This window comes from Prionailurus bengalensis, chromosome A2 (assembly GCF_016509475.1).
Source record: "Prionailurus bengalensis isolate Pbe53 chromosome A2, Fcat_Pben_1.1_paternal_pri, whole genome shotgun sequence".
Taxonomy (NCBI): Eukaryota; Metazoa; Chordata; class Mammalia; order Carnivora; family Felidae; genus Prionailurus; species Prionailurus bengalensis.
Window position 1 is genome coordinate 7290847 of NC_057348.1, and position 107199 is coordinate 7398045.

Here is a 107199-nt window from a genome sequence, read left to right on the forward strand (position 1 = left end):
AGGAAATCAGAATGCTTTGTCCTGCAGAGATCTTTAGTGGTGGCTAACTAATCGGAAACTAATTAGTCCCTTGCAACAAAACAGACAGGCAGCCTATTATAACAGAGGTCAACAAACTTACTCTAAAGATCCATACAGTACATTTTAGGCAAAGCAGGCCAAATAGTCCCTGTGCTATCTTGAACTCTGTCATTGTGGTTTCAAAGAACCAATGAATACATTTAAGTTTGTATAAAGCTCTACGTACAAAAATAGCTGGAGGGCCAGATTTGACCCAGGGTCCACAGTATGCCAACCTGTGTACTAGAATTTTACTTGATGTCTGTAAGAATAAGTCTCTAATAACCAAAACTCTGACTTGACTCACCCCAGTGGAAAATCACAGCCCACTACCCAACTTCCAGACATAGACAAACTTAGAACCCCTTCAGCAAAGGATTTTGCACCATCACCACAATCCATACTATAAATCTTCATACAGATCCTTCATATAAGCATTCATGAGAATGACTATACACGGGGGAAAAGAAAATACTATTCCACACCATCTCTAAGATGACACTAAGTACTAAGGATCCAATATATCACTGTGGCACACCATCAAGTCAAAGTGGAGGCTGGTGGTAGATAACTTTTTAAAAAGTCTTAACTCCAATGAACTCAGATTAAACCCAGCTGCAGCAAGCTACCACTCTGTGGTTTTCTTCCCCCAGCGTCTAAATGTGTAATTGCAATACAGACATTCTTGGCACCTGGCAGAATTCCCTTATCTCTGACCCGTAGCGTAAGAACCATTATGGCAGGAAAATCTAAAAGGAGGATCCTGGAATACCCCACCACTGGACATAATCATCCAGAAATAATACAAACACTGCTGGGGGAACTGCAAAGACTAACGCCAACACCCAACGTATCCAAGGCCTGGAAGTAGGGGATTAGCCTTGAAGAAGTGAACGATGGACAATCACCTCAAGGCCAATTCCAGAAACCTAAACTAAACCTAAAATATACTGGGTTGACATGTTTTGTCTATGCTTGTTGTATTTATTTATGTGCATGTGTTTATTTATATATACTATGTACTATACACACACACACACACACACACACACACACATACACTAGCCTTTCACTTTCCTATGTCCTTCCTGTTTTGATAAATATACAAATTATTACAGAGTAACATCACAATTTAGTCTTTAGGTAGCTGATTTTCGTGGCATGGGCCTTACTGACATACATTCCTGTGGTGTTTCAACAATACTCCCTTCTCTGATTTTGTAAGCAGCCAGTAACAGAACCCGGTCTGTTTTAGAACCTGGGATTTTAGAACCCCAGAGCCAGCTGCTCTTGCACCCCTGCTATGTACTACCTCTGTCCTTTCAGACAAAAAGTCTACTAACTCTATACTGAACCCAATTACCACTTTCTAAAATTCCAAGAAATAAAGAAAACATTTAAACACACCATGGAAATAAAATCACAAATAGCATTAAGTACAAGTTTTCAAAGAACATGTGACTCTTCCAAGTCAGTATTATGAAGAAAAAATGGCTCTGATCTAGCTTTATTTTTTTTTTAATATTTATTTATTTCAAGAGAGAACACACGCGCCAGCCGGGGAGGGGCAGACAGACGGGGAGAGAGAATCCCAGCAGGCTCCATGCTGTCAGCCCAACAGAGGGCTGGATCTCATGAGCTGAGTGAGCTGAAATCAAGAGTCTGAGGCTTAACCCACTGAACCACCCAGGCACCCCCCTGCTCTAGCTTTAAAGAGACTTAGAGACATAAAAACTTGTCATATAAACCTTGATTGTATCCTAGATCCCGAAACATCCAAAAACGTATTTTGAAACAATGTGAAAAACTTTAGTTTTTACAGAGCAGATATTAGATAACATTTTTCATTTTCTTGGGTGGAATCAATGTATTATGGTTTTAGTAGCACAATGTCCTTATATTTAGGAGATGCGTTACTAAGTATTTGAAGGTCAAGCATCATCTACAATTTATTCCCTATTTACTCTCAAACAGTCCACTGAAAAATACATTTATCTAGAGAGAGCAACCACGCAAAATGCAAAAATGGATGAACCTACCTGAACGCACATTCATAGCAGTAGTTGCTTACATTTCCTTCAGGTTTAAGATTTTATGAAAGAAAAATGTCTTTCCACTAAATGGAAAACAGTCCCAATGCCCTGTTAATGGGAAATCCAGTTATTCTGAAAATGGAGTATTCACGCCTCCATTCTTTTCTCCCGGAGTCCCTGGCTTGCCACTTGGTGGGAATGAACAGGCTCAGGAGGGTCTCAGGAAAAACGACGTGAAAACGGTTTCTCTTTAGTACAAAGACCAGTGGAGCACGTGTGAATAACTAGGTACTGAAACATGCACACTACCCACATCCGAGAAAGCATATCACCTGCCTAAGACAGTGTGTCCCGAAGAAAAGACGAGCGCAGACAAAGCCACATTCTCAGATAAAACTGCCTCTTCCCCACCGAAAGGAAACACAGGCCCCGCTGAACCAACTTTCCAGAACGCTCACCGGCCGGGTCCCTGAGGCTGCGAGTAACGCGGCGGAGCCTGGGCCACTCCCAGCAGCAGAAACTCTTTTCCTTTGGGACAAAAGTCACAAAGGCCGCTTGCACACTGCAGGACAGGCGAGCACAGTGGCCACGAACACCCCGCGCACGCGCCCTCCCAGCAGGACCACAGCGGCTCCGCGCTAGAACCGCCGGCCTCAGCGGCCTGTCGGGCGGTCTAGGCGGATGCGAGCCGCGCGGCCCGGCCGTTAAGCAGGACCATCGCCGACCCCGACTAAAACCGGCCTTGGACTCCCACCTCCTGCCTCCCTTCACGCCTTCCCCACCACGGCCGGCCCACGTCCGACCGCTACCAGCCCAACGGCCTCAACCCTGCGCCAAGAAACTGCCGGAGACCCCGGCGAGCGCGTGACGCCACTTCCGCTTCCTGCCGGGAATCGAGGGGCGGGACTTCCACCTCAGACGGCGGAACTGGGCTTCCCTCGAGCGTGGGCTTCGCGCTGGGCCTGAGGCCTGGATCTCGCCCGGAGGACATGGCTGGGGCAGGAACCAGGTATGGGGGCGCGGCTACGGGCGGGGGCGGGGCGGGGCGGGGGTGGGCGGGGGTGGGCGGGGGGCGAAACCAGTTCCCCGCAGGGCGCCAATGGGTTCACCCTACAGCCTGGGCAGTAAATGGTTTCCTCCCGGCCTCCCTGCACGTCCCTTATCGTTAAGCCCGACAGTCCATCACATAGTCTGTCTACAGCATTCAGTCCATCCGGTCTCTAGGCTTTGATTTCCTCATTGTCATTTACGTTGGACACGACGCTAAAGTCTAGTCGTTGATGCCTTGCTTTCATTGTTATGACAGTTCCTGTAAATCTTTCCTTTTTCTGTGTCAAATATGCATATCTGTTTTTATGAGATCGCACTGATACCAGGCATTCTTCTCTTCAGGCATGGTTATAAAGTTGCTCCCCTAATCACGTTTGCTATGGTTTTCATTGGATGGCCTTTGTGCAGATGAGTGTCACATCTATTCAAGACTTAGTGGAGGGGAATGGGAGGGAATGGAGGAAATGGGTGAAGGGCATTAAGAGATACAGTCTGAGTTATAAATAAAATAATGAAGACAAGAGATATAGCATACCCATATTTGGAATATGGTCAATGTAACACTGTAACACCTTTGTATGTTGACAGATGCTAACTACACTTACTGTGGTGACCCTTTCATGATGTGTATGTATATCAAAGTGTTATGTGTATGCCTGCAACTAATCCAGTATTGTATGTCAATTATTCTTCAATAAAAAGAGAAACATCGTTTTCATGTGCATCATCAAATGTGTTTTATGTATCTATAGAACTGGTCATCTCAGTTGCTATGTTAAAGTTTCATCTTTTATTTGAGAAAGAGAGAGAGCGGAGGAGGGTCAGAGGGAGAGAGAGATCACCTTAAGCAGGCTCCATGTCCAGTTTGGAGCCCAAATGGGGGGCTTGATCTCAGGACGGTGTGATCATGACCTGAGCCAAAATCGAATCAGATGCTTATCCAACTGAGCCACCCAGGCACCCCTAATGTTTCATCTTTTACTGTACAAACATTTGTTTTTTTAAACATCCCCATAAAACTCAAATTTATTATTTTACATTAACATTATGGAAGTTAAAGAAAGTAATCAAGTTGTCTCATGGACTTGAAGGTGACTTCTTAATTCTCTCTCACTTCCTAAACCCCATGAAGCAGTCACTACATTTATAAGGTAAGTCAGCTTAGTGCTTGAAATCTAGATGAATATTAAGTTCTTCAGTTTGTCTTGTCGAATATTCACCATATTGACATAAATTAACCCCTTCAGATAAAGGTGAATTCAACTGTTTGCAATATTCTAGCATCCTTGAAAAGCCTTTCCCGGTCATCACAAGCATGAGGAGAAATTTAAGTATCTCTGTAGCAACACCTGTTAACATTTGCAAGAAGTCTCCTCTGAAAACCACATACTTGACATACAAAGAAGTTTTTACATTTGTCAGAGGTAATTTTGCCGAAGAGGCTGTAGCTGTCCATCTTCTCCGTGGTTATATTTATGATTAACTCTTTAGTTATGTCCACTTACCACATGGGTGTGGAAGTCTTCTGGATCGACTGTTTCATGCTCACGAAACTGACACAAGTACCATTCATCACAGCTGTGCTCCCGGAAATGTAGGTCGAGGTCACTGCATGAGGAGAACTGTACATTGTGCAGCTCACACCAATAAAGGTGGTCAATAAAATGGGTGTCTGCAGTGTGCTGGCTGAGGTTCTCAAAAATCACTGTTTTATAGTCACAGTGTCTATAAATGTAGGGCTCGTCTTCACGCAGTTTGCGTGTTCGATCAGAAGCACGTTGGTAGAGAAACTGTCCTTGCATGCTTGACACACATCTGAATCAGTACGCTTATGCTTCAGGATCATATGCTGATTTAAATCAGAAAAATATTTGCTGATAGGGTTTTGGGAGTAATGGTGGGGTTCGGAGCCAACAGTCAAGAAAGACTTCTGGAAGATGTCTTTGGTGCAAAACGGTGATTTTATTAATGCACAGGCACAAGACCCATGGGCATGAAGAACTGTACTGGGGTTGTGATGGGTAACTCATTATATATCCTCAGGTTGGGAGGGGGTCAAGGATAGAGAAAGTCTCTAAGGTACTTTGGAAGCAAGGTTTCCAGGGTCTTGGGCTGGCTGTTGTTAGGAAAACATCATTTATGACTGTTAGTAAAACCTCAGCCATGAGAGCCTTCAGATGTATATCAGGGGCCATATGCTTGGAGTATAATTGCCAATATATACTCGGGGGTTAAAGAAAAAGGAGGTTTGCAAAGGAATTTTTATGTGTTTAAATAGACTCACAGGATCCTGGTTGGGGTGGGGCAGACAGGATAATGTTAAGCCAAGATACCCTTTGCCCCTAGCAAAGTGTCATCATCAAGGCAGCTGAACTCCTAGAGGGAGGTCACTCTGCCTGTTTCAAGGACTTGTCAGTGGGCTGTTGGCCATAAGGGAATTTAATTTTTTTTTAACGTTCATTCATCTTTGAGAAACAGAGCATGAGTGGGGAAGGGGTAGAGAGAGGGAGACACAGAATCCGAAGCAGGCTCCAGGCTCTGAGCTGTCAGCACAGAGCCTGACGCGGGGCTCAAACTCATGAACTGCAAGATCATGACCTGAGCCGAAGTCAGATGCTCAACCAACTGAGCCACCCAGATGCCCCGGGAATTTGATTTTTCATTTGCCTTAGTTTCCCACATCACCATGGCAAGCACTTAAACCCCCCTTACATCTTGATGAGGGTGATATTAGGGCTCCAGGAAACAGAGTCTATAGGTTTCTGGAGATTAGGCTATGGATAAGATTGCCTTTTTCTTGCAGTTTACTAAGTTATGTGTAAACTGAAGGAGACCCCTGTCAGTTTAACCATTTGTTTTATGTCCTTTTCCTTTGCTCTTAGGCAGCCAGGAGTGTCTGAGGACCATCACACATATCCCACCTGGTGGGGGGGGGGGGGGAGTGCTGTTAGCCTGTACTTTGCCCTCAGCTTGCCTTATAGTCCCTCATTACTATTGAACTCACAAAGTTCACATTTCTAGATGCCACTGCTATTAGCTCTCAGTAAAGGCTACTTCTACTGGGCCATCACATTCAAAGCTTGGCTCTTGCCAAGAATTTTGGAAAGCTTAGCTGGAGTCTCCCCTTCAGTTTGGTTGTGGAGACTATCAAGGAATTGTTTTCTGTCTCTATATCATAATCTTCAGAAATTGCACGCACTTCTGCAGCAATTGGAACATCTTCAGCAGTGTGAATTTCTATAGGACTCTGCTCTTGAGTTTGTTGGTTGACTGATTCAGGTTGTAAAGGGCAAACACAGCTAGCCTCCTGTAGCCTGGGAGTAAACTATGACCTATGTAAGCTTAGAAGGACCACAGAGTGTGGGATGCTGAACCAGTGTTTGTTTTGGGCTTTCATAGAAGTGCTGCTCCTGTTCCCAAAATATTAGTTCTGCTTAAAACCACATTTGCTGAGTTACTGAGAGATAAAACTCCCTCTTAACTGCTTGTTTGAGCTTCTGTAAACCTGCTTGGCGTAATCACCCTTCCCCATTCTCAGCCACCGCATTCTGTTCGAACTAGATAGAAGACTAATATTGTAAACAACATGATTCAGCATTCAACTAGCTAGAGTCAACAAGTTATATTTTAAAATTCTTCAGGACTGTGTGATTGGTGCCCGCCCTTTCAAACTGCCACCCTTTGCAACCCGAGTGGTCGATACAGCCTTTATGAGACATTCCCAAAGCTTGTTCGGGGCCAGACTTTCGGGACCCGTTGTATTTCCCTGTCTGGCCCGGCCGTAATAAACTTGTTTTGATCCTGTTTTTGCTGTCCGAAGTTCATAAGTGATCACGACCTGTTAGTGTCAGGCGTTGGGCGGGGTAAAGATAGGAGTTAGAGTCAAAAAGAATTTTTGCAGTTTAAGGCTTTATTGGGAACTAAGGTTCCGGGCGAGGTTCCGTGACCCAAGGAGTGAGAGGAGTCGGGGAAGTCGCCCCCGGGTATGGTGGGGTAGGGTTTTTCAGCTGCAGCAGTTCCGGGTTTAGGTTCGGGTGGGTCTTTCTTTCGCGCCAGGTTGTGCTGTTGCTCGGTAATTGGTTGACCTTCAGTTCGTTCTGGCGAGCTGCTCGGGGCTTTCCGTTGGGTTGTGCTGGCGCTCGGTGATTGGTTGCCCTTCAGCTTCTTCGGGCGCGCTGGCGAGAGGGTCCCCTTCCAGGGACATCCTAACACGACCTACAACAAGGTGAGTCACACACTCTTCACAAATTTCAGTATCAGCAGATTTTTTTTTGTGGGAAAGGCAGTGTGGTCTAGAATTCTAAGTAGAGGACTGGGAGCCAGGTAGTAATGGTTTTTCTTTCTGGCCTTGATTCCATCTGTAAATTTTAGGAAGTCATTTGATGTCCCTCTATGAGAATCATCATTTTTGGTGTCAAAATAAGTTTGGTTGTCTCATGGAACAGACACCAAAACGATGGCCAGAAAAAATTCCATTGAATCCATCTGCAATTCTGCAGTTTTTATAAGACTATCTGCATTTCCTGCTTGGATTTAAAAAGTCTCTTCAAACGGTAGATTTCATTCAGATTTTATAATTTTCTTCTTAAACATATTTAACGGCATTTAAATCTCTAATCTGAATGGAATTTATTTTGACATGTAGTGTGTGATAGTGGATCCAGTCACATTTTTTTCCTCCAGAGAACATGGCTAATTGTTTTAGGACGACTTATCGATAAACCGTTTGGCATACTGAATTGGAATTCCATCCTTTTTTTTAAAATTTTTTTTTAATGTTTTTATTTATTTTTGAAGGAGAGAGAGAGAGAGACAGAGCATGAGCAGGGAAGGAGCAGAGAGAGAGGGAGACACAGAATCAGAAGCAGGCTCCAGGCTCTGAGCTGTCAGCACAGAGCCCGACACGGGGCTCGAACTCACCGGACCGTGAGATCATGACCTGAGCCGAAGTCGGACGCTCAACCGACTGAGCCACCCAGGCGCCCCTGGAATTCCATCCTTATTTAAAAAACAATTATTATAATTTTTTTAATGTTTATTTATTTTAGAGAGAGAAAGACAGAGCATGAATGGGGGAGGGGCAGAGAGAGAGAGAGAGAGAGAGAGAGAGAGAGAGAGAATCTGAAGCAGGCTCCAGGCTCCAGGCTCTAGCTGTCAGCATGGAGTCCAACGCGAGGCTTGAACTCACAAACTGTGCGATCATGACCTGAGCCAGAAGTCGGACACATTGGTTTCGAGAACTCTTGTGTACTACTAATATATTAATATATTTATGTATGTGCGTTACGCGCTCTTGATTGTGATAGCTTTATATGTTTTAATATGTCATGGTAAATATATAATGTTAGGTAATATTTGTTGTTATGTTATGCAGTAGGTGTTCAGCTTGGCCTTCTTCACAGGTCAGCTGGTAGTGTATGCAGACAGGTGGGATTAGTATTAGGGTCTGTGCGTTTGAAGGAGCAAACACTTCTTTCCATCTAATTTAGAGGCTTCTTTCACTAGATAAAGATCTTCTGCTGGGTTTCAGGGATGGTGACCTTGCCTCTGGGATCATAGTTGAGTGGGGTTGGAGCCGTGTGATACCACAGCTCCTGGATCTGTAGAAGGGCCTGTGGTTGGAAATCCTATTAATAGGGAAAAGGACCTTATCTGGGTCCTGGGAAGACAGGACTGCCTCCAGGACCTTGGTCAAGGCTGACACAGGGTCTTCAGGGTCCACAGGTGGCAGTGGTGGGGTTTTGGAGTGGTGGGGGGTCCGGAGCCTATTTCCAAGAAAGAATTCTTGAGACATCTTGGTGCAAAAAAAAGTGGGGTTTTTTTTTTGTTTTTTTTTAATTTTTTTTTCAACGTTTATTTATTTCTGGGACAGAGAGAGACAGAGCATGAACAGGGGAGGGGCAGAGAGAGAGGGAGACACAGAATCGGAAACAGGCTCCAGGCTCTGAGCCATCAGCCCAGAGCCTGACGCGGGGCTCGAACTCACGGACCGCAAGATCGTGACCTGGCTGAAGCCGGACGCTTAACCGACTGCGCCACCCAGGCGCCCCAAAAAAGTGGTTTTTATTAAAGCACAGGGACAGGATCCATAGGCAGAAAGAGCTGCACTGGGGTTGTGAAGAGTGGCAGGTTATATACTGTGGAGTTGGGGGAGGTAAAGGCAAAAGGAGGGCCTCCTGAAGGACTTTTACGTGTTAAAGAGGACTCACAAGATGCCGGGGGTCTTGCTATTGTCAAGCTAAGGTTGTTTTCCCTCTAGTAATGCATTAACATTAAGACAGTAGGAAGTCGCTGGAGAACTGTTATACTCTGTATTTGCCTCAAGCATTTGTTACTGGGCTGCTGGTTAGAAAGAAATTTAATTTTACCTGTCATCTCCTTCTTGCCTTTGTTCCCCCTATCGCTTTGGAGGGGAGGGTGATATCAGGGCTCTAGGAAACTGAGTACACAGGTTTCTGGAGATTAGGCTATTGATAAGATTGCCTTTTTCTTGTAACTTACTAAGACATTTGTAAACTAATGGAGACTCCTGTCCTGTTTGTGATCTGTATCAGTTAACCATTTGTTTTCTTTCCTTTCCTTTGTTCTTGGGCAGCCAGGAGTGCCTGTGGAATATCACACACATCCCACCTCGGGATGGGGGGAGGGCAGGGTTTGGTGGTGGTGGTGGGGGGTGTTGTGCTAGCTTGTGCTTGACCCTCAGCTTGCCTTATGGTCCCTCATTAGCTTGGCTATTTTCCCAGTTGTGTGGAAAGGTATGGCTCTCTCACTAGCCATGTGTGAATAGCTCCACAACGCAGCTCAGAGGAGCTGCAGCCATGTCATAGAGCTGCCTTAGGTTCCACATCCATGACCGAGTCCTGTAGGCCTGCCTCAGTGGGCACTGATGGATGGGGCTCCCCCTCAGTCCCTCTGTGGGCATGATTCTTCCTACATCATGTCTCAGAGTCTGGACCTGGGTTGTGGGCTGCTTCAAAATCTACAGGGACACAGATGGACACCAATCCTTCTGGATTCCTCTGTGGGAAGACCACAGCTGAGAGAGACTAGAGCTGGGTCATAGGCTGGCTGTTCAAGGTCTGCCTCTCAGAGTGAGGTCAGCAGGCCTGTTACCTGAGGCATGGGTGGATGTGTCTCCTTCCAGGGCCTGAGGGATTTTGCTGGTGCCATGGCCAAATGGGGCTGTAGCCAAGTCCACATGGGGTTATGGCTGTTTCCAGGTGTGTACCTGGGACCACTGTCAGTGAGCTGACCACCCGGGCACAGGTCTACTTTTTCAAAATGCCCCTTTGCATTCTCAGGCTCTTCTGGGATTTTGCTGAAACTCCCACAAATGGGGGGGGGGGGGTCTCTAGAATTTAGAAAAGGTAAGGGAACAAACTTTCTCAAGCACCTCCAGAGAGAAAGCAGCCCTGCTGATGCATTTTAGACTTCTGACCTCCAGAAACATAAAATAATAAATGTGTGTCATTTTAAGCCACTCAGCTTAATGGCAACGTGTTACAGCTTCAAAAGGAAATTAATACACCTCTCTTCCAAAATCTGCCCACTTTATTGCCACTGGCTAGGTCACAGCCTCATCATTCATCATCTCTCCCTTCGACCACTTCAACCATCTCCTAACTGTCCCCTCTGCCTCCACTTTCTCCCACTCAGAGTAATCCTAAGGTCCTCATGCTACACCTGTGTTTACGCATGGCGCCAGTGCTCCATTGCTTTCAAATCCTTAATATATCAAAGTAGACTCTCAATAGTCTGTCCTCCGTCTACATATCTAGACTTATTTCCAGTAACTCAGTCATCAGTCCCATATACCCTCCTGAAACGCCTCGGTCTTGAATTTCTCCATGTTAATGTGTATGTGGTTCCTTTCTCCTCTAGTTCCCACTCTCCTCTCTACTTCCTACCCAACCCATTCTCCAGTTAAACTTCTAGTGATCATTTGGTGCTCAGTGCTCAGTGTATTCTCCCACAAGAAGTTTTTGCTGAATCCCAAGTGTTGGTGATGATGTGGAAAATGTGGATCATCACTCATTTCTTGGGGGAATGCAAAGTAGCGAAGCCACTTTGAAAAAGCAGTTTAGCAGATTCTTACAAATGAAATGCAAATTTACCGTGTGACTCAGTAATTACACCATGAGTTGTCTACCCCAAAGAAATGAAAACACGTGTCAACACAGAGACACACATGCAAAAGTTCACCCATCATAACCCCAAACTGGAATATCCAAGTGTCTACCAACTCTGGATAAATAGGGCTGCATTTATTTATACATGTGAGTATTATTCTGCAAACATAAGAAACAAAATGCTGATATGTGTTTTCTTTTTTTTTTTTTAATTTTTTTTTTCAACGTTTATTTATTTTTGGGACAGAGAGAGACAGAGCATGAACAGGGGAGGGGCAGAGAGAGAGAGGGAGACACAGAATCGGAAACAGGCTCCAGGCTCTGAGCCATCATCCCAGAGCCCGACGCGGGGCTCGAACTCACAGACCGCGAGATCGTGACCTGGCTGAAGCCGGACGCTTAACCGACTGCACCACCCAGGCGCCCCGATATGTGTTTTCTACATAGATAACCCTCAAAAATCGTTACGCTAAGTGAAAGAAGCCAGAATCAAAAGACCACATATTATATGATTCCATTTACATAAAATATCTAGAAAAGGCCAATTTATAGAGACAGGAAGCAGATAAGGCATTGCCTAGGACTAGGTGGGAGTGGACATTAACTGCAAATGGAGACAAGGGAACATTTTGGAGTGTTAGAAATGTTCTAAAACTGCATTGTGGTGATGGTTGCATAACTCTCTGTTTACTAAAATTATTGAATTTACATTTTGAATGGGTGAATTTAATGGTATGCAAATTATACCTCAATTTCATTAAATAAATTAAAAAAATTTTTTTAACATTCATTTTTTGAGAGACAGAGCACAAGGTGGGAGGGGGAGAGAGAGAGAGAGAGAGAGAGAGAGAGAGAGAGAATCCGAAGCAGACTCCAGGCCCCAAGATGTTCAGCACAGAGCCTAATGTGGGACTTGAACTCATGAAGCCATGAGATCATGACTTTTGCCAAAGTTGGACGCTTAACCTACTGAGCCACCCAGGCACCCCTCATGAAATAAATTTTTAAATATTTTCTCTGGAATTACTCAAGATGACTTGAAAACTTTTTACCTTTCTTTTCAATAGGTTCTTTTATACACCAACATTATTATGCTCACCACTCCGTATTACAATCATGTTTACCTCTTTGGTCCCCTCCTCAATTTGTAGGGACAAATTACAAATTAGACAATAATTACACACTGCTAGAAACTTAATGGAATCAAAGTGAATTGAAGCCACCCCAATATTATTGAAAAATTATTATTTTTTTCAGTAATTTCAAGATCTAACTATATATGTATGTATATATATCGATATCGATATCGATATAGATATAGATATAGATATATCTCCAGTACTTGTTTTTTGTTCAGTTTGGTTTTGTCCCAATACCAAAAATTCCAACTATGATATTGTTTTAATTCCCTTCACAGTCTTTACCACCTGACTTCATTAGGGGTCCTCAGAAACAGACACTGAGCCAATGATTCATGTGCAAGTGCTTTACTGGGAGAAGTAAGGAACAAGGACGTGGGTTAGAGACAGGAGAAGTGATACAGGGAACAAAATATATCCAATAAAGCATACCATAAGTCAGCTCCCACAACAAGTGAGCAGAGTTTTCATCCTGTGGGAAAATACTAGAAATTGGCACAAAATGGAAATATGAGAATTATCACAGCTAAGGAGTAAAGAAGATGGTATGCCTCACACCTCTCCATCAAGATCTGTCCATGCTGGGGCATACTTCCCTGTTACTTCTACCCCCATGCACCTGTTGCTGAACATTGGCAGTCATAACATTGTTATGTGGCGGAGAAAGTAAAAGGATCCCGGGGAACGAAGGAGAAATGCTGGTATCTTCTACTACTCCATTCTTCACTGCAGACTCATTTCTATCAAAATTCTTTTTAACAAGTGAAGTGAGTTCTGAATACGATTCACAAGTGTGTAACTACAACTCCTGATAATACCTACTATGAATACTCTCCCCCCAAAATAGTCTTAGTCTATTGTAATCATTATTACATGTTTTAGGATCTTGAGGGCATATCTTAAAACCACAATAATGGGGAAATAAAGGTCCAATAGAACATGAAATGGGCAGAGAACAAGAAGAAAGGAAGGAAAGAAGGCAGAAGAAAGACAAATATGAGGCAATATCTCAGTGATATCCTATGCAATATGTTGCCTACAAACCTGAACAAATGAGGTTTCAAATCAAGATCCCTACTCTTAAAGTTGAAAATCCACATCAGTGTTTTCAGGAACACTAAGATAGCAAACTTAGGAGCATGGGATCATATTCAGGTTTCCATGTTGGGATCCATCCCAATCTCAATCTTTTTGAAAAAGAGGGAAAATATCTTAAGTAAATGTCAAATACATAAATTTACAGATGGAGATCAACAAGCACAGTCTTGATATGGCAAGCACTTTGGTTATGACTATTGTATGGTTTCCATTCTGTTTCCTCCAGGGAGAAACAAACTTACAACCAAATTAAGGTGAAGGATGTCAGCATTTGAGAAGACAGTTTTGGGAGGAAACCATGCAGGCACTTGCTATAAGTGCTTCACATCAAGTATTAAAAATCTCAGGAATGACTGTAGGAAAGCTAACCAAAGATAGAATGTTATGGGCTGCAAACAGGGAAGACAAACGAAAAAAGGAATAACTGAAGAGATTATTGAGGAGAAACTAATACAAAACCAAAGCCAAATGAAGGCAAAGTCATGGGGATTTTGAGAATAGAAGAAGTGAGGCATGTCTTTTAGGGGAGGAAGAAAACCAAGAGATTTATATGCACAATTATTTGCCTTTTGGAGCTCACAATGTCTACTTGGTTCTGAGGCCAGTGGCCCATCATGGACAAAGGGCTCCACGACTATGGAGTCTTCTCAGGGCCCCCTTCACATCCTTGTTCCTGAGGCTGTAGATGAAGGGGTTCAGCATGGGGGTGACCACAGTGTACATCACTGAGGCAATTGGGATTCTCTGGGAAGAATGGATCCCAGCAGGACTGAGATAGAGCCCCAAGCTTGCCCCATAGTACAAGGAGACCACAGAGAGATGTGAGCCACAGGTTGAAAATGCTTTATATTTTCCTGCTGCAGAGGACATTCTCATTAGAGAGGAGACGATCAGAGAGTAGGAAAAGAAGATCCCAGTCAGAGGAAACACACCCAGTATGGCAGTCGACACATACAAGAAGATATTATTGATACGAGTGTCAGAGCAGGCTACCTGGAGAATCTGAACGACTTCACAGAAGAAATGTGGAATTTCCGTACCTGTACAGAAGGTCAGCCGCCTCACCAGTAGGACATGAATCAGGGAGACCCAGAAAATGATGAGCCAACACACCAGAACCAGCAGGCCACAGAGTCGTGGGTTCATGATGACTCTGTAGTGCAGGGGGTGGCAGATGGCCACAAACCGGTCATAGGCCATCACGGTCAGGAGGAAACCATCCATTCCAGCAAAAATCATAAAAAAATACAGCTGAGTGAGGCATCCAGGGTAGGAGATGTCTTTGCTCTGTGCCTGGATGTTTACCAGCATCTTCGGGACAGTGGTGGAAATGAAACAGATGTCAACAGAGGACAGGTTAGAGAGGAAGAAGTACATGGGGGTGTGGAGGTTGGAGTCAGAGAGGATGGCCAGGATGATGAGCAGGTTTCCTAGCACAGTGACTAGGTACATGAACAGAAACAAGCCAAAGAGGAGGGGCTGCAGTTCTGGGTCATCTGAGAGGCCCCGGAGGAAGAATTCTGATACTCTGGTATGGTTTCCTGCTTCCATGTGTCTGATGTGTCTCCTAGAGAAGGAGTGAAAAGAAATATTTAGTGCCTAGCCAACTGGGACATCAGCCAGTCATTACCTTTATAATACCATCTTTAAAATTTTTTTAATGTTTATTTATTTTTGAAGGAGAAAGAGAGCATGAGCAGGGGAGGGGCAAAGTGAGAGGGAGACACAGAATCCGAAGCAGGCTCCAGGCTCTGAGCTGTCAGCACAGAGCCCAACGCAGAGCTTGAACTCATGAACTGTGAGATCGTGACCTGAGCCAAAGTCAGATGCCGACTCAGTCAATAACCGACTGAGCCACCCAGGCGCCCTTCTAATACCACGTTTAGGTGGACATCCTTCACCCTCCATTAGTTCTTCCAAAGGTAAGATTCACTCAGTCAAATGGTAGCTCATTTTCAATCTAAATGTTCTTAGGTATCCTTTTAAAAATTTAGCAGACATCTCTTTTTATCTCCTATTCACTGGTCTAATTCTATTTGAAGCCATGTACATAAACCAATTTCTTCTATGATATGACCATTCAAAATAACTGAAGACATTGAATGTCTTTCTTTGATAATCTCCACTATTCAAAGACCTGTATACTAGTTACTCAATGTGTCTTCTCAAGTCAAATAGCCTTAATTTTATGCTTCATATCAATGTGACATAACTATTGTCTTATTATTTTTCTTTCTAAATATGTGGTTATGGATATTAACTTCTTTGAGAATTCAAAGGGCTTGGGTGCAGTAAATAAATGATAGTTTTTTGGTCAATAAATGATAGCTTTTTAAAATCAACCTATTCCTTTTTACTTTTGATACACAACTCTCCCAAAAGACAGCATACAGCTGTGGTTTAGAACATGGGATCTGAGTCAGACTTGCTGGAATAGAAATTTGGTCTACCAACTTACTCTCTGTGTGACCCTGAGAAAGTTAATCTCTCATAGCTGCAGATAGTACACCCCTACAATGGAAGTGATAAGTGTTCCCTACACCATAAGCCTGGTGAGTGAAGTAAATGAGATGATGCAAGACTGTTAAAAACTGAGAACAAACTGAGGGTTGATGGGGGGTGGGAGGGAGGAGAGGGTGGGTGATGGGTATTGAGGAGGGCACCTTTTGGGATGAGCACTGGGTGTTGTATGGAAACCAATTTGTCAATAAATTTCAGAAAAAAAAAAAAAATGAGATGATGCACGTAATGTTTCTACTGTGATTCTTGTGACATTCTGTGGACACTTGATAAATGTGAGATTCTGTCCTTACCATCACTATGGTCTGTCTGTCTTATATGGCTATTGCTTATCAATATTAAACTGAGAGAGCCATCAGAGATGGAACTCTGATCATTATAAACACAGCAGGCCTGGTAGCTCTTTTGAACACCATCAAGTACTTCTAATTAATGAAGATCCTATGCCTCCCTCTTTCAAATACCATCTGCCAAGTGGACTCATCCAAGAACAGGGAAGAGCAGGTGGACTACATAGATTTTAAAAAAAGGTGAAACAAAAGCACACACACATGAAAGCAAAACGAAACTTGTATGGGAGCATGTGCTCATGTGCACTCACTCTAGAGCAGGGGTGTGTTATATTAAAAATTAGCACTTTAATTGTGGAAAAATAATCAATAGATTTCATCAAAAATATGCAAAAATTGGGGTACCTGGGTGGCTCAGTCAGTTAGGCATCCGACTCTTGGTTTCGGCTTAGGTCATGATCTCCCAGTCACAGGATCAAGCCCCACATAGGGCTCTATGCCACCCTGGGCCTGGAGCATGCTTGAGATTCTCTCTCTCTCTCTCTCTCTCTCTCTCTCTCTCTCTCTCCCTCCCTCCCTCCCTCCCCAGCTTATGCATGCTCTCTCTCCCTCTCTCAAAAAAAATTAAAAGATTAAAAAATATCTTTAACCCTTTCACAGCCAGCGCCGAGAGCTATGGGCATCTCTCGGGACAACTGGCACAAGCACCGCAAGACCGGGGGCAAGAGAAAGCCCTACCACGAGACGCGGAAGTAGGAGCTGGGACGCCCCGCTGCCGACACTAAGATTGGCCCCCGCCGTATACCTGCAGTCCGAATTCGGAGAGGCGGTAAGGTGTCTTGAGGCTGGACGTGGGCAACTTCTCCTGGGGCTCTGAGTGTTGTACGCGCAAAACAAAGATTATTGATGTTGTCTACAATGCATCCAACAACGAACTGGTCCGCACCAAGGCCTTGGTGAAGAAACGTATCGTGCTCATTGATAGCACACAGTACCGGCAGTGGTACGGGTCTCACTATGCACTGCCCCCGGGCCACAAGAAGGGGGCCAAGCTGACTCCCGGGGAGGAGGAGATTTTAAACAAAAAACGATCAAAGAAAATTCAGAAGAAATATGATGAAAAAGAATGCCAAATTAGCGGTCTTCTGGAGGAGCGGTTCCAGCAGGGCAAGCTTCTTGCATGCATCGCTTCAAGACCAGGCCAGTGTGGCCAAGCAGATGGCTATGTGCTGGAGGGCAAGGAACTAGAGTTCTATCTGAGGAAAATCAAAGCCCGGAAAGGCAAATAAATCTTCCTCCTTCCTATCTTCGGTCATGTAATAAAGGTGTTTATTATGCCCTGTAAAAAAAAAAAAAAAAAAAGTATGGGGTGCCTGGGTGGCTCAGTCAGTTGAGCAACCGACTAGGGCTCAGGTCATGATCTCACGGTTTGTGAGTTCGAGCTCCGCGTCGGGCTCTGTGCTGACAGCTCAGAGCCTGGAGCCTGCTTCTGATTCTGTGTCTCCCTCTCTCTCTGTCCCTCCCCTGCTCATGCTCTGTCTCTGTCTCAGAAATAAATAAATATAAAAAAAATTGTTTTAAGTGTGTATATATATATATATTCATATATAAACTTCTATATATTCATAGAAGTTAAAAAATGTGTATATATATATATGTATATATATGGGTGGCTCAGTCGGTTAAGCATCTCACTTTTGCTGAGGTCATGATCTCAGGTTAGTGGGTTCCAGCCCCAGGTCGGGCTCTGTGCTGACAGCTCAGAGCCTGGAGCCTGTTTCAGATTCTGTGTGTGTGTGTGTCTCTCTCTCTGCCCCTCCCCTGCTCATGTTCTCTCTCTCTCTTTCTCTCTCTCTCTCTCTCTCTCTCTCTCTCTCTCTCTCTCCCTCTCTCTCTCAAAAATAAATAAACATTAAAAAAATTTTTTTTAACTTAAAAGGCAAAGGGGTGCCTGGGTGGCTCCGTCAGTTAGTTGAGTGTCCGACTTTGGCTCAGGTCATGATCTCACAGTTGGTGGGTTCAAGACCCACATTGGGCTTTACACGGACAGCACAGAGCATGCTTTGGATTCTCTGTCTCCCTCTCTCTCTCTCTCTCTCTCTCTCTGTGCTCCTCCCCTGCTCATTCTTTCTCAAAAATAAATAAACATTAAAAAAAAAAACTTAAAAGGCAAAAAATTTAAAAGGCAAAGTTAACATGACAGTAAATGTTTACTTTATGCATGATTGAAAGAGGCCCTTGTTATTAGTAATGCCTAGAGAGTGCAATTAATTAAAGAGAGAAACAATTATTGAGGACCAATTTTGTCTGGGGAGTTGCATAGAAAAGTCTTTCCTGAAATTGTATTCTTGAACTGCAAGAGTAAGGATGGGCAATTGTTCATCAAGGGAAATAAGGAAAGGGCACTCATTTGGGGTGGAGAGAACAGAATGTGCACTTTCTCATGGTTGGATGAGCTTAGTAATGGAACATTTTTGAGAGGCCAGTGAGAAGGAGAGCAGACAGTGAGGTTCAGGACAGACAGAGCACGTGAGGAGCACAAGTGGAACATCCTATACTATGCCTAAATGTGCCTCTCATGTTGGTAATTTTATGTTTATTTGTGGGTCAGAGGTCATGACTATTTTTGCTCTCCATTGTCTTTCTAGAGATATACTTGGTGCCTACACTTACCAGGTGTTCAACACATGAAATGTTAGATGTATAATAATGACTGAAACCAAAAGTGTCCACTATAACACTACAAAGGAATCTTTAAGCTCAACATATGATTAAATGTAGACCAAAAAAATAAAATAAAATAAAATAAGAAGGTTAAATACAACACAGTCATACCTCTTTAAAAAGAGTAATATATCATAAACAAGTAACACAAGTATTTCAGGAATGGAAAGTTCCTTAATGCTAGGGTGTTTGCTAAAAGTATGCATCTCAAAAATAGAGAAATGAAGAGGAATCATAACCATAATCACAATGGAAAAAGTATTTGAGAAAATGTAACAGCCATTACTGTGGTTAGCTGCCTGGAAAAAGCCTCTTGCTCCATGAAGAAACTTCGGTCAATTTCTTAACCGGATAAAGAATAGTTGTTTAAAACTGCAGCCAACAGGGTATTCTACATTAAGACACTAAATTACTTCTGTTAAATTTGTGAGCAAGCCAAGACAGTTTACTCCGACTTCAGTCAGTCAATATTCTCTTGAATATTTATATAGATTAGTAAGAAAGTTGGGGAATGGATATTAGCCTGAATACCGAATGCCAGAAATAATTACATTATTTGTAGGTATATTGTGGACACTAAAGGAAAACAACAGCAACACAGAACTAGTAAGTGCTATCAGTAAGTCAAATCTGCCAGGAAAAACAGGGACTATAATAGGAAAATCCAATCACTTGAGGGACAAAGAAGGCAAATCATGCATAACACACATCGAATGAGTGGGTAATGAATAAATGATGGGACAGGAAATCAAACAGGAACCTAGAATTCATGGGAAAGAATAGAGAAGAGGAGACTCAATGGAAAATAACTCCTATTGGAGAGAGGCTCTAGTTTCTGGAAGAGTGAAGGAAGCATAGCAAGAGCTGGAAAGACTGGTTTAAGTAGCAAGTAAATCACCTTCAAATTACAGAGGCTTCAGCTTTGTTAGGGGATTGTTCCAGTCCCATTATTCTAGAGGTAAACCCAATACTCACTTTCTCATCCCTTTTCCTCATACTCCTCCAGCCCTTACTGGGAAACAGTGATCTTACCCTCTCTGATCGTTACCACTGAAGCTTTCTTTTCTTGCAGTTTGTCCCAGAAGAGCCCATTTGGGTTTTCCTCTAGGCTGCCATCAGAGAATTATAGGAAAGGAGCAACAGGACATGTTATTATCATCTCAGTGTCTGAATTCTCAAAGGTCCTCACTGAGTAAATTGCTCTACTGACTTTCCTCTTTCCAAACAATTCAGGTCCCTTGGGATACAGAGATGAAAGAATGGAAAATTTCCAGACAGTCATGTCTGTGTAGGCAACAGGGGGCCAAGATGAAGGTATTTTCTCAAAAAAAGAAATTTCTTCTTTCTATGGTTTGACTTAAAATGAGAAAATATCTCCTAAGAAACATTTAATTCCTACAAGAACGAAAACCAGGAATCAACTTTATGGGATGCTCATTGTTGAAGAATCTTTGGAAATTTCAAAGGTCACTTAGTCCACAGTGTCATGGAAGCAAAAGAGGTCCTTTCTGAACAAAAGCAGAGTAGCTAATAGTTTTTTGTTCTCTTTAAAGGACTAACAAAATGACTGAAAACATCCCTTGACATTTGCCAGAGACATGGAGGCCTTTGCTGATATTAGATAGGGCTTCATTTTTAACCTCTAAAGTGAAGAGTAAGGCTGTAAACAATCCAGTAGAGTGTGTTGACAAGTCCGTATTGAGGAAATAGAGGTGCCAGTATAAATCACCTATGAAATTTGTCAGGGAAGGTGAGGATGGAGGTAAAATAACACAGAAAAGAAATTGTGGAGTATGGCTAGTTTAAATTTTTTTGTTTAATGAAAATTTGCAACAGGTTTAATTTCAAAGAGTATGGTCACGTTTTTTAATGTTTATTTTTGAGAGAGAAAGAAAGAGAGAGAGAGAGAGATAGAACATGAGCAGGGGAGGGGCAGAGAGAGAGGGAGACATAGAATCCAAAGCAGGCTCCAGTCTCTGAGCTGCCAGCACAGAGCCCTTCGGGGGGCTTGAACCCACAAAGCATGAGATCAACACCTGAGCTGAAGTTGGACACCCAAACTATTGAGCCACCCAGGTGCCCCCAAAGAGTATGATCACATTTAGAGCAGGCATTTGCATTCAGCAGACATTCAAGCTACACAATTCACAGGATGCATATACACTCAATAGTCAATGACAATCATAACGTGCAGTATCTCCAATATATGGGATACATGGGTTCAGAAATCAAGCTTGTTAGTAGAAACAGCCCTGTGTAATGTCACTCCCAGTGAGCCACTTGGGCAGTATTTGCTTTAGGTCTCCTCAACTCAACCCTTAGCAGGTTAAGATGTCTTGAATCCTAAAAGGTAGCACTTCCAGCGACATGGCCAATGTCCTATTAAACCTGAAGCTATCCAGCTACCTGGCACTTGAGGTCCCTCATGTCAGAAAGAGGGGACATCATTTTGGCAGGGTTAATTGACCCTGGTCATCAGTGTCACTGTGTGAGCATGGCATTGGGCATGCTCTGGTACCCTACTGTATTCAGTGGGAGGATGGGAGCAGTCCAGCAACATCCTCAGAGCAAACACAGTGGTGGATACAGATGGCTGTCAGGCAGTTGTGCTTTCACAGCAAGAGACATGAGTGGGTGAGTGAGGCTGCTTCCTTTAGCCGAGGGCAATTCTCTAAGAGGGCTGAAGACTGAGGGCTGTCAGAAGGCTGCACTCTCTGAACCTGGGGAAGAAGCCTTTCATTCTGAATGGAAAAGTGAGTGACACAACAGGGTTTACTACAGTCCACCCCATCGGCATTTGGATCATGGCCTGCAACAACATGTACAGCGTCCATGAGAGTTTATTTGTGATGCATGAGGGTAAGTAGTTGGGAAGGACTGTCCTTAGAAAGTGGGAGCCATGCTGAGAACTGGAGGACTATAGGGTTACTGATAATACCTACTCCAGCTTTGATGCTTCATTTTGCTCATGTTCTGGCCATGGCCTCTTTTGGGAATACCTGTTTTGGGTCCCTTGGAGACTAATATAGCCAAGGCCCAGATAGGGGGAGGCTTGCTTTGACCCTCTGTAAATTTGTTAAAGATAACAGTCTCTCCCCCTACCCTTTTAAAAAATAATTTTATTTTATTAAGTTTATTTTTATTTATTTTGAGAGAGAGAGAGAGAGAAAGAGAGAGAGAGTGACTGGAAGAGGGGTAGAGAGAGAGGGATAGAGAGAGACCCCAAGCAGGCTCTGCACTGTCAGTGCAGAGCCCGATGCGGGGTTCGAACCCATGAACCATGAGATCGTGACCTGAGCCAAAGTTGGATGCTTAACCGATTGAGCCACCCAGGCACCCTTCTCCCCTTTCTTTTTTTTTTTTTTTTTTTTTTTTTTTTTTTTAAATTTTTTTTTTTCAACGTTTATTTATTTTTGGGACAGAGAGAGACAGAGCATGAACGGGGGAGGGGCAGAGAGAGAGGGAGACACAGAATCGGAAAGAGGCTCCAGGCTCTGAGCCATCAGCCCAGAGCCCGACGCGGGGCTCGAACTCCCGGACCGCGAGATCGTGACCTGGCTGAAGTCGGACGCTTAACCGACTGCGCCACCCAGGCGCCCCCCTTCTCCCCTTTCTGACACATAGCTGGCACCGCAAAATCTAATTAATGTTAGCTGTCAGGTGCTTGTGAAACCTCTGAAACAGTCCCCCCCCCCCCCCCCACACACACACAAATAGCATCCCGTTGCCCTATAAAATTTGTGGAGTAGGGTCGGTACTTTGCAGAGAATAGCTGTGCAGGACCTGGATTGTCACCCGACCTGTCCCCCCGTTTGTAAATTTCCCTGAATAAAACTGTACAAGTTGTATGGAGTCCCCAGCTTTGTTTTTGGGTCTCAAAGTGCCTTCTCAGTGAAGAGACACTCCTCCTCCCCCACTTTGAAACAAGGAGCATGAGTAATGCTGAGCCACGCATAATCTTTTTTTTTTCAATATATGAAATTTATTGTCAAATTGGTTTCCATACAACACCCAGTGCTCATCCCAAAAGGTGCCCTCCTCAATACCCATCACCCACCCTCCCCTCCCTCCCACCCCCCATCAACCCTCAGTTTGTTCTCAGTTTTTAACAGTCTCTTATGCTTTGGCTCTCTCCCACTCTAACCTCTTTTTTTTTTTTTTCTTCCTTCCCCTCCCCCATGGGTTTCTGTTAAGTTTCTCAGGATCCACATAAGAGTGAAACCATATGGTATCTGTCTTTCTCTGTATGGTTTATTTCACTTAGCATCACACTCTCCAGTTCCATCCACGTTGCTACAAAGGGCCATATTTCGTTCTTTCTCATTGCCAGGTAGTACTCCATTGTGTATATAAACCACAATTTCTTTATCCATTCATCAGTTGATGGACATTTAGGCTCTTTCCATAATTTGGCTATTGTTGAGAGTGCTGCTATAAACATTGGGGTCCAAGTGCCCCTATGCATCAGTACTCCTGTATCCCTTGGGTAAATTCCTAGCAGTGCTATTGCTGGGCCATAGGGTAAGTCTATTTTTAATTTTCTGAGGAACCTCCACACTGCTTTCCAGAGCGGCTGCACCAATTTGCATTCCCACCAACAGTGCAAGAGGGTTCCCGTTTCTCCACATCCTCGCCAGCGTCTATAGTCTCCTGATTTGTTCATTTTGGCCACTCTGACTGGCGTGAGGTGATATCTGAGTGTGGTTTTGATTTGTATTTCCCTGATAAGGAGCGACGTTGAACATCTTTTCATGTGCCTGTTGGCCATCCAAGCCATGCATAATCTTGTCTTTCTGACCTGCTTCTCTGTAACCTAATTCTCTCTCCCACTACTGCCATTAGACCGAACATGAGATCAACCCATGCCACTGCCAATGGAAATTATCTGTGGGGTGTTTCACAGGCACATCGGACTGAACCTTTCCACCAAAAAACTCAAGGTCTTTCTTTTTTTTTTCCCACCCTCCTTCTTTCCTTCCTTTTCTCCTCCTTTCCTTCCTTCCCCCCTTTCCTTTCAACATGTGATACCAGAGAGAGCAACACCATCAACAACATCAACAAATCCCCACATGGAGCATCCTGGATGGTTAAGGAACAATAACATGATGTTAAAATAGGATTCCTAAATATTTTTATTAGCACTTAACAGAAACTCTGTTATTACTCTTTATATATTAGTTTATTTTCTTTCTCCCAATTAAAGTAAATTCTGTGAGTAGTGGGCCTTTGTTTTGTTTCAAACATCATACAAGTTCATAGAATCCAGCAGTTAATAAATGTTTGAACCCACAAATCAGTCAATCACAACAATGCTAAGAGTAGAATGAGAAATGATTTGGGGAGTGCAGACCTGTGTCACATTCACTCTCCCAGTCTCTGCCTGATACTAGACATCACATACACAAACTGAATATTTGTCACTGGATGAAATGTGCACAGTGCGTTACCCTTTGAAAGAAATCTATTCAAGAGCCCCACCCCCACCCCCAGCCAGCCAAGCTTATCGACAAAACTCACAGGTGTCTGCACTTGGCCCTAACTCTGCTTTTCTTGGTCAGGTGCCCTACATTCTTGGAAAGTAGATCCCAACTACAAAACATATTCTTCTCTAGCCTGACCACAACCCACATCCCAGATGAGCCGTGGACAGAGCCCCTGGAAAACCTGCCACCCCCCCTGCTCTATGTGGCCAAGAGCTGACCCCCTCCCCATACCCATCCCGCCCTGCAACGGGCACAGCTGCAACCTTCCCACATCTTTCAAAACCCCTTAAAAGGCCCAGCCTGACAGAAATTTGGGTCAACATTTCTCTAGATTGTCTGGCCCCTCTCCTCCCTTGGGGAGGGAATAAGCTCTGTCTTGCTGTTGCTCTACTCTTTGTGCAATTGTTTGCTACCCCAATCACTGGCCACCCTAACACCCTTTGTTTCTTTCATTAATTCTTCTGTTAATTTCAGAATGCCTTGTTTCTCTCATACATTTTACTGACATGGTACATTTAGGTTATTTGCCTCCTTAAAGCAAAACTCCATATTTAAAAGTAGTGTAAGTAGTGGAATATAATTAGAAACAAGAACTCTGGTCAAGATAGCAAGTTTCCCGCATGGTTAATAAAAAGGAATAATTACAGAAGGGCATATAACACACATCTTGGACAGTGTTGTGGGCTGAACTGAGTTCTCCCAGAATTCATGTTGAGATTGTGATCCCCAGCACCTAACGATGTGACTGTATTTGAAGAAACCCCTTAAAAGAGGTAAATTAAAATGGGTACATTAGGGTGAGCCTTTAGCCAATCTCACTGTAGGTCTTTATAAGAGATTTGGACACACAGAAACACACCAGGGGCATGCATGCACAGAGAAATTATCTGAAGAGGCAGCAGCAGGACAGGCATCTGCAAGCAAGTGACAGGGTTCCTGGAGGTACCAACCCTACTGGTACCCTGATCGTGGACTCCCAGTATCCACAATGACAAGGAAATTAATTCTGTTGATTATGTTCACTCACTATAGTATTGTATTATGGCAGCTCCAGCAAACACATACAGGCACCAATCCATACTTTCTTGTCACATCTTAGGCTTCAGCCATGTCTGCTGTAATTAGGTCAATGGAAGCCATGGAAAGTTTTGCACAGCTGCAGCTGGTCAGCACTTTGCCTCAGGCCCAAATCCCATACCTCCTGCTTTCTGCCCTGAATCTTCTGTGACACCACAATATGGGACACCTGAGGGAATCTACTCTGTATTCATTGATGTGCAACCCAGAACCACAGGGGCATTAAATCTATCCAGGACCACCCTTGGCCAATAGAACTCATGTCTTTTTATCTACCAAGTGGCAAGTTCTGAGACACACTTCATAATTTATATCAGAAGGGTTTGGTGAGATGGGGCACCAGTCACCCATAGAGGGATCAAAATGATAATGATTCCTTTCATTGCCTTTCCTTCCTTCCCTGATTTACTCCCATTGTTCTGTATTCCTGCTCCCTAGGATCAAATTCTCCCCAAAAGCCCACCTGCACAGAGACTTTTTTTTCCCCCCACAGGGAAGTAGTGAAGTAATTTACTATAATTAACAGTGGTAAAGACTCAGACACAATGAAAGATACAAATAATGAGGAAGAGTGGGCTAGACAACACCTGGCATTTCATAGGACACTCAAAGATACTTTTTCTTTTGTCATTTCAAAGTCTTTCACAATCTTTCTGGACAGTCTCTTCTTCTGAGAATGATAATTTCAAAAAGTACTCTTAATCACACAAAAAGATTGGTTGTATTAGGTTTGGCTTCATTGTTTACATAGTTTTTTTTTTTATATATGAAATTTATTGACAAATTGGTTTCCATACAAATTCCAGTGCTCATCCCAAAAGGTGGCCTCCTCAATACCCATCACCCACCCTCCCCTCCCTCCCACCCCCCCACCCCCCATCAACCCTCAGTTTGTTCTCAGTTGTTTTTTTTTTTAATTTTTTTTTTCAACGTTTATTTATTTTTGGGACAGAGAGAGACAGAGCATGAATGGGGGAGGGGCAGAGAGAGAGGGAGACACAGAATTGGAAACAGGCTCCAGGCTCTGAGCCATCAGCCCAGAGCCCGACGCGGGGCTCGAACTCACAGAGTGCGAGATCGTGACCTGGCTGAAGTCGGACGCTTAACCGACTGCGCCACCCAGGTGCCCCTGTTCTCAGTTTTTAACAGTCTCTTATGCTTTGGCTCTCTCGCACTCTAACCTCTTTTTTTTTTTTTTTTTCCCTTCCCCTCCCCCATGGGTTCCTGTTAAGTTTCTCAGGATCCACATAAGAGTGAAACCATATGGTATCTGTCTTTCTCTGTATGGCTTATTTCACTTAGCATCACACTCTCCAGTTCCATCCACGTTGCTACAAAAGGCCATATTTCATTTTTTCTCATTGCCATGTAGAATTCCATTGTGTATATAAACCACAATTTCTTTATCCATTCATCAGTTGATGGACATGCACAGAGACTTTTTGATGAGGACCAGTTTTCAAAAAACACATCACAAGATGAAAGAAGGGTAGCCACATAGCATTTTGCCTAGGAAATACTAATAAATTTGTCAATGCTAATGATATAATACTAAACTATTAGCAACTATAATAACATGCCTCATTGTTTTATACCTCAGTGCCCTTGTGTATGCTGTTTCTGATTTTATAGTTGATTCAGCCATTCCAGTGATGAGAATTCACCACTTAATTACACTCATATTCATGCAAAATGTTCTATGCACAAGGTTGTTTATTGCATGATTGTTTGTTATCTGAAAACATTGGGAACAACCTACCAGTCACTAGGGAACTATTTTGATAAAAGAGGGCACATGTACACAATGTGTACAATAAAAAAAAAAAAGCAAGATGTATGGTTTATCTACAATAAGCTACAACAGTAAATAAAAAAATTGAGCCAAGTTGCAGTGTACAATATCAACACAGAAAAATCACCTGTGTTTCTATACACAACAAACAATCTGAAAATGAAATGTTTATAACTATAGTTACAACAGCATCAAGAAGAATAAAACACCTAAGGATATATTTAATGATAGAGGTAAAAGATTCGTATATAGAAAACTAGAAAAATGTGGTGAAAAAATTACAGAAGACCTAATAAAACGCTGACAACACTAAACACCTATTAGAACAGCTAAAGTGAAAAACAATACTAACTGTTGGTGAGAATGCAGAGCAACTGGAACTCTCACACAATGACGGTGGGAATGGAAAATTGCACAACTACTCTAGTGGTGATTGGTAGTTTCCTCACTAGTTACATACACACTTACCATATGAAGCACTTCTCCCACCCCTAGCTGTTTTCTCGAGGGAATAAAAGAATTTGTGTGCACACAAACACCTTTACAAGAATATTTATAGTGGCTGTATTCAAAATTGCCCATAACTAGGAATAACTGAAATGTCCTTAAGTGGATACATGGATTAAAAAAGGTAGGGGCGCCTGGGTGGCGCAGTCGGTTAAGCGTCCGACTTCAGCCAGGTCACGATCTTGCGGTCCGTGAGTTCGAGCCCCGCGTCGGGCTCTGGGCTGATGGCTCAGAGCCTGGAGCCTGTTTCCGATTCTGTGTCTCCCTCTCTCTCTGCCCCTCCCCCGTTCATGCTCTGTCTCTCTCTGTCCCAAAAATAAATAAACGTTGGAAAAAAAAAAAAAATTAAAAAAAAAAAAAAAAAAAGGTGGCATATCCGTACAATGGAACAGGAGTCATCAATGAAAACTAAAAACACTACTCATGATGAAATTGATAGACCTCAATCAGAGACATGATGCTGGGTGAAAGACGTCAGTAACAAAATGGCTACATACTGTATGATTCCATTTATATGACATAATAAGATGAAAGTACAGTGATGGAGAACAGACCACTACTTGTTAGAGATAAGTGAGGGTGTAATTACAAAGGATAACACAATAGGTTTTTTTGAGGGGGAGGTGATGTTGATGTTCTAAATCCTGATAATGTGTGTAATATATATATGTAAATATATTTGTAAATATATATTTGTAAATATATATGTAAATAAATATATATGTAAATATATATATTTGTATTGTTTCCCAGCAAGCATTAATACCCAAGAGAAATAAAAAGACATCTGCACAGAAAAACATACATGAATTTTCACAGCAGCATTCCTCCTGATACCCACAAAGTGTGAACAACCCCAATGTTCACTAACTGATGAATAAACAAAATGTAATATACCCATACAATAGAATATCATTTGCCAATAAAAAGAAATGATATATGCTACAAAACATATCAACCTTGAAAAACACGCCAAGAGGGGTACCTGGGTGGCTCAGTCGGTTAAACTCTGACTCTTGATTGATTTCAGGTCAGGTTGTGATCTCACTGTCGTGGGTTTGAGTCTCACATTGGGCTCTGCACTACTGACAGCATGGACCCAGAGGATTCTGTCTCTCCCTCTCTCTGCCCCTCCCCCACTCACATTTCCTCTCTCTCTCTCTCTCTCTCTCTCAAAATAAATACTTTTTTTAAATGTTAAAAAAAGAAAAACATACAAAGAAATTATTGACAAAAGATGTATGGTTTCATTTCTGTAAAATGACTATGAAACACAAATTGATAGAGAAAGAAAGATTTGTGGATGCCTAGATGTTGAGGCAGAAGGAAAATAAGGTTTGGACAGCCAAGGTACTTGCAGAACGATGCAAAGGTTCTAAAATGTAATGATTGCACCACTGTGTGAACATATTAAAAAACATGGAATTGAGTAGTTTTAAAAGAGTAAATTGGTGAGCACAAGCCCCATTTTGGGTGAGCCCTGTTTCTCTGGCTCCCTCTCCCTGTCCCTTGTGGGATTCTCTCTCTCTCTCTCTCTCTCTCTCTGCTCCTCACTCACTTGCACCCTTTAAATAAATAAATAAGTAAATAAATAAATAGTCTAAAAAAAGACGAAAAAGAGTAAATTGTTGACATGTGAATATCTCAATACAGCTGTTGCAAAACACAAAAGATAAACTCGAGATAATAGCTACATCAGTAAAAGCATCAAAAATTTCATGTCTCTGAAGAACCTTGAGAAGGAAGATGTAATAACCATTAGCTGCCATTATATTTTTACCATTCAGTGCTAAAGTATAGTATAAAATCATTGTTAAAAAAGAGTATTATATGACTCTAAGTATATATTGCTGTCACAGAAGTCTAGAAACCAAAACAGGTGTAAATAGAGCAATTCACTGTTTAATAAAAGTGAAATTTCAAATTGTATGTCAAGGATAGTTTAGCAATAGATCATACTACAGTAAGCTATCTTTGGGACCCACTACCCCATACCACATACTAAGATAGATTCTTGGAGGAATAAACATTAAAATGTCATTAAAACTAATACACCTCAGAAGACAATGGAAAATCTGCATGTCGTCTAGGATTTGAAGACAATTTTTTAAGGGAAGGCAAAAAAGCCAGAGATTATTTCTTCAAAAAGAGTCCTTTGGCTACACAGAAATGAAGTATTTTATAGAAAAAAATTAAAGAAAGCAAAACAGTTATGCATTGAAGAGATGCGTAAAACACACTTGATAACGCACATAAGCAATTCTTGGTAAATGTACTAATAAATCAGGATTTAAAAGGACCTTTATTAACTTCGTAACGACCACCCACTGAAATCCACATCACGCAGGACAATGGTAGACACTTTAGAACTGTTGCTGAATAGCTAAACATGCCTGGTATTGGTGCTGTCCCACAACTTAGTATGGAAACCCTGGCTCGTATTATGGCATGACTTGAAAAATAAAAAATCGAAATAAAAATACAGCTGTATATAGAGGAATTTACTACATAACAAGAGGGGAATTTCCAATCAGTAGGTCAAGGATAGTTTATCAATAGATCATACTACAGTTGGCTGTATTTCTCAAGAGAAGGGAGAAATGGATCCACTATCCCACACTACTATCCTACGAAAATACATTCATAAAATATCACGGAACGTAAAACATTTTGAAGAAAATTATAAAATCTGTAAGTAATCTAGAGTTTGAAGAGAATTTTTAAGGCAAGGCGGGAAACCCAGAAATCACTTATTAAAAAAGCGTCCTCTGGGACGACTCCTCCGCCCGCACCCCCAGCCTTGCCTTTCTGGCTTCTAAACACAGAACGGGCCTGGCTCCAGCCCCATTCGACTCCCTCGGGCCAGAACCCGCCCTCTGCCTTCGTGCTAGGCCAACTCCTGGGCCCTCAGCACCCACAGGTGACGACACTACCGCTTCCGGCCTTCAATGCGTCGGGCGTGGCCGCAGCCCAAGCCCTGGAGCCCCGCCCCTTGCGGCGAGAGGCAGGAAGCGGAAGTGGCGTCACCGGCCCGCGGCGGTCTTTGTCCCGTGGTCTAGCGCCTTTCCGAGCCTCTCCTCTTGGTCGTCTTGCGGTGGTTGGTGTCGTCGGTGAGGCCGCGTGCCAGGAAGGTTCGGACGCAAGGAGGGCGTTAAAGGACAGGTGTGGCCCGGCCTCCGAGGGGCCTCCTTAAAGAGGCCGGGTCCCCTCCGCTCGCCCCCTTCGCGGCCGCTGGCGCCCGCGTTGGGCCGGCCGAGAGGAGCGGTGAGGGCGCACCTGCGAAGTGTTTTCGGCCACGGTGCCTCCTTGTTCAGACTCCTCCTAAGTAACCGTTGTGGCTCTTCTCCAGGAGGATGAGAATTTCCGCTGGGCAAGTCAGTTTGGCCCGGCCCTGCGGTGGTCACCGCCCTGTCGCTCCTGGCTGTCCCGGTGAGCCCTGGGGAAGCGTTGGTTCAAAGGGCCCTTCCTCTAGAATGCAGAAAGACGTTTCTTGCGAGCATTTGGAATGTGTTTGCCGGTTCTTGTTGAGCGTCCCCTACAGGTAGAAAGAAAAGAGACTTGTTAGGTTCGAGGGTGTGCATATTTCTCTAGATAAATACGAACATGTGTAAGCCACAAGTCATCCTTCCAGGTGAAAGTAAGAATGCTCCGCTGTCTTGTCCTCTGATCGTCCGGGGGCCCTGCCTCCCCCACAAACTATCAGAAGAAGGGCCTCCAGGAGAAAAAGACGTTATGGGCTTTATAACGCTGGTTCCAGAATGACCGAGTTTACCCTTAACAAGATGTGTGGACCAAGTGTGGTCTTTGCCCTCAGTTTTTGTGCCGTAAAATCTGAAGCTTTCAACAGAATTTGATCATCCAGCACAGTGAATGTTGGTTATAGTAGTTTCACCCATTTTGACCATTTTGCATGTTTGCTCTCTGCATAACAATACATTTTACGGGAACTGTTTGAGAGTGTAAGGTGAAAATGAAATGCATACATGATACTTGACTTTTAAATACTTGGTAATGTATCTTGTAAAAGACGTTGTCCTGCTAAAACCACAGTTCTTTCTTTGACCCAGGAAGATTGAAAATGAAAATGCCTCTTAAATCTGCTCCGTGTAAAAGCTGAACTTCCCCACATTATTCTAACATAAGTTTTTGGTGATTTTTGGATCTAAGACCCAGTCAGTTTATATATGATGATTATTTCAGTCATTTAGTCTTTATTTTTTTTAAGTGTGTTTATTTTGAGAGAGAACAAGTAGGGTAGGGGCAGAGAGAGTGGGGGACAGAGGATCCTAAGTGGGCTCCGTGCCGATTGTAGAAAGCCCAGTGTGGGGCGTGAACTCACAAACCGTGAGATCATGACCTGAGCCAAAGTTGGAGAGGCTTAACCGACTGAGCCACCCAGGCCCCCCTTTTAATCTTTTTTAACCTACTGTATTCCTTTTTGCTTGTGCATTACATTGGCTTTTTATGAGTCTTATGTGTTCTTTAGAAAGTCACACATTTTGAAAATTCTAATTTTTTTTTCACAATATTTTTAGATGTTTCCTCCATTTCTTGTATTTTCTGTCAACTTGTAATTGGGTCCAGAACAGAGGGTGGCAAACTTTTTGTCTGGAAAGGTCCAGAAAGTAATTACTTGATGGTCTGCAGGCCATAAGGTATCAGAATTACTCAGCTCTGCCTTTGTAGTTTTCAGGCAGTAATAGATCTGAGTCAACAAATGGGGATAGGTGTTCCAAGAAAACTATTTAGCAATCAGCCTTGTGACCAACGTGTGCCAGTTCCTGATGTAGAGGCTTCAAACATCGTTTCCAAATATCCTATAGGTGATGTGTACATTAAATTGCATTCCATCAGGAAGACTTGAATTTATACCATTCCTCAGATGCCCAGTTTGATTGCCTGCTTAAGTTAGTGATCACCAGAGCTGTTTTCAAGATAGACTTTTCCTTTGGAATAACAAAAGTCACATATGGGGTGACTTTTTTTTTTCTTGAGAGAATGCACAAGCACGCCCACTTGGGGGAGGGGCAGAGGAAGAGAGAATCTTTTAAAAAAAAATATTTTTTTTAGTGTCTATTTATTTTTGAGTGAGAGAGACAGAGTGTGAGGGGGGAGGGGTAGAGAGAGAGGGAGACAGAATCTGAAGTAGGTTTCAGGCTCTGAGCTGTCAGCACAAGAGCCCAATGCGGGGCTTGAAATAGTAGACCGCAGACTGTGAGATCATGACCTGAGCTGAAGACGGATGACCAACTGACTGAGCCACCCAGGCAGAGAGGGAGAGAATCTTAATCAGGCTCCATGCCCAGGCTGGATCACACTCTTTCTAAAATAATACAATATAGTATATATTATATGTGTAATATTACATAATCATACTCTAAAGTTAAATAATATTTATTATTACACTTAATGTATATATGCTTTAAAAAAGATGTTTAACCAACTGAGCCAACCAGGCGTCCTGGGTTTATTTTGATACTCATAAGTTTCTGTGTATTTTTGAGTATTCTAAGTACTTTTTTTTTTTTTTTTTTTTTGAGAGAGAGAGGGCACATGGTGGCGTGGGGGGAGAGGGAGAGAAAGAATCTTCAGTAGGCTCCATACTCATCACAGAGCCTGACACAGGGCTCCGTCCCATGACCCAGAGATCCTAACCTGAGCCAAAATCAAGAGTCAGATGCTCAAAGGATGAGTCATCCAGACACTCACTAACAATTGCTTTAGTTCTGTTAATACACGTGTAAGTAAATTTTTGTGTATAGTGTTTCACATTTGTGGGGGTGTGTTTCAAGGTAAGGGTAAGCTGTTCAGGTTGGTTTTCTTGGTCAAAGGGCAAGTATACAGGGCCCCCTGGATGGTTCAGTTGGTTCAGCAGCCACCTCCTGTTATCAACTCAGGTCTTGATTTCAGGATCATGAATTTAAGCCCCATGTTGGGCTCCGTGCTGGGCCCAGAGCCTACTTAAAAAAAGGAAAAAGGACAAATGTACATACTTTTAGATGGATACTATAAATTCTGTTAGAAAATTATTGTGGCATGTGTCAGTTTGTGAATCACCTTTTTAAAACTTCTAAAAATTAAGGAGAAACATAAGGAAGAAATTTTATTTATATTGTCTGGGCACTTGTTTCAAAAAGAATATTGTGTCCGTTTTTATCTGAGTACTCAAATGCCTTTGTAGAAGTACAATGTTTTGCTCTATGTTATAGTGTGTGCAAACATTTTATGTGAGACTTAAGTGGTTTTTATGGTGTAACTCTATTTTTGTCTTCCTTTTCTTTGTACTGTACTGTAATATTTTTGGTAGTTACAGAAATTGTCTCACATCCCACAAGGGGTCATTGAGTTCCTTTAATAAACTAGACTGTGTTCTTGGGACAGGGAAGTAATGGCCATCAAAACATAGTACTGCCACCATATGGCTTCTAGTCTATCTGAGAGTACAGACTTCAAGTGAATACTGGCAAGTTTGTGACAGGAACGTACGAATGGCACAATATGAGGTGGTAATACCTATTGGGAGGGATTGATACAGATTATATATGTGTGTGTGGATATATTTATATATTTTTTAATGTTTATTTTTGAGAAAGAAACCACAAGTGGGGGCAGGGGCAGAGAGAGAAGGGGACAGAGGATCTGAAGCAGTCTCTGCACCGACAGCAGTGAGCCCCAAACTCATGAACCTTGGGATCATGACCTGAGCCAAAGTTGGACGCTTAACTGACTGAGCCACCGAGGCATCCTGGGAGGGACTGATACTTAACTTCTGAAGGGAAGCAGAGCAGGATTTACCTAGGCAGATTTTGAATGGGGGTGAGGATTTGTAGAGTGGGTAAGAAGGATGTCAGGTGAAGGGAACTTCATGAGCAAAATAGAGCTTAGTGTATTTCTTGAACTGATGGAAGAGTGTTGGGAGAAGGTGAACAGACAGCGAGTGGTGAGAGATGGGAGTAGAGGACAAGGGCAGGACCAGGGGAAAGAGTAAGGCAGTCTAGCCAGTATTCTAAGGCCATTGACACTTCTGAAGTGCCTAAGCAGGGGAATGATTTGAATCCATTTACAACATAGATAGAATTCACTAACTCCCACTTTGGGAATGGATAAGAGTGAGGGTATGGAGTCAGGATAGAATTTTAGGATGCATAAGTTTTATCTTTATTTATTTATTATTAAAGAAATACTTTTTTTAATGTTTATTTTAAGACAGAAGGAGGGAGGAGCAGAGAGATCTAGTTTAAAGGGTTCAAGGGGCACCTGAGTGGTTCAGTCGGTTGAGCATCTGACTTCGGTTCAGGACACGATCTTGCAGTTGACGAGTTTGAGCCCCACGTCGCGCTGTGTGCTGACAGCTCAGAGCCTGGAGTCTGCTTCGATTCTGTGTCTCCCTCTCTCTCTGCCCCTCCCCCGCTCATGCTGTGTCTCTCTCTGTCTCAAAAATAAATACACATTAGAAAAAAAAATTTAAAGACTGTTATTGATTCTTCTCGAAATGTTTGTTAGAATTCACCAGGTAGGGGCGCCTGGGTGGCGCAGTCGGTTAAGCGTCCGACTTCAGCCAGGTCACGATCTCGCGGTCCGGGAGTTCGAGCCCCGCGTCAGGCTCTGGGTTGATGGCTCGGAGCCTGGAGCCTGTTTCCGATTCTGTGTCTCCCTCTCTCTCTGTCCTCCCCCGTTCATGCTCTGTCTCTCTCTGTCCCAAAAATAAATAAACATTGAAAAAAAAATTAAAAAAAAAAAAAAAAGAATTCACCAGGGAGCCAGTTGATCCTGCTCTTCTGATTTTTGGGAGTTTTTTAAATTACTTGTTGATGCAAAAATGAACAAAGCTTCTAGAATTCCAAATAAAAAAAAATTTTTTTTTAATTTTTTTTTTCAACGTTTATTTATTTTTGGGACAGAGAGAGACAGAGCATGAACAGGGGAGGGGCAGAGAGAGAGGGAGACACAGAATCGGAAGCAGGTTCCAGGCTCTGAGCCATCAGCCCAGAGCCTGATGCGGGGCTCGAACTCACGGACCGCAAGATCGTGACCTTGCTGAAGTCGGACGCTTAACCGACTGTGCCACCCAGGCGCCCCCAAAAATTTTTTTTTAAAAAGGAAGAGAGTTTTATTCCCGATGCCTGGGATACACAGTCTTCACCAAAGCATGGTAGCTCCAGTAAAGGAACATTTAGTGTAGGGTTGTATAAATCTTTTACATAAAAGGTTGCAAATTATTAGACAAAGGACATTTCAGAAAGCTGCAGACCTTACTGTAAGACTCTAGTATACGCAGGGCCATCTGACTTTAATCTTATAGGAACCAGGGAACTTTCTTCTTTTTTCTTATCTTTCGTGTTTGGAATGTTTGGTTTTCTTTCTTTTTTTTTTCAATTTACATCCAAGTAGTTAGCATATGGTGCATTAATGATTTCACAAGTAGATTCCTTAATGCCCCTTACCCATTTAGCCCATGCCCCCTCCCACAACCCCTCCAGCAACCTTCTGTTCTCCATATTTAAGAGTCTCTTATGTTTTGTTCCCGTCCCTGTTTTTATATTATTTTTGTTTCCCTTCCCTTAGGTTCATCCGTTCTGTGTCCTAAAGTCCTCATATGAGTGAGGTCATATGATATTTGTCTTTCTCTGACTGACTAATTTCTCTTAGCATAATCCCCTCCAGTTCCGTCCACATAGTTGCAAATGGCAAGATTTCATTCTTTTTGATTGCCAAGTAATACTCCATTGTGTATATGTACCACATCTTCTTTATCCATTCATCCATCGATGGACATTTGGGCTCTTTCCATACTTTGGCTATTGTTGATAGTGCTGCTATAAACATGGGGGTGCATGTGCCCCTTCGAAACAGCACACCTGTATCCCTTGGATAAATGCCTAGTAGTGCAATTGGTGGGTCATAGGGTAGTTCTATTTTTAGTTTTTTGAGGAATCTCCACACTGTTTTCCAGAGTGGCTGCACCAGTTTGCATTCCCACCAGCAGTGCAAAAGAGATCCTTTCTCTTTGCATCCTCACCAACATCTGTTGTTGCCTGAGTTGTTAATGTTAGCCATTCTGATGGGTGTGAGGTGGTATCTCATTGTGGTTTTGATCTGTATTTCCCTGATGATGAGTGATGTTGAGCATTTTTTCAACCAATGTGTCGGTTGGCCATCTGGATGTCTTCTTTGGAGAAGTGTCTCTTCATGTCTTTCGCCCATTTCTTCACTGGATTATTTGCTTTTTGGGTGTTGAATTTGAGAAGTTCTTTATGGATTTTGGATACTGACCCTTTATCTGATATATCATTTGCAAATATCTTCTCCCATTCTGTTGGTTGCCTTTTAGTTTTGCTGATGTTTCCTTCACTGTGCAGAAGCTTTTGATTTTGATGAGGTCCCAGTAGTTCATTTTTGCTTTTGTTGCCCTTGCCTCCAGAGACGTGTTGACTAAGAAGTTGCTGTGGCCAAGATCAAAGAGGTTTTTGCCTGCTTTCTCCTTGAGGATTTGGGTGCATCAACTTTTAAGGGCAGTAGGTACATACCAGTAATCCGAATGCTTTGGCATACTAAGATCTCTCATTATGTGTCATTTCCATTTGATGATAGAATGCTACTGCCTGTGCCCAGTCTCATAAGATAGGCACGTCAGACAATACCCAGTTCGTGACGGGACACTAAATCCACTTGGTCACTTGATGTCTCATGGTTACTTATTTAGTCTCTACCATGTATTTATTAGTGGTAAGCCATAAGTTGTTCCTGAAAAGAGTAGGTATATGTAGAAGAGGTCATAGATTTGCTCCAACCTACAAGACTATGCCACGAATCTCCTCGTGGTTGCCAGAGACTACCAACAACTTCCTGTTTACTGTGGACAAGTCAAGTGCCTTGGGAGATGATGGCTCACAGGGATTAAGTGCTTGAGAAGTTTGTACTGCTGCCAGAACTTGCTGCAGAATGCTCTCACTCTGGTCACACTTAAATCTGGAGGCCTTATAGGTGACTCTGTAGATGTATTAAAGTACATTCAAATGTGGTATATGTTACCTCTAATCAAGAAGTTCTGTCAGGGGCACCTGGGTGGCTCAGTTGGTTAAGCATCTGATTTTGGCTCAGATTATGATCTCAGTTTATGATTCGAGCCCTGCCTTGGGCTCCACACTGACAGTGTGGAGCCTGCTTGAGATTCTCTCTCTCTCTCTCCCTCTCTCTACCCCTCCCCAACTCATGCTTTCTCTGTCTCTCAAAATAAATAAAAATAAGTTCTCTGTCAAATGGTATGCCTTTTGGTGGGGGGAGCAGAAGGCATTACGTACAGTAACTTGGACCAATTCCTCGTGGGGCTGTCTTGACATACCTGCCCCTGAACTTGGTTGAGTTGGTATACCACTCCTTTGTGCATGTTTTATAAAGATGTGTAAAGTATCTGCTACTTTCATTGGGTCCAATCCCCGTAATGTCCACATGGTGGACCATGTGTTGTGTTGTGGAAAGTCAAGACCTTTTGTGTTTTGGCAGGGTACAGGAGAATGGACACAGCCCTGGGCCAGTGCTGTGGAGGTACACTCTCGGTCTTGCCAGGTAAAAACCAGATGCTTCCAGTTATTTTATGAAATTTGTCTGGAGAAAAGGGCGTTACCTACATCAGTAGCTGCATTCCAGATGCGAGAGTTGGTGCTCGTTTGTGCCAGTAATGATACTATATTTAGAATCAGCATTACTAATCTTGTTTCCCAATACCTTTGAGGAAAGGGTGGCTTCTGGGCCTTCAGCATAGATTGACGAAGGAGGTCTGTGCAGGCCACACGTGATATATGCAGGTAACCTTGCTGTTTCTAGGATTGGCTCCTTCATGTTACGCCAGGGAAACTTTGCCTTATCGTCATCATTAACCATAGGTCAGCACGGAGTCCAAATTTCAACCATCCTACCAAAATAAGCTGTTAGAGCCATCCCCAAACTCATGAGCTAATATGTCAAATCCAAATTTTCTAGTATGTACACCCATGTCTTTGAAACAGCTCTGTCTTACATGATACTCTATCCTCCTTGGTCTAACACCCTAAAATCCATTTTCACACATGTTCCTCAAGATTTTTATGATGGATGTGAGTGGAGTTGGAGTTATTTTTGCAGCTATTGTCTTCTACCTTATAGTTTATACCTGTCCCATGGGATTTTGTATTAATTGTGAATCTAGAGACATAGCAAGTGGTTGTGGTGGGTCTTAAGAACAAGCATTTCCTTTCCGAGTATCTGCACCAAGTGAGATTATCAAAGCTTTTGTCAAGTAGAAGAAGGCTAGTCTCCTCAGAAACTAAGGGACAAGCTACCTTCCTGACAAGAGAGGTTCAGTGTCTTGTGGCTTCCTAGTCATGCGTTTGATCCGGGTCCAAGTAGGTGTCCCCATTTCAAAGTTCACATGTCATTTTTTTTCCTGACTAATACCTTCATTCTCACATCAAAAACTAGATGAGACTGACCTTAGCTGCTATTGTACAAATACATTTGATAAATAATACAAAACATGGGTTCTCTGAAAAGATTCATAAAACAGACACGTGTTAGGCACAGTGTGATTTGGAATTGCTCCTCTGCCAAGGCAAGAAGGAGGGAACAGACCTGATGGACTTGAGTGCTTCCCACCAAGACACTGTTGAGAGTACACAGTATTTGAAATGTATTCTGAGGGGTTTTTGGTCAAAACCTTGGCATTCTTCTTCTTACCTTTTTGTATCAAAGGTAGACCAACCAATGGTTCTCTTTTCTGTCTTTACCCAGAAACCAACAATGTAGTGTATGTGTGTGTGTTATAACCCTTTTTTCTTGCATGCTTGATTGATTTCCCATATCACTTATGAGGTGATATATCAATTATTAGTCTTTTCCCAAGGGAGTGTTGGATCTTTAAGGTCTAGTATACTTTCTGTGTACGGTGCTCATTTGTGCTCATTGCCGGGTACTGGGATGTGATTTCTTATTCATAGAAAGAATAAAGGAATAAGTTCTGAGAGATGAGAGCTTAAAAGGAAGCCCAGAGCTTCAATGTTCTGCAGCATCCATTAAGAAAAAAGTTTAAGTGTGTCAACCAAATAAAATATTTCATTTTTTTCTTTTTTCATATGCCTAACAACAGTCTAGACCAGGGCTAATGCAAGTGTAATGTGTAGATCATATATAATTAAAATGTTTTCAGTGCCCACAATAAACAAAGTGAAAGAAGTGTCATTATTTTTTTTTAACGTTTGTTTATTTTTGAGAGAGAGAGTGACAGAGCACAAGTTGGGGAGGAGCAGAGAGAGAGAGGGAGACACAGAATCTGAAGCAGGCTCCAGGCTTTGAGCTGTCAGCACAGAGCCCGACGTGGGGCTCGAACCCACAAACTGTGAGATTGTGACCTGAGCCGAAGTCGGTTGCTTAACCGACTGAGCCACCCAGGCACCCCAAAAGTGTCATTATTTCTAAGAATATATGTTATTTTACCAGATATATTCTTTTTTTTTTTTTTTAAGTTGTATTTATTTTGAGAGACAGTGCAAGCAGGGGAGGGACAGAGCAGAGGGGAAGGGGGACAGAGGATCCAAAGCAGGCTGTGTGCTGACAGCAGAGAGCTTAATACAGGGCTCAAACTCACAAACCATGAGATCGTGACCTGAGCTGTAGTCTGATGCTTAACCAACTGAGCTACCCAGGTGTCCGTTTACCAGATATATCCTAAATATCATTTAAGCATGTAACCAATATTTAGAATTTGAGGTATTTGACATTCTTTACTTTGAATTCAGTCTTCAAAATTCATTGGACACTAAATTTGGTCAGATATACTTCTCTTTATTTCTTACAAAATTTACCACTGAAAGACAATTAAAAATCCAAGTTATCTCAGGGTTGCCTGGGTGGCTCAGTTGGTTAAGCGTCTGACTCCATTTCCACTCAGGTCAGGATCTCACAGTTTGTGAGATCGAGCCCTGCGTTGGGCTCTGAGCTGACAGCAAAGAGCCTGCTTCGTACTCTCTCACTCCCTCTCTCTCTGCCCCTCCCCTGCTCACGCTTGCTCTCTCTTTCTCTTTCTCTCAGTTGATGTTACTGATACTGCTATAAGGCATACCATTTTTAGTGTGTTTCTCATATATCATCTACACAGAGCCAACGTATGACGATTGATGACTGATAACATTTACTGATTAATGGTAAATACAAAACACGACTCCAGATTACCCGGTGTCCATGGGGATGGCTGTCTGTACTTGTATTCATAAGATACGCTGAAATGGTCTTGGTGTCAGAGAAAGGAATGTCGGGTAAGTTATTCCATCACCCTTACAGGATGGCAGCCATTGATTTGTTCTCTGATAAGTCCTGTTGATACCCCTTGTTTTTAATAGACTCAGCTTTAGATCACCCTCGCACAGTGGTCTGGGCCTGAGCAGTTATGCTGCTGGCCCTTTAAGGAGGAGTCAAAATGGGCCAACGACTGTGTTTTCTAAGTCGTCTTACTGATACGTGTACATTGGGAAGAGGTACTACATAACTTTTTTATTAATTATATTGCTTTGGGCAGAAAATGAGTCCCATTTCTCGGGGCTTAAATTTCCTTCCCTGTCAAATTGACTTACTCTTTTCCTCACGGACAGCATGGATCACTATCCTCTTTTCAGTTCTAGGTGAGATGAGACCACGCTGGCATCCTATAGCAGTAGTCTGTGTTTGCGGGAGATTTCTTGAGAGTTTTGGGAATTTCACACTAGAATAGAAAGACTTCTAGGCAGGTGAATGCGAGAATTATGGTCCTCTCTGGGTATACGTGGCTTCTTTGTTTTCTTCTATGTTTTCTTTCTGCCTTCCTGAGGAAAAGAGAAAAGTAGGAAGGATGGTGGCTGACTGGCTGAGAGATTGTTCTTGGCTAGGCAAAAAGTATGTCCTTGTACAAAAGGACATATCTGTATTCACCAGATGGACACATTTCCTCCCAGGTGGACCGATCTCCAGAGCTTCTTAAAGTCACTCAAAGACTGAGTGTCTATTGAATTTCCCCACAGAATAGAACCTTTCATATTGGTGGTAAGGGAATACTCTGAAAATAATTTGAGCGTTTCAGTAAGTACTAACTAAACGTGACTCTCATGATGGTGACCTTTTTTATCCGTTGTGTGCCCTCACAGATGATATGGAAGATGGAGGTGTGCTTTTCTCAAAGAATTGATCCATTCACGACCATGTATCAGGTGTCTACAGTGTGTTCGGGCATGTGCTGCATTAGAGGGAAATAAGAAAAGAGCTCCGAGTCCAGGTGTGGTGAGACCAGGTCATGTTTAAGAGTTTCCATTGAAGCCATGTGACTGGAGTGAGTATAGGTATTTAAAATATTTAGAACCATTGACCCTGGGAGTAGGAGAGACCTTGAAACTCTGTATTACTGTTGCTCTCATCCTTGTTCCAGTGAACATTGATGATGTTCCTTGATCCAGGCCATTACATGTGTGGTTATTTAGGATTCAGTGACCTTTGGTGATGTGCCTGTGGACTTCACCTTGGAGGAATGGACTTTTCTGGACCCCTCTTAGAGAACCTTATGCAGAGATGCAGTACTGGATGGAGAACTCCCAGAACCTGAGTACGGTGGGTGAGGCTGCCATTATTCCTATAGCCTGCTGTTGAACAGATACATATTATTTCCTCATTGTGTTGCAGGATGGGTGATGTCAGATCTGAACACAAGTGACACACAGTTGCTTCACTGATGTGTTCTGATCCAGTGTGAGTGCTGTCAAAATGTGGTCTTTGGACAGACGGTATCGCCGTCTCTGTTAGAAATGGACATTCTCACATTCCACTGGCATCTGTTACAGTGGTGGCAAGTGGGACCCAGTCATCTGTTTTTAACAAATAGTCCACGTGATTCTGATGCACACTAAAATTTGGGAACCACTGGTTAATGGTTTCTCTCTGAAAGTGAAAATCTCTTTGTTGCCCTTACTCTATTTCCTATCTCAATAAAAGTGTTAGTGCGTTGTAAATGTGTGTATAAGCCTGAATGTGGGTTTCCAGGCTCAGAGGGAACCAGTCTTTTCATGGTACAGAGTATATTTGCATTTTTTTAATTAAAAAAAATTGTTTTAAGTTTATTTATTTCAGTAATCTTTACACCCAACGTGGGGCTCAGACCTATGATCCGGAACTCAAGAGTTAACACATTCTTCCAACTGAGCCAGACAGGCTCCCCTGTATTTGCATTTTTATCTCATTTGAAATAATTTTATTGCTGTCATGAGTAATAAAACACCTGACTCATAGGAAGGTTGGTTATCTCTTGCATGAGTCTCTCTTCCATTAAGATCTCTTTCTCCATGAATAGGTTATCAACTCTTTAAACACACTTTTATCTCATGGTTGGAACAAGAAGAGTTGAGGACAATGGAGAGAGGTATTCCTCAGGGTGAGTGTGAAGAACATCCCTCATCAATGAGAAGTTCAGTATGTTTGGAAATGTAACAAGAGGCTTCTTACGAGGTATGGTTGACATATGACATATTAGTTCCAGATACGACATAATGATCCAATATTTGTATATATTTTGAAATGACTACCACATTAAGTTTAGTTAAAATCTATCACCATATATAGCTACAAAGTTGTGTTTTTTGTGTGTGATGAGAACTTTGAGGATTTACTCTTAGCAACTTTGAAATATAAAGTACAGAGGCGCCGGGGTGGTTCAGTCAGTTAAGCATCTGACTCTTCATTTCGGCTTGGGTCATGGTCTCACAGTTTGTGGGTTCAAGCCCCGCATCAGACTCTGCGCTGACGGCACAGAGCCTGCCTGGGATTCTCTCTCTCTCTACCTCTCCCCCACTCCCTCTCTCAAAAGTAAATAAACTTAAAAAGAAAGAAATATAAAATACAGTATTATTAACTATCATCACCATGCTGTATATTCCATTCCCATGACTTGTTTTATAACTAGAAGTTTATACCTTTTGACCCTTTCACCCATTTCACTCAACCCCCACCCCCTCCTCTGGCAACCACCAATCTGTTCTCTGGATGTTTGAACTTTGTTGTGGTTTTTTGTTTCGATTTTTTTGATTCCACATACCAGTGAGATGGTATTTGTGTTTTTTTTACTTATTTCACTTAGCATAAAACCTCAAAGACCATATTGTAAATGGCAAGATTTCTTTCTTTTTATGAGTGAATAGTATTCCATTGTGTATATATACCACATTTTCCTTATTTCTTCATCTGTTAGTGAATACTTAAGTTGTCCCCATATCGTGGCTGTTGTAAATAATGCTGCAGTGAACTTGAGGGTGCACGTATCTTTATCAGTTAGTGTTTTTGATTTATTTGGATAAATTCCCAGAAGTTAAATTGTTGGGTCATATGAGAATTCTTTTTTTTTTTTTAATGTTTATTTTTGAGAGAGAGAATACAAGCATGGGAGGGGCAGAGAGAGAGAAGGGGACAGAGAATCTGGAGCGGGCTCTACACTGGCAGCGGTGAACCCAACATGGGGCTCGAAATCACAAACCACGAGATCATGACCTGAGTTGAAGTCAGCTGCTCAACCAACTGAGCCACCCAGTTGCCCCAATGATTGTTCAATCGTTCTATCTATCATCTATCTATCTATCTATCAACATGTAGAATCATCACACAGGTCTGTTCACTTTATGAAAATTAATCATGGTATACATTTAAGAGTTTTTGTAGTTTCCTTTATTAGTTACTTTACATCCAAGTTAGTTAGCATATGGTGCAATAATGATTTCAGGAGTAGATTCCTTAATGCCCCTGACCCATTTAGCCCATCCTCCCTCCCTGTTTTTATATTATTTTTGCTTCCCTTCTCTTATGTCCATCTGTTTTGTATCTTAAAGTCCTCATATGAGTGAAGTCATATGATTTTTGTCTTTCTCTGACTAATTTCACTTAGCATAGTACCCTCTAGTTCCATCCACTTAGTTACAAATGGAATGATAGTTCTATTTAAATTGTTCGAGGCCATATGGTATAAGTAGGTTTAAACCTGTCCTGAGTTGATGGATGCTCCATATCTCACTGAACCAGTCTCTTCGTCCTGAGAATAGGTTAGTTCAGTTAAAGGTTTGTGTCTTATTTCAGGAGGCAGTGATACAGGTGGGTTACCCAAGTTAGGCCTATATGGTACAAGCAGTTGGGTATTTAGTAAGAAACATTTCTGTGGAAACAAAAGAAAATAAAAAAGGTTAATGGTTGGAGTAGATTGTAATCCCAGTTTTTGAGTGCTGAAGGTAGCCAGTCAAGATTTCTAGATGCCAGACTTGGCGCATGTTCAGATGCACTGAGGGCAGGCAGTATTTAAGCTGATGGATTTTACTTGTCTGCAATTTGAGGGTCTCTGGTGATCGGAGTGGCCCACATGGCAGCAGGTATGAAGATGGTCCCGCTGCTGTGGTGATTTCTCTTTTTTATCAGGTTATCTCACCTTAGCTGATGTGGCTTTGTGCCAAGGGCAGTTTTATTTCTCAATGATTCCAAGTTATAAGGGTAGGGGGAAAAGTTGGAAATGTTCGTTTGGAGAGTTGTAGCCAGATTCTGGAGGAAACAAAAAGAATTTAGTATCCAGTCTAGTTTACAGACAGGAAACAAAACCTTAAAGACAATTAACAACACTAGAATTTGATACCCACAGAGGTGTATTACTGAAATGCAATTTTTTCTCTATAAACAGTTACCCCTATTTGTATCAGATAATTAAAACAACACTAATTTATTTGTGAAATAAGTTTTGTCTCATTAAATTTGGCTTGTTTATTTAAGTGCAGCAAGAATACTGATTGACCATATAGGCACCTTTAAGTCTGCTTTGATGGAACTTTTGAGAGAGCAGGGGAGGGGCAGAGAGAGAGGGAGAGAGAACATCCCAAGCAGGCTCCACACTGTCAGCACAGAGCTCTGTGTAGGGCTCGAACCCACAAGCCGTGAGATCATGACCTGAGCTGAAATCAAGAGTCAGATGCTCAACCAACTGAGCTACCCAGGCACCCTGAGATGTAACTTTTAAAAGCCTCTTCAGGCTAAGAAGCCAAGGCAGGAACTTGCCATAGACTTGGCAATACCTATAGGTTTGGGTGAATTCCTCTCTTCTTGAGATCCCCCAAATATAGTGAAGTTCCTTTGCTTGCCAGAAAGTGATCTTCCTTACTCACCTGGAAGACTGTTGGGAGCCTTGTAGGCAAGGTACCAGGCCAATTCTCCCAAGGGGCTTGTTTTGTTTAAAAAAGTTTTTTTTTAATGTTTATTTATTTTTAGAGAGAGATGGAGACAGAACATGAGTGAGGGAGGGACAGAGAGAGTGAGGGAGACACAGAATCCGAAGCAGGCTCTAGGCCCTGAGCTGTCAGCACAGAGCCCAACACAGGGCTCAAATCATGGACTGTGAGGTCATGACCTGAGCCAAAGTCGGATGCTTAACTGACTTAACCACCCAGGTGCCCCTGTGAGGGGCTTTATTGGTTTCATAAAGTCCATCTTAATTCCTTAAAGCTGTCTGGTAATTGAATCTATGAGTATCATTCTCAAATATGACTTTCTACTTAAAGCCTTGGTGAGAATAACCAGTGTTTCCAATTGTGTCCCATTATGTGCAAGTGGAATAGATTCTTAACGAACCTACGCAAATAAGTATATTGCCCTGAAAATAAAAGTGCCCACTGAGAGTTTCCAAATTCTGGACAAATCAGTTATGGAGAAAAAAGGTAAATATTTCATCCTTGTTCACAAATGTATATATCTTACCAAGTTGCTGATAGGTTAAGAGAAAAAGGTTTTCTTAAATCTGGAAAAATGAAAACGTGAAAGAACTATAACTGTTTTACATAAAATGTCATAAAAATTATAATTACACTCACAGTTCATTCAGTGCCTCATGTTTTTATTGTTTGGCTTGAATCCACTTTTTCCATTAATTCTATAAATTTTTACCCAGTTCAGTTTTAGGATCTTACAGTTATTAGAAATCTGTACTTGTCAAAAATTCCTTTTCATGAATCTCCTTGAAAATGACTTTTATAGACACTTGCAAAGCAGTGCAGTAAAACAGTAACTATGTATAAATGAAAGAAGACTTTAACCATTGCCATTTTTAAGGTCAGATGAAAGAGAGTTGATTAAATTTATCAGAAAATTTGGTTATTTCTGTGACACATTTTAAGATAATAGCTAGAATTATAAGTAACAGCATACAAGTTTATATCAGGTTTTTAAGAATTTCTTACAATTTCTTATATTAATAATGTATTTGTTATAACTTGTATTAATTACATTTACCCACAGTATAACCTAAGAAGGTTTATTATGTATTTGATATGGTTAACATACCATTTAACCTATTTAGTTTAATCTCTCTCTCATAAGGAAACAGAACAAATCTTTTGGGGTGTTCCAGGAGCCCTCTGGAAAAATGCCAGGTGAGTTCAACATTAAGACTTCACTTAGAATTTGAATTTTGGAAAGTTTGTCAAAAATATCAAAAGGTTTTGGGATGCCTGGCTGGCTCAATTCTTAGAGCATATGACTCTTGATTCAGGGTTGTGAGTTCCAGCCCTACATTGGGTGTAGAGATTAAAAATAAAATCTTAAAAACAAGGTTTTAAAACAGTTGGTCAAATAAGGTAATTCACTATGAAGCAATACTTAATTATCCATTTAACCAAAATGACAATAAAAGATTTTAGAGCCAAAAATAGAAAGTTACTTACTTATGAGCAAAACTCAGCTCTTGAGAAGACTAGGTTTACTTAAGCAAAGGCCTGAGGACAAAGATAACGTGAAGCACAATAAGTTATTTTGTAACATAGAATTATACTTTTTCAAAAGGTAAATTTAAAACTAAAAGCACAAAAAACTTCGGTGATCTCTAATCAAGAGCACACCAGTAATCTATGAAAACCAAATTCTAACTTTGTAGCAGTGTACTTTTTAATAGTAAAATTCTTTTTACAATTTTAATTAGATCCACTCCAATCTTAGCCAGTTTGACCACACGTAAAATTCTTTTCCCAAGATTCCTTTTTCACAAACCTTCTACAACTATCTTTTTTACATTCAGATTTTCTATTTTTTCAAAAATGTTTATTATTTTGAGAGAGAGGGACAGAGAGAGACACAGAATCCAAAGCAGGTTCCAGGCTCTGAGCTGTCAGCACACAGCCTGATGTGGGGCTCAAACCCACCAACCACGAGATCATGACCTGAGCCAAAGTCAGATGCTCAGCCATCCAGGTGCTCCCCTCTTTTTTCTTTTTTTTTTTTTTAATTTTTTTTTTTTTTCAACGTTTATTTATTTTTGGGACAGAGAGAGACAGAGCGTGAACGGGGGAGGGGCAGAGAGAGAGGGAGACACAGAATCGGAAACAGGCTCCAGGCTCTGAGCCATCAGCCCAGAGCCCGACGCGGGGCTCGAACTCACGGACCGCGAGATCGTGACCTGGCTGAAGTCGGACGCTTAACCGACTGCGCCACCCAGGCGCCCCCCCTCTTTTTTCTTAAAACAAAATTATTTTCATTTCCCTTAACAAACATGCATTGTCATACCTAATACCTTTCATACACAAAGAAATATTCTACCTTCCTTGCATACCTTGCTTTATTATTTCTAGTAATTTTAATCAGGTTTCTGTGGGTTAAAAATTCTAATTAATATACCTATAGAAACTTGAAGTAGTAAGCAGTTGTAAATTGTGGTATACCAGCATTCTTTAGATTGGTAAATTTATGAGTTAAGCTTATACTTCCTCAAAACACTTTGTAATAGCACAGTTTTTCAGTGTGGCACAGACAGGTTTACTAATAGCCCCAACTATCTTCTTTCTCTGTAATAAGAAACCAAAAGTAGGGGCACCTGGGTGGCTCAGTCAGTTGAGCGTCCAACTTCAGCTTAGGTCATGATCTCGCAGTTCATGAGTTTGAACCCCAGATCAGGGTCTGTGCTGACAGCTCAGAGCCTGGAGCCTGCTTCAGATTCTATGTCACCCTCTCTCTCTGCCCCTCTCCCACTGGTGTTTGCCCTCTCTCTCTCTCTCTCAAAAACAAAACATTAAAAAAAAGAAAGAAAAACCAAAAGTAGATAAGCTGGTGTTCAGTAATTAATGTTTCAGTATTTTATCTTATTTGGAAATGATCTTGATGATCTAGATATTTAATGAATTTCCCATCATTTATTTTAACTTAAGCAGAAGTTTTTTGTTTTTGTTTTAAGTAAACTCTACCCCCACCGTAGGGCTTCAGCTCACAACCCCAAGATCAGGAGTCACATGCTCTACCAATTGAGCCAACCAGGCACCCATAACTTAGCAAAACTCTTAAAGTTCAAGCTACCAAAGAGATTTGGAAAACTTTTTTTTTTTTTTAATATTTATTTTTGAGAGAGAGCACGAGCAAGGGAGGGACAAAGAGAGGGAGACAGAGGATCCGAAGCAGACTCTGCTGAGAGCACAGACCTTGATGTGGGGCTCGAACTCACAAACCATGAGATCATGACCTGAGCCGAAGTGAGACACTTAACCAACTGAGCCACCCAGGTGCCCTGGGAAACTATTTTTAAATAGACATACCATAACACATAATTATTGCTGAAAAATTCGCCTGAACTTTTATCCCATTTACATCTATCCAAACATTTGTTCCCAACAATTATGTTTAGATTCCCCACTTTAGAGATAGCATGAATTTATTTGACTGTTAAACCCAGATAGAATACAAGTTATTTATCTACATTATATTTAATGCTAATAACTCTGAAGACATGCCTGCTTTAATTAAGCCAAATGTAAACTAGGTTTTATTTACCAAAATAACCCCATGTCATGTGAACTGAAATGACATATAGAAACTAAATTTCTTGAGTTTTAGGAATACTTCATAAGCACTTAATTCTAATAGTTTTTTTTTTTAATGTTTTTGTTTATTTTTGAGAGAGACAGAGCATGAGCAGGGGAGGGGCAGAGAGAGAGGGAGCCACAGAATCTGAAGCAGGCTCCAGGCTCTGGGCTGTCAGCACAGAGCCCGACACGGGACTCAAACTCACGGACTGTGAGATCATGACCTGAGCCGAAGTCAGACACTTAACCAACTGAGCCACCCAGGTGCCCTATAAGCACTTAATCTTAAACTAATTAAATAGAGCTCTTCTACAAATTAATTTTGGCTATTCTATCAAGAGGTAGAGAAAGGAAAAAAAAAAAACCTATATATCCATAGACATACATAAACACACAGACACAGAGACCCTGTTACCTCCTGTGGTGTTTACATTTCAAAGGCATGGTAAGATTTACATCGTTAAGGGGCAAGGATAGAAAATGTAAGTTTTCTTCTAGGAGTTTTAGTCCCTCTTGATTGTTGGTTTAGTGCTCCAAATAAAGTATAGTAGTGCAACGCCTGTAATTAGGCCCATAAAAAGTAATTCTCCAGGGGCACCTGGGTGGCTCAGTCAGTTGAGTGTTCGACTCTTGATTTCAGCTCAGGTGATGATCTCACAGTTCATGAGTCTTGAGCCCCGCATCAGGCTCTGGGCTGACAGTGCGGAGCCTGCTTGGGATTCTCTGTCTCCTTCTGTCTCTCAAATAAATAAGTAAACATTTTTAAAAAATCAGTCTGTCAGTCCTTGTCCAGACTCAGTTTTGAATAAGGCCTTTTCAGAGTTGGAACAGGTCAGGAGACAAAGAGTGAAGTGGTGACACAGAAACCATACGCCTGTTGTATTTTCTTTCTGGTGGTGCCATTGGTTTCCTGTTACAAGGCTGTTTCACTCTTCTGTGTTAGGATGCACACTCCTGGCATGACCCGCTGGTTCTGTGGTCACAGATGGAGGTGTACCATTCTCCTCACCTACAGGAATCCTTTCCTTGTGCCTTTAGCTCAGAGCTTCTCCTTGGGCAGGGACAGTGGCCTTGTAGTCCAGTTCACCCTCCTTAACTCTCTTTGGCCTTAAGGTGTGGAGGGAGGACCCTTATGCACAGTATTAGTCCATGAAGGCCCTTATGGTCTGGTAGTTTCTTTAAATCATATGGCCTTGAACACCTGCCCTGGGGAGATTGTTGGATGACTGCAACCTTTGGGCCAGAACCCGCTGGTAGGACAGTGGCGAAGCAGGATGCAAAATCACATAGCGGGGCAGCAGACCTCTGGCAAGTGGTACTCCACTCCCAGATGCTGTTACCCTCCTGAGTGAGGTGGTTAGTAAGCAAGCTGAAGGTAAAAGATATTCCTCGGTTAATTGCAAGGGCAATACTGTAGTCCTGCTGGCTATGCCAGTTGTTTTGTGCTGGTCTCAGCCTTTCAATAACCAATATTCTAGTTGGACTGGCCCTTGGGGTTGCAAGGCACCCTTCAGCAATAACCATCAAGAAAGAAGACCTAGAAATTATACAGCTCACCTGAGGCCACACAGCAGGGTCTCAGGTAGAAGAGAGAAAATGCAATGGCCTGGCATTCTTGTTTTATCGGACTTGAGGGTGGGGGCCTGTCTTTCACAGGCTTATTCTTTATTGGTGGATTTCAGACATAAGAGTAGGAATTTTGAAGTATGGAGAAATCAACCGTGTTTCTAAAAATTTTTTTTTTCAACGTTTATTTATTTTTGCGACAGAGAGAGACAGAGCATGAATGGGGGAGGGGCAGAGAGAGAGAGGGAGACACAGAATCGGAAACAGGCTCCAGGCTCTGAGCCATCAGCCCAGAGCCTGACGCGGGGCTCGAACTCTCGGACCGCGAGATCGTGACCTGGCTGAAGTCGGACGCTTAACCGACTGCGCCACCCAGGCGCCCCGAACCGTGTTTCTAAAATAAAGGGGCTTCAGTCAGAAGAGGTGGCCTGGCTCTTCAGTCATATAGCTGGTAATATGTTTACTCTGGTAGCCATCTTTCCAGTGGATGCCTCTTTGAAATGGATGCCTCGGCCATCAAACCTTTTAATTTTATTTATTTTTTTTTTTTTTTTAAATTTTTTTTTTTTTTCAACGTTTATTTATTTTTGGGACAGAGAGAGACAGAGCATGAACGGGGGAGGGGCAGAGAGAGAGGGAGACACAGAATCGGAAACAGGCTCCAGGCTCTGAGCCATCAGCCCAGAGCCCGACGCGGGGCTCGAACTCACAGACCGCGAGATCGTGACCTGGCTGAAGTCGGACGCTTAACCGACTGCGCCACCCAGGCGCCCCAATTTTATTTATTTTTAATGTTTATTTTTGAGAGAGAGGGCACAAGCAGGGGAGGGACAGAGAGAGAGACACACACAGAATCCAAAGCAAGCTCTAGGCTATGAGCTCTAAGCACAGAGCCCAATATGGGGCTTGAATTCATGAACTGTGAGATCATGACCTGAGTTGAAGTCGGCTGCTCAACCAATTGAGCCATCCAGGCGCCCCTTAAATAAACTTTTTTTAAAAAACTAAAAAAAAAAAAAAAAAAAAGATACGAGGACAGCTCTGAGACAGCATCAGTTGTACAGACATTTGCATTATAGAGGTCCCAAAGGAAACACAGAGGTAGAAAGCTTATTTGGAGAAATTATGAATGAAAAGTTCCCTAACCTGGGGAATGAAACAGACATCAAGGTCTAGGAAGGACAGGGAGCCCCAAAAAAGATGAACCCAGCAATGCCCACACCAAGACATGTAATACTTACTGTGGCAAAAAGGATAAAGAGAATTTTTATTATTTTTAAAAAAAAGTTTTTTTTAACATTTATTTATTTTTGAGACAGAGACAGAGCATGAACGGGGGAGGGTCAGAGAGAGGGAGACACAGAACCGAAACAGGCTCCAGGTTCTGAGCTGTCAGCACAGAGCCCGACGCGGGGCTCGAACTCACAGACCGAGAGATCATGACCTGAGCCGAAGTCGGCAGCTTAACCGACTGAGCCACCCAGGCGCCCCGAAGAGAATTTTTAAAGAAAGAGATGAGAAAACCATTATATATGAGGGAAACCCCATGAGGCTCTCAGCTGAATTTCAGCAGAAACTACAGGCCAGAAAGGAATGGCATAATACATTCAAGGTGCTGAAAGGAAAACCCCTACAACCAAGAATACTATACCCAGCAAGGTTATCATTCAGAATAGGAGAGAGTTTCCAACAAAAATAAAAGTTAAATGTACTTAGAAGAAATGTTAAAGGGAACTCTGAGTGGAAAGAAAAGGACATAATGAGAAGTAAAAGGAAAAACTTTTAACAAGTAAAAGTAAACATACAATAAACATAATTGATTATCACTTGTAAAGCCAGTATAGAGGTTAAAACAGAAAATATCAATTATATCTATAAGCATTAGCCAAAGGACTCAAAACAAAAGATGTCATATACATACATAAATATATACATATATTTACATATGTATATGTACATATATACATCATATACATAAAATGAGGGAAGGGGGAGTAAAAATTTACTGCTTTTAGAATGTGTTTGGACTTAACTGATCAATATAGACCACTATATATGTAGGACGCTATTATTAATCTCATGGTAATCACAAGGAAAAACTTATAGATACACAAAAAATAAGGAATCCAAACATAACACTAAAGTAGAAAGATAGAAATCACAAGGGAAGAGAGTAAAAGAAGTACAAAAACAGTCAGAAAACAACAAAATGGGAGTAAGCACATAGCTACCAATAATTACTTTAAATGCAAATGATCTAAGTGCTCCAATCAGAAGACATAGTATGACTGAACTGAATGGAATGGAATGAATGAATGAATAAGACCCATCTGTATATTGCATATAAGAGGCTTCAGACCTAGACATACATTCAGACTGAAAATGAAGTGGAAAAATATGTTCCAGAGGCTCCTGGCTGGCTCAGTGGCGTGTGTGATTCTGGATCTTGGGGTCATGCCTTTGAGCCCCATGTTGCACATAGAGCTTACTTTGAAAAAAAAAATATGTTCCATGCAAATGTTCAGTAGAGAAACATGCTGGGGTAGCATTACAAAATAGACTTTAAAACAAGCACTATGGGGCGCCTGGGTGGCGCAGTCGGTTAAGCGTCCGACTTCAGCCAGGTCACGATCTCGCGGTCCGTGAGTTCGAGCCCCGCATCGGGCTCTGGGCTGATGGCTCAGAGCCTGGAGCCTGTTTCCGATTCTGTGTCTCCCTCTCTCTCTGCCCCTACCCCGTTCATGCTCTGTCTCTCTCTGTCCCAAAAATAAATAAACGTTGAAAAAAAAAATTAAAAAAAAAAAACAAAAACAAGCACTATAATGAGACAAAGGAGGACATTACATAATGGCAAAGATACCAATTCAGCAAGAGGGTATAACAGTTGTAAATATCTATGCACCTGGCATAGGAGCACCTAAATATATAAATATTAACAGACGTAAACAAAGAAATCGACAGTAATATGATAGCAGTAGGGGACTTTGCCACCTCACATATCAATGGATAGATCAGACAAAATTATTAAGGAAATGGTGGCTTTGAATAATACATTAGGCCAGATGTATACAGAATAGTCCATCCAAAAACAGACTATACATTCTTTTCAAGTGCACATGGAACATTCTCCAAGATACATCACCTGTTAGGCCACAAAACAAGTCTCAGTAAGTTTCAGAAGATTGGAATCCTATCAAACATCTTTTCTGACCACAATGGTATAAAATTAGTAATTACAAGAAAGCAACTGTACAAAAACACAAACGTGGTGGCTGACAATGCTACTAAGCAAGCATTGGGTCAATTAAGAAATGAAAGAAGAAAATTTAAAAGTACCCAAAGAAAATAAAAATGCAAACAATGCTTCAAAATCTTTGGGACATAGTAAGAGTAGTGCTAAGAGGGAAGTTTATAATGAATGATACAGGCCTACCTCAAGAAATGAAAATTTCAAATAAATGTAATCACACATCTAAAGCAATTAGGAAAAGAAGAACACAAAGCCCAGAGCTGGTAGAAGGAAGGGAATAATAAGGACCAGAGCAGAAACAAATGAACAGGGACTAAAAACATAGAAAATATCAATATAACCAAGAGCTGGTTCTTTGAAAAATTAAAAATGAAGAACCTTTAGCCAGACTCATCAAGAAAAAGGACTTAAAATCAGAAATTGAATGGGAGAAGTAACAACTGGCCCCACAGAAATACAAAAGATCATTAAGAGACATCGGAAATACTATATGCTAACAAATTTTATAACCTAGAAAACATGTATAGAATTCTGGAAACATATGTCTTCCAAGACTGAGTCAGGAAGAAATAGGAAATCTGAAGAGGTTAACACTAACAGAATTGTATTGGTAATCAGAAAACTCCCAACAAACAAAAATCCAGGACCAGAATGCTTTACAAGGGAATTCTACCAAACATTTGAAGAGGAGTTCAGGGCGCTTGGGTGACTCAGTCAGTTGGGCAACTGACTTGGTATCAGCTCAGGTCATGATCTCACAGTTGTGACATCAAGCCCTATGTCAGCCTCTGTGCTGAGCGGGAGCCTACATGGGATTCTCGCATTCACATGCATATTCTCTAAATAAATAACCATTAAAAAAATTTTTTTTAATGTTTCTCTCAAGAATGAATAAACAGAGTGCAAGCAGGGGAGGAGCAGAGAGAGAAGGAGACACAGAAACTGGAGCAGGTTCCATGCTCTGAGCTGTCAGCACAGAGCCCAACTGGGACTTTGAACTCCTGAACTGCGAAATCATGACCTGAGCTAATGTCGGATGCTTAACCGACTGAGCCACCCAGGCACCCCAATAAGTAACCATTTTTTAAAAATAAAGAAGAGTTAATACCTTTCCTTCCAAAACTCTTCCAAAAAGTAAGGAAAAAAGAAAAGTTCCAAATTCATTCTAAAAGGCCAGCATTAATGGGGCACCTGGGTGGCTCAGTTAAGCATCTGACTTCAGTTCAGGTCATGATCTCAGTTTGTGAGTTCGAGCCCCACATCAGGCTCTGTGCTGACAGCTCAGAGCCTGGAGCCTGCTTCAGATTCTGCATCTCTCTTTCTCCCTGAACCTCCCCCACTCACATGCTGTCTCTGTCTGTCTCTCAAGAATAAATAAACATTAAAAAAAAAGGCCAGGATTGATGATGATGATGATGGCGGCAGCCAGCATTACCTGGATATGAAAACCAAAGACACTAACAAAACAAACCCGTGAACCATAAGGCCATTATCCTTGATGAATATAGATGCAAAATCCTCATTATTAGCAAACAGAATTAAATAATACATTAAAAGTATAATTTGCCAAGGTCAAGTGTGATTAAAAATTCCAGGTATGCAAGAATAAACAAAATTAAGGCTAAAAGCAATATGATCGTGGCACAAAAACACACATAGATCAATAGAACAGAATAGAGAACCCAGAAGTGGGCCCACAAATATATGGCCAACTAATCTTTGACAAAGCAGGAAAGAATATCCAATGGAATAAAGACTGTCTCTTCAGCAAATGGTGTTGGGAAAACTGAATAGCGACATGCAGAATGAACCTGCACCGCTTTCTTACACATACACAAAAATAAAATGGATGAAAGACCTAAGTGCAAATAGGAAGCTATCAAAATCTTGGAGTAGAGGGGCGCCTGGGTGGCTCAGTCGGTTAAGCGGCCGACTTCGGCTCAGGTCATGATCTTGCGGGTCCGTGAGTTCGAGCCCCGTGTCGGGCTCTGTGCTGACAGCTCAGAGCCTGGAGCCTGTTTCAGGTTCTGTGTCTCCCTCTCTCTGACCCTCCCCTGTTCATGCTCTGTCTCTCTCTGTCTCAAAATAAATAAAAACGTTAAAAAAAATTAAAAAAAAAATCTTGGAGTAGAAAGGAGGCAAAAACCTCTTTGACCTTGGCCACACCAACTTCCTACTCAAATGTCTCAGGAGGCAAGGGAGACAAAAGCAAAAATGAACTATTGGGACCTCATCAAGATGAAAAGCTTCTGCATGGCAAAGGAAACAATCAGCAAAACTAAAAGGCAATCGACAGAATGGGAGAAGATGTTTGTAAATGACATATCGATAAAGGATTAGTATCCAAAATCTATAAAGAATTTATCAACCTCAGCACCCAAAAAACAAATAATCTAGTGAAGAAATGTGCAAAAGGCATGAATCGACACTTTTCCAAAGAAGACCTCCACATGGCTAACACATGTAAAGATGCTCAACGTCACTCATCATCAGGGAAATACAAAGCAAAACCAAAATGAGATACCACCTCACACCTGTCAGAATGGCTAAAATGAACAACTCAGGCAACAACAGATGTTGGCAAGGATGCAGAGAAAGAGGAGCTCTTTTGCACTGCTGGTGGGAATGCAAACTGGTGCAGCCACTCTGGAAAACAGTCTGGAGGTTCCTCAAAAAATTAAAAATAGAACTACCCTATGACCCAGCAATTGCACTACTAGGTATTTATCCATAGGATACAGGAGTGCTGATTCATAGGGGCACATGTACCCCAAGGTTTATAGAAGGAAGCACTGTCGACCATAGCCAAAGTATGGCAAGAGCCCAAATGTCCATCAACTGATGAATGGATAAAGATGTGAGATATATATATATATATATATATATATATATATATATATCTCCACACACACACATATACACAATGAAATACTACCCAGCAATCAAAAATAATGAAATCTTGCCATTTGCAACAACATGGAACTAGTGTGTATTATGCTAAGCAAAATTAAAGAAATACAAATATATGACTTCACTCATATGTGGATTTTAAGATACAAAACAGATGAACATAAGGGAAGCAAAAATATAAAAACGGGGAGGGGGACAAAACATAAGAGATTCTTAAATGCAGAGAACAAAGGGTTGCTGGAGGGGTTGGGGGTGTGGGAAAGGGATAAATGGGCAGGGGGCATTAAGGAGGACACTTGTTGGGATGAGCACACTAGGTGTTATATGTAGAGGATGAATCGCTGGATTCTGCTCCTGAAATCATTGTTGCACTATATGCTAAGTTTGATGTAAATTATAAATAAAATTTAAAAAATAAAAGCAATATATATGGTCATCTCAATAGATGCAAAAAGAAGTGTCTGACAAAACTGAACGTTTGCTCATGTTAAAAACTCAAAGTGGGTTTAGAGAAAACATAATGTAGTAAAGGCTATATATATGAAAAACCCACAGGTAACATATTAAATGGTGAAAAACTGAAAGTTCTGAGATCAGGAATAAGACAAGGATATCGTCCTCACTGTTTTGTCAACATAGTACTACCTGGAAGTCCTATCCACAGCAATCCTACAGGAAACATAAATAAAAGGCATTCAAGTTGTTAGAGAAGAGTAAAATTAACTACAGATGATATACTATATATAGGAAACTGTAAAGGTTCCACCCAAACCTATTAGAATAAATGAGTTCATTGAAGTTTCAGGGTACAAAATTAGTATACAGAAATATGTTTGCATTTATATATGCTCATAATGAAGTAGCAGAAAAAGAAATGAAGTAAACCAATTCCATTTACAATTGAGTCAAAAGTATAAAATACCAAAGGAGACATACAGATGGCCAAGACACACATGAAAAGATGCTCAACATCACTAATCATAAGGGAAATACAAATCAAAACTACAATGAGATATTACCTTACACCTGTCAGAATGGCTAAAAACAATACAAGAAACAACAGATGTTGGCAAGGATGCAGAGAAAGGGGAGCCCTCTTGCATTGTTGGTGGGAATGCAAACTAGTGTAGCCACTCTGGAAAACAGCATGGAGAGTACTCAAAAAACTTAAAAATAGAATTACCTTACAATCCAGCATTTGGCATTACTAGGTATTTGCTCAAAGAACAGAAAAATACTCATTCAGAGGTATTCATGCACCTCAGTGTTTATAGTAGCATTATCTACAGTAGCTAAATTAGAGCAACGGCCCAAATGTACACCAACTGATGAATGAATAAAGAAGACATGGTGTAGGGGTACCTGGCTGGCTTAGTAGTACAGCATGTGATTCTTGGTCTCAGGGTTGTGAGTTTGAGCCCCATGTTGGGTGTAGAGATTATGTTAAAATTTTTTTAACTTTTTTTTTTTTTTTTGAGACAGACCGTGCAAGCAGAGGGGCATTGAGAGGGAGGGAGGGAAGGAGGGAGACAGAGACAGTGCGAGCAGAGGGGCAGTGAGAGGGAGAGAGAGAGGATCCCAAGCAGGTTCTACACTGTCAGCACATAGCCCAATGCAGGGCTCAAACTCCCAAACTGTGAGATCATGACCTGAGCTGAAACCAAGACTCAGATGCTTAACTGACTAGGCCACCCAGGCACCCCAGTTTTTTAAACTTAAAAAAAAAAAAAAGATGTGATATATGTATATACAGTGGAATATTTCTCAGCCATTAAAAATGAAATCTGCAAAATAAGAGAAAGATCATTTAGTACCATATGATTTAACTCGTGAGATTTGAGAAATAAAACAAGCAAAGGGAAAAAGAGAGGCAAATGAAGAAATAGACTCTTAACTATAGAGAACAAACTGATAGTTACCAGAGGAGGGAATGGGGTTGGAGGGATGGGTTTAAATAGGTAGTGGAGATTAGTATACTTGTGATGAGCACCAGGTGATATATGGAATTGTGGAATCACTATATTGAGCAATTGGAACTAATAAATCACTATGTTAACTGAAATTTTAATAAAAACTTGTTTTAAAAGTATAAAATACCTAGGAATAAGTTAAACCAAGAAGGATAAAGACCTATACTCTGAAAACTGTAAGACATTGATGAAAGAAATTGAAGGTAAAGCAAAGAAATGGAAAGATCGACCATGCTCATGGCATGGAAAAATTCATATTGTTAAAATGTCCATATTACCCAGAGCAATCTACAGATTCATTGTAGTCCCTATGAAAATACCAACAGTATTTTTTCACAGAATTGGAACAAATAATACTAAAATTTGTATGGAACCACAAAGATCCCATGAAGATTGTCAAAGCAACCTTGAGAAAGAACAGAGCTGGAGTATCACAATCCCAGGCTATAAGCTATTCTACAAAGCTGTACTCATCAAAACAGTATAATACTGGCACAAAATGAGAAACATAGATCAAAGGAACAAAATGTAGAGGCCAGAAACAAACCCACACTTCAATGGTCAATTAATGTACAATAAAGATAACAAGAATATACAGAGAGGAAAATACAGTTTCTTCAAAATGGTGTTTGGAAAACTGTACAGCTACATGCAAACGAATGAAATGACCATGTTCTTACACCATACACAAACATAAACTCAAAATGGATAAATGACCAAATGTGAGACTTGAAACCATAAAACTCCTGAAAGAAAACAGAGGCAGTAATCTCTTGAACATAGGCCTTAGCAACTATTTTCTGGATATATCTCCCAGGCAAGAAAAACATTAAGTGAAAATGAATTATTGGGACTGCATCTAACTAAAAATCTATCGCACAGTAAAGGAAACCATCAATAAAATGCAAGGACAATCTAGTGAATGGGAGAAGATACTTGCAAGTGACATTTCATACAGGGTTAATATTTAAAATGTATAAGGAACTCCTAAAACTCAACAACAACAAAAAATCTAATTTAAAAATGGGCAGAGTCCCTGAACAGACATTTTTCTAAAGACTTACAGATGGCCAACAGGCTCAAAAAAATGCTCAACATCAGTAATCATCAGGGAAATGCAGACCAAAACTACAATGAGATATCACCTCACACCAGTCAGAATAGCTGTCATCAAAAATACTGAAATAATAAGTGGTGACAAGGATGTGGCAAGAAGAGCGCCCTTGTGCACTGTTGGTAAGAATATAAATTGGTGAAACCATTGTGGAAAATTGTATAGTGGTTTCTCAAAAAATTCAATAAAAATAGAATATGATCCAGTAATTCCACTGCTGGGTATTTACTCAGGGAAAGTGATCAGATTTTTAAAATGTATCTGCACCACTATGTTCACTGCAGCATAATTTATAGTAACTAAAGTATGGATGTAACCTTACTGTCCATCAGTAGATGAAAGAGATTTGGTATATGTGTTACACACACATACACACAATGAAATATTACTTGGCCATAAAAAATGAAATCTTGTCATTCATGACAGCACAGATGGACCTAAAGGATATTGCTAAGTGGGATAAGTCAGAGAATGGCAGATATTAAGTGATTTCACTTACATGTGGAATCAGTGAACACAAAACAAAGTTTCATAAACACGCAATACAGATTGGTTGCTAGAACAGAGGATGTTGGGAGATGGGCATGATACATGGCGGGGGGGGGGGGGGTGTGGAGATTAAGATTAAAATTTTTAGTTACAGGGCACCTGGCTGGCTCAGTAGAGCATCTGACTCTTGATCTCAGGGTCATGAGTTCAAACCCCACACTGGGTGTGGAGCCTACTTTAAATTTATAGTTACAAATAAGTCAATGGGAATGAAAAATACAGAGAATATAGTCAATAATATGGTCATAATTTGGGGGACAGATGGTAACTATAGTTATCTTTGGCATCGTATGCAGTACTGAATTGCTGAATTGCTATATTCTACCCCTAAAACTAATATAACATGGTATGTCAAATGTGCTTCAATTAAATACACACACACAGACACACACAGACACAGTCTTAACAATTCTACTAGGACACTCTTACCACTTCATCATTCACAGTTGTTTGCTGTAGGTTTCTCACTGTTTTTAATAGCCAGTATATTCCTGTATTTCATAGTTTGAGACTGTATGCCTATGAATTTATTCTTCCTGTATCATCTGAAATGGCCATATTTGTTCACTGATAAAATTCAGATACTTAAAACTGCACCTTGCTCATGATAGGTACATAATAAATATTTGAATGAATTAATACAGGAGTTTACTTTCTAACAAATATGGTAATTTCACTTTTCGTCCAGCTTTATTAATATACGTAATAATGTGTAAGCTTAATGAGCACATGTTGATTTGATAGACTTCTTTGTTGCAAAATGATTACTTACAGTGTTAGTTAACACCCACATGACTTCACATAATTATTTCTTTTTTTTGTTGTGAGACTATTGAAGAGTCTCTGTCAACAACTTTCAAGTGTGTAGTACAATAGTATTAATTGCAGTCACCATGCTGTAGAACCTATTCAGAACCTATTCAGAACTATGGAATAGGTTTGATCACATCTTACTTCTCAAAATCCACAACACTAACCTCCTGGAAAAGCTATCCAAGAAAACGTTCATGTCCCGGATAGATCACACTGAGTTTAACAGATATAACACTGCAGTCTGACAAGTGGACCCCTAAATTGATCTCTGTCTTGCCCTGATCTTTAAACTGTCTTTGTAAATGTTCTATCTTGTTCCCACCACATAAGGCCTGGAGGTCACATCCAAGGTGTATACCCTCTTAGGACCCATGAACCATAACTTCTCTCATAAGCAAGGCAGCACTGATAATATTTAAGCCTAAGCTTCCATAAACAATCTTTCAAGCGTAGCCATACTTCTGTTCACTGTTCTCATTACTTCTGTTCTGGGTGCTTTCATTTTACAGGCTGGAGGCCCAAACCCTGGAGGTAGTTTATTGTTTCAACCAAAGAGCAAATGCTGAGACCCATATCCAAGTAGTTATCTGCTGGGAAAGGATACCCCAGGCCCACATCCCAAATGGCATCACCCGTGCACAGAATCTCATTGCTGGCAGGGATACTGGCCTAAGATGACATCACTCCCTCCAAAGATCTCCTGAATAGAAATGACTTCACCCAGTTCATGAGCTTCTGCACCAGCAATATCCATGGCTGACCCTCCTAATGCAGAAAGTAGACAAAGGACAATTTTGCTGATCTTCTTTTGATATTCTGTTTTGTTCCTGAGCTGCTTGCAGTCTGCTTAGCCCATTATCCAGGCATACCTGCATTCTGCCAAAACATACCCCCACGCTGCCATGCTTGTAGGGGAATCTGACAGAAAACTATTTGTGTCATTCCAAAAATAACTTTTTTCCAGGAGATACCTCACTCCTATTAGTCTGCCTCTTAACCCTGTGGGAAGAAGACCACTCTCCAGCACCTTCTACGGCAGCCCTCCACCTTTCCACCATGACCTCCTGCCCTGCATCACCAACCACAAAATACTAATCTTTACATCTATTTTATTATCATTAGCTCATGGCCTCCAACAGTGTAACTGCCAAGCCTGCCGCCTTGAATATTGTCAAATGCACACTTTATAAGTCCACAAAGATATTGTTAGAGTCCACAAAATAATTTCATATCTTTACATAGTACCTACCAGATTTAGTAGAGACCTTGGTTATGGGCTAGCCTACAAGGACTTCTTATACTCCCATAATGTTTTCCATGTATTCCATGGCAACTTAAGCCATACTCTCGGATAATCACCACTACCATCACCCCAAAGTTTCCTTACTATCGAACCATCAGAAGATCAGTTGCCTTAATCATGTTCTCTTTTTCTCTGTGTTTATGATGCTTTGACACTTTAGGGATCAATCTGTCCAGGAAGATACTGTTCCTTCAGGTCTGGCTAATCCCTAAAGATAGTAAACAACTTGGTCAGGAACACTTCTTTCTTGTGGAAACCAAATCATCCAGTATCCAATATCCCCAACCTCCTTTAACTCTTACATGCAAAGCCAGTATTTCTCCTACCTAAGTCAACCTAGGGCCAGATACCAGAAAACCAGATACATTGCCTATGACCCAAAATCTGGTGGCATTAGTCAAACTAGCCAATTCTGTTCAGCCCTACCTTGCTCTTTCAGTGGAAACCCAATGAAGACTGTGGCCTGTGTTTTCTCCTTTCTTCAGACCAATTCTGAACCCTCAAGGGGAGTCATGCTGTCTACCCTTTGGGCTGTGGTAAACTTTTCTTTCAGTGTTTTTAATCTCCCTGTGTCTTTATTCAGTCACTTTCAGAAATTAAGATCAAGGCACCAATCTACCATTTCTTTGCTTTTTTCATAAGTTTTACTACCTATGTATAGATCCCAAAGCAAAGTATTTCCCTCCTTAGTTGATTTTTGAACTATATATAAAAGCTTTTGTTACTGAGTCATTCCTTTGTTATTTTATTCACTCATTGTGTATTAGTGTTCAAACTTATTAGGTAATTACAATGTTTTTCCAAAGTGTGCAATATCTCTGTGGTTTAATTTGCCTTTCCCTATTACTGATGGTATGAACATCTTGTCAAGTACTATGGCTATTTGTTTTCCTCCTTGTTGGAATACCAGTCATGGCTTTGGCTAATTTTTCTAATAGTTCTTTTAAAATAATTTTGAAGTCTTTTGTTAAACAATGTGGTACTCCTCATTCATGAATAACAAGATTGCATTAGTTTCCACTTAATGTGTTTTCAGTTTTGATATAGTATCTTAAGAAAAATATCTTTTTTTTTTTTTAAGAGAGAGCACGAACTGGGGAGTTGGGGAGAAGGAGAAGAGAGAGAATCTTAAGCAGGCTCCACACCCAATGAGGAGCCCTGTGTGTGCCTTGATCTCACGACCCTGAGCCGAAATCAAGAGTTGGATGTTTAATGGACTGAGCCACCCAGACACCCCAAAGAAAGATTTCTTAATTTGAGCATAGCTAATTTTGTTTCCAAAATTTTCTTTTACTCTGTGGTCATAAATATGTTCACCTGTCTTGAATTCCCAAATTTTTATACTTTGTTTCTCATTCATGTGCTTAATCCATTTAGAATTGGCTTTTCTTTTTGTTACCAATATGTCTAATTTTGTCTCATCCACCATGAACATAAAATTGTCACAAGACTGTGTATTGAAAATTTTGCCTTTCTCTGAGAACACAGAGAAAGGAGAATTCTTGTACACTTTGGTGGGAATGCAAACTGCCAGTCTGAAGAGCTGGTACAGCCAGTATGGAGGGTCCTCAGAATGTTAAAAGTAGAACCACCCTGTGATCCACTGATCGCACTACTTGGTATTTACCCAAAGAATACAAAAGTATTATTTCAAATGCACCTGTTTATAGCAGCACTATCTATAATAGCCAAATTATGGAAACAGCCCAAGTGTACATTGATGAATGGATAAAGAAGATGTGGCATCTGTAACAAAGGAATACTAGCCATAAAAAGGAATGAAATATTGCCATTTGCAACAATATGGATGGAGCTGGAGAGTGTTATGCTAAGCGAAATAAGACAGCCAAATATCAGATTTCACTTACCTGTATAATTTAAGAAAACAAACGAGCAAGGGGGGGGGGGGGGGAGGAGAGGCAAAGCAAGACTCTTTTTTTAGTGTTTTTTTTTTGAGAGGGACAGTGCAAGTGGAGGAGGGGCAGAGAGAGAGAGAGACAGACAATCTCTCTGATTCTCTGGAGCAGGCTCCAGGCTCTGATCTGTCAGCACAGTGCCCGATGTGGGGCTTGAACCTACAAATTGAGAGATCACGACTTGAGCTGAAGTCGGATGCTTAACTGACTGAGCCACCCAGGCACCCCATAAACAGACTCTTAACTATAGAGAACAAACTGATGGTTACTAGAGGGGAAATGGGTAGGGGGAGGATGGGTGAAACAGGTGATGGGGATTAAGTAATGCACTTGTGATGAGCACCAGGTGATGTATGGAATTGTTGAGTCACTATTTGTACACCTGAAACTACAATTACACTGTATATTAATTGGAATTTAAATGAAAACTTTATTTTTTAATGTTTATTTATTTGGAGGGAGAGAGCATGAGCAGGTAGGGGCAGAGAGAGCCGGGTAGAGGATCGAACCAGGCTCTGCACTGACAGCAGCGAGCCTAGTGTGGGGCTCAAAGTCATGAACTGTGAGATCATGACCTGAGTTGAAATTGGAGATTCAACTGACTGAGCCACCCAGGCTCCCCTTAAATTAAAATATTAAAAAATAATAAATATAGTGAGTTTAAAAAAAAACATTTTTTTTAAAGTTTGCTTTTCTCTACTGATTTGGAGTGTAACATCAGCCATCGGGAGAAAAATCCATATAAATTTGGATCTGTTCTGAACATTGTATTTTATTCCTTTGGTCAGTTGGGACTCATCTCTGCATGACTACCTCTTGCCTTCATTTACTAACTTTACTGTGTCTCTTAATGCTGGAGAATGCTATTTTTTTGTGGCATTATTCCTTTTTTTTGCAGTTTTGGTTTTTACTTTTTTTAATATTAAATATAATTTATTGTCAAATTGGTTTCCAGAGTGCCATTATTCTTAAGGAATGCTGTCTTTCCTTGGTTCTTTGCTAGAATTTGGAAATTACAGCAGAGTTAGAGGAAAAGTTGGTAGACTAGTACAAAGGACTCCAATATAACTACTCAGACTCACTAATTCTTAAAGTTTTGCTACTTCTTTCTCATTCATTCTCGTTCTCCTATTTCTTCTCATACACGTGTATTTTCCTCCTGAAATGTTTAAGGGTAAGTTGCATTCACCATGCCTCTTTAACCCTGTAGTATTTTCAGTAGGTGTTTCTGAAGCACAAGAGTGTTATCTGATTTATAGTCCATATTCCTTTTATCAGCTGTTTCATGTTATTATGGTAAAATTTATCCTTCAGTTCAAAGCCATGTATCGATTTCAATGGCCATGGTACTTTAACCAACTTCAAATATTTTCCTTAACTTTGTCTTTTATGATATAGACAATTTTTAAGAACACAGCAGTTTCCTTTGTTGAGTATCTTTCAACTGCTGTTTGTTTCTTTTTTAAGCTTCATGTTTTATATAAAAAACATTCATGTTTTATATTTTTGGCTGGATATCAAAAAAGAGACATATATATCAAAGATAGCACCTAGACAGAAGCCAATGAAGTCATTTATTCCAACATTGTTAATGTTAGTTTTTATTACTTTGGTAAAATACGGTAGGTGTCTGGTTTTTACTTGTACAAGTCTTATTTTCCCATTTATAATTAGTTGTGGGAGATCCATATATATTTTTATGTCAGTTTGTTAATTTCATCTAATGCTTAGTCTACTTTTGATGAGATGTTAGCTGAATCTCTGAATCTCTAAATCATTGTAAGGAGAATTTGAGTTTCTGGTATTGGACTTTACAAAAACCATGGTGTTTCTTCCTGTATATTTATGTCTTCTTCAATGGAGTTCAATATTTTACAATTCTTTTTTTTTTTTAAAGAAACAAAAGGAAAAAAAGATAAAGCTAGCCCAATTTCTTACAATTTGTTCTTAACATTTAATAAACTTTTATATTCACCTTGCTATACATTAGATCTCCAGAATCTATTCATCCTACATAACTGAGATTTTGTGTCCTTGATCTACATTTCCTGTTACTTCCACCCCACCCCCACCCCACCTAGCCTTTTGTAAGGATTATTTCACTTAGCAGAATGTCCTTCAGGTGTATCCATGTGGTTACAAATAACAGGATTTCCTTCTTTTTATGGCTGAATAATATTCTACAATACATACATATCACATCTTATGTATTCATCTATAGATGGACATGAGTTTTTTCCATATCTTGTATATCGTGAGTAGTGTAATTGTCTTACTTTTAAATGTTACACCTTTTAATTTTTCTGATTGTGTACTGTATTTTATTCAGCTACCTTAGTAAACTTTAAAATTCTAATTTTTAGGTGTTGTTTTGGTTTGACACATAGGCAATCATATTATCTATAACTAATTACAGGGGTTTTTTTTCATACTAATTCTTACTTTATATATTTTTCCTGATACCAATAGAACAATACTTCCAGTACATTGGTGACTAGAAAGTAGTAAAAACAGCATATTTGTGTTTTTCTTCATTCTAATGGGATGTGCTTTCCATCTTTACCATTTATTTTGTAGGTTGTTGTAAAGGCTTTTAGTAACCCTATTACCCTACTTCTCATAGTTTGGGTAGGCTTTCTCCTGAATGCCTTCTGAACTTTTTTTTTTTAATTTTTTTTTAATGTTTATTTTTGAGACAGAGAGAGACGGAGCATGAACAGGGGAGGGTCAGAGAGAGGGAGACACAGAATCCAAGGCAGGCTCCAGGCTCTGAGCTGTCAGCACAGAGCCTGATGCGGGGCTTGAACTCACGGATGGTGAGATCATGACCTGAGCCGAAGTCGGACGCTTAACTGACTGAGCCACCCAGGCGCCCCCTTCTGAACTTCTTAAATGCATTCCCTTTATTCCTCTAAGATATTTGTTCACTGAAATTATTCAAGTATGTAGAACTGTACCTGCGTTAGGTGCCTATTATTTGAATGAACAAATGAATGAATGGAAGCATTTAAAAAAAATTTTATGTTTATTTATTTTTGAGAGAGAGAGAGTGCCAGCAGGGGCGGGAGTCAGAGAAAGAGAGTGAGACACAGAATCTGAAGCAGGCTCCAGGCTCTGGGCTGTCAGCACAGAGCCCAATGTGGGGTTTGAAACCATGAACAGTGAGATCTCAACCTGAGCTGAAGCAGATGCCCAACCAACTGAACCACCCAGTCACCCCAAGAAAGCATTTTAAAAAATCAACATGGTATACCTTAGTAGAAGATGGCAGCATAGTAGGAGGATGCTCAGCTCATTTTGTCCTTCAAACACCACTAGGTAGCTACCAAATCATTCTGAATACCCCACATATCAACCTGAAGACTGACAGAATAAACTCCACAACTGAAGGGAGAGAAGAAGCCACATGGAAGAGGATAGGAAGGGGGGAGACATGGTTTGGGGAAATGGATCACAGATGCTGTGATCACACAGAAGGGGGAGAGGGCAAGAGAGGAGGAGCACATAAGGGAATGCAAGGGAGAACATTTACCCAGAGCCATTGGCTAGGAAAATGAGAGGGGCTGATTTTTGTGAGTTTCTGCAACTAGTGGAGCTTAAAGACTGGAGGCTTTTTTTAAATGTTTATTTGAGAGAGAGTGTGCAAACGGGGTAGGGGCAGAGAGAGAGGGAGAGAGAGAACCCCAAGCCCAAGCTGTTAGTGGGGCTCGATCTCATGAACCATGAGATCATGACCTGAGCCAAAATCAAGAGTCATGTGGATAGGTCTCTTAGGATAAAGAAAGCAAAAGCAAAAATAAACTAGTGGGACTACAATAAAATAAAAAGGTTTTGCACAGCAAAAGGAATGATAAACAAAATAAAAGGCAACCTAGGGAATGGGAGAAGATATTTGCAAATGATATATCTGATAAGGAGGTAACATTGAAAAATATAAAAATATAAAAAGAGCTTATACAACTCAACACCAAAAAACTCCAAAAAATCTGATTAAAAAATGAGTAGAGGTGCCTGGATGGCTCAGCTGGTTGAGCATCAGACTCTTGATTTTGGTTCACGTCATGATCCTAGGGTCGTGGGATTGCACCCACGTCAGGCTCTGCACTGAGCATGGAACCCAACTCATGCTCTCTCTCTCACTCAAAAAAAAAAAAAAAAAAAAAAAAAAAGTTTAAAAAGTGGACATAGACATGTTTCCAAAGAAGATATATAGATGGCCAACAGACACATGAAAAGATGTTCAATATCACTAATCATCAAAGAAATGTGAATCAAGAATGCCCGGGTGTCTCACTTGGTTAAGCATCTGATTTTGGTCATGATCTGAGTTCGTGAGTTTGACCCCCACTTCAGGCTTTGTGCTGACAGCTCAGAGCCTGGAGCTTGCTTCAGATTCTGTGTCTCCCTATCTCTCTCCCTCTCTCTCTCTGCCCCTCCCCTGCTTTTGCACTTGCTCTCTCTCTCTCTCTCTCAAAAATAAACATTAAAAAAAAAGAAATGCAAATCAAAGTCACAATGAAATATCACCTCACACCTGTTAGAATGGCTAAAATAAAAAATTCAAGAAACGGGCACCTGGGTGGCTTAGTCAGTTAAGCGGCCAACTTCGGCTCAGGTCATGATCTCATGGTACATGAGTTCGAGCACCACATGCGGCTCTGTGCTGACAGCTCAGAGCCTGAATCCTGCTTCAGATTCTGTGTCTCCCTCTCTCTCTGCCCCTCCCTTGCTCACACATTCTCTCTCTCTCAAAAAAATAAACATCAAAAAAAATTTTTTTAATGCAAGAAACAACAAGTGTTGGTGAGAATGTGGAGAAAAAGGAACCCTTGTGCATAGTTGGTAGGAATGTAAATTGGTACAGCCATTGTGGAAAACAGTATGGAGGTTCCTCAAAAAATTAAAAACAGAAATACCGTATGATCCAATAATTCTACTAGTGGGTAGAATTCCCCACACAGGGAAAACTAAAACACTAATTTGAAAAGATATGTGCACCCCTATGTTTATTGCAGCATTATTTACAATAGCGAAGACATGGAAGCAACCTAAGTGTCCCATCTATAGACCAATGGATAAAAAAATGAGGTATACATACACAATGGAATATTATGCAGCCATAAAAAAGGATGGGATTGTGCCATTTCAGACAACATAGATGGACGCAGATCGTATTATGCTAAGTAAAATAACTCATACTGATAAAGACAATTATCATGATATTCTCATAAATAGAATCTTTTAAAAAATGAACAAAAAGCAAAATCAGAATCATAAATACAGAAAACAAACTGTATACACACACAATGGAATGTAGGTCAGTAAAAAAAAAAAAAATGAGATCATGCCATTTGTGATAACATGGATGGACCTAAAGGCATTATGCTAAGTGAAATAAGTCAGATAGAGACAGAGAAATACCCTATGACCTAACTTACACGTGGAATACAAAAACAAAAACAAAAACAAAACAAGAAACAAACTGAAATACAGAGAACAGGTGTTTGCCGAAGGGGAGTTTGAAGGGAGATGGGTGAAGCAGATAAAAGAGATTAAGAGATACAACCTTCCACTTATAAAATAAATAAGTCACAGAGATATGAAGTATAGTATGAGGAATATAGTCAAGAATTTGTAATAACACTGTATGATGACTCATGGTAGCGGCAATTATTGTGCACATCAAGTAATATACAGAATTGTCAAATCAATATGTTGTATGCTTGCAACTGGTATAATGTTGTATGATAGTTATACTCAATAAAAAAGAAAAAAATGAAGGCTGAGTGATATAAGGAAGGAAATAACAGAGCAGAAAGACATGAAATAATGACTAAAAAGACAAAACAAATGATCAGTGAGACCCAGAGCTCTCTCTTTTGAAAGATAAACAAAATTGACAAACCTTCAGCTAGACCCATCAAGAAAAAGAAAAGACTCAAATGAGAGATGAAGAGGAGGGGCACCTGGGTGGCTCAGTTGGTTAAGTGTCTCTTGGTTTTGGCTCAGGTCATGATCTTACAGGTTCATGAGATCAAACCCTGCATCCTGCTCACGCCGATAGGGCAGCGCCTGGGATTCTCTCTCTCTCTCTTTCTCCTCTCTCAAAATAAATAAACTTAAAAAAAAAAAACAAAAAAGAAATGACGAGGAAACAAAAATATACCACAAAATATACCACATATACCACAGAAATACAAAGATTCTTAAGAGACTACCATAAACAATTATATGCCGACAAATTAGACAACCTGGAAAAAAAAAAAAAGGCTGAATTCCTAGAAATATACAACCTACCAAGACTGAGTCATAAAGAATTTAAAAATCTAACAGATCAAGATTGAATCAAGAATCAAAAACATCCCGACAAACAAGAGTCCAGGATCAGCTGGCTTCACTAGTGAATTCTAACACTTAAAGGAGAATGAATTCCAATTCTTCTTAAGCTTACACAAGACAGAAGAGGAGGGAACACTTCTAAGTTCACTTTTTTTTTTTAATTTTTTTTTTCTTCAACGTTTTTATTTATTTTTGGGACAGAGAGAGACAGAGCATGAACGGGGGAGGGGCAGAGAGGGAGGGAGACACAGAATCGGAAACAGGCTCCAGGCTCTGAGCCATCAGCCCAGAGCCTGAGGCGGGGCTCGAACTCATGGACCGCGAGATCGTGACCTGGCTGAAGTCGGAGGCTTAACCGACTGCGCCACCCAGGCGCCCCTAAGTTCACTTTATAAGACCGACATTATCTTGATACCAAAACCAAACAAGGGTGCCACAAGAAAAGAAAATTCCAAGCCTATATTCCTGATGAATAAAGATGAAAAATCCTTCAATAAAATTTCAGCAAATTGACAATATAGTCAAAGGATCTTACTACACAATGAAGTGGAATTTATTCTTAGGGATGCAAGGATGGTTCAACATTGCAAATCAATATAATACACCACATTAGCAAAATGAAGGGTAAAAACCATACGAATTACTATCTTGTGCACCTGAAAATAATATAGCACTACAGTAACTGAAATTAAAAACTTTTTAAAAATCACAAAAAAGGGCACCTGGGTGGCTCAGTCACCTAAAGTGTGACTTTGGCTGAGGTCATGACCTCACCGTTCATGAGTTCAAGCCCCACATCAGGCTCTCTGCTGTCAGCACAGAGCCCGCTTCAGATCCTCTCCCTCTCTCTCTCTGCCCCTCGCCCACTCATGCTCTCTCTCAAAAATAAACATTAAAGGGGCGCCTGGGTGGCTCAGTCGGTTAAGCAGCCGACTTCGGCTCAGGTCATGATCTCATGGTCCGTGGGTTTGAGCCCCCCGTCGGGCTCTGTACTGACAGCTCAGAGCCTGGAGCCGGTTTCAGATTCTGTGTCTCCCTCTCTCTCTGTCCCTCCCCTGCTTGTCCTCTCTCTCAAAAAATGAATAAACATTTAAAAATTTAAAAAAAATATTAAGGGAGAGAGAAAAATCAAAACCAGGAAAAATTGTTTCTAGTTTTGGAAAAGATGAAATAAACACAATTTGGCTCATCTGTCCCACCGAGTGAAGGAAGGTATAAAAAGCTTGGACACAATGCCTGGAACAGCTATTTGAGGAATCCAAAAAAAAAATAAATAAATAGTTGCAGGTAGACTGATGAAAAACCTCAGATTTCAAAGTACCACCAAACAGGCGGCAAATTTACCAGTTTTTCCCCCTCTGGTATAACCTGGCCTGGACTCAATGCAGTTGAAAATCCACAAGTAGGTATCAGCAACAACAGACCTTGTTCCCAAAGATGCCCTCAGCTCTTGGCACGAGCAGTAGGTAGTCAGGCTCTCAGTCTTAAGTGAGAGAGACAAATACCAGTTTTTGTTTTCTGCATTTTTTTTATACCGCAGCCTTCAAGACATCTTGTGGCAGCCGTGAGACACACCAAAGACCTTGAGAACTGGACCATAAGCTAGATGACCCTCTAGGTAGAACGGCTTCTAGGTAGAGACATAAAGAAAGCTGCATAGGTTGTGAAACTTCACATTGAAACCACAACCCGCAGAATGCAGACTGAAACGCTTGAGCTGATTCTACCTGGTCAATTGCCCGGTAAAAGAAAAAGACCGCATTCTCTATTGGATTTAAAGGCCCAGAGTGTCAACGTATTAAAAATGTCCAGAATATAGTCCCAAACCAATCAATTATATGAGCAACAGAGCTTGGGCTTGTGTATGACAAGAGTGTAGTATAAATACGTGACAGTAAGGGTTTTTTTCATTGTAATGTAAGTGCTTGACATTCGTGAATCACTCTGGGCTTGCTGCTTGGTCTGTGCTTTGCCCTGCAAGAAAAGGAGGATAAAAGGGGCACCCGAGTGGCTCAGTGGGTTAAGCATCTGACTTCAGCTCAGGTCACAACCTCGTGGTTCATGAGACTTTAACAAGGTCTCTCCAATTTTGGACGCTTAACCAACAGGACCACCCAGGTGCCCCTCAAAAATTCTCCTACACCCAGAAGAGAAATGGGGGTTTCAGGGCAAACAGTGCCTCCCAAATTGGAGAATTACAAGCAACTGAATCACAGCATTCTAGATAGAAACCAATGACCACAAACCTCTGTGGCAACAAGTACCAAAATAGAGAACACTGAACTGTAACAGACAAATTGGTGGAGGCCAGCAAGGGCAAATCTGACAGGTAAAAATTCCAGTTATTGACAGCACATCCCCCCCCCCCCCCACCACCATTTGTGGATTTTACCTGTAGGAGCTCAAGCAGCTTCTCACCACAAATATTGGAGAAAAATTCAGTCAAACTTCTGGAAGGGTGAAGGTAAAAGGAATCATGTTGTTAAACGCCAGAGCATCCTAACCTTCTTAACGAGGTCGGCCCTCACGAGAAACTATTTAACCGGAGTCTGACCTGCTGGGGATTTATGGGAGCCTAACTCACCTGCAGGAAGGGATAGACACAACTCCACCCCCAGATAACCTGCACGTGGGAGAGGGAAAACACCTCCAGCCAACTCCAGCAATCCCATCCCACCAAAGAGGGAGAAAAACAGGACCACGTGTGAAATTCACAATTCAGAGGCAAAACGTCACCAGAGAATGAGATCTACTCATAGGTCTATACAGTGCTTCCCTTTCCACCAAACCTTACTACTATCAGATAGTTAAAGTCTTACTTACGGCAGTTTTGTTTACCTAGTTGTTTATAATCAACTATGAAAAAAATGTAAAACACACTAAAAGGGAAAAAATACATTTTGAAGAGATGGTACAAACGTCAGAACTAGACTCAGAGATGGCAGGCATGTTGGAATGGTCAACCCGGGAATTTAAAACGACTGTTACTAAGATGCTATGGTCTCTAATGGATAAACTAGACAGAATGTGGAAACAGATAGTCAGTATTTACAAAATCCACAAATAATACATTATAAGAAAATATTCTGAATCTTGAGTCTAACTTTGAAATAGGAAACTTCCTGTAAAAACACAACTCGCGCACACTGACTTAAGATGAAACTGGAAACCACAGCAGTCCTCAAAAACATAACAGCATCTGATGCTTGCTTCAAAATCATTCCAAGAAAACAAACCACAATAACTGGTGACAGCTACTCCAGATGCAGATAATGTAGCCAGTGAATTTTCTCTTATATGAAAGAAACCATTCTGATCATATGGAAATACTTTTAAAGTTTATAAAAAGGGGGAAGGCACCTGGCTAGCTGTCAGAGGATCATGTGACACTTGATCTCTGGTGGTGAGTTTGAGCTCCATGTTGGGCATAGAGATTACTTAAATTAATACAAATTTTAAAAAGGGGTGGGGCACCTGGGTGGCTCAGTCGGTTAAGCGGCCGACTTTGGCTCAGGTCATGATCTTGAAGTCCGTGAGTTCGAGCCGCTCATCAGGCTCTGTGCTGACAGCTCGGAGCCTGGAGCCTGTTTCAGATTCTGTGTCTCCTTCTCTCTTACCCTCCCCCATTCATGCTCTGTCTCTCTCTGTCTCAAAAATAAATAAACGTTAAAAAAAAATTTTTTTTAAGGGTAGGGGAACACTCCTATGTTCACGTAAAAAACAGATGGAGTAAGAAAAGAATATTACATGCTAATGTTAATCAAACATACGAAAATCTCTAAAATACCAGTACATAGAGTACATTCCAAAAATTTAAAAATATGGGACACCTGGGTGGCTCAGTCATTAAACGTTCAACTTTGGCTCAGGTCATGATCTCACAGTTCGTGGGTTCAAGCCCCATGTCAGCCTCTGTGCTGACACCTCCCCTCCAAGCTTGGAGCCGGGACCCTGCCTCAGATTCTATGTCTTCCTCTCTCTCTGCCCCTCCCCCACTCTCTCATACTCTCTCGCTCTCAAAAATAAACATTAAAAAATTTTTTTAAAGAAAATTTAAAACTATAATTCTTCGGGGGTGCCTGGGTGGCTCAGTTGGTTGAGCGACCAGTTCTTGGTTTCACCTCAGGTCATGACCTCACAGTTCATGAGTTCAAGCCCTAAACTGGGGTCTGAGCTCGTGGCGCAGAACCTGGTTGGGATTCTCTCTCTCCCTCCCTCTCTCTGCCCTTCCTCCACTCATGCATATGTGTGTGTGTGTGTGTGTGTGTGTGCACTCTCTCTCTCTCAAAATAAATAAACTTAAAAAATTGTAATTCTTTATGTCCAAGTTGTGTTTCCCTAGAATTACAAGGTTACCCTAACATTGGAAATTCAATCAATTCACCATATTTGTTTTTTAAAGAGTCCTTTTATGCATTTATTCATTCAAATACTGGGTATCTATCATAGGGAGGCACAGTTCTAAGGACTTGAATTAGATCAGGGAACAAATTTCATCATTTCAGAGGAATCAGAGGAATGCACATAATTAACTCAGTGATCATTCATGAGAAAGCCTCCCTAAACTATGAAAGATAAAATTTATAACAACATTAAAGCAAACGGTAAAGATGGAATGTATATCCCATTGATATTAACAAGAGGTATGCCGATTTAATGACTTCCAGTCATTATTTTTCTGGAGATTTTATTTAGTCAGTAAAACAAGAAAAAATACAAATGATCTAAGGATTGAAGTGGAAAATTAAAACTGCCGTTATTTAAAATGATGCAATTGCCTAAGTGGGAAACCCCAAAAAATACATAAAAATAAGAATTTTTTTATTAAAAAGTTGGTTTTTTTAATGTTTTATTTATTTTTGAGACAGGGAGAGACAGAGCATGAACAGGGGAGGGTCAGAGAGAGGGAGACACAGAATCCGAAACAGGCTCCAGGCTGAGCTGTCAGCACAGAGCCCGACACGGGGCCCGAACTCACGGACCGAGAGATCATGACCTGAGTTGAAGTTGGACACTTAACCGACTGAGCCACCCAGGCGTCCCAAAAATAAGAATTTTAAAGAAAATTTAGCAAGGCTGCTAGATATATTTCAATATATAAAGACCATCTGCATTTTGTATACTGACAATCAGAAAGTCTAAATTAAAATGTATGAAATACCTGTGTGATAAAATTATACAAAGAAAAATTTTTAAATGCTTAACACTAGATCTGAAACCATGCACAGCTTTTGTGGGGAGAAAATTACAAAATATTGAACCCCTTTGAAGAAAACTTAAATGGGGAGAATCATCTTGGTCTTGGATTGGAAAGCCCAATACAAAAAATACTGCAATTCTTGGGCACATGGGTAGCTCAGTTGAGCACCTAACTCTTGAGTTTGGCTCAGGTCATGATCCCAGGGTTGTGGGATCAAGCCCCAAGTCAGGCTCTGCATTGTGCATGGAGCCTGCTTAAGATTCTCTCACTCTCCCTCTGCCCCTCTCCCCTCCTTGCATTCTTTCTCCCTCTCTCTAAAATAAATTTTTTTAATTAAAAAATACTACAATTCTAAAAATGATTTAGATTCAGGAAATGTCTAATCAAAAGTGACCAATTAGGGATGCCTGGGGGGTCAGCCGGTTGGTTAAGTGCCCGACTTCGGCTCAGGTCATGATCTCACGGTTCCTGGGTTCAAGCCCCACGTCTGGCTCTGTGCTGACAGCTCACAGCCTGGAGCCTGCTTTGGATGCTGTGTCTCCCCCTCCCTCTGCCCCTCCCCTACTCACGGTCTATCTCTCAAAAATAAATAAATGTTAAAAAACATTTTAAAAAAGTGACCAAGTATTCTTGGAGAACCAAAAAACAAACAAAACCCCAAAACCTGATACACAAATATAAATGATCCCCCACAACTTCCTGATAATAAAAAAGAACTGCACAATGCAAGGACTAGATCATTCTATCTTCCAATTAAACTGGCTATCTGTAAGCCATCAGGGACATAAAAGTTTTAACCAATGTCCTTTCGAAGAGCCTTGGATTGTGTATTTTCTTTAATGTTTACTTATTTATTTTTGGGAGTGAGAGAGAGCGCAAGCTGGGAGGGGCAGAGAGAGAGGGAGACAGAGGATCTGAAGCAGGCTCTGTGTGAGAGCCTGATGCGGGGCTCAAACCCATGAACTGTGAGATCATGCCTTGAGCTAGAATCGGACTCTTAGCTGACTGAGCCGCCCAGGTGCCCCATCAAACTGTGTATTTTGAGAAATGAAATGTGTGCCTTGGTTACTATTAGTAATGTCAATAACGTCAAAGGAAATGCGGAGTGACCCGACAAGACTGTGTATTGTGGCCTCCAATACATGCAGAGATATGTAATTTAGGTATCTGTGAGGCAAGAGATTCCCAGAGTTCTTGGCCCTGAAGAGGTCAATTTTTAGGCAAGGGCTCAACAGTTCATAATAAACATGAAGCTAGGGCCATTTATTCACCAGGATATCCAGAGCCAAGATGACTGCCTGAGATTTGGCCGGGTGCAATGTTTCTCAGGATCCTTAAGTTTATTTATTTATTTTGAGAGAAAGAGAAGAGAGCAGAGGAGGGGCAGAGAGAGAGGGAGAGAGAATCCCGACCAGGCTCTCACTGTCAGCACAGAGCCCGAGGTGCGGCTTGAACTCACAAACTGTGAGATCATGACCTGAGCTGAAACCAAGAGTTGGATGCTTAACAGACTGAACATTCCAGGAGCCCCATGGAGTCCTATTTTTTATTAGCAACATCCTGGTTAAGAGATGGAAATCAGTAACATTCTACTGTGCCCCATCACATATGATGGTTAGCAGTGGAATTCATATAGTCCATGAACTCTCATTACTGTTTACTACCCAGGTAGCCAAGGGATAGATGGATGGACAGATGGATGGATGGATGGATGGATGGATGGATGGATGGATGGATGGATTTACCTACTTATGCACTTATTTTTAGTTTTAAGAAAAGGCAAAACTGGGTTATTTAATTTTGAAGCAGTGGAGATAAACACCTCTTTAGTAATGGGGTTTATATGAATTTTAATCCTTGGTGGCCTTGTTGTAACTTACGTTGGGCCATATTATTTTAACAAAGAATTCACAGGGTCCTATCTCATCAACAAAACTTGTAAGTGCCAAAGAGTTACCTTAATTTACATTTATTATTTATTGTTGTCATAGATATATCCAAGATGATACATTTTAGGGCAATAGGTAGGTATTAGGGAAATTCAGGCAAGACTACAGTTCAAGTGAGGTATACCTATTAATCCTCTATTTTTAATTACTTTTTAAAGATTATAATGGATACAATGTTTACATTTGGTGTGATCCCCAGGTATAACTATGTTTGAGCCACAGTACTGATTAAGTCTATGAAGCTTTTTCAACTAGTGCATTTTAGCAAATGTTAATTTAGAAATTACGTTGAAGAGGCACAAAAGCCAATCAATGTCCCTTTTATCTTTTTCTTACATATTTTTTGAGTATATAAATTCTATCACATAGTGATCATACATTTGATTATTACATATATAACCAAGTTATATAAATTCTTAGTATATGAAAATTTTTTTTAATTTTTTTTTTAACGTTTATTATTGAGAGACAGAGAGACACAGAGTGTAAGCAGGGGAGGAGCAGAGAGAGGAGGAGACACAGAATCCGAAACAGGCTCTAGGCTCTGAGCTGTCAGCACAGAGTCCGACGCGGGGCTCGAACCCACAAACTGTAAGATCATGACCTGAGCCGAAGTCAGTCACCCAACCAACTGAGCCACCCAGGCGCCCCAGTATATGAAACTTTAATATATACATTTTGGAATTCTAATTGGACCTAATAATGGGACTTTGTTTTAATGATTATAGAATTTACTTCAATTCTATAGTACAATATTATGTATAAACATTTTTTATTTATTTACCTTTTATTTTCTCCCCCGAACCTAGGGATTTGTTGTTTTTAAAATCAATAAGTAATCTAAGAGCACTATGGTTTCTATACCTGGAACTTGCTCTGTACATAAAATTTAAAGATCTCTTTTTGGGGGGCAGAGAGTGCTTCCCCAAAAAGCTGCAATCTTTACTTTTTTTTTTCCATTTAGTCTCCTGACAATGATTGTTTCCCTTAAAAAAAAAAAAAGAAAAAATGGGGCACCTGTGTGGCTCAGTCAGTTAAGCGTCCGTCTGACTCTTGATTTCAGCTCAAGTAATGATCTCACAGTTCACAGGATCAAGCCCTGCTTTGGATTATCTCTCTCCCTCTCCCTTTGCCCCCCTCTCTTTCTCTCTCCCTCAAAATAAATAAATAAATAAACATTAAAAAAAGAACTTAAAAACCACAAAAAGGTATTTACCTGATGAGCTCCTGTGGTGGTCCTGAGTGGCCCCCGTTGTGAACATCAGCGTCTCTTTCTAGGCTATCCCTATCAACTTCAGAGGGCCTGAGATCTAAATCCAAGAGAAAAATAATGGCAGAATCCAGATTTTGTGATAATTTGGTTTGCGGGAGAATGCTTTTTAGCATGCTGGTCAGCAGCAGCACTCGGGAGTGCCCACATACACTGACCAGGAGATTGACATCCTCATATGAGCTGAGAAACCTCCGCAAAGGTCTTAGGGAAGCAAAAACAAAATGCCCCCCCCCCTTTTTCATTACACATTGCACCACCAGTCTCCATGGATGGGATCTTTTCTTTTTCCCACTAAGAAAAAGTTGTGATAGAAGCAAAGAAAACATCATCAAAGGGATTTGCCTTTAAAGCAGCATATACATTTTTGAAAGCCAGGGTTATCCATAGGGTGGGCCCCCTCCACCTAACTACTGATGAATGAGATGGGCCTGGCCAAATTTCAAGTCAAAAAAAAACTTTTTTAATGTTTATTTATTTTTGAGAGAGCGAGCACGAGCAGAGGAGGGGAAGAGACAGAGAGGAAGACACACAATCCGAAACAGGCTCCAGGCTCCAACTTGTCTGCCCAGAGCCCAACACAGGTCTTAAACTCAGGAACAGTGAGATCATGACCTGAGCCGAAGTCAGACACTTAACCAACTGAGCCACCCAGGCACCCCAGCAAGTCAAGTGGATGAGTGTTTCCCAAGGGTCACAATTCCCAAGGACAGTCAACAGCTTTTAATGGCCTGTCAGTGGAACACATATTCACATCAGACCTACTTGTCCATCAAAGTAGATTTCTCACAAAGGGCCACCACCTGGGGTTCAATGCCTGGCTCCTAAGGCCTCCTTGGTGGTGCTCTAATGGCATTGATTTCAGGCTAGTGGACCAGTCTCAGCACCGTCACAGTAGCCTGAGGATAACCACTCTGTGCTTCCCACTCTCCAGGAGGCCTTCACTGTGCCTCTTTTAATATATGCCAATTGTCCCTAGATGCTTCTGTGATTTCTCATCCAGTAGGACATCTTTGTCATTAATAAAATGTTGACTGGGGGCCTCTCATACACCCAATCATAGTAACTATACAAAGCAAGAATCTGGGATCAATCTCTTACCACCATTTAGGTTGGAAAACCATGAAAGGACGTGCAGACACAGCACAAGGCAGTAAAGGCCAAAGTGCAAGTTCACCAGGAGCCAGTACTACTCTCAGGCAGAACTTGCTGTTTGGTGTAGTCAGTGAGCCAAGAGCAGCCTAGAGGCATGCACCCCACTAAAACACTGAGTCACCTTGTGCCAAATGATTTGTGCTGGGGTCTTAAATTATAAAGGTGACTGGATGGTAACACAGGTTAATGCCACTGAAAGTTTATCATGCACAGTCCCAAGAGAAGGGGGCACACCAGCTAACGCAGGATCACATAGGGAAGCACCAGGTCAGGAGGCAGAAACAGGAGTGAAGGGAAAGCATAGGTCAGAGCTGTTTTGGGGGTTCCTGCAGGAAAGGCAAGACAGACCAAGGTAAAGCTAAACATTGTGTCATTTGAGTAATTCCAGGGGGCTCTGGATCATAGGAGTTGCCTGCTACCTAGCCCTAGGTTGATTTAGGGCAGGAGGAATATTGGATCAGAGTGTGGCAGTTAGGATAAAGGAGGTGATTGGAGTATGGGCTCTGGAGTTGTTGGTCTGCATATGAAAGGTGAGCTTCCAAGGAAGTTATTTACCATCTTTAAGGATTAGCTAGTCCTGCCTTTCCCTCTGGAGGCAGTCATTAGCTGAAAGGTAAACCAAGATGGCACTTACAAGGACAGCAAAACCTTGGATTGTGAGTAACTTGTTCTGTGAGTGTTCCGCAAGAGGAGCAAACCTTTCTAATACGTTTTAACTTGATAAATGAGCAATGCCTTGCAATACAAGTAGTGCATCACGCCAAACATCACATGATCACAAATGAGCCAATGGTTCTCTCTCCTTCTCTCTGCGGGATTGTGGATGATTGGCTCCCATGCTCCGATGCTCAGTCCCAGGCGAGGTGTTTGGCAGAAATCAGTGATTGTTCAGAACACTGGAAGATGCCCACAACTGGCACTAGTGTAGTTTTTGTCACTTCAAAGCACCTAGGGACAGTCCTTTGCTTTTCCATACAAGAGTAAGCTTGGGATGGGAATGCTTTGCTCCATTCTAGGTCAGCCAGCCTGCCTGCAGACATGGACCCTTTCCTCTGCTGTCCTATTGCCAGTTACATTAAATACAGTATATGACAAGAGTTCATTAATACAGTACTATAGTCAACACCCATAATAGTGAAAGTCGTTCCTACACAATAACCCTCCTCTCTTGCCTCCCTCACACCAGCCAAGAAGGCTTTCAAAGTTAAATCCAGGTTAATTTATTTTTCTTTATATTTTGCATTTTCTTTATCATTCTGTATTATATTACAGTATTACAGTCATTTTTATAGGAATATTTTTGGGTTGTGGAATGAATCATCTGAGTCTCCATGATTTCTTATGGGGAAACTCACTTTGATATACAGTACTGTATATCCAGGAGCTATGGAGGAAGAAGCAATCTGATGTAATGTGCTTTCTTCTCGGGGTGCACTGCTGACAGTTCTACCAGCTCTCTGAGCTTCACAGGGCCCCCCACCCAACCCAGCGTGATAAAGCATGCAGACTGGGGTACAAAGCCAAGCCATGTCCTATATTGGATTCGTGTGCGACACAGTGGCCCAGTTTCTAAGGGTGCAATCTATGGCAAGCCTGTCCACCATGGTGTTAACCAGACAAATTTTGCCCAACACCTTCAGTCTACTGCAGAAAAGAGAGCCGAATCCCACTGTGGAGGCTCTGAGAGTCTTGAATTCTTACTGGGTTGGCGAAGATTCCACATACTAATTCTTTTGCATTTATCCTCATTGATCTGTTCCATAAGTTATCGAGAAACCCTGACACCCAGGTGATCACCAAACCAGTCCACAAGCATAGGGAGATGGGAAGGCCAAGATCTGCAGGGGCAAGAGCCGTGGCCTTGGAAAAGGTGACAAGTTCCACCACACTATTAGTGGTTCTCACTGGGTGGCATGCAGTGGACCCAATACTCTCCAGCTCCATTATTACTGCTAATCTAACATTTGTAAAATTCTTACCTAATAAACAATTTATGTCAAAAAAACAAATTAGCTAGTCTTGGGAGGGGCAGCCATCTCTCGCCCGGCAACAAGACCCCAAAGATGTTAAAGCAATATAATACACAGAAAATTAAAAATATGATGAATACAACGGCTAAGCCAACGTCCAAAAACATTGGTTTCCTCCATCACCCAGGCGATGCAAGAAGGACGGCTCACATGGGTAAGGCAATCTTCCACCTTATTTATCTGGAAGGTGGATACATATGGACCCACTATTTTGTACTTATTTGTACTATTTTGCACTTAAGGATCTTCACACAATTTTCTGTTTGCATGCTAGAACTACAAAATTTGAGAGTGGAAAATATCAGGGGCACCTGGGTGGCACAGTCAGTTGAGCATCTGACTCTTGATTTCAGCTCTGGTCATGATCTCGGGGTCATGGGATGGAGCCCCACATCAGGCTCCATGCTGAGCATGGACTCTGCTCAGGATTTTCTCTCTCTCTCTCTCTCTCTCTCCTTCTCTCTCTCCTTCTGCCCCTCCCCCCCCCACACTCTCTCTGTCTGAAAATTAAAACAGAAAGAATAAAGTCACAGAGTCACATTAAAAAGTCACATTAAAATAATGTGCCATAGGGGGTGCACATGGCTGTCTCAGTCGGGAGAGCATAAGAACACTTGATCTTGGAGTTGTGATTTTGAGCCCCACATGGTGGGGGTTGGGGGGAGAGTAGAGTTTACTTAAAAAAAAAAAAACAGGAGGAGATACAGCAGAAGAGTCAAAGAGATGGCAGCATGAGACAGACTTGGACTGAATTTGCTGGCCTTTAAGGAGTAAAAAAAGATCCACCAAGAAAGGAAAGTGTGAGGCATCTAGAAGCTGGAAAAAGCAAGGAAACAGATTCACCCCAAGAGCCTCCAGTCCTGTTAACATATTGATTTTAGCTCAGTGAGACCCTTTTCAGAGTTCTGATCTCCAAAACTGTAAGCTAGTAAAATTTTTGTTGACTTATGACATCATTTGGTGATTTGTTACAGCAGCAATAGTAAATTCATAACACATTGTAAAGCTGGAATATTAAGGTATAGATTGTGAGGTCAAAGAGAAGCACTTACCTTTATTCAGGATAGAATGGACAGAGCAGAACAGGATGGACAACGCATATACAAATTTCTCAGAAATCTATTCCAAGAAGACTTTGGCACACCCTGTTCCACAAAGTCAGCTCTTGAAAAGGTCCCCAATGGCTTTTATGGTTAAATCCCATCCTCATTTAACTCCCCCAATCAGCATTTGGTATAGTTGAGCAAGTCACTGCTCCTTGCTTTGGATTAATGGATTAAGACACCAATCTTAATCTCCTGTTCCATGGGATCCTACTTCTCAATTCACTTGCTACTTCCTCCCATGACCCCAACAGGGAAAGTGTCCCAGGGCTTGCCAATCCTCAGGTGAAATGATCTAACCTAATGGTTTTAAGTGCCGCCTATACACTGATGACTGAAACATAGGTGCTCAGCCTGATGAGCTTTGTTTTCCCATGTACCAAGAAGTCTACACACAAACAGATCCAATGGCTGAGCAATGATACTAGGAGGGAAAGGCATCTCTTGTGTTTTTCAGCCATTCCACACTATCTGTGGCTTTTGTCCTCATAGTACACAACATATCACCTAAACTCCAGAAATGTACCTGATTTCCAGGAAGGAAAGAGAAAGAATGGAGGCCAATCATTGAAGAGAAAAAGCCACTGGAGACTATCCCCTTTTTAACAGCTTTCCCAGAATCCACACTGATGACTTCTGCCTACTTCTCACTAGCCAGGACTATGAAATAAGTCTTCCCATAAACCCAAGGAAACCTGAGAAGTAGGAATATTTTTTTAAACTATATGCCTGGAGATAATCTGGATTCTATTTATAAGGGACCAAAGGACAAAGAATATTGAGATGACTAGATACTACTTGCCATACAAAGCCAGAGAGAATTTTCCTATAAATAACCAAATAAGGATATACATAAAGAGCCCATTTTATAACCCACTTGCAAATATACTAGAAAGCAGTACCTAAAACATTTACAAAATGCTTTTACATTCATTGCCAATTAAACTTCCAAATATCTCATAATTCACTGAAGACTTATATAGGGAAGTCTTTAGAGGTGAACCATAATGAAAACACCATTATATGAAATGAGTATGATATTGCAGAAGTTCTCTAGAGTGTCTTTATTTTTTTTAATGTTTATTTTTTGAGAGAGAGAGCACACGCGACTGCAGGGAGGGACAGAGAGAGAGACAAAGAGAGAGGATCAGAAGCCAATTCCACACTATCAGCACAGTGCCTGACACGGGGCTCGAACCCATGAGCCGTGAGATCCTGACCTGAGCTGAAGTCCGACACTTAACTGACAGAGCCACCCGGGCGTCCCGAGCACTCATGAGTCTCTTAAGGGATGTGTATTTACCAAAACTCATTCCCACAACTTTACATTCATTCAGCTTCTTTCCAGGGTGGGTTTTCACACACAGATTAAGATTTATAAGATGGATACACCATTTCCCATGAACCCGATAACCAGTTTCTCTCCACTATGGATTATCATTTTTTACTAAAGGTCAAAAGCCAAAAACCACACACACACACACACAGGCATTTCCCTTTGCTGCCTCTGTGAGATTCATAATATTTGCTGCCTCTGTGAGATTATCAAAGATTATCAAAGATTCGCTTGTGGGGCAGAAGTAAAGTTTTCCCGCATTCATCTTACCATCAGAGGGTTTCTCTCCACTGCATGTTATGACTTACTCATTGACACCTGAACAATTTTCAGCACTTCTCACAGTCATGAGTCTTCTTGCATATGAAGCAATCAAGAATTTCTGAAGGTTTTCCCATATTTCTTGTATGTATAGAAATCTCTCCACTGTTGAGTTTTTACATGTTGAGTTCTTAAAATTACTGTAAGTCTTCCTGTTGTCTTTTACATTTGTAGGGTTTTATGCCAGTATGAAGTCTCAGGTGGATATTAAGGCCTCAGCACTAAGGTTTTCCCCACATTTCTTACATACAGATGACCGATCCCTAGAGTGAGCTATGTGCTATCAAAGCATGTGAACATATTTTAAGCTGTATCTCATTCTTACTTTCACATGACTTTTACAGTAATCTCTTATTTATTTATTTATTTATTGCACATGCTAATGGGAGGGGCAGACAGGGAGAAGGAGAATCTCAAGCGGGCTCCATGCACAGCACAGAGCCTGATGACATGGGGCTCATCTCACAACTGTGAGATCATGACCTAAGCTAAAATCAAGAGTCAGGTGCTTAACCAACAGCCACCCAGGCGCCGCTCTTCGTTATTTTTACATAATCCAAGATCAAGAGTCGCATGCTCTACCAACTGAGCCAGCCAGGCACTCCTGAGTTTTACAGAAATTTTAGGTAGGCAAAATTAATGTTAGCGCAACAATAACAAAGACTCTCCCACACTCCTTGTAACTGTAGGGTTCTCTCAAGTGTGAGTTCTTACATGTTCTGTAAGGTATGAACAATTACTGCTCTCCCACATACATTATACGAATGGGAATTCTGCCCCAGGGCAGTTCCTATCATGTGAGGATGAAAAATGAGTAAAGCGACCTCACATTCTTTAATCTCATAAGGTTCTTTATCCAAATGAGTTTAGATGTGAATACGAAAGGGGCTCCTGGGTGGCTCAGTCAGTTAGGCGTCCCACTTCGGCTCAGGTCATGATCTTGTGGTTCGTGAGTTCGAGTCCCACGTTGGGCTCTGTGCTGACAGCTCAGAGCCTGGAGCCTGTTTCACATTCTGTGTCTCCCTGTCTCTTTCTGCCCCTCCCCCGCTCACACTCCGTCTCTCAAAAATAAATAAACGTTAAAAAACTTTAAAAAGATGTGAATACTAAGGTCTGAGGAACATTTGCAGGTGTTTTTCAAGTGCTGAAGACTGAGTGGAGGTTTTCCCACATTCCCTACATTCATATGGTTTCTCTCCAGCGTGAGTTCGCATGTGCACGTTAAAGCACGTGAAGTATCTGAAGGCTTTCCCACATTCTTTACATTTGTATGGCTTTCCTGCAGTGTGTGTTCACATGTGCATATTGAGACTTGTGGAGCGAGCAAAAGCTTTCCCACGTTCTTTACGAGCACAGGCCTTCTCTCCAGTGTGAGTTCTTAAATGTGTGGTAAGGCCCGATGACTGAGTGAGAGCTTTCCCACACTGCCTGCCTTCATATGGCTTCTCTCTGATGTGCGACCTTACGTGCTGAGCAGTGAAGAATCATTAAAGGCTTTTCCACATTCCTTACATTCGTGTAGTTTTTCTCCAGTGCAACTTCGCATGTGTAAGAGAAGTCCTGTGGATCGAGTAAGGCTTTCCCACATTCCACACATACAGAGGGCTTTTTTCTGCTGTGAGTTCTTCTGTGACCCGTACGGTATGAGGAATGAGTGAAGGCTTTCCCGCAGTCTTTACATTCATATGGCTTCTCTCCAGTGTGGTGTCTCACATGCACCTTACGGGATGACTGATTAACAACAGTTCTCCGACAATGTCTTTCCCTTGTGTCTGAGTTTTCGTGTGCCCAGTAAGGTCTGAGAGCTAGCCAAAAGCTTTATCGTGTTGAACCCTCTCAGTTTTCTCTCCGACAGGGATTTCTTTGAACAAAGTACAAATAAAGTTCGTTTCAAAGGCTTCTCCATTCTCATTACCCCTAGAAGCTTCCTGTCTAATGTGAGTCATGAGTGTCCACTAAACGCTCTTCGACACAGGTTAGAACCATCTCGTCTTGCCCAGCACTGCTTCTCTCCTGCTGATTAGGGTTTAATCAGCCCTAAAGACTTTTTCACGCTCATTATGAAAGAACTTCTCCCCTCATCACAACTTTTATATATTGGAAACATCATAATTGAAGGCTTTGGTTTTTTGTTTTTCCATTTGAGTGTACAGAGATCCTGCCCTGTTTTTGAGTTATTTTAAGCCGAACAGACAGACTCTGAGGCTAGGACCCTGCATTATATTCTCTACTTTCACAGTATCTTACACAGTTACTCCGGTAATTACCCATACTACATCATTTAAAACCTAAATTATTCCAACTAAATCCCTGTGTATCAAAAACTGAACACCTGAGTTGTGTATATGTGGATCTCTGAGGAGAAACAGGTGTGAAATAGGCTTGGCATGCTCCTCAAGTTCCTGATATTCAAAGAATCTTCACAGATTCTACTTTCTTTGGGTAAACGACATTTATTTCATATCATTCTCCCGGATTTTGTACTTCTGGCCCTGATGTGGGGAAAGGAAATACTTTTGGAGATCTTACCAACTGCATTCCATTTGGTGTTTTTTCCCAAGGAATCTCACGAAGGGGTTTGGAACCTTTGGTTTGGAGTTGCAAATCCACTTCTGGAAAAAAGTGGGACAATATAGTCTTGGCGAAAAATTCTGGGATAAAATTGTTTAAAAGCACATGGACTGATGGGGGCGCCTGGGTGGCGCAGTCGGTTAAGCGTCCGACTTCAGCCAGGTCACGATCTCGGGGTCCGGGAGTTCAAGCCCCACGTCAGGCTCTGGGCTGATGGCTCAGAGCCTGGAGCCTGTTTCCAATTCTGTGTCTCCCTCTCTCTCTGCCCCTCCCCCATTCATGCTCTGTCTGTCTCTGTCCCTAAAATAAATAAACGTTGAAAAAAAAATTAAAAAAAAAAAAAAGCACATGGACTGATGCCACAAAATATGGTGGAGGAGGGAATTCCAGGGCTCCTTCCCACCAGAAAACCAACAAGCTTACAAAAACTATCAAAATAAACTATCACAGCAGTTTGAAATCTAGTAAAAAATGTACATTCACAAAGGGAGCACTGATGGAAGCAGCAGCTACACTTCAGCTCATCAAGAAGGGCGCCTGGGTGGCTCAGTTGGTTGAGCATCTGACTTCGGCTCAGGTCATATCATGGTTTGTTGGTTCAAGCCCAGCATTGGGCTCTGTGCTGACAGCTTAGAGCCTGGAGTCTGTTTCAGATTGTGTGTCTCCTTCTCTCTCTGCCCCTGCCCTGCGCGTGCTCGCTCGCTCTCTCTCTCTCTCTCTCTCTCTGTCCCTCAAAAATAAATGTTAAAAAAATAAAAAAATAAATTCATCAAGTGAGTGCTGAGGCATTTTAATTATCCACCTACCATCCCCACTCTTCGGATCAACTCCAGCCGTGTAGACAACAGGATGCATCCTTGAGCAAGTTGCAAGGGATCAAAGGAGTGCTATGGACCTTGTTCTCAAAGAAGCACCACTGGGTGCTTCAATCTTTCTGGCAGCTTCCTTGAGTATCACCGCCGCAAGGGTGTGGCGTTGTATCACCCAACTCAGAGAGTTCCAGGAACAAGGCAGTATCTCAGACAACTTTTTTTTAATTTTTTTAAATTTTTATTCATTTTTGAAAAACAGAGACAGAGCACAAGCAGGGATGCGGAGGAGAGAAAAGGGGACACAGAATTAGAAGCAGGCTCCAGGCTCTGAGCTGTCAGCACAGAGCCCAATGCGGGGCTCGAACCCACGAACCATGAGATCATGACCTGAGCCAAGGTCGGATGCTCAACCGACTGTGCCACTCAGGCGCTACTCAGACAACTTCTGATGAAGATGTCTAGAGCCAAAATATTGCCTACAGCAGCCCGAGGAAAGGGAGAGCATTTGGGATAAACAAAACATAGCCTGAAAGGCCTTAGAAGGCACAGACCGGAAATGTTGATATGTGCGTGAATAGGGGCTTTATTTTATTATTTTTTTAATGTTTATTTTGAAGGAGAGAGAGCACAGCAGGGGAGGGGCAGAGAGAGAGGGACACAGAATCTGAAGCAGGCTCCAGGCTCCAAGCTGTCAGCACAGAGCCTGATTCGGGTCTTAAACTCACAAACTGTGAGATCATGACCTGAGTTAAGTCAGATGCTTAACCAACTGAGCCACCCACTGCCCCTGAATAGGGCTTTAAAAGCTCGAGTGTTTACCAGAGAATCAAGAAGTCCATAAGCACACCTGGGGCTGGATGCATGCTGGGAAAGGGTGAGAGGATCCAAAGAGGATCCAAAGATCAACCTCTGGCTGATCGTCAGGATCCACTCCAGCAGGGACGGAAGACTAAGGGAGAGTTGTAGATGGCCTAGCTAAACACCAAAGGAGTGGCCCAACACACAGCCCATCAACAAAAACCAAAAGAACATTTTTAGTTTTCTTCTCTTGGCTCCGGGCATTTAAGGAATTTCTGTCACTCTAGTTTAGTGACCACTAAATTAACAGAAGACAGATTTCAGGGACAGCACTGAAAAGAAATGCAGAACATACAAAAATAATTTATAAAAGCCACTAAGCAAACATCAACAATACACAACAAGCAGCAACAGCAAACCCTGGGAGAGGGGTGAATCAGATTTTCAAACAGCTGCATTATGATATCTAGAATTTATGTTCCTAGGGCTCCTGGGTGGCTCAGTCAGCTGAGCATCTGACTCTTGATTTCGGCTCATGTCATGATCCCAGGGTTGTGGGATTGAGCCCCGTGTTGGGCTCTGTGCTGAGTGTGGAGCCTGCTTGGGATTCTCTCTTTCTTTCTCTTTCTCTCTCTCTTTCTCTTTCCCCCTCTGCCTCTCTCCCTTGCTCATTTACTCTCTCTAAAATTAAAAAAAAAAAAAATTGCTCCTAAAAGCCAAAGCACTGGACTTAGTAACAACCTTAAATCCATTTGTTTCAACACACCCAGCTAACAGAAACCATGGACAAAGAACTATAGGAAACTAGAAGAATTATGTTTCACTAAAGAAATTATCAATAAGAGACAGAAACAAAAAAGAACCAAAAGACGGGCACCTGGGTGACTCAGTTGATAAAGTGTCGGACCTCAGCTTGGGTCATGATCTCAAAGTTCGTGGGTTCGAGCCCCACGATGGGCTCTGTGCTGACAGCTTGGAGCCTGGAGCCTGCTTTGGATTCTGTCTTCCTCTCTCTCTGCCCCCCCCGCCCCACTCATACTTTGTCTCTCTCTCTCTCTCCTTCTCTCTGTCAAAAATGAATAAACATTAAAAATGAATTCTTTTTTTTTAAAGAACCAAAGGAACTAAAAAGCACAGTATCAAAAATGGGTGGTACAGGGGCACCTGGGTGGCCCAGCTGGTTAAGCATCCAGCTTCAACCCAGGTCATGATCTCATGGTTCCTGAGTTCGAGCCCCACGTCAGGCTCTGTGCTGACCACTCAGAGCCTGGAGCCTGCTTTGGATTCTGTCTCCCTTTCTCTCTCTCTGCCCCTCCCCCTTTTGTGTGCACTCTTGCTTGCAAACTATCTCTCTAAAATAAATAACTCAAAAAAAAATGGGTGGTACAGGCAAAAGGATAGACAAACATGAATCCAGAAAAAGAAAAGAAAAAAAAAACAACAACATACTCTCAACAGTGTGCCAGGACAATTTAATGGGGGGGAAGAATAGTCTCTTCAACACCTAGTGCTAGGATACCTGGATAGCTCTATGCAGAAGAATCAGAGCACCATATACACAAATTCACTCAAAATGGATCAAAAATCTGGGGCGCCTGGGTGGCTCAGTCGGCTTAGCGTCTGACTTCAGCTCAGGTCATGATCTCTCGGTCTGTGAACTCCAGCCCCACGTTGGGCTCTGTGCTGACAGCTCAGAGCCTGGCGTCTGCTTTGGATTGTGTCTCACCACCCCCTGCCCCTCCCCCACTAGTGCTCTGTCTCACTCTGTCTCTCAAAAATAAATAAATGTAAAAAAAAATTTTTAATAAAAAAAAATAAAGTAAAAATGGACCAAAAACCTAATGTAAAGGCTAAAACTATTAAAAAATCTTAGAAGAAAGCAAGGGGATAAATCTTTAGAACCTTGGATCTGACAGTGTCTAATCTTTGTAAGATATGAAAAAGCACCAAAGAAAACAAAGATAAATGGGACCCCACCAAAATTAAAACTGTTTGTGCATCAAAAAACACTATCAAAAAGAGCACAACGATATCCCCCAGATGGGAGAAAAAACATGCAAATCATACATGTGCTTTGGGCCCACTATGAGAGGCCAGAAAGAACTCCTGCACATCAACAACAAAAAACAACACAGGGTAAAAAAGGGGCAAAGAACTTGAATCAGCATTTCTCCAAAGACACAGAAATGGTCAACAAGCACAGGATAAGATGTTCAACATCATTTGTTTTAGGGAAATGCACATCAAAACCACGGTAAGACACCACTGCATACTCTAGGATGGTTACTATTAAAACAAAAAAAGAAGAAGATGGGGCACCTGGGTGGCTCAGTCAGCTAAGCATCTGACTCTTGATTTCAGCTCAGGTCATGATCTTATGGCTCATGAGTTTGAGCCCCAGGTGGGGCTCTGTGCTGACAGCACAGAGCCTGCCTGGGATTCTCTCTCTCCCTCACTTTCTGCCCCTCCCCAGCTCATGCACGTGCTCTCTCTCTCTCTCTCAAAATAAGTAAATTTTTTTAATGTTTATTTTTGAGAGAGAGAGAGAGAGAGAGAGGGAGAGAGAGACAGAGATATAGAGTATGAGTGGGGGAGGGGCAGAGAGTGAGGGAGACCCAGAATCCGAAGCAGGCTCCAGTCTCCTAGCTGTCAGCACAGAGCCCGATGTGGGGCTAGAACTCACGAGCTGTGAGATCATGACCTGAGCTGAAGTCACATGCTTAACTGGCTGAGCCACCCAGGTGCCCCAAAATAAGTAAAATTTTTAAAAAGATTTAAAAAACAGAAAAGAAAAAAAGGAAATAAGTGATGATAGCAAGAATGTGGAGTAACTTCCACACTCTCCGAGGGAATATAGTACAGTACAGCCTCTATATAAAATAGTTTGGTAATTCTTAACAAGTTAAACATAAAAGGACCATATGCCCCCGCACATTGTCATGAAATTGAATTCTGTATGATTTTACTAGATATGTACGGAATAGGTACACCTGTAAACAGAAAGTAGATTAGTGGTTGCAGGGGCTGGGGGTAGGGCTGAACGGGGGCTGCCTGCTGACTGGTTACAGGGTTTCCTTTTTAAGCGAAAGTATTTCGGAACTAAAAAGAGCTGGTGGTTGCACACCACTGTGAATGTACTCAGTACCAATAAATCACACTCACCAAAATGGTTCATTTGTGTATTTTATCCAAAAAGAAAAAAACATATGGCACATACTTGTATCTAAATATGAGTGGAACAAGACAAAAAGGTTGAAAAAAGGGAACTTGGGACTACACAGAGGGCAGTGTGTTAGAGAAGTCTGGCAATCAGAAGAGTATGGGGTCGAAACTGCAGGCAATTTACAAAGCTTAATACTCAGGAAAACTAAGGCTGACGGTAAACAAAAAACACTGAGACCGTCAGGAAACAAAATAGAAAGTATTGTAAAAAGACCTATCTGCAAGTAATGAAATTTTCAAATGAGCCAGACAGGTCTTTCTGAGAGAACAGAAGAAGGTTGACATCAATGGAAATTTAAAGGTAAAGGGAGTTAAAGGTTCCTGAGCAAACTCAGAAGCGAAGTGGCTTTGTTCAGCCTTCTCTGAAAAAGGGTAGACCTCCGAAAGCTTGCCAAGTGGCATTTCCAAATGGACCGTGCCTTTCCTAGACTGGCATCGCTCTGCACAAAACCGTATCATGAACTTACCCTGCAGAACTCCTCTCCCTCCTGTCCTCAGCAATTCTGCTCCTTCCAATGCAGAGCTGAGATCAGGTTTGCATGATTTGTATCCTGCTTAAGGGAAAAATACATAAAGAGAACCCTGAAAGACACGAAATGCAGGTCTTTGGATAGGAACCAACATTTTAGCCTTCACGGTTTCTGAAGACGGTGAAGTCTCACTTTATAAACTGCAAAATCATCACATGCAATTTTAAATCAATGCAATAAAATTATTCTAAAAGGAACAAAAATAGAAGTACAGGGGTGTCTGGGTGGCTCAGTCAGTTAAGTGTCTCACAGGTGAGATTTTTCTAAATTAAAAAAAAAAAATGAGCCTGGGTGGCTCGGTCAGTTAAGCGTCTGACTTCAGCTCAGGTCATGATCTCACAGTCCATGAGTTCGAGCCCCGCGTCGGGCTCTGTGGTGACAGCTCAGAGCCTGGAGCCTGCTTCAGATTCCGTGTCTCCCTCTCTCTCTGCCCCTTCCCCTACTCATGCTCTGTCTCTCCCTGTCTCAAAAATAAATAAAAACATTAAAAAACATTAAAAAAATCGAAGTACATTCTTTGTGCCCTCAAAAGACTAGAGAACTCTAAGACCTGAAAATCACATCCGGCCTCATACACATCTTAAGTCTTAAGGTTTTGCAAAAAAGGCAACCGACAGAATGGGAGAAGATATTTGCAAATGATATATCAGACAGAGGGTTAGTATCCAAAATCTATAAAGAACTTCTCAAACTCAACACCCAAAAAACAACTAATCCAGTGAAGAAATGGGCAAAAGACATGAAGAGACACTTCTCCAAAGAAGACATCCAGATGGCCAACCGACACATGAAAACATGCTCAACATCACTCATCATCAGGGAAATACACATCAAAACCACAATAAGATACCACCTCACACCCGTCAGAATGGCTAACATTAACAACTCAGGCAACAACAGATGTTGGTGAGGATGCAAAGAGCGAGGATCTCTTTTGCACCGCTGGTGGGAATGCAAGCTGGTGCAGCCACTCTGGAAAACAGTGTGGAGGCTCCTCAAAAAACTAAAAATAGAACTACCCTACGACCCAGCAATTGCACTACTAGGCATTTATCCAAGGGATACAGGTGTGCTGTTTTGAAGGGGCACATGCACCCCAGTGTTTATAGCAGCACTATCAACAACGGCCAAAGTATGGAAAGAGCCCAAATATCCATCAACGGATGAATGGATAAACAAGATGTGGGATATATATATATATAGATAGATAGATAGATAGATAGATACACACATACAATGGAGTATTACTCGGCAATCAAAAAGAATGAAATCTTGCTATTTACAACTACGTAGATGGAACTGGAGGGTATTATGCTAAGTGAAATTAGTCAGAGAAAGATAAATATCATAGGACTTCATTCATATGAGGACTTTAAGAGACAAAACAGATGAACATAAGGGAATGGAAACAAAAATAACATAGAAACAGGGAGGGGGACAAAACAGAAGAGACTCATAAATATGGAGAACAAACAGAGGATTACTGGAGGGGGTGTGGGAGGGGGGATGAGCTAAATGGGTCAGGGGCACTAAGGAATCTACTCCTGAAATCACTGTTGCACTATATGCTAACTAATTTGGATGTAAATTAAAAAAAAAATTAAATTAAAAAACAAAACAAAACAAACAAGTAAAGGGGGAAAAAAAACAGAGGCAAATCAAGAAGCAGACTCTTAATTATAGGGAACAAACTGATGATTACCTGAGGGGAGGGGAGTAGGAGGGTTGGGTTAAATAGGTGATGGGGATTAAGGAGAACACTTGTTGTAATGAGCATGGGGTACTATGCGGAAACGCTGAATCACTATATTGTATACCTGAAATTAACACTGTATGTTACCTATAATGAAATTAAAATAAAAACTGAAAAAAAAAAGTAATAAAATAAAGTCTTAAGGTTTTCATGGGGTGCCTGGGTGGCTCAGTCGATTAAGCATCCAACTTCGGCTCAGGTCATGATCTCACGGTTTGTGAGTTCAAGCCCTGTGTCAGGCTCTGTACCAACAGCTCAGAGCCTGGAGTCTTCTTTGGAGTCTGGGTCTCCCTCTCTCTGCTCCTCCCCCGTTCACGCTCTGTCTCTGTCTCTCAAAAATGAATGTTAATAAAAAAACAATTTTTTTTTTAAGTCTTAAGGTTTTCAGTCCCTAAAAGAGTATCATTTATCTAGACAGATCTTCATTTGCACAGGGAATCCTCCAGAGAGTGAGGCCCCTGAGGCCAGGGATTATGTCGGTCTTATTTACCACAGTCTTCCCATTTGACAGCAAACGTACTTAAGAAACATTTTTTTCGGGGCGCCTGGGTGGCGCAGTCAGTTAAGCGTCCGACTTCAGCCAGGTCACGATGTCACGGTCCGGGAGTTTGAGCCCCGCGTCGGGCTCTGGGCTGATGGCTCAGAGCCTGGAGCCTGTTTCCGATTCTGTGTCTCCCTCTCTCTCTGCCCCTCCCCCGTTCATGCTCTGTCTCTCTCTGTCCCAAAAATAAATTAAAAACGTGGAAAAAAAATTAAAAAAAAAGAAACATTTTTTTCATAAGGGGTTCAGTGAAGAAACGATGCTTACCTAGTGTGATGAGATTCTGGTAGCTCTCCAACATCACATCTCTGTAGAGAGCAATCTGTGTTTGATCCAACAAAGTCCACTCCTCCTGGGTAAAGTCCACAGCTACATACTCAAAGGTCACTAAGTGCTAAACCGTCAGACACATGCTGCCTTCAGCGAACAAGCATCTTCTTTGAGGTTCTCAGAAAGATGAAGGACTGAGGAAGGTAGACCAGAAGCCTACAGTACTCTCGGGCCCAGACCTCATCTGCTCTCCAGCTATAGACGTGCCTGGTGATCACAGCCAGTCATGTGGATTTACCGGCATGTCTGACATGTGATGAAACTTATGTTACCACAACTTTATTGTGGGCTCTTCTTGCTTTATTTTCCTCCTCTATTTATAGGCTGCGGTTAGCACTGAGCACACTGTAACACTCTGTAAAATCTACTAAGAGATGCATTATTTCCACAGTAACACATGCATTCCATGAGATTAGATACCTTCATATCATTCCTCAGTATCTATCATAACACTCAGTGAAACGGTAAGCCAACAAGCATGACCAAGCATCAGAAAGAATTAATGAATACGGAGATAAAAGAATCACATCCAGTATAATCCCTATGTATTCTGAGATGGCATGAGTCCTGGAGACATTTACCTGGGACTCATTCCTTAAGCAGGGTCATTAATTGCTATAAAAAGTCTGGGGACATTACAAGAAGATAAGGCTACCTGACAGAGAGAAACAGGACATTCTGAAGAAAGGTCAACTTTCTACTTACCTGAGAAGAATCCATCAGTAACCCAGCCACCATCCTTGCCTCTTCGAGTTTCATTTCCTCTAAAGACAGAAAAGGTCCCAAGAAAGATGACCTCAGAGAGAAGAAGGCCATGCACTCTGAAGCCAATCCAATTCCAATAACCATATGCCTACGAACGGTCCACACCATGCACAGAACACACACCAAACACACTAATTCCATATGACTGAGTTACGTGGAGCAAGACGATGGTTTTCTGGATCTTGCTACCCACGAGATACAGGTTAAAAATTCCATCTTACGGGCACCTGGGTGGCTCAGTCAGTTGAGCATCCAACTCTTGATTTCGGCTCAGGTCATGATCTCACAGTTATGAGATCGAGCCTCGGGTCAGGCTCCACACAGTCTGCTTGGGATATTCTCATTCTCTCTCTCTTTCCCTGCCCTTGCCCCGCACGTGCACATGGGTGCTCTCTCTCTCTCAAAATAAACATTTTTTTTAAATTACATCTTGAGTTATACAAATTACAGTGAGGCAGAGCTGTTTGACACAATAGAATTCGTGAATATATTACCCCCTAAAAAAGCGCACACACACACACACACACACACACACACACACACACACACACCTTCCTGCACCTCAAATCCCAGAAACCTGACTTATACACACTCTGCTCATTTCAGTCACGCTTATATGGTCCACCGCATGATCACTCAGCCCCGAGTGCTGGCCCTGCCATTTGTGAAGGAACTACATGAAGCAAACAAATTTGGAAAGAAGCATCAGCAAGGACTTACCACCCACCTGATTCACATCAAGGGTTGCCATCCTGTGAATCTGATAGAGTTTCCAGAATATTCCATCTCTTGCTCAGACCACTTCAGAGGAGCTTTTGAGTTTAAGACGTTGATCTCAATTTCTCTTCATACACTGGAGTATCTGGCTAACTGGTTCACAACATCCATCATTAAACATCAGACATTTTTCCTCAATCATCAACCATCACTCTTTCGCCATATCTGTGCAGATGAAAACACGTGACAGCCGTTAAAAACCATCTAATACCCTATCATACAAATATTATTATCAACTGCTATTTACTATTATTAGTAGTTGTACATGTATAATCTCCTTTCGTTGTTAGAACAACACTCCAAATTGGGTATAAATAACTATCATTTAATAATACCCCACCCACACTCTCTGCTGGGCATAATGGAGATGAGAAATACAAAAGGTTTTATGCAATCAGAAGTCCCTCTGAGTACCCACTGCTGGAGCTTGGCTGGATTTGGAAACTTCACCTCCTTCTGTCTCTTACTGCTTCATGCAGTCAGCTAATATTCAGTAAGGACCTTCTTTAAGCGAGGCCAGGTATGAGGCAATGAGGAGGGAACAGTTCTTGGGGATCTCACAATTAAATGGGGCAGTGGAGGCAATAAACAGATGGACATCCGAAACTGAATATTGTGATTTTAGAAAAACTTGAAATACATTTCTAATGTTAGCCACTCCAACAGTGTCGGAAACACATCGTTGTTTTTATGTCGAAACTGAAGGCTTTCCATATTTTCTCACAATTAACCAAAGACTAGTACACAAATATATTGTGCATCTTTTTGCCTTTTCATATTGCTGTTCAGTTCTACTTTTCTCCATTAAGTATTGGTTTTATTTTTATTCACCCTTTCAGTACATTTTCTTCTTCTCCCTCTCCTCCTCCTCCTCCTCCTCCTCCTCCTCCTCCTCCTCCTTCTTTTTGAGAGAGAGAGGGGAGAGAAGCAGGGCTTACCCTGCTGGGGCTCGTGCTCACCTGAAATGGGGCTCAAGCTCAACGGATGTGCAAACTCACGAACCGTGAGATCCTGACCTGAGCTGAAGTCTGATGCTTAACCAACGGAGTCACCCAGGCTCCCAGTATATTTTCTTCTACTTCTATATTCCTTGCTCAACTTTATCAAGCGGCGCCCTTAGTTCCATTTCTTAAACTTCTTTTATGGAATTACAGCATACATATGACTAAGGGAGGCAATCGTGAATAAAAATCTCAATGAAGTATTCAGAAATGAACAGCCCCATGTAACATCATTCCAGGTTGAGAAATAGAATATTTCCATATCCAGCATCTCAGACATATTCCTTGTCTCTTTTCCAAGTCACTAACTCCACGCTTCCCAACTGCAACCACTATCCTGACATTTAACACTCGGCAGCGTACTGCCTATTTTTGAATTTTTATTTAATTTTTTTAATGCGTATTTATTTTTGAGAAAGAGAGAGAGACGGAGGGAGGGGCAGAGAAGAGGCAGAGACAGAGAATGCCAGGCAGGCTCTGAGCTGTCAGCAGAGCCCAACGTGGCGCTCAATCTCACAAACCATGAGATCATGACCTGAGCCAAAATCAAGAGTCAGGCGCTTGACTGACTGAGCCACTCAGGCACCCCATTTTTTTCTAACCTTTTTAATGTTTACTTACTTTTGAGAGAGAGAATTTTAAAGAAAAGGTATCTAACAGCCTGCAATCTTTTGCGTCTGGCTTCTTTCATCGGACATTGCTTGTGAGCTTCATCCAAGGGGTTACCTCTGCGTTCCTTCTCTTTGCTCATTTTGAGTATGCCACAAAAAATACACGCCACAAGTCATCGGCTCATCCCTTGATCCACTTTCAGTTACTTCCAAGCGAGGGATATTTCAAATAATGATGTTACATATAGTGTTTATGTTCAATTGGTGGCCACGTGTGTGCATCACTGGTGTGTCACCACCAGATCATATTTAGTTGATATACTTTAAAAATGTGTTTCCACTAGCAGTCTACGAACATCTCAACCAATACCGGGCACTGTTTTTCCTTTTTCAGTTTTACTTTTAGCCATTCAGTGTGTGCAGTAGTATCACACTGTGTTTTTTATTTGCAAATCCCTGGTTGCTAATGACATCGAGCACCTCTTTAAATATTCGTTGCCCATCTGTTTTTGTCTTTGTTTTTAATGGATGGGCCTATGCAAACCTCTTGTTCATGTCTCACTTCGGGTATTAATTTACAGGAGTTTTTACATAACTCCTTTGTTGTTACATGGGAGGCAATTAACCCGATGCTAAAGATCAAATATGCCTGCAACTTATTTCCACCTCCGTACTTTCAGAGAGGTTACCACAAACATTTAACTCTACACACGGAGAGAGATGTAGAGAAGGTACACTACGCATGCTAAATACTAACAACTGGTCAATGTACAGCAAGGTAAGACCTGAACAATTCATCACATTTCAGTAACGGGTGGCCACAGCCAGAGCATTTCCGTCCAGTCCCCACCGGAACGCACCGCAATCGCCACGTCGGAGAGAAGGGCGCGCTGCGGCCGTTTTCCACAACCGCGTACACGTTTCTCCTCTGGAGAAAGGACACGGTTTGTTCTGGCAGCTTTCGCAGAGAGGCTCACAGCGGGCAGAGAGAAGGCCCTGCCTCCACCCGGGACCCCGAGCCGCGGCCCCGACCCCCACCCGCGCGGGCGGAGCCGACCGAGGCTCTGGGAGGGACCCGGGCAGCCGCGGTCCCTCGGGCGCGGCGCACCCGCGATTCCCCGCCAGTCGCGGAAGCTCGAAACCTCCGGGGAGCCAGCGCATTAGAAGCGGGGCGGGGCTCGAAGTGAGTCGGTTTCCGATTAGCACTTCCGCTTCCGGTTTCCGCCACGAGGGCAGCGTACGGGACGGGGCCTCAAGAGCAGAGGGGTTGGGTCCCGGGTGGCAGCCGCTGCTTGTGGATGTCGGGGGAGCGGGCTGGAGCTGGGTCCCGAGCTGGCTGTCGCACCCACCACGTCCGAGGCGCAACGCTGGGATGTCCGAGGGCAGGGGACCGAGTTAGAAGCGGCACGGACACGGTGGGCGGGGTTTGCCCCCAGTTCCGGGCCACAGAAGCTCTTGAAATGCTCTCTCTTCTTCAAGACTTTCTCCTTGTTGGTTCAGCCCCAGGCGGCGCTCTGCATATTTATAAAGATGAGCCTGCTAGCCCGTAAAATGAGCTCCCAGCTCCTCAGTCCTCTCTCTGACCTTCAGCTTTAAGGTAGAATCCTCATAGCACATAATTAACCCATTTAAAATGTACCATAGTATAGTCAGAGTTGTGTATCCATCACCACAATCAATTTTAGTACATTTTCATAATCACAAAAGGAAACCCAGTACCCTCTTAGCCATAATCTTCCCACCTCACCACCCCCACTCCCCCAGCCCAAAGCAACAATGTAGTTTGGGGTTTTGTTTGTTTGTTTTGTTTTTTGTCTCTGGGGATGTGCCTATTCTGACATTTCATGTAAACAGGATATTACAACATGTGGTCTTTGTGTCTGGCCTTCTTGGACTTCCATAATGTTACCAAGGTTCATCCATGTTGTAGTGTGTACCAGTCTTTATTTCTTTTTCTTACTGAATAGTATTCCACTGTATGGGTGTGTCACAATTTATCCACTCAATGGACATTGGGTTATTTCCACTTTTTTTGGCTATTAAAAATAACATGGCGGGGGGGGGGGCGCCTGGATGGCTCATTCGGTTAAGGGTTAAGTGTCAGACTTTGAATCAGGTCATGATCTCACAGTACGTGGGTTCAAGCCCACATCAGGCTCTGTGCTGACAGCTCGGAGCCTCCTTCAGATTCTGTGTCTTCCTCTCTCTCTGCCCCTCCCCCATTCGCACCCTGTCTCTCTCAAATATAATAATCAAAACACATTAAAAAATAACATTTAAAAATAACATGGGATATTTTTTGAACAGTGATCAGAGGAAAATCCATATTCCTAAATGTATCCTTAAAAGTGAGATAATAAAAAATAAATTCCAAGCTAAAAGACAAACAAAAAAACCTAGAAATAGAATATCAGTGTAACCCAACCTAGAAAATTATATAGGAATTTACACTACCAAAGAGCATGAAGCCCAGATGGATTGGTTTTTGGTTGAGTGGGGGTGGCAACAGCTTTATTTTTATTTATTTATTTATTTATTTTTTTTCTCAACGTTTATTTATTTTTGGGACAGAGAGAGACAGAGCATGAACGGGGGAGGGGCAGAGAGAGAGGGAGACACAGAATCGGAAACAGGCTCCAGGCTCTGAGCCATCAGCCCAGAGCCTGACGCGGGGCTCGAACTCCCGGACCGCGAGATCGTGACCTGGCTGAAGTCGGACGCTTAACCGACTGCGCCACCCAGGCGCCCCGGCAACAGCTTTATTGAGACAGAATTCACATATAATTCATCCGTTTACTTTTTTAAATATTTATTTATTTTTGAGAGAGAGCACAGAGGGGGAGGGGCAGAGAGAGAGAGAGACAGGATCCAAAGCAGGCTCTGAACAGACAGCAGAGAGCCCAATGTGGGGCTTGAACTCAGGAACCAGGAGACCTGAACCAAAGTCAGACGCTTAACCAACTGAGCCACCCAGACGCCCACAATTCACCCAAAGTGTATATTCAGTGGTTATTATATTCACAGAGTTGTGAAACCATTGCCACAGTTTGAGAACAATTTCACCATCCCCAGCTCCCCATCCCATCCCATCCCTAAGCAGCTATTAATTTATTTGTCTCTATAGATTTGCCTATTTGATGATTTCACATAAGTTTTAAAAACTATGTGGTCTTTTGTGACTGATTTCTTACACATAGCATAAACTTTTCAAGGTTAATCTATACTGTAGCATTTATCAGTATTTTATTAAGTTTATTTATTTACTTATTTACTTAAGTAAACCTTTATGCCAACATGAGGCTTGAACTCATGACGCCCAGATCAAGAGTTTCATGCTCTTCCAACTGAGCCACCCAGGTGCCCCAGTATTTCATTCTTTTTGACTGATGAATAACATTCCTATCAGTTGGTGGACATGTGGGTTGTTTTCACTCTTTGGCCGTTTTGAATAATGCTATGAAATATTGTTGTGAAAGTTCTTATGTGGACATGTTTTCATTTCTTTTGGGTATATGCCTAGGACTGGAACTGCTGGGTCATATTAAACACTAAGTTTAACCTTTGGGGTAACTGCCTGGCTATTTTCCAAAGTGGTTGCACCATTTACAATCTCACCTGCAGTGTGTGAGGGTTCCAAGTTCTCCTCATCCTTGCCAACACTTAGTATTGTTTTGTTTTGTTTTTTAAAACATGTAGCCATCCTAGTTGGTGTGAAGTACTGTTTCATTGTAGTTTTAATTTTAATTTCCCTGATGACTAGTGGATATTGAGTATCTTTGCATGTTCTTATTAGCCATTTGTATGTCTTACTTGAAGAAATGACCATTCAAATCCTCAACTATTTTTAATTGTGTTATTTATCATTTTATTATTGAACTCTAAGAGTTCTTTATGTTTTCCAGATGTTGGTCCCTTTGCAGATATAGAATTTTCAAATTTTTTCTCCCATTCAATAGGTTGTCTTTTCATTTATTTATGGGGTCCTCTGAAGTACAAAACAGTTTAATTTTGATTAAGTGCCAGCTTGTCTATTTTTCTTTGGTTGCTTATGCTTTGGGTGTGAAATTTAACAAACCACTGTCAAATCCAAGATCACTAAAGATATGCTACTATATTTCCTTCTTAGAGTTTTATTATTTGAGCTCTTATAGTTATTTCTTTGATCCATTTTGAGTAATTTTCAAATATGGGTGAGGTAGACAACAAGCTTCATTATTTTGTGTGTAGCTATCCAGTTGTCCTAGCACCATTTGTCGAAAAGACTATTTGTTCCTCTACTGAATTGTTTTGGTACTGTCATCAAGCATCAGTGGACTGGAAATGTGAGCCTGGATACTTTAATTTTTTTCTTTTAACATTTATTCATTTTTGAGAGAGAGACAGAGAGAGAGAAACAGAGCATGAGTGGGGAAGGGGCAGTGAGAGAGGGAGACACAGAATCAGAAGCAGGCTCCAGGCCCTGAGCTGTCAGCACAGAGCCGACACGGGGCTCAAACTCACGGACTGCGAGATCATGACCTGAGTTGGTTAGATATTTAACCTACTGAGCCACCCAGGCACCCAAGCCCAGATGTTTCAGATACAGAATTATACCAAACCTTCAAAGTTCAGATACTCAACGTAGTCCATAAGTTGTTTAAAAGCAATAAGAATGAAGAAAAACTTCCTCATTCCTTTAATGAGATAACATTCATATAAAACCTGATAGGATACAAAAGTAGAAAATTACAAAGCCATACCACTTATAAATATTGATTCAAATTAGCTATGTTAAATATTAGCAAAAAGAATACAAAACCACTAAGAAAATAATAAACCTTGAGCACGTGGAATTTGCTCTAGAAATTAAAAGTTTAATTATTAAGAAATCCATTAGCACCTGGTAGCTCCATCAGCTGACTGTTCAACTCTTGATTTTGGTTCAGGTCATGATCGTGGGGCTGTGCGATCGAGCCCTCCATCAGGCTCCATGCTGAGTGTGGAGCCTTCCTGAGATATTCTCTCTCTCTGTCTCTCTTTCTCCCCCACTTACCCACTCAGCTTGCTCTCTCTCTCTCAAAAAATTTTTAAAAGAAAGTCATTAAATAATATACCATATCAATACATCTAAGAAAACAAATCATATGATTATCTCCATAGATGCTGATGAAGCCTTTTAACAAAATTCAACACTCACTTTTGATATAAGCACTCAAAAAACAGAAACTAATGAATACTTTCTTAAGATGATTGGCTATATTTATAACAGTGTGTGTGCGCGCGCGCACATGTGTGTGTATATGTGTGTCTGAGTGTGCACTGGTGACATTGGGGAGAAACTAATAAACATAAGAACTGCAAATGAAGTAAAACTATCTCTTTTTGCAGATGATATGATACTGTTCATGGAAATCTCTAGAGAACTAATGATAAGACTAATGTAAACAATAAAAGAATTTAGTAAGTTAGCAGGACATGAAAAAGCCTCCAGTTAATCAATAACCAGTAAGGTGATATAATGATAGAGAAAACCTCATTTATAATAGGAAAAAAAAACCCACCAGAAAGCTTTGGATTAAATTAAACAAGCAATGTATAAAACCCATATAAGGAACTTTTAACATAATCTAGAGAGACATAAATGGACTTGAACAAAAGGAAAAACATCCCTCATTCTTTGATAAAGTGGCTTGACATCATAAAGATATCAATTCTCCCCAGGTTAATTCAGAAATGTAACATAATCCTAGTAAAAATGCCAATAAGCTTTTTTTTTTTTTTAATGGAGTTAGGCAAATTGATACTAACATTTATATGGAAGAACACACATACATGATGATGTCTAAGAAGACACTGAAAACAAGTGATGAAGCCCTACTGACACTAAAACAAACTATAAAGCCACTACAGTTAAAACTGTGGAACTGGCACATGAATAGGAAACAGCTTCAATCAAATGGAATATCTGGAAATCAACCCCAAAACATGGAAATGTAATTCATAACGGTGGTATTTCAGATCACTGGGACAGAAATGAGTGGTTTAATGAATGGTGCTAAGATAAAATTACATCTATCCTTCACACCACTCACAAAAATAAACTCCAAAGGATTAGGCATCTAAATATGTGTGTGCGCGCATGTGGTGGTGTTGGTGGGTGGGCGAGAGGGAGGAGCCATACACATATGTAGGGTATTCTCGTCATTTCCGGGGTGATTCGGGAAAAAGAAATGGTCATGAGGTGGCAGTACCACTCAAAAGCTTTCTTTGGGCAGAACTTCGGCAGGTTTTCTCGTGGAGAAAGTCCCTCAGGTATGAGAAAATACGGAAGCTATAGCGTGAAAGCCACTACTCAGAAAGGGAGGGGGCCAACTCCTACTGTAGGAGGTGATCACAGAGGGGGTTTATGTGTCTAGGCTATGTTGCTTAGCAGCTAGTGGGAAGTCTCTGGGTCAGAAAGTTCGGAAGGGTAGCAGCAGCTTGGGGGTAGTTATAGCCCCAGGATTTATCTTATCTGCAGCTGTTAGACTTGGGGCATAACTGCGGTGTGTGTGCAAAGCAGGAAGGTGCCGATCCCGCTTGCTTCCGATCCCGAGGAAAGGAAGGGGTGTGGCCCACTGCCTACAACTTAGGGCGCGGAAATTCTACGCTCCTCCTTTGAGAACCTAGCTGAACACAGTGGTGCGACCAGGCCAGAGGCGTGGCCTGACTCAGGGTTCACAACCACTTGGAGGCGGGGCTTTGTCCCCGCAAAGTTATTTCTTTTTCGTCCCACTTGTATCTACAGCCCTATACCATGACCGGCCATGTTCGTAGTGGCAAGCTTGCCAATCCGCAAAATGTTACACCTTTCCCTTCATTCGTTTTTCTTAAAATGTGCTTCAAGTGTTTGCTTTTTGCAGTTTTGGCTAGTCATTCCTGGATGCTTCTTGCATGTATGTGTCTGTATGCATTTCACATTGATTAATTATATGATTAATAGAATAATGGTATTTTTATGTGTTTATCATGAGTCTAGGCACCTTGACAAACATTAGTTCTAATAATTTGTTGATTTTCTTGGATTTTTAAATGGCCTAAATAACTGTAAACAATAATCTATTTTAATGTATTTTTCTTTTCTGCCAATAATTGTACTTCATTTCATTTTCCTGGCTTATGGGTTGGTCAGAATTTCTAATAATAGGTTGAGTAATAGCAGTGATTAGGTGGCATCCTTGTCTTGTTTTTGATGTATAAAGCAATGGTTCTAAAGTTTCTCCATTAATTATATTTGTAGTGGGGTGGGAATGTCAATGACCTTTAACAGGTGAAAGAAAGTAATTTTTATCCTTGAACTGGGAGGAGACTTTATTGTGAAAATGCGCTGAATTCTGTCCAATGATTTCTTAGGCTTCTGTTGATTTAACTTTATAGAATCTTAAGTCATACAAAATACTCAATATTTGTGTAGTGAAATTTGTCTGTCCTTTATAGTTTCTGAATAAATTATTGTGCTATCAAAAGGGTGTCCAAATTCTAGGTTATGAAAATATTTTCCTAATTTTCTTATAGTTTGAAACCTTTATAACAGTAGATATTTAGGTATGTAGTGTGACATGGAAACGGAACTCTGTGCTCCTCCAGATGGGTGGTTTATATGTTGCTTTGGTTGCAGTAGTTTGG

General features: G+C 41.5%; 1 protein-coding gene, 1 long non-coding RNA gene and 3 pseudogenes across 8 annotated transcripts; 3 read left to right on the forward strand and 2 right to left on the reverse strand.

Moving 5' to 3' along the window:
* Positions 1-3683: 3683 nt before the first annotated feature.
* On the reverse strand, positions 3684-8937 carry LOC122486551 (annotated as a pseudogene).
* A 3645-nt stretch (positions 8938-12582) lies between these two features.
* Positions 12583-15187, reverse strand: LOC122486832 (olfactory receptor 7D4-like). Its single transcript, XM_043586457.1, has one exon. The coding sequence runs from the start codon at positions 15058-15060 to the stop codon at positions 14122-14124; it is 939 nt and encodes a 312-aa protein (XP_043442392.1). The 5' UTR covers positions 15061-15187; the 3' UTR covers positions 12583-14121.
* A 1792-nt stretch (positions 15188-16979) lies between these two features.
* On the forward strand, positions 16980-17685 carry LOC122486834 (annotated as a pseudogene).
* Positions 17686-30901: 13216 nt separating this feature from the next.
* On the forward strand, positions 30902-64250 carry LOC122486835. 7 transcript variants are annotated; one of them, XR_006298244.1, is made up of 9 exons: positions 30904-31166; positions 31252-31331; positions 41032-41188; positions 42050-42231; positions 42328-42506; positions 43243-43397; positions 46521-46627; positions 47286-47338; positions 62432-64250. It is a non-coding gene; the product is annotated as an uncharacterized LOC122486835 (long non-coding RNA). The 7 variants fall into 7 exon arrangements; XR_006298245.1 differs by having other exon boundaries at positions 30902-31331; positions 42328-42510; XR_006298241.1 differs by having other exon boundaries at positions 30905-31331.
* Positions 64251-81550: 17300 nt separating this feature from the next.
* On the forward strand, positions 81551-83051 carry LOC122486552 (annotated as a pseudogene).
* The last annotated feature ends 24148 nt before the right edge of the window (positions 83052-107199 follow it).

Bases quoted from the DNA above. Each gene is read 5' to 3' on its own strand.
- LOC122486832 (XM_043586457.1), bottom strand. From the start codon at position 15,060: ATGGAAGCAGGAAACCATACCAGAGTATCAGAATTCTTCCTCCGGGGC.